The 124,992-nt window shown below is 36.8% G+C and overlaps 3 protein-coding genes and 1 long non-coding RNA gene across 4 annotated transcripts; 2 read left to right on the top strand and 2 right to left on the bottom strand.

Annotated features, from left to right (window-relative positions):
* Window positions 1–20,766: 20,766 nt before the first annotated feature.
* Window positions 20,767–23,836, bottom strand: dmrta2 (DMRT-like family A2). Its single transcript, XM_048210629.1, has 2 exons — window positions 22,961–23,836; window positions 20,767–22,434 (listed from the first exon to the last, which is right to left on the bottom strand). The coding sequence occupies exons 1-2, from the start codon at window positions 23,421–23,423 to the stop codon at window positions 21,578–21,580; spliced, it is 1,320 nt and encodes a 439-aa protein (XP_048066586.1). The 5' UTR covers window positions 23,424–23,836; the 3' UTR covers window positions 20,767–21,577.
* A 72-nt stretch (window positions 23,837–23,908) lies between these two features.
* On the top strand, window positions 23,909–31,399 carry LOC125280242. The gene is made up of 3 exons (XR_007187562.1): window positions 23,909–24,342; window positions 27,985–28,109; window positions 29,885–31,399. It is a non-coding gene; the product is annotated as an uncharacterized LOC125280242 (long non-coding RNA).
* Window positions 31,400–36,071: 4,672 nt separating this feature from the next.
* Window positions 36,072–115,086, bottom strand: faf1 (Fas (TNFRSF6) associated factor 1). Its single transcript, XM_048208686.1, has 19 exons — window positions 114,803–115,086; window positions 113,411–113,479; window positions 107,902–107,948; window positions 99,545–99,813; window positions 98,121–98,212; window positions 97,685–97,776; window positions 90,272–90,377; window positions 83,232–83,318; window positions 76,140–76,235; window positions 74,789–74,912; window positions 74,651–74,714; window positions 74,348–74,429; window positions 65,719–65,873; window positions 58,904–59,040; window positions 58,522–58,610; window positions 52,601–52,681; window positions 52,293–52,370; window positions 49,235–49,450; window positions 36,072–36,863 (listed from the first exon to the last, which is right to left on the bottom strand). The coding sequence occupies exons 1-19, from the start codon at window positions 114,851–114,853 to the stop codon at window positions 36,780–36,782; spliced, it is 2,019 nt and encodes a 672-aa protein (XP_048064643.1). The 5' UTR covers window positions 114,854–115,086; the 3' UTR covers window positions 36,072–36,779.
* A 637-nt stretch (window positions 115,087–115,723) lies between these two features.
* Window positions 115,724–120,171, top strand: cdkn2c (cyclin-dependent kinase inhibitor 2C (p18, inhibits CDK4)). The gene is made up of 3 exons (XM_048208687.1): window positions 115,724–116,272; window positions 116,684–117,352; window positions 119,226–120,171. Exons 2-3 carry the CDS (start codon window positions 117,221–117,223, stop codon window positions 119,595–119,597), a joined length of 504 nt encoding a protein of 167 aa, XP_048064644.1. The 5' UTR covers window positions 115,724–116,272; window positions 116,684–117,220; the 3' UTR covers window positions 119,598–120,171.
* Window positions 120,172–124,992: the final 4,821 nt, after the last annotated feature.

The following is a 124,992-nucleotide window of genomic DNA, read 5'->3' on the forward strand; positions in this document are numbered from 1 at the left end:
ACTGTATGTAGCTATAGATATGTTTTTTTTTTTGCAAAAACGTAGGTAGAGACATGTTTTTCCTATGAGCCTGGGTTCGAAATGCCACTCTGATTGGCTGATAACCCAGTCAATGCCATAATATCCATCTATCATGTTCACAACCAGACCTTAATGGGTTAAACTGGTAAAAACAGACATGCTAATTATAGAAGGAACAACTCACCCTTTAAGATGTCGCAATCTGTCACATCCAAATCAAAATGAACTTATGTGTGAGATATTTTTTAGCAACCACTCAGTTAGGGTAAATTAAACATGCATGGTTTTACTTATAAAGGTAGCCATTATTTACTAAATAGTGCAAACAAAATCCGCTGTTAGGCTCACAATGATAGTCTGCAGGGTGATTCATTCGACTGATTTAAATATGTTTATATATTTAGAGCAAAAATATGGGCTGCTGAAATGTCATACATCAGATTCGGCGGTGACCAAAGCAGGATATGAATAGATTTACCATCTTAATCAAGGGCAAATTCAAAGAAAGACACATCCAGGTGACATATTTCTCACTTTTTTCTTCTCCAGGACTAGCTGTACTCCCCTATTTCATTTTGTGCTGTACAATTGTACATCGTGCCAGTAACCCTCTGTACTATCCCGGAAACCTTATAGTTCATATCTCCTAATTCTAGGCTACGTTTCCCATCTCCTTCTGTGCTCCCAAGCAACTGGGATTTGCTTTTTCTGGCTTAATTAAAGCAGCGGGTGGGCGTAAATTTCTGACATCCATCACACATTAGCTACTAAATCGTTGTGGTGTCACAACATGCACAACACATTGTTTCATAACATCAAATAACAGGTTATAACATCAAGTCTTTCGATGCTGCTCACATCCAGCTCAAAAGAGTTCGACTATCCGTCAAAGAGCGGCAGCCGAAGAGGCGTGTCTTTAAACAAAAGTAGCTACCAAGTGCTGAGTTTTCTGTACTGCAGGCTATTATGGATTCACAGCATTTCCCCTCAGAGATGTGTGTGTATTTTCTCCCCGTTTTCCTCTCCACCATCAGGGGAACCAGAATCAGTACGCAACTCGGCGGGTTAGCGGAGCATTCAGCTGCGTCCACTGCTTCTACAGAGTGATATGCTGTTAATTAATTTGCACTGAGTCCCAGCACTATACTAACCATTGTTTGTGCCTGCTGCAATTCCCCATTCCAAACACACAGGCGTTCGTTCACGTATGTGCCTCGTGCGGGGCGCGATTATCCAATCAACAACGCGGGTCACTGCGGGCCAAAGAGGAACTGGGGAGCGTTCGAAATCAGTGAGCGTCTTAAATGGGCTTTATAACTAATTTACCATAAGTAGGATTCATGTTTTCCCCACTGGCTTTGGTCAAACAGACACCAGGGTCTCACGAAGCGTCCACACACACAGCTGTCCCTTCCACACCGTACGGCCGCTAATTTACAGGCAACGAGGAGAAGCGGCTCCGGCCTCCGCGATTCCTCCGACGCTAATTGGCTGCTTGTAAAAGATCGCCCTGGAGGAAAACAAAGGGCTCTTGAAATATTAATGCCCTTAACAACTTTGGAAGAGTGCCCACTCCAAAAGCCCCTGCTGTGCGACTCCTACTTGTTGTTTTTTTTGCCTTTTTCTTTCGAAACTCTCCCACTCTCTCACAGAACGATGCGAGCCTTGTGAGTCACAATACATTTCTGATGGGCTGCTTACAGCACTGACAGACCAACATATGTCTTGTCAGGACACAAACTGCCCTCTTCAGTAAGTCTGCTATCTGCTAGGCTATCTAATGGTCAGGAGTGTAACTGACAATGGCTATATGTGAGGCTGTCTGTTCAGGGGAACCTGTTATCTTTGTCCAAGAAGATGACATGGCTAACTCGGTTTCGAACTTATATTTCTGTGTTGGGATGTCAAAAATACCAGTACTTCAGCACCAAGTCAATTCTAAAATAAATAAATACATACAGTGCTAGACTTTTCATTGCATATAGTAGGCTAACAACTCAACTTGATAGCTGTACGTGACTGATTAATATTGTTCAAACAATAGCCTATAGATGAGAAGAAAAAAAGATAAGCACTTTATATGAATCATTAAAATAATTAAAAAAGGATTGATAATGGAAAGACTTGTTTACTTCATTAAGAAAAATTGAAGGCTACATTACATTATTTTAATTTTATTTGCTAATATTTATAATAATTGAATAATATTAATGTATGTATATAAATTATTAAAGGGTTAGTTCACCCAAAAATGAAAATTCTGTCATTAATTACTCACCTTCACATCGTTCCACACCCATAAGACCTTCGTTCATCTTCAGAATAAAAATTAAGATATTTTTAATGAAATCTGATGGCTCCTGCATTGCCAGCAAGACAATTAACACTTTCAATGCCCAGAAAGCTGCTAAAGACATATTTAAAGCAGTTCATGTGACTACAGTGGTTCAACCTTAATGTTATGAAGCGACAAGAATTCTTTTTGTCTGCCAAAAAAACTAAATAATGGGCGATTTCAAAACACTGCTTCATGAAGCTTCGAAGCTTTACGATTCTTTTGTTTCGAATCAGTGGTTTGGAGTGCATATCAAACTGCCAAAGTCACGCCCCCCAGTGGTGATCAATTGAAATTTCGAAACATTTATCACGTAAGGAAGCCTCGTTTACTGAAATCACGTGACTTCGGCAGTTTGATACTCTGAACCACTGATTCGAAACAAAAGATTCGGAAAAGCTTCGAAGCTTCATGAAGCAATGTTTTGAAATCACCCATCACTAGATATTGTTGAATAAAGTCGTTATTTTCGTTCTTTTTTTTTTTTTTTTTTGGCACACAATAAGTATTCTCATCGCTTCATAATATTAAAGGTGCCCTATAATTAAAAATTGAATTCACCTTGGCATAGTTAAATAACAAGAGTTCAGTACATGAAAATGACATATAGTGAGTCTCAAACACCATTGTTTCCTCCTTCTTATATAAATCTCATTTGTTTAAAAGACCTCAGAAGAACAGGCGAATCTCAACATAACACTGACTGTTACGTAACAGTCGGGATCATTAATATGTACGCCCCCAATATTTGCATATGCCAGCTCATGTTCAAGGCATTACACAAGGGCAGGACGTCTGGATGTGCACAGCTGAATCATCAGACTAGGTAAGCAAGCAAGGACAATAGCGAAAAATGGCAGATAACTGACATGATCCATGATTACATGATATTTTTAGTGATATTTGTAAATTGTCTTTCTAAATGTTTCGTTAGCATGTTGCTAATGTACTGTTAAATGTGGTTAGTTACCATCGTTTCTTACTGTATTCATGGAGACAAGACTGTCATTATTTTCATTTTTTAAACACTTGCATAATTCATAAACCAACAGTGTGTAATGTTAGCTTTAGCCACGGAGCACCATCAAACTCATTCAGAATCAAATGTAAACATCCAAATAAATACCATACTTACGCGATTAGACATATTGCATGATGAACACTTTGTAAAGATCCATTTTGAGGGTTCTATTAGCTGTGTGAACTTTGTTTATGCTGTTTAAGGCAAGCCCGAGCTCCAGGAGTGGGGAGCACGAGAATTTAAAGGGGCCGCAGCCTGAATCGGCGCATATTTAAAGGTCCCGTTCTTCGTGATCCCATGTTTCAAACTTTAGTTAGTGTGTAATGTTGTTGTTAGAGTATAAATAAAATCTGTAAAATTTTAAAGCTCAAAGTTCAATGCCAAGCGAGATATTTTATTTAACAGAAGTCGCCTACATCGAACGGCCAGTTTGGACTACATCCCTCTACTTCCTTCTTTAATGACGTCACTAAAACAGTTTTTTGACTAACCTCCGCCCACAGGAATACACAAGAGTTGCGTTTGTAGAGTGTTTGTCGCCATGTCGTCGAAACGCTGTTATTTTCATCCCGCAGTCCAATCACCGTGTCTGATTCCGGCTCAAATTGATAGGGTAAAATTAAAGACATGTTTACAATAACACTGAGCACGTGCATCTCCACGTTATGGTAAGAGGCTTGACCTTTCCGGGCAAGATGCGCTAAACTGCTGTCGAATCACAACACAGGAACTCGTTACGTATTTCTGAAGGAGGGACTTCATAGAACAAGGAAGTCATCAGCCCGTTTTTATGACAGTGGAAACAGCGGTATACAGATAAGTAAGTTATGTGAAAAATACTGTGTTTTTTTACACACGAAACATGAACACATGTTATATTGCACACTATAAACACAATCAAAGCTTCAAAAAAAACACAAAAAACGGGACCTTTAATGATGCCCCAAAATAGGCAGTTAAAAAAAATGGATTAAAAAAAATCTATGGGGTATTTTGAGCTGAAAACTTCACAGACACATTCAGGGGACACCTTAGACTTATATTACATCTTTTGAAAACACGTTCTACAGCACCTTTAAGGTTGAACCATTGTATTCATATGAACTGTTTTAAATACGTGATTGTGTTAATTGTCTAGCTGTCAATGGAGGCCTCACTGAGCCATTGGATTTCATCAAAAATATCTTAATTTGTGTTCCGTTTTCGGGTGTGGAACGACATGAGGGTGAGTAAATAATGACATTTTCAAAAAAATTTCATTTTTGGGTGAACTAACCCTTTAATATTATTATTATTATGTATTACAAAATACAACAACAAATACATGCTAGTCTTGTTAATATAATAATAATAGTTGTTATACAATTAATGCATTATTAATTAAAACCTTTAAGTAAAAAAAAATGTGTTCAATTAAATTTCACCAGTACAAGCATTTAATACAATGGTATTAACAGCATACTGCTTAAATGCAAGAGAAAATTGATGGTATTCCTGGTCAGCTAAACACTATAGTCACTCAGTCCCTTCAATGGATGCCTATAACTTGAAATTATGAATTCAGGCACGTAACCAAATGGTGAGAGCTTCAATTTTTTTTTTTTTTTTTTTTTTTTTTTTACATGGCTTCTTGCTGTTCCTCATCAGTACTTTCTGCTGAAACGTACTGTTTGCAATATGCAATTAATGAGTTGTTCAATGCTTTGAACGAATCCATTTTAAATGTAATTGTCTCTGTTCCCTAGAGGCGTAAGGACAGACCCAGAGATGGAGCTGTCAGAGAAACAGGACTGTCTTTAATCTTCATTTGATGACTCTCATACTTGTACGCTGTGCTATAATTCAACATAAGAGAGAACGAAAGTGTGTACGAGGTAGTAAGTGACAGAAAAAAAAAGTGGCTGAGTGTATGCTTGTATGTGTGAGATATCGAGAAGGTACAACATAGTAGACTCAACGTTTCAGACAGACCTACTTCTGCCAATCAGACGTCGATTGTCTCTCATCTTAGGTACAGAGACAAAGCGATTGCTTTGAAAGCATCCAACGCTACAATGGACTGCGACGGGGGGGAGTGTTGTGGAGGGTAACAGAAGAGTTGGCACAGTCACACTTAATAGTGAGCACTTTGTGTCTCATCTTTTATGTTTAAAAACATCAAAGCTGCTCAAAATGACGCATATCAAACTGATCCAACAATCACACACTGTGAGTGAGAACAGATGTATGTGTCTGCTAAATCTGAGGACATTTGAGGGAATACATAGTGAAGTAACAGAAAGACAAACCAAGGCCTTTGTCTATTTTTCAGCAACTAAAAAGTTGATGAAATGCACATATAGTGCAACAGCGAGACCAGCATGCTCTACACAAGTGGTTTACCACATTAGTAAACTTCCAAGGGGGCCTACAAGATAGTTTCAAATGATTTTAAAGAAGCTAAACAAGCTTAGCCAAAATTATAGATAAAAAAGATATTTCTTATTTAAATTTATCCTTTCATTGGTACTTTAGAATAAGGTTCCCACAGATTGGGAAAACCTGATACATGACCTGGAATAGCCATGGAAAGTGATGGGAATTTCTATAAAGAATATAATATTTTCTAAAATATTTAATCAGTAGACTTTATTCTTTTTGAGGGAAAAAAAAAAAAAAAAATTAAAATCCTTCTCCAGTAATCACTGGAAAAGTCACAAATTAATTGGTCAAAAAACAGTGGCAATCCTGAAGAACTTTGTGTTCTTGAAACTTCTGGAATCTCAAAATGTAATCATTTTAATTTAAATTATAATTATTTTAGTTATTTCGTCTATTGAAAAAAATTCTGAAAACGTTATTACACCAGTACCAGAAGGCAGAATGATACATGTATTTGTTCCAAACCGGACGTCACAGTTCGGTTCATGCAGTTAGACAACAAATACAGTCAGTCACAGGCGATACACACTACAATCCAGATGGGGGCGTGCACAGTAATGCTTTGTAGCCTAGCCTATTTTAACCAGCATTAACCACCAATAATCGCAATAAGCTCTGTGTTTTTTTACTTTCGATAAGAAACAAAGTGCCATCTTTCAAATTCTGTCCATTTTATCAGGAAATTCAAACAATAAATGTTGTTTTGACGCTTTTTGATGTGGCATGACAGATCGCTGTATAGGCGCCTCAGTTCAAACGGCAGTGTGGAGCGCGAGTGAACGCGATCATCCCTTTCCTCTTCACTACTACAGAATGAACATGAATGAACATAAAGCTATGTTGAAAGATACACTACAACTTACTGAAACGTATCATATCTTGTTTAATCACTTAATCAGTGTTTCAACCGCGGAAAGATGTCAGTAAAACAGTTTGTAAACAATGTCAAGTAGTATTGCATTTACCTCAGAAAAGCCATTCAGTGTCAACAGCTTAGTTCGCTAGAGAAATGAACTGTTTCACTAAATATATGCTCTATATTAGCCTATATATTAATTATGTTTTACTTAACCTGTTAGTTAATTTAAGGCCTAAATAAATCCGTCATGAAAACAAGTTATGACAGCCACTGTGTAAATGATTATATTTCAACAATGAATTGGAGAAACAGAAGTTAATGCAAAAACTGCCTTATGTATAATTTACATGTTTACAATATATACATTTTTTATTATTATTTGAGTGTTGATGATTATATCTAAAAAATAAATAGCAACTGAATTTAATAATTTGGGCTCTGTTGTTAATTGTAACCTTTATTATAGTAGTGTGCAAGTAAGGCTCCCAAATAGTTTACAGCATTAGCAGAAATTTTTTTATCCTTTTTTTAGACAGAGACAGAGACACAGTTGGTTCAGTAAAACATTGTTTAATAAAAAATGTTTTGTTTTCTCACCCTGCTGTACCAAACCAAAGACTATAGAATAACACAAGACGTGTCACTCATATTGCTTTGAATGGGAGAAAGTGTAACGCGCAATATGGCGGAATAAGTCCCGCCTTCTAAATAAGAGCCAATCGCCGACTGGTAAAGTCATCGCGTCACTGCAGCAGCCGTTAGAAGCACCGGTTTCTATAGAAACAGTCAGACGCGCACCTCTGAAACATGCCAGAAGAGACGCGCATTTAGGTCTGCGCATGCGCATTAGCTTGATCCAGCCTAAAAATACAGTTTTTTGTCATGATTCGAGCGTTTGGATAAAACATTTATAAGACAGCTGTTGTCAGATTTCATTGGTGATTTCAAATATGAAATGTAATCGTAAGGTTGGCGAACAGTTTTGGAGAATTTGATGTTCCCCATTCACAGAGATAGGGCATGATGCCCAGGATGCCCGAGTGGCGTTTCAAAGATGGCCGCCGAGTGAAATGACTTGTCTTAAAGGGACTTTGACCGAACCCGTACCGAACCATGACTTCAAAACCGACTTCAGACTTCATTTTTGTGTACCGTTACACCCCTAGAAAACTGCAATCAGTATCACTGGCACTGCCTTTTAGAGGCAAACTTCATATCTCTCTGACAGGCAACAATTCATTATCATTAATAAACACAAATCTTGCTCTGTCACTGTTTCCTGTGGTGTACCTCAAGGATCTGTTCTTGGTTCACTTCTATTTTTAATGTGTGTGCTTCATCTTGGTCAGATCATTCAGCGTCATGGTCTTAATTTCCATAGTTATGCTGACGATACACAAATCTATCTAACTGTTCAGCCCAACCCCTTCCATCACTTCCTGCCTACAAGATCTCATTGTAGGGATGGCTCAAAATTTCTTAAAACTGAATATTGACGAAACAGATATCCGGTCCAAATATCTCTTCCCAACATGACACCTCCATTCATATTGATGGAGTTATAGTTAATCCTTCACCAATTATATGGAATCTTGGGGTACTATTTGATTCTAAATTATGCTTTGAACCCGAAATCAGCCAGCTTGTTAAATCCTGTTTTTTCCGACTTTTGCAACATTGTCCATTTACAACCGTCACTAAATCTCAAAGATGCCAAAACTGTTATGCTTTTATAACCTCGCGTCTGGACTATTTTTAACCCTTTGTTTTGTGCCCTACCCACTAAAGCCCTTAATCGCTTACAACTAGCTCAAAACTCAGCTGCTCGTGCCCTTACATTTAACAAAAAATCAGCAGACACATCACTCCCATCTTTCAGCAACTGCACTGGCTCCCTATGGCCAATCACAATCAGTTCAAAATTCTTTTCTAGTTTTTAAGGCCTGATATGGTGTAGCACCTTCATTTCTTGAATTAATACACCCTTATGTTCCTGCCTGTACTCTAAGATCAAGTTCTGAGAATTTGCTCCCGGGCCCATATGCACATCCATACCCTGCATACCCAGACGCTACACCACTGGTTCAACATGTCTACTTTCCTTTTAAACTTTCCTGATCAACCACTAATATGATGATGATACATAAAATGCGAAAGAACTGCTTCCATTGGTAAAAAAAAAAAAAATGGCTTTACTTCACTGAAAACCTGACAAGCTCTTCTAAAGCCAACCACTAGAGACCTTCAGGGAATTATTACCACCACGCATACTGACCGAATCAACCGGCTGGAGCAGCTCCTGGGACTAAATCAACATGCCAAAGGGATAGTATTAAGTAGTGATGATCTTTTTGAGGTCAGTTTTTTGGAAGACAAAATCACCATTGTGTTTATGTTAATGAAAGTTTTAAGAGAAATAGCAAATGGTGCTTTTTGCTCCAAAATCTTCATGAGGCAGAAAGATGCAGTGAGTAAACTGCGAATTGTTCAGGTAAAACTGTGTGGGAGAGGTGAATTGTGTTCCTCCTGCAGAGATTCTGACACTTCAAAACCAAGGAAGATGGATCACACCACAAACCATAGAGAACGCCACCAAAAAAGCTCAGACCAACTGTTCAGTTATAATTTTGGTTTTGTATTTTTTTGTTTCTTACAACAACTTTTGATTAGTTTTGGTCTAACGATATTTTGATGAACACCAAAAAATTGATTAGTATTATATACACATACAAAATTTGTTCATATACATTTATTACAATTACAATTATTAAAAGTAAATACTATATTTGTACTTATACTATAATTACATTATACTGTGTGTGTATATATATATATATATATATATATATATATATAATTTCCACTATATGATATATACAGTCAAACCAAAAATTATTCAGACACTAGATTTTGTTTTTTTTTACTAGTGGGTGCAGGACACTATAGTTCATTTATGTAAGTGAGGATAGAAAAATAAAGTAAACTGTGACATATTATACCCAAAAATTCTTCATACAGTGGACTACATGTAAAACTGATAAAAAATTTGGGACCAAAAATTATTCAGACACTTTGACCTGACCATGTTTTGCTTAAGTGTTATCTGACATAATTAAGATATATATTTTTCTGACACAGTTTAACTCTGAGATTTTGTCATATTTTATTACCATTTTCGTGTGGTAATAATAACTAATCGTGCACACATGCGGATGGAAATTTGACATTGTAGGCAATCACACAATCAAAACTGGTCCCTGCCTACAGCGTTGTGGCATTTAATCCCACTAGACCCAAAACAGCAGGTTGGGTGTGATATAACACTGACCCGTGGGTCATGAACAGGGCCTTAAAGGGCAGATGCCAAGGTCACATAAGCAATCCCCTTCCCCTCTACAGACAGCATCCTATTACTCCCTTAAATCAATGTATCAAATGACGCCCCGAAATCAATAATCCTCAAGGTGGCCCTTCAAAAAATGCACAGTTTGCTGACCTGAGCCTGCCTCTGATCTCCAATCCACTCCCGCTGGTGCAGGTCAGACCGCTTACCTTGACCCCCGCATAGGTAATGCATCGAATGCCATCAACCCTATGCTAAAGTGTGTCACCCTTCCACCCCCGTGAGATTGCGTCCCCTTTAACCGAACACTGTCCTCACACCCCGGAGACAAGGACCGTTCACCGGCGTTCTCTATTGAGCGGAAAAGTAATTGCCTTTCTTTTGTTTGTTTATGCACTTTCTATTTGTTATTTAGCATGGACAGTAAAGGCAGCTCTTAGAGTGAAAATGAGTTTTATGTAAGGAGTAATAACCTAAATGGATTTCCTCAGTAGCAGGAAGCCCCATGGCTATTTATCTTCTCCCTCCACTAATTATTCATTACAGCTCAGCCAGAGGAAACTCACAAAAACACACAGTCAGATAACGGTGCCGAAGCGCTCGCAAAATTACTTTCTGCTTTCGCCTCTTAAAAGATTCTCGCACTTCAATGCTTTTCATTCCAGCGGAGCTTCTGGAGGAGACGCCCACCACAAGCAGCTGATAGCTGGGAAAATATTCAGAAACACTGATTTGTAAATGCACAAACAGCATCCAGGAGAAAGAAACGAATTAAATGGTTTTCATCACAGGTGGAGGTTGAGCATTTGCATGTTCTGTAATCACTGCCGTCCACCGCGTTTTAGCAATTCCCAAGCTGATGACTACTTACTGTTGACCTCATATTCATAATTACCCTTCACCTTTACCTGACTGATGTCACAGCAGTGACATTTGTGTCCAGTCATGCCCTTCAGTGGCTTCACTGTGACACGCTCTGTAATCACACGGGCCCCAACTCATCGCACAAACCTATCAGCTCACTGCAGGATAGCTGTCACGCTGACAAGAACACAATGGAAGCTAAGCACTGAGAGGTAATAGATGGAGAAACAGACACATCTCACTGCCTAAAGAAAAAAAAGAGCAGTCACGTGGTCATGTTTCTAATTTTAATCTATTAAATGTGACTGGAAGTTTGGAAACATTAAAATGATGCTTTTGGTGAAATGGCATAGTGTTGAGTGATACTGGCTTTTGCATTGTAAAATATCTTAGTGAATTAAAAATGCTACTGTAAAAATGTTAATCTGTTAACTGTTTATTACCTTACCATATGCAATACAAAAATAAGTACATCTAATTGTAAATAATAATGTAATGTAAATAATAATAATAAATATTGTAAAATATTATTGTATTTTTAAAATAACTAATATATGTATTCCTGTAATTGCAAAGCCATCCAGTGTCACGTGATCCTTCAGAAATCATTCTAATATGCTGATTTGGAGCTCGAGAAACATTTCTTAATATTTCTTAATGTTGAAAAAAGTGCTACTTAATCATTTTTGTGGAAACCATGAAAAAGTTTTTTCAGGACTCTTTGATGAACAGAAAGAACAGCATTTATTTGAAATAGAATTTTTTTGTAACAACCTAAAAGTCTCTACTGTTTACTGAATAGAAGTACTAATTAAAAATTAAAAATATTACTGACCCCAAACTTTTGAATGGTAGTGTATATCCATAAATATAAAGAGAAAAATGAAAAATGCCAAAACAAACAAACAAACAAAAAAACAACGTATGAATGCATATGCTTTTTTTTAAGTAAAAAGTAGAGTATGAAATACTTTATACATATTTACATACAGTATACAACAATAAAACATTACTAAAATTGTGTTTAAGTGAAATACATTTATGTCATAAATTTGAATTTGAAGTCATCAAGCGACTTTCCATTACACATCCTGTATTATTATCAGTACAAAAGACCCATTTTAATAGCTCAAATTGGATGGTATATTAACATTACATAATTTAATGACATTTGGGAACTTTAAAGGTGCCCTAGAATCAAAAATTGAATTTACCTTGGCATAGTTGAATAACAGGAGTTCAGTACATGGAAAAGACATACAGTGAGTTTCAAACTCCATTGCTTCCTCCTTCTTATGTAAATCTCATTTGTTTAAAAGACCCCCGAAGAACAGGCGAATCTCAACATAACACCGACTGTTACGTAACAGTCGGGATCATTAATATATACGCCCCCAATATTTGCATATGCCAGCCCATATTCAAGGCATTACACAAGGGCAGGACGTCTGGATGTGCACAGGTGAATCATCAGACTAGGTAAGCAAGCAAGAACAATAGCGAAAAATGGCAGATGGAGCGATAATAACTGACATTATCCATACATGATATTTTTAGTGATATTTGTAAATTGTCTTTCTAAATGTTTCGTTAACATGTTGCTAATGTACTGTTAAATGTGGTTAAAGTTACCATCGTTTCTTACTGTATTCACGGAGACAAGAGAGCCGTCGCTATTTTCATTTTTAAACTTGCAGTCTGTATAATGCATAAACACAACTTTGCGCGATTTAAAGGGGCCGCGCGCTGAATTGGTGCATAGTTAATGATGCCCCAAAATAGGCAGTTAAAAAAAATCTATGGGGTATTTTGAGCTGAAACTTCACAGACACATTCAGGGGAAACCTTAGACTTATATTACATCTTGTAAAAACTGGTTCTAGGGCACCTTTAAATATATACAGTCGCCAAAATGCAATGATTTAAAGCTTGTAACAGCAAGCATCACTATTTTTTTTACTACTACAGCAGCCAGTTTTTTTAACAACATTAACAACAAAATGACAGTCTGTATGCAGCATCCAAAAGCTCTTTTGCAGCCTGTTGAAATTACAGCTGGTTTATACATAATACTCTAATCTATAGTTCTACATGTCTCAAATTTAGAAGGCCAACAAAAGCAAGTGACTCTTATTTCGTTTCTATGAATGGTCCAACTGGAGAAACACTGCACCAGATGTCTGAGCAGAACAGCCTGACCTTGTGTCCACTGCAGAAGACGCACTAACAGAGATGGGAAACATCTGTGGTAAGACTGCCATCTAGTGTAAAAGACCGCCTGATACACAACCTGAACCTCTGGACTCCATCTACACGCTCTTAGCAAGCTAACATTGATAGCCAAACCAAATCGATATCACTGGTTGCTTAACCTCAAATACATTCATTTTTAGCAACACTGACTTCACCCTCAAGTTCAGAGGAATGTTGTGGTAAAATGCTACTCTGTGCTTCTTGAGACTGAACAAGGCTATGTGAATGGAGGCAACGTACTGCATAAACAATACCAGTTACGCCTAATTAATTTGACAAGTGATTAATACACACTCAGACAACAAAAACAAATGGCTGCTGCTCCCCGGGTCTACTTAACCAACAAAGAGCCAAGCAAATAATTCATATGAAGGAACAGGTTTTACAAAGTCAATAGAGTGCAGGTGTAACAGAGCAATAACCCTGCGACACAAGCCCAAAGCTCTCCAGAGACAAACCAATAATGAACAAAAAATGAAAACAAGAATTCATTACACATTTGCTTTCAGGCTATAATTCTGTAATCTGCAACAAATGAATGAGTATTTTTCTCTGAATAAGCCACAGAGGGCAGATCTGATGACCCGAATGCCTCGGAAAAATGTCACTATACACGCTTCACACGCACATTAAAATAAAACACTCTTGTTACAATAAATTTTACAGGTGCACAACACATACACTGGCGGTCAGAAGTTTGGATTAATTACAATTTTTTAAATATTTTTGAAAGAAGTCTCTTCTGCTCACCAAGGATGAAAAAAAAATCTGTAAAAACAGCAAAATTGTGAAATATTATTACAAATTAAAATAACTGTTTTCTATTTGGATGTATTTTAAAATGTCATTTAATCCTGTGATGGCAAAGCTGAATTTTCCTCAGACCAAATCAGCATGTTAGAATGATTTCTGAATGATCATGTGACACTGAAGACTGGACATGTTATTTTAAATTGTAATAACATTTCAAAATATTACTGTATTAAATACAAATTTTAATTCAATTAAAACATACATTTTTACTGTTTTTTTTTTCATCAAATAAATGCAGCCTTGGTGAGCAGAAGAGACTTTCAAAAACACTTAAAAAAATATTCCAAACTTTTTTGTGTAAGGGATATCACAGCACCAAATACAATAATATCACAAGGTCTCAGAGCACATGTAGCCACCAGGTTATGTCAAAGCTGTTTTCAAAGAATTGCCACTGGGGATTTTTTTTCCTGTCTCATTCCATCAGACAATACAATGCCTGCTTCTCCTCCAGCAATGTCTGGTTTCTGATTACCGCACACAAGCAGTTTCAGGCTTATTTACTAGGGGACTGATTGTGCCGCATTAAAATACATTTTCAGACAGGACAATTATAGCTGTTACCTATTAAATCAAGTTTTCTCGTGAAAAATTACCTCATATTACCTCTGCATCCAAAAACACTCACCTCAGAGAGAGTAAAGGCAGATATCGGACAGCTAGAGGTCACTAGGTCACAGATAGGCCACAGATTAGATAACTAATGCAAAGTTATTTGAAACTGAAATGAGTATACTCATAATGTATTTTAGCACTTATAAAGGCATAGTTCACCCAAAAATGAAAATTCTGTCATCATCAATTGTGTCACTTTTGGTGACAAACAGTTGATGGGCCCCATTGACTTCAATACGATTTTTTTTCCATACTATGGAAGCCAGTGGGATCCATCTATTGTTTGGTTACCCATATTCTTCAAAAAATCTTCTTTTGTGTTCAGCAGAAGAAAGAAATTCATACAGGTTTGGATAAACTTGAGGATGAGTAAATGATGTCAGAATTTTCATTTTTGGGTGAACTATCCCTTTAACTGTTTAACCCCCTAAAAAAAGCCTGTCGTATTTGTTGTACACAATCTTCTACATGCCTTCTGTTGTCTTATTGATAGTTTATACTTTCAATAAGACAACAGAAAGTAAAGTATAATTCTAAATCCGTCCACCTTCAGGTCAAGGTACACGTCTTTTGGCTGTGAAATTTTTACTGATTTTGATAAAGTAAACAAGAATACATTTTATATTGTTAGTAATATATCAAAATGAACACTGACTGGATTTAAGCAAACTGGTTTTACTTGATTATCCATGCATCTTTTTTAGAAAAATCATGTTGAAATGTGACACACAAAAAAAGAAGCAAAAAGGTGGAATCAAAAACGGCAAAATAATGATATTCTGTGGTTTCTATGTTCTGTAAGTTTTATGAAGTAAGCTCACTTAAGGACTTGTTTAGTAAGATTTTAAGAGAAAAGGCTTTAGAATTCAGTTTTTGCCATGAAGATAGCCACAGATTCTGACATGGCATTAAATAAAACTACACTCTAAAAAACATTGGTTCAACAAAAAAAAATTTTTTTAACGTTTTCCACTAGAATTTTTAACTTAAGCCAATTTGGAGAAATACATTAATTCAAAGCAATATTTTGAGTTGATCCAACATAATGTTTTAAGTAAGGTGAAGACCACAATAAAAACACATTTCTAAGTAACATGAACTTAATAATTGTCAACATGAATGCAATTATTTAAGTTGATCCAACATAACGTTTTAAGTAAGGTGAAGACGCTTTTTGGACACACTAAAACACATTTCTAAGTAACATGAACTTACCAAGCACCGCTTGTCACCATGATGGTAAATCTCCAAAAGCCCACATTAACTGAAACTCTTCTAAATTAGCATAACAAAACACTAATTACTGCTAAAGCTCCCTTACCATTAATCTTGTGCAAAAAACATTATATAACATAATATAACACTTAATTTTAGCATTTACTCTCCCTTTCAAGTGCCATGGGCAAAGCATGATGGGAAATATAAATCCCAGCCCAGTTTCACTTAACTTAAGTTCGTCTAAATTAAAAGAAGTGTTCATACAACTCAAAACAATGAAACACGTTTACACGTCATCAGATTGTATTTTACATTAACAGAACTTAAAATTAAATACATTTTTGATTAACTGAAAATGTTAAACTATGACAAGTCATGATAGTATATCGAATCAAAAGGCATAATTTGTGTGTCATCCAAGCTCAATAAAATATCAATTACAAGTAAAAAGTCTAACAGCATTTCAGAATTTTTTATTTCACAACAATATATATATTTAAGTAATGACTAAAGGTCCCCTGAATTAGTTTTTAGACTGATATGATTTAGCCTCTGCAATAACAGTCCAGCAGATGGTGCTACAGATCTGTCTTACTGAAAATCCCAACAAAATAAATAAAAATGTTTCTATAAATGATATAACAGAATGAAACAATATGTATATACACATAAGTAAATAAGATAAATGATAGAATTGACTTACTGATATTTATTCATAATAAAATTGTAACTCCACATTTAACCTGTCACTTTATATCCTGCCCTTTTTCTCACAGAGAAACTGTTAGATTTAACATGTAAAAATCCAATCTTAGTATAATATATAGTATGTTAATGTTATCTTATATGAATTTTATATTAAGTAAGAGATGTACAGTTATGCTAATAATAATAATAATAATAATTAAATCCTGACAGGCCATTTTAAGCTCAGAATAAAATTAATCTTAACGCTTTCACGCATAGAGGTCACTACAGTGGACAGCTATTCAAAAAGCCATTTCTTGTGTATGCATGGGTTTTGATGGCATAGTTGCACATCAACCACTACAGTGGACACTAGTGCATCATCCTATACACTGCCACCAAGTGGCAAACCATTGTATGTGGAATTTTTGTTTTCTCCAAACCAAGATGGCCAGTTAGAAATGCCAAGTTGCTCTGGAATATCCATCCATTCCTTATAGGAGACTCTTGCGAGAAAAAAAAAAAAAAGTTGAACATCAAGTAACATCTAAGGAGTCATATCATTGTTAAATTGTCCAAGTACTGATTTTAGATTGGGAGGAAATTCTGATTAATCATCTGTCCACTAAATTGGACATCATGAATCACTAGCTATATTTCAGCTACAAGTCTTACTATTACTGTGACTGTTGTTCTTGAAAATACTTCATCTGCAGTACATTTTTAAATGTAAATAAATGTATTTGTGTTATTAGATTATAATTTGCAGTTACTTCAAAAAAAGTAATTTGACTACGTAATGCTCATTAATTGTAATGCGTTACTTTACTCGTTACATCAAAAAAAGTCATCTGATTATGTAGTGCATGTTACTTGTAATGCATTACTTGTTACATCAGAAAGGTAATCTGATTACGTAATGCTCATTACCTGTAATGCATTACTTGTTACATCAAAAAAGTAATTTGATTACATAGTGCATGTTACTTGTAATGCATTACTTTACTTGTTACATCAAAAAAGTAATCTGATTACGTAATGCTCATTACCTGTAATGCATTACTTGTTACATCAAAAAAGTAATTTGATTACATAGTGCATGTTACTTGTAATGCATTACTTTACTTGTTACATCAAAAGTAATCTGATTACGTAATGCTCATTACTTGTAATGCATTTCTTGTTACATCAAAAAAGTAATTTGATTACATAGTGCATGTTACTTGTAATGCATTACTTTACTCGTCACATCAAAAAATAATCTGATTACGTAATGTTCATTACTTTACTTGTTAAATCAAAAAGTAATCTGATTACATAGTGCTCATTATTTGTAATGCATTACTCATTACAACAAAAAAGTGATCTGATTACGTAATGTTCATTACTTTACTTGTTAAATCAAAAAAGTAATCTGATTACGTAGTGCTCATTATTTGTAATGCGTTACTTGTTACATCAAAAAATTACTCTGATCACGTAATGTTCATTACTTTACTTGTTACATCAAAAAAGTAATCTGATTACGTAGTGCTCATTATTTGTAATGCATTACTTGTTACATCAAAAAAGTAATCTGATTACATAATGTTCATTACTTGTAATGCATTACTTGTTACATCAAAAAAGTAATTTGATTACATAGTGCATGTTACTTGTAATGCATTACTTTACTCGTCACATCAAAAAGTAATTTGATTACGTAGTGCTCATTACTTGTAATGCATTACTTTACTTGTTACATCAAAAAAGTAATCTGATGACAGTGCATGTTACTTGTAATGCATTACTTTACTCGTCACATCAAAAAGTAATCTGATTACGTAAAGTTCATTACTTTACTTGTTAAATCAAAAAGTAATCTGATTACATAGTGCTCATTATTTGTAATGCATTACTCATTACAACAAAAAAGTTCAGATGAGATTTTAAAACACCTCATCGCTAGTTTTTCTACAGTCTGAAAACATCAGTAGATCAATGTAGATTTCAGTCTGAGGTTTTCTCAGACAACTAAATTTGTCCATTTTGAACTGAACTGAACATAATCAGAATTATCAGCTAATAAGGGTAAATCAATGTATTCTGGTAAAATGGAGGGAGCATGAGCGTTATTTACATAGTCTGAGTTGGGTTTCCAGAGTTACCTTCACCAGTTGTAGAGATATTTGATGGAATCATGTCCTGTTCTGGTATCAAAGACACGTGACATTCAACCTGAAGTTCTCCTCTGTCTGCAGCTCGAATGGGAACAAACTAAATTGCTATGATTGAAGCTGTATTATACTTTTTTGTATATATTTTATTGTTTTGTTTTTTTATAATTGTATTAATTAGTTTGTTAAATACACTGCAATCTCTTTAGTTAAACATCTGAAAATCTCTTTGTAAAATATGTGCAAATTCACAGTCATTTGGTAGACGCTAGTCAAATTATTGTTTTAGAACAAAGAGAAAGTCTCTCCGAGTGATTTTAACCAAATTTCTTACATTACTACTCCTAAAACGAACATCGCTACTCTAAAAGTCCATAAGAAATTCCCGCGGAATTGAACTCGTGGTGAAAATGTCTTCCGGTTTGGCCCATAATTTCACGCCATGACCAAACAGATGTTTTACCTCTACCTCTGTCTGTTGATCATATATTTCACCACAAGGTGGCGACATCATCAAAGACAAATCTATTCGGCGATCACCTGTGAATTTACTGACCGTCTCCGTTTATTTCCACATTCTACCATAAGAGGGCGGCATACTCCGGCAGTGAAGATTAGAATTTTAACATGATGGCCAAATTCTGAAACAATTACAAGATTAGGGAATTTCACAATGCTGATTGTCAATAGTGTTATTTGTATCGGTGTTTTTAATCACTCTTTAAATTAATTCGTGTGAATTTTATTCTAGATTAGAATTGTAAAAGTCTTTTGGTTAAAAAAAAAGTCTGTAACGATGAGACCATCTTATTTTTTATTTTGTTCTATAAACACAGAACAATTACAGTTTTTTTTTTATTATTATTATTTTGAAAATAGTTTTCTAATATGAAATGTTTTAGAAGTAAATCCACAGCTATATCCATTAATACTCAGTTGCATTAAGGACAATTAAAAATAGATAAATGGGGGGGGGGGGGGGGTTGTTAGGGATAGGCTAAAACGGTCTGTTCTGTTAACATTCCTGTCTGTTCTTATCTTCCTGAATATTAATACATTTAAAATTAGACAAACAGAGATATGCATTTTTTTTTTTTTTTTGTGCAATAATTCAAACTAGATATAGGCTAAATATAAATAAAATTGTTAGATTGCTTGGTATCAGTCTGCCCAATCTGAATACAAAAAATCTGACAACTTACATATTTTTCCTTTTATTCAGTGCATTATTTAAAAATAAAAAAAAAACAGCAAAAATTAAAATTAGCACAGGTTTTGAACGCATTTTTATAGCCCATCTATTACTTTTTATTTCGATGAAATAGGCTACACCTGATCGTTTAAAAATAGTTATTTTGTCTACGACCTTAAAAATAAACAATATATTTATATAATTTAGCCTATTATTCTTATTATTTCTTACAATTATGTTTTAATTGGCTTCTATCGAAATTTAGTAATTATGCGGACTGTAAAATAAGTAAAAACACACACAAAAAAGTATCCGGGCAGAGGAATTGATTTAAAATGTATTAAAACACTATTTATGTCAATATTAAACAGACCGAGAGAAGGGCCTGTGTTTTCATGCACCTCATCAAATGTGCATTATGAACATTGGAGTACTCGGTTTCTCCGTTAAATGAAGGCACACTGTCAATCCGACACTGCTGTTTACACTGTTTTATCTGCGGGGAGAAAGTAAACACTTGAGCTCTGGCGAGGGGGATTATGTCTCCATGGCATCGCGCTTCAATAGTGCAGCTATATACACTCCGCGAGCGTGCGTGCGTGCGAAAATACAGTGGACTCCTGCTTTGAGACTGTCTCTGTTTAGAGGCTTTCAGAATCTTTTAAAAGAAGAGAAGAGCTCAAAATATCACTGCCGATACGACTATAAACAAAAACTGTAGATATATTGTTCTTAAATTATTAACAAAAACAAATGTTAAAATATATAGCAGAAAATATACCTAGCCTATTTATGAGGTAAAAGTTGTAGTCTATTATTATTATTACTACTATATTATTTGTTAAACATTTATTATTGTTGTTGTTGTAAAGTAGGGTAATTATGGTAAAAGTTGGTCAGCTATCCAAATGTGCTTTTAAATAGGCCTCAATGGGCCAACTATTTTAATGCACAAAACAAGCAAAGCGTAAGAATAAAATAACATTTATTTTTTTGCAAACTTTACACAGAAAAATGTACACGTCCCAACGCAGCAATTTCATTCAACAAACAATCGTTTTACATCTTTTTAGTTCCCTTTTGATGATTTTTTGAGAAAATGACTTTGACAAATATGACTTTATCATCAAGAAATGCAATATACATTATTTCGTCGTGTAACACAATATATCACTCACAAAGGGAACACAAATGTCTACTTGAGCCAGTAACCATCCAAAAGAACTTCTGTTCTGTTGAATGAACATGGCACGATTTTACAGACACTGAGCAGAAAAAGATGGAATAACAGACGTTCCACAATAACAATAATGCTATAGAATAGTCCCTTTTTTCAAATGATGAAGCAAATTATTCTAGGAATTGCACTATTATCACACGGGGGCTTAATCCGTTTGGTAAATAATCTAAATGGATTGTAACAAACGTGAAGGATTTTAAAATACACAATTTATACATTACTTGAAAATACTATGGTTACTCTGCTAAAGGTCTAAAATAATTCACCTCCGGCTAATGTTGCGCTGAGGCAGTGTCAGTAACGCCATCTTGCAGTAAGATGAGTAAAACTACTTTAACCTTTACACGTAACCATTTTCTTTTTTGATTAATCACAAACTTCAAAGAAGCCACGACCACCGAACACGTTTTTTTTTCCTGGTGATTAAACTAGACATTTTATATACAGAAACACAAGGCCCCCCGAGTCTTTATGGATGAGGAATCTTCAGGCCTGAAGAAGACATTAAACACTTTTGTCTACATTTGGAAAACACCATCTCACTGTTTCTCTGGAGTGTTGTTGACAAGAGGACCGTACAGTCCATTGGTGTAGCTCTGATCTTTATGCAAGAGAGTCCTGTCTCTGATCAAGTCACTGAAGGCATAGTCCATTGGCGGCCTGAAGCCCAGCGTTGGCATGAGACCTGTGGTGGAGTACGGAGCCATGAAGGCCAGGCCTCTGCTGTGAGCTGAATATGCCAGCCGGAGTGGGTTCAGGCCCAAATGTGTACTGAGAGGATATGTGCTGGGGTCGGTACCAAAGTGTGGCGCGTTGGGTTGCAGAGGAGAGAAGGCAGATCTGTTGCTGAGCGTCATGGTTCCAGGTAACACAGGCCGCGGGGTGGAGGACACGGGCGGCTGTGCGCTCTGCAGCATCCGCTCCGCCGTCCAGGACTCCTCTGGGCCCTTGGCTTGACCGCTATTGTTGAGGATTTGCTCTATGGCCTGCACCACGTCTTTGCCGCATCCCTGGAGAACAAGCTCCAGGACGCTGCGCTTGTGGTTGGGGAAAACCCTCGTTAGGATGTCGATGGCGTTCATCTGTCGCGATGCTGTGGAGGATGGCGAGGGCTCCTGCTCGTCTTTATCAGTATCCGAGCCGGAGTCTGAGCCCAGCGGGCTGATGGAGCCTGGCGTCTCCTCGCCGTCTTTTAATGGTTTGGCTATCGGGGAACTCACGATGGACTCTCGGTCACCGTTTTCCGAACCCGAGCCGTGACGCATATCTGGAGACGACATTCCTGGAACGGACTCGGTGTCTGTGGATACGGACTTTCCAGCCGTTTGCTGTGGGGTCACCGATCCTGGTAAATGTGTCTTTGGGAACAGCTCGAACTTTTGGATGTTTGATTCTCCTGAAATAGATTGATGTACGTCAGTAATTGCCATACGCTAATATAGCTTTTTTTTTCTTGGATTGTAAGTAGATGAAATTAATATTTATGAGAGTGAAAGGAATTAAATTTACACTCTAAAAATGCTGGGTTGTTTCAACCCAAAATTGAGTCAACTATGGACAAACCTAATTTAAAATTTTAACCCAACGGTTGGGTTTGTCCATTTTTGACCCCAGTTTGGGTTGAAACAACCCAGCATTGTTTGGAGTATAATGACATAACTACTTTTTATATAGCATGTATGTACATGTTAAATATGCCATTCTTTGAAAATAAATTTTAGTGGTATTAGGTTCTTTGGATTTTCAAATAGTTCTTAATGTTTCATTAAAAGTTCTTCAGATAATATATATGTTGATCAGATCAACATATTGGGTTTAGTATAACAAAAAAAAAAAAAAAAAAAAAACATACAAAGAAATATAAATTCTAACTTTATTTTTAAGAACTTATATATGCATATGAGTATAATTTCTCCACCTACCAGAGTTTGATTCGTTGTTAACTGACCCAAAGACCTCATAGTTTTGCCGCGGAGGTATGATGCCGTTGGCGGCGGCCAGGGCTAGACCCTCTGCTGTGCCGTAGAGTAGCTGGAGTTCTCGCGCCTCGTTCTCCTCCTGCGCCTGCTGTCTGCGGAGCGCAACCTGAGCTGCCATGACGCGCTGTCTCTCAGCGATCAGAGTGCATTTGGCACACATGCAGTCCTTCCATCTGCAGTAGCGCTTATGCCCCTTCAGGGCGGACACCACCCCGTGATTCCTGCACCGGGCGCACTTGGGCGTTCGTGGATACTTCTCCGTAGCGCGAAGCAACAGCGGCGGGCCTCTTAAGAGGTTACTGGCCATGGAAACCGGTATGGAGGCGGCAGCGGCCGCAGCAGCGGCGCCCGGATGAACCTGCGACCCTGGCTGGGAGGCGGGTGGCATCTCTGGACGAAGATCCATATTCTCCGAATCAACAAACAGTCGATCGATAGGTTAAAATACGTGCGCAACCGAAGCTTTCGATCGGAGGTGTTTCATAAGCATTGGGCAGAATCGATACACGGCGAATTTCTTCAGCTCAGCACTTGACGAAGAACACAGCCCGAATGCCGATGTCCAAGAAGAGATCAGAAAATACTTGTGATTGCTTATCAAAGTCCGCTTTCCAGTGAGATCTTCAACTTGTTGCGCGCAGTCCACAAGCAGCCCAAAATAAAGTGTTTCTTTTAGAAATTAAACACAAATAAATCAATTTTTAAAACACAAAAATCCATTGAATGTAATGCGAAACTAACTTTAAACTCAATGATCAGCAGACAGTCTCAGAGAGCAGAGTTTGCTGCTGGAGCCAGTGTGAGACACTAACTTCCTCGAGAGATCTTCAGTGGATACAGATCCCTCTCGATCTATTGTTGCGCCCACGTTTTCATTAGACAAATTTGACAACAATGTGGCGCCTGTCATTGGCCAAAGGGGGAAGGAGCGATCTGATTGGCTTGTCTCTTTTTCAACTGTGTCCACCTGCGTTCTTTTCTCAAATAACAGGCATCACGCAGAGCTAAAACATAAAACTTTTATCATAAGAAATTATTTACTAAAATACAGGCAATGGACCCTGTAAGACAACTGACTATTGCTACTATATAGGCTATATTAAACGCATTGTTCAACGATTAACGTTTAGTCAAAAGTAGCCGACAAAAACTTCATCACGGGATTTTCCAGACTTCGAATAGCAAACAAATGTATTTTTTCCTTACAAGTGAATTTTAGCCTAAGTAAGTAGGACATATCTTTAACTTCTGAAACACCAGATTTTGTTCTAAAGGTTTGCTGAAGAACCTCGTAGATTGACGTCAATATCGATAAAGGCAAAACGGTAAGTTGTCACGCTAGATTTTAAGGGCAATTCGATGTTTGTCATTGTTTACTGTAAACATTGTTTCGTCGTTTGAAAATGGCATTCATGTGTAGCATTAATTTAGAACTTACCCTGAATTAAACACAGGCTACTGGACTTAAAAATGTTCAACGTATGCTTGGAATTTCTCATAGATTTAAACAGGACATAGTGATATTTGATTGTAGCCTAATTATGAGCTAAATTAAATGAACACTATTTATATGTACCGCTCGATTAACAAGTCTCACATGGTTTAAAGCGATATAATAGCTGTTTAAGTCAGTCTTTAGAAGACTATCACTGTTTCTCTGTATTATATGTCGAACATCTATATAATTTAAACATATAATATAATCCTTGGCATCGTATTGTTTATTGTAAACGTTCTTCTTGTTTTTGATGTGTCTCGAACACATTTCATATCGACTATGACTATTTAATTATTTTTTAACGCTCTTCATACTTTTAAATGTTGTTCAGAATACAAAAATCAACAGAAAGTGCAATTAGTAGTAGGCCTAGCTATTATTGTTGTTTTTAAATTATTATAAAATTAGCTGTATTTTTATTGTATGTTTCGAAACGTTAAAAGCGAAAAATAAAAGCGAGGGTTATTTTTTGTAAAACTAGCCAGGTTTTAAAAGGCCAATGAGATTCTTTTAGCATATTTTTGGAATGCTTTAATTTGCTATTCGTAGAGTAGCATAGTTTTTGAAACAATAAACATAATTTTCTTTACATAGTCCAATATTTTAAAATTAGGTTGTCATAATTCCAAAATGCTTTATAAAGTATTTTGAAATACGCACTGAAGATTCCCACGTTTCTTCTAGCCTGATTACTGAATTTATTCCTATATTTCATTATTTAACTGTAAATCATCATTGTAGCCTACACTGTTCCATTTTTTTTTTAATAATTCAATGTTCGCTTACATCTGCTAAAAAGCAACAGACTTGCAGCTGAATATCATTCCTGTTTCTTTCTGAATAATACAAAATCGCCAATTGATTTGTCAAAGAATTTAAAACAGGTTCTCTTTGCTACCTGGACTTTGAATTTCACGCACTCTTCGATAAAGTGATGTGGGCCTGTACTGTTTCCCTGACGCTCGGTTTCTTATTGTTTACACACTCAATCACTGTAAGCAAATGCCATCTGTCCCCCCGCCGCTCTCATCTGCACCTTTAATTACCCAACCAGCACACTAATAGAGACGATATTAAACTAAAGCTTTTTGACATTCAAAGTCATTATCTCGGCAGCGATCTCACGCGACTGAAAATAGACATCCCGAGATCATTAGAAAACCGCAAGCAGGCGTTGATTGTTCACGAAAGCACAACTCTGGAACAATTGTGATCTTTGACAGATATGAGAAGTAAGCCGGTTTTGTGTCGATGGATAGCCAAGCTATACAGGGAGTGCAGAATTATTAGGCAAGTTGATTTTCTGATCATATTTTTTTCCCAAGCACATTTTACCAATTCCAATCCACATCAATCTTAATAACTACTATTAATATTGTTTTTAATCATTTATAAGTGATATATAATTGTTCATGAAGGCTGGAAATGAAAAATGCCTTATATTCAGGTGTGCAGAATTATTAGGCAAGTTTTCTTTTACAGGCAAAATGAGCCAAAAAAGAGATTTAACTCAGACTGAAAAGTCAAAAATTATTAAATACTCATGAGAAGGACGCAATACTAATGCAATACTAGAAATTGCAAAGTTAAAGCATGACCAAGGGACAGCAAAATGCTCATTGGGTCAGCGGGGTCAGACAAAAACAGGTGGAAAAGAAAAGACACATGTTAACTGCAAAATAATTAAGAATTAAGGTGAAGAATTAAGTGTGAAACCATCAGGAACCCTTTAGTCTCCAGCGCCACCATTTTCCAGAGCTGCAACCTACCTGGAGTCTCCAGAAGTGCAAGGTGTTAGGATCTCAGAGACTTAGGTTAGCTAAAGAATCCTAAAAAATGACCTGCACTTGATAAGAATCACAAGCTGAAGTGTTATAAAATACATGAAGACTGGGTTTTAATAGGGCTTATAGACAGACAGCTTGAGAATGACTCCTGATGGACCAGCACCACATCCTCTTGTACCACTGTTTGAAGAATTTATCCAGAATCTGGCAGTAAGGTGTTTGAGTTCACTTTTAGTCCATCTCTTATCCTGAAATGTCTGTCTTGCAGAGATGGACTAAAAATGATCTTCCAAAACTTACTGCCAGATTCTGGAAGATAAATTCTTCAAACAGTGGTACAAGAGGATGTGGTGCTGGTCCTTCAGGAGTCACTCTCAAGCTGTCTGTTTATGAGGCCTATAAAAACCCAGTCTTCATGTATTTTATAACACTTCAGCTTGTGATTCTTATCAAGTGCGGGTCATTTTTTAGGATTCTTTAGCTAACCTAAGTCTCTGAGATCCTAACACCTTGCACTTCTGGAGACTCCAGGTAGGTTGCAGCTCTGGAAAATGGTGGCGCTGGAGACTAAAGGGTTCCTGATGGTTTCACACTTAATTCTTCACCTTAATTCTTAATTATTTTGCTGTTAACGTGTCTTTTCTTTTCCACCTGTTGTTGTCTGACCCCGCTGACCCAATGAGCATTTTGCTGTCCCTTGGTCATGCTTTAACTTTGCAATTTCTAGTATTGCATTAGTATTGCGTCCTTCTCATGAGTATTTAATAATTTTTGACTTTTCAGTCTGAGTTAAATCTCTTTTTTGGCTCATTTTGCCTGTAAAAGAAAACTTGCCTAATAATTCTGCACACCTGAATATAAGGCATTTTTCATTTCCAGCCTTCATGAACAATTATATATCACTTATAAATGATTAAAAACAATATTAATAGTAGTTATTAAGATTGATGTGGATTGGAATTGGTAAAATGTGTTTGGGAAAAAAATATGATCAGAAAATCAACTTGCCTAATAATTCTGCACTCCCTGTATAGTCACAACTTTCGGAATGTAACTAACACACACACACACAATAAAAAGTACAGTATATATTATAGGCTACTCAATGCAAAACATAAGGTAGAATGATGCATTTTTTTAAACATTAAAGCTCATTATATATAGCACAATCTCAAACTTTGAGATTCATAATTAACTTGTATTCTTTGGTTCTTCTTTAACTAATCTAAACATTAAACACTTTTAAAATATCAGAACAACCACAGAGCCAACTTTGATAGGGAAAACGATTCTTCTCAAGACCAATAAGCGCTGAACCCCTTTTATTTTTAAGATTGTAGGCTACATTTACTAATTCTGTTCATGCAGAACCTAGATATTTTACGTAGTTTAAATAATGAATCCGGCCCTCTACACACTTTACTTGAAAAAGAAAATCTCTCCATTGAATGGGCGTCTCTGTGAATTCCAATTAAATGCCCCCGGGCAATTAAAACTGACTGTGGGCACTTAGGAAATTCAACATTCTTTCAACAGTTCATCAGACCTATGCATCAAAAACCCATACAAGGCTTTCACTCCCTTTAGAATCTGCACCGCTGACTGAGTTTTACACCTTTTTAAAGCGGCACAAAAGAGATGCTTGACCCGACATATGTAACAGCATGTCTCTGTTCCTCCAGCACCCCGGAGCGCTATTGTAAGGATCTTTCTCTCCGCTGATACCCGGCCGGAGCGCGGCTGGACCCGAACTGCCTCCCTGAGGAACTCCTGCTGGAATGGTTTGAGTGCGCAGAGCGCAGCAGAGGTTAGAGTAGCAGATAAAAAGGGGAATGAGGGTGCCGAGCGCGCGGTTTTTAGAGAAACCAGTGTATTTACACGCTTCATCTCGTCTCCAAGTCCTCATTAGGTTGTTAACCTCTTGTTCACATGAAAAGCTGCCGCGCCGCGCAGGACCCTTGAGCGCAGCAATGGCATTCCCCTAAAGGCACAGAACAAAGCGCTTAAAATAACTGCATTAAAATAAGCTTTTATTGGCTTACTCGGGATGGACGCCTGATGAGGTTTGCTGTTTATTTAAAAATATTTTATTTTCAATAATTGTTTATTTAGCCTGTAAGTATTCATTTGTAATTATTCCTGCTTATTTATTTATCCGTGCACTTTTTTTAAATTCATGCAATTAATCAAACAACCTGGCCTAGGCCTATCATTTGGTGCAAAATTAATTTCAAATCTTAATGCAATTTGTTGCATTAAGATTCTGGTCTTTTTTTTTTTTTCATTACTGAAAATTGTAAAACTATACACTCTAAAAAATGTTGGGTTGAAAATGGACAAACCCAGTGGTTGGGTTAAATGTTTGCCCAACCTGCTGCACTGTAAAAAAGAATTGTTGGTTTAACATTTAAAAGAAAAAGTTAGCTAGCTGGTTGCCTTAAAATTTTGAGTTCATTGAAATAAAAAAATTGAGTTAATTCAATGAAGGCGATTGGTTTAATCAACAGAAACTCAAAATATTATGTTATCCGAACTACATTCATTATTGAAGTTGATTTGACAAAAGAAAAAATGTTGTGATAATTCATGATTTTTTATTTAACTCAACTATTGTTTAAAAATTACTGTATTGTTTGCTTAAAATGAACCCAAAATAGATTGGAAATTAACATTTATTAATATGTTTAATAAATGAACATTTACTAATAATTTCAAATAATAATAATTAAACTTTAAAATTACTTATTAATAAATGTTCACTTTTTGATTATTTTTGTTTCGTTTCCAACCCATTTTGGGTTCATTTTAAGTATATAGTCATTTTTGGGTTCAATAAAACTACCCAGCACACATTGGGCAAACGTTTAACCCAACGCTGGGTTTGTCCATTTTCAACCCAACTTGGGTTGTTTTTAACCTTTTTTTTTTTTTTTTTTTTTTAGAGTTTAAGATGAGAAATAACTTTATCAAGGCGTCCTAATGTAACACGCCATTTTAAAAATAATAATAATAGTAATAAAAAAGATATTACTGTAATCTTCCTGTATAGACGCACTGGATGCACAAACACCGATCATGACAGATGAAATGATGCGAGTGTGTGTTCAGGCAGCAGCCAATTAAAATGCGGCCTCCATCCCTCCACATCTGCCTCCCTTTACAAATGAATCAAACAGAAAAGCAGGAACCCAGTGAAAGAGCGCTCATTGAGATCACAGATGGAGTATAGGTTTTTGCAAGAAATTTGAGAAACACCATTGTCCCAAATCCAAACTCAATGTGGTCCCTCACAATGGTTCGGGCTTTGAGCTGCGCCGACTCAATTGGCCTTGTTTTTTAAACTTGAAGTGTTGAGCACAAAGACCGGCCTCCTAAATGTCACAACCGCTCCAAGTGGGGCTCTGCAGCGCGATGCTGTCTGAAAAAAAAGGAAAAAGAACACAATTATGAAGCAATAATTACTCTGCTTCTCTTCGCACGCCACTGCGTCTATTCAGGCCCCTTTAGCCCCATTTAATGCTTTATCCTCGTCCTCGATAATCCGAATACCACAGCTTTATTATTTTTTCTTCTCCCTTGCAGAATTTTCTTATGAGACGGGAGTGGGAAACGGGGCTTGTGCTAACCTGGACAATGGCCGTGTCAACTTACTTTCTGGACAACTTTTTAATATCGAAAGATTAATGCTCAGTGTCACCGCTGAAAGCTGCCGAACACTACGTGAAATATTTAATAAATGCACCAGTACCTTTTCTGCAAGTATAGGCCTAGAAAACATGGCACAGTTCACTTTACTCACAGAAATAAATTAATCAAGTTGTGTCTTAATTTTAATTGTGAAAAGTGAAAATTCTGATAGGCTATCTCAATTTTTTAGACCGCGTGTCAAAATTGGTGAACGCTGACAACAATGTCGCCAACGACAACAACACCGATAAACAAATAAATCAATTTTGAATAGCATTATACTATGCCTACACTGTAATGATTTATCACAACAGTTTTTCTTTTGTCAAATTAACTTCAATAATTAATGTCTTTCAGATAACAATATTTTGAGTTTCTGTTGATTAAACCAATTGCTTTTATTGTATTAACTCAAAATTAAGGCATTCAGGTAACTTACTTTTAAGTTAAACCAACAATTCTCTTTTTCTTTTTTTTTACAGTGTATTGATAGTATTAATACAGCTCTGGTAAAAGTATAAAACACATCTTTATTCAATGCAAAAACCAAAAAAAAGAAATAGCAAACAGAAACACCCCCCCCCCCCCCCCAAAAAAAAAAAAAAAACAACAGAAATAGCTTGAAATGAAAAGAGTTATCCTGAAGATTTACCTTTGCTGAGAAAAATATTTCTGAAGGACAGCTGATGTCTTAATGTTTCTTTATAATTATTCATAAGATACACTATAAAAACATCAGTCAGTTCATATTACTGGACGTTGTTTGTCTATCAGGGAATTTGTGGTTCACTGGAAAATAAAGTACAAAAAATAAAGTACTACTTCTGATGCCAGAGTGTAAATATTATTTTTTGGGGTCGAAACTTTGATACCTCAAATGCCAATTAGTATTTGAAAGCTTACATTTGTAATTTACGAAGATCTAATCATTTTTATTCTACAATCTAGACCTCCTTAAAATACTGTATATATACACAAAATATATAATTAAATAAAACTCAGCCTGCTTCTCTAATGCCACTGCTCATTTCCTTCATAACCAATAACCTATCAGAGACTCAAACCTTTTAAAATCAATTGTTTTTAAAAAGGAGTACTGACTGCAGAAATCTTTATTAAAACAACAAATTGAACACATAAATAACAAATTAATTAAATGTGTTATTTTTTCTAAAGTTCTTAAGAAAAATTGCAAACTAGAATTTTAACAATGCATTAAAGAAGGCCAGAGATACTCTGGCAAATTTAATTCAATTAATTAGAGAGAGAGAGAGACAAATTAAAAAAAAAAACTACTTTGGGGAAAAAAAAAAAAAAAAAAAAGTTTTCCTAATTAAAGAATCATCCATATACAGTCAAAAAGTAAGTTGCATCTGCAGTACGATAATCTTCAGATCTCAATAGTAAAGTAAAACTATTGAAAACTCTTGGAGATCTGTCAGGATGACTTAAGTATTTCTTTTGGTAGCAGCCAATAAAACTATTTCTGTTCACACCAACCCCTCCCGCCTCACTCGCTCCATCCGCACACAATGCCCACCACAAATGAGCCCCTTTTTCGGGCGACTCTTTAAGCCGCATAGATTCTGTTTCTCTAGCGTCTCTGAGAAAGTAAACTTTGAGTGACCCTCCAGGTTAGTTTAGTCTGGGATTTCAGCATCGTTGGGTGAGTGGATGCTGTGGGATCAGGAGCTGCTTCAAAGAAGAGATCACTTACGTCAAGAATTCTCTTCTCTCACCAAGGGCCAGCAGCATTCTTGACCCTTAAAGACTAGTCAAACATTATTGAACGTTTCCCTTTTGTTATTGAAGAATCGAGTCACCACCTGATGTTGCCAGAGGAGAATCTGTGTCACAGGAAGCCACAAAATTACTATTGTCCGTAAGTAGAGAGTTTGGGATCAAACCATGATGGCATTGAAAATCGGATCAATGTCATTGATTGAGATGTCACAGGTCTGACAAGTGATCAGAAAAAGAAAATCACATCATAATATCACGTGCAAAACTAAAAACTAAATATCTTTAATAAACCTTTTAATATATATATATATATATATATATATATATATATATATATATATATATATATATATATATAATCGAATACAAAAGGATTTAATTATATTTTGCTACATATAAAGGTATTTTAAAGATTTTGAACTGTCAAAAGGTCATTCGGTTTAACCGTCCAAAGGCCAATACAGTCATTTAATTCATGATTAAAATATCTTAAAATTTAAGAAATGTATATATTTTTTATTCTGGCATGATTTTATATCATCATATATCAACATAGTGCAAAATGGTGTTAAAATTATGTGTAGAAGTCAATGCTTTGTTATGAGAAAGAATGTCCAGAAAAATGAATTTCATTGATGTCATTTGGAGTAACCAATATAAAGGGACCATTTTGGACCAAGTCATGTGGTCAGTATCATGTGACAGGATGAGACATCATTCAGACACCTGCAAAGCACCACATGGTCATGAAGCATAACTCTCTTTTAACTATTTGAAAAATTCATGTTTTCACTTTCACTCATACACACGTCTCGAAACTTCAGGTCATTTGGTACAACTGCTATAAAACATGGAAAATGTTGTAATATTTTAAAAACTTGTACTAAATATAAAATGTGTAATTGTCCTTTCGCTAGCTAGCTAGATATCAGCCTGTTAGGATTGTTTGAAAATATCGTCATTCGGTATAACCAAAAGTGTCTTTTATGGTGACAAATTTTGTCTATCTTGTAAAAAATGACAAAAGCTGTGTTAATTGATTATAAAAACCACATAATGTCATTGTTAACACGCACTCAAAAAATGATTCTAGCTGCTTGCTCAGTTTATTTAAATAAAATAAGCTGAACCAACACAAATCTTTAGTTTTTTACTTAATTGGCATTTGCACTCAATTGTACTTTGTTAAATGAAATTAAATTTGCAAAATGTTAGGTTAACCTAAACCATTTGTGTTAGGACTACACAAATCATTTGTGTTGCATTGACTGAAACTGGGCAGTGGATTTCTAGTTCCCAGCATGCTTTGCGTAGGGATAGATCGGGACAGTAAGTGCTGTTTAATGTGTTTTTTAGGAATAGGAAATACCTTTTAAAGTTTGATGTTCAGTTATATTTGACATTTAAAAGAGTTTATGTTATGTCGATTTTTTGAGGTTACCATTATGCTGAAGTGTGGACCTTGTGGTTAGGCTATGGGTGGCTACATGAAATAAATCTATGTTGTTCTCAACAAGCTTTAATTGTGCAAAAGCCAGTGATGAGAAGTTCTTTACCTAATCATTATATGCATGCTATAAATGTTTTGCAGAAAACTTGAGCAACTCTGCACAAGGGCACCAGTCTGAATTGCAATAGCACTGGTTGGATCAACTAGAGTGAATTATGTTCAGGAAACATTCACAGAATACGTCAAATGAAACTGGCGTGATCTCATTCAATTAGGATGAATTTTACTCATCAGTACAATTAACTTAGCTTAAGTTCAAATAAATCAGTTCAACTGTGTGGAAATAGGTGTCATAATTGAATTAAGTTAGACCAACAAGTTATTTTTTTGAGTGCGAAATAAAACTTCAAAATTAATTTGTATTCCGTATTCGTCAATGACTCATATATAGTTTTATTCTACCTTTTGACAAGTTGTCTATTTTGAAATATTGTATATACACACGAATACATACATACATACATATACCTACATACCCATCCATCCATCATTTACATAATAAATCTCAAATAAATGGCAATAAAAATGCCATGTTATTTATAAAATATTTATATAAAGTCTAAAGGCTAACAAAATACTTTTCCAAACTACCACATAAAATGGGAGGAAAAACAATCAAAGTCCTCTGATTGAGGATTTTTTTCCCTTCAAACAGGAGGATTACTGTTTCAATTGTGGGAATTATTGCACTCTTCTCATATTGCTCAGGACACACCTGCCAAAAGAACGACGATTAAGTGTAGACAAGCCGGATCAGGCAGAAAGAAATATCATTTCACTATTGAAATGACAGCATTTCCGACCTGCTCATCACCGCTCTCTGTGTCTGTACAAAGCTGATGTCTGCTTGAATTAACCAATCATTCAGTCATTGAAACTGTAATATCACGCACACTAGAACTGCATAACCAACAATTCCTCCTCAGGCTGGATTTGCCAGTCCTTCACACCTGATTTAGCATGATGAAAACTTGAAGAAAATGAGAAAATCTTACCTTTCAGTGCTCTTGCTCTTTCTTGAAAGTGAGAATAGATCAATTAGGCCAAACTAAACATGATACCAGGAGATTCTGAAACACATTTAAGTCCAGTTTACACAGGCATTACTCATATTTGACAAGATTCAATTTCAGCGCACAGAGTGAGAGATCACATGTTCGAAGGAAGAAGTGTTCACATTTTGTGAATGCTCACATTGAGAATTGTGTTACCAGACCAAGCTTGAAGAAAGCTGTAATTTAGTTTGTTGTTGTCACTTTGAATAAGGTTGCTTTCTTCTTTGTCTGAAATGAATACTGAACTCAATGACCAGAACAACAAAATGTTTGAGTTAGTTTAAAATGCTAAGTTCACTCTCGGTGTGTGTGTGAGAGAGAAAGAATGATTCATGTCTTCTAAGGGCACATCATCTGCAGTGGAAGTATGACTGGATGCACACATTAAACGCTCAGATTCCTTGCGTGAGAACAGCAAGGCAACACCAATGAAACAGCCTGCAGGTTAGACTCTTTCCAGTTTAAAAAATGTCATGCACATGAGGAACTGTACTTCACATAAAACATTCAAGAGATGTTTTTTTAAGTGTAACTGCTTATAGTTCAACTGAATCAAGTGATTAGCTTTCAATACATTCATCAAAATCCATCAAGAACCATCTTCAGTTAAGCTGGATCACTGGGCAATCAATGTGTCATAATTTGACCAATAATTTAACTTGATCAAACCCATACAAGAGCACAGCCTCGTATTTTTCTTTCATTAAAATGTGTGGAGCTGCGGAGAGTACAATAAGCATTTAATTTCAGAGTTCAGTAGGGAAAATTAGCCATAATGAATGATAAGTTCCTCAAATTTGGAAATCAACATCTACAGTCGGTGCTTCGGTCTCTGCAGTGTAGCATTCAGACAGTAATTCTTGAATATTCTTTGTTGAGTCCTTTCTGAATACAGTAAACGTCACTGGCTACATTCTCATGCACAATGACAAAAAAAAAAAAAGCCACAGTCTCCTTTAGTGAATCACAATGTTAACCATATTTTGTTCACATCAGCAGTGAAGATATTTGTAGTATTCTCAGGGTGTAATTTCCTCATTGAATCAACAGATTCCAAATAACTGGTAACAATCCTTACTGAAGTCATTTTAAACTGGAAAAGAATGGGGTAAAAACAGATTAGTGCGGTGTGAATGCACTCGTCATATGATGTTAAAGGAATAGTTCAAGCAAAAATGAAAATGCTGCCATTTGCTCACCCACATATCATTCCAAACCTGTATGAGGTTCTTCTTCTGTGGAACACACACACACAAAAAAAAATCTGTACTGGTTATTCAGTCTGATTTGCTAATAAATCTTTCAGTGATTTGAACTAAAAATCAGGCAATTCATTGAAGATCTGATTCAAAAGAACCATTGATCCACGAATCGAACATTGCCATTCTCGCCATGATTGACCAAGAGTTTTAGTGATAAAATTACTTACATTTCTGTCTCTCGCTGACAACATTTGTCTTCAGAAGTCATACAGACCCCACTTATTGTCCTTTGCATCCTTTTTTGAAACTCCAGTCCATATTCTTATTGTCCCAAGTACAATTTTTCATCATTTCTGTTTGGAAAACAGTCCTACAGCTTTGGTATGACATGTGAGGGTTAGTAAATAATATGAGAATCTTTTAAATTTACCTCAGCAGTCATGTATTAAAATACAGGACTTCAGCGTGAAGAGACCATGTGCTGGTTTGATGATGCAATGATGATGATGATGATGATATAGACTAGTCATCAACACATGAAGGTGAAAATAAATTTAGAGTGGCAAGAGACATGCATGTTCATATATCTTTTATATAATGTATATCAACCTAAATCTAATACAGCATCAAACTTAAAAAGGGAAAACTGGAGAAAAATAAACAAAAGCAAATGAGATTAAAACCAAGTATCATCAATTTGGGTATCAGGAAGAAGCCAGGCTCTGAGGGGATGACGGTCTGTCCAGGGCCACACTGAGAATCAGGGACTCTGAGAACCTTGGGAAAGGAAATGGTCCAGCGCTCTCCAGGAAATGTCTCTTTGTATGACTTTTATTTATTTGTCATTTTTTAAATTGATTTATTTTATTTTTTTTTTTTTTCATCTCATTTCAACACAAAACATGTCTAAAAAGCAGCCGTAGTGAGAAGTCCTTGTCTGTGAGGCTGACTGTTTTAGACTTCCACACCTCTGCTTTTTTCTTTTTTTTTTTTTTTTCTTTTCAGTTACCTTACTTTTTGGGTGGAGAAAGAACATTACACTGCAGTTATGTGAGGAGAGTGATCGTTTATCCATGTGCTTGTGAAGGCCTCCGTGTGCATAAAATGTACACTCAGCATTCATATACAACGCACCGTGTGTGATAGGTGTGAAGGCTTGTGTGTGTGTGTGTGTGTGTGTGTGTGTGTGTGTGTGTGTGTGTTGGTGTGTGTCTGGTCGGACATCATGCTAAAAGTTCTTTGCTTATTCTTCGTTCGCCTCGGGACGCCTCGGACTGGTCCTACTCTTTGGCCTCCAGGAAGAGGGTCTCCTGAGGGAAGAGTTTAGCCTCCAGCAGACTCCATGCCGGGTCTAACTGCGTAATCTGGGGAGAGACAAAGAAATTGAAATTGAGACGCTTAATTTTCAATGCTTAAAGGGCCAATATGTAATTTTTCGCCACTAGAGGTCGCCTATTCAAAACAAAGGCGTTGCTTGATGACGGCGAGATTGAGTGCGGAATCGTGTGAGATGTTGTCTTCACCTCACAGCCGGTGGAAATGATTCCGATTGCTAATGAGAGACGAGCGTGACACACGACTCGAGAGCAGCGGAACTTTTATTATGCCACAGTCGCTGCTTCCGTTTCTTCCGGTCAAGCATATGTGGCATGATAAAATATGGTACTTGTGGAAAATCAAGCAAATGAGATTTGAACAATAAGACTTACTGTGTTGAGCTATATAATATGATTAGTTTTCTGTTGATGAATGTATCTAAACAGTTGCTCACCTGTCTAATAAATCATAATATATTAATGCCTCTTTGGTGTTTCCATGGTTTCTACAAAATAAAACTAGAAATCGAGGGTAACACAGGTATGATGTCATTGATAGGCGACACGTGGACACAGTCCGTGTCCTGGTGAAAACTGCTTATTTCTCTAGATTTAAACATTCCTGAAAACAAGTCTTATGCTCAATAAGGCTAAATTTATCAGATCATAAAATTAAGTAAAACAAACAGTTTTCTATTCTAACATTTAAATGTATTTATTCCTGTGATGCAAAGCTGAATTTTCAGCATCATTACTCCAGTCTTTAGTGTCACATGATCCTTCAGAAATCATTCAAATATGCTGATTTGCTGCTTAAGAAACATTTCTTATTACCAATTTTGAAAACAGTTGTGCTGCTTGAATATTTTAGTGGAAACGGGGGAAAAAAGAAATGTATTTCAGACATTTTTCAATGCTTAAGCAATCAAAAAAGTGGAATATTAAGAATGTAATCTATTAAAAAAAATACAGTTCATGAGGTGTGCAGCCTAAGACCGGCCGTTCCTCCTAAACTATGCGTCGTGTGGGGTCTGGCCGTCTGATGTCATTGGTTAACATCGTAATGTGATAATGTCCCTGTGTGAGGTACGTGTCCTGTTTCCTTTTGAGATGCTTGCTGTTTGTTATCGCAAATGGACCGATCCAAACCAAACACAATAGCTGTGCTACAGCGACTGGGTGAGAACTCATCAGCCAGCAATAATCTCCATGAGAGGAGTCTGACTTCATTATCCAAGAGCACTGCAATCTCTAGCCACACTTTTAACAGCAAACTAACTGACATTTGTGACGACATGACGGTCATCCACATCTCATTTGAGGGATTTTCCCAGACGATGAGGAGTGACGAGCGCTTGTGTAAGCAGCTTGCGATCCTGCGCTGGGAGAGAAAAGGAGAGCAGGAGATGATGGCTGCTTTGTAGTGAGCTAATAGCAGAGCGTTCTCCTGTTACACGGGGCCTTTGCTCACACCTGGGTGTCCGCACACCGCACGGCCACGGCGCTCAGGACAGGGGCTTAACTGCAGCCTGGTGACAGGGCTCTGATTAAGGCCTATTCTCTACTCTGTAGACCCCTCCAGCTCTCCTTGCTTGTAATTAAAACACAGAGCTGAAAGCAGCTGGGCTAGAAGGTGATGGGGTAAGAGAATAAAGCTAACATACTGTATTGTGTAATTTCGGTGAAAGTGGCCAGGACATTGCAGGATATCACAAAGCTGCTGGAATAAAAACAGAATATGCAACATACATGGAAAAAAGAACTGTGCATTATATGAAATGAGAGTTTCTTGGTCTCTTGGTTTCCTCATCACAATGATACAGAACCAAGGAGGTTTTTACATTTTATAATGAATGCCATGATTCTAGGGTATCTGGGTAGTTGATAAGGTGTTGTGGGTGGTTTCTTACTGGCCCAAATCAAAAGGTCTTACTCATTATTAACAACAACAACAACAAAAAAAGTCCTGCAAAGCTTTTTTTGAGAAAAAAAGGAATAACTGAAGGTCATAATTTTCTCTGGTAATTGGCAGCATGTCACATGTCAATGCATTAGGAAATAACCAATTAATAAATAATTAATTAAATTGTTTAAAATGTATACACCACCATTCAAAAGTTTGGGATTGGTAAGTCTCTCACCAAAGCTGCATTTATTTCACTGTATCCCCTAACACTCAATATAATTAAAGGTGATAAAGAGGATCTTTTCGTTGACTGAGAAACCAAAGACTGTTACTGAGTTTTTGAAATGAGCGCATGCGTAAGAAAAACCCCCCTCCTTTCGAGGGAACGCCTCCCAAAACTCATGCACGAGTATTGGAAAACGAGTGTTTACCACCGGCATTCGCTGTATCGTGTTAATGGATTCATTATGTCGGACTCACCGCTGGTAACATAATCTGCAGTTGTTACTCCTGTCTCCGGACAAAAACATTGCATGCGGCACCTGTGGAGTGTGGAAAGTTACTGGAGCGCGCAGCCGCGCTCGTCTCTCACAAGGAATGTCATGGCAGTGATTGACCAGCCAGAAGGCCAATCGTTTACGCGATGATCGCGTAAACAATTGGCTGATGTTTTTAAGGCCCTACCTCGTGCACAGATGATGTATATTAATATTATTCCTTTCAGTGCACCTAATAAATAGTCTTTTATCAGTTAGTAAAGACAGTTTCAAGTAATATTGCAAAAATGTATAAAACAAAACATCCTCTTTAGCACCTTTAATTGGTTTGAGTAGGAGAAACTTAAATTAAACAAATTAGTTCAGTCAAATTAACTTTCATGAGTATTTAGCACTTTCTTTTTCGTTTGAGTTCACAGAACTGATCTATTTTAAGTAAACTGAACTGTTTCAATGCTGTAAGTTTTATGAACTCATTTCTTTTAATTTAGAAGAACTCAAGTTTAACAAACTGGCTGGGATTTCTGTTTCACAGCATGCTTTGCTTATGGCAATCGAAAGGGAGAGTAAATGCTAAAATTAAGTGTTATATAATGTTTTTTTTTTGTGCAAGATTAATGTGAAGTGGGAGATTTAGTAGTGATTAATGTTTTGTTATGCTAATTTATAAGAGTTTCTGTTAATGTGGGTTTTTGGAGAGTTAGTTACAAATTAGCAAGTTAGCATTTTCTGTATTAGCTAGTTATATCTAGCTATATTAGATTTCACGTTGAGATTACATGATCATTTTAAGTTAAATGTATGAATTAATTTACTCAAATATTTCAATTTAAGAACAATTAAAATGTTCGAGTACAAAATAGAAATCTGCTAGTTCTGCTTACTTAAACTTTAAATTTCTTCATTTAAAATCGATGTAACCGATTGCCTCAATTTATTTGAGTTTTGCCAATTTATTTGGGTTTACAGTGTTGATTAAAATAAATAGTAATATTGTAAAATATTATTAAAATTTAAAACACCTGTTTTCTATTTTAAAATATTTTAAAATATAATTTATTCCTGCGATGCAAAGCTGAATTTTCAGCATTATTACTCCAGTTTTCAATGTCACATGATCCTTCAGAAATCATTCTAATATGCTGATTTGCTTATTTCTTATTATCCATTGAAAAACAGTTGTGCTGTATAATAATTTTATGGAAACTGTGATACAGCATTATTGATGTATAAAGAGAAAAAATGTTAGCATGTTTTGTAGCGATGTAATTTCTGTCACTTTAGATCAAATAAATGCATCGTTACTGAAAAAAAGTATTAATTTAATTTTAAAAAAATGGTACTAACCTCAAACATTTGAACTGTAGTGTATGTAGAAGTTAAAAGTAAATGCTGCAAAAATATTGTTCATTGTTAATTTATGATAACTAATTACTTTAAAGGTAAAATTCTGATCCATAACAAAACCAATAATTCTAAAAACTGTGTGTTTATTATATATAAACACACAATATATATACACTTTAGATTAAAAAGACGAAATGCTTTTAGGTAAAGGCTTCAAAACGCACCTGACGTAAAGCACTGTGTAGACGACAGTAAATTCAAAGTGAAAACGTATTATCGGCGGGTTTGGCATCTCCAAGGGGGGTAGTACAGATATCACACCCGCTTCAGCACATTAGCTGTGTTGCCCCAAACCTCACTTTAGCGTGTGACTTATGCCTTTTGTTTTTCAATCTGACCTGAGGGCACAGGAGGGGGTAGTACCAGGGAGAGTGCTGTAAAAACACGTTGCTCCCACCAGGATACCTTTCCTTTCGTTCGTAAGAGCGCTTCAGAAAAACTTAAAATGGAAATGAACCCGAAAACCTGCTATAACACCACAGCATCTGGTAGAAGTAAATGAGGTTCTAGGGTGGCGCAGATGTGTGTGTGTGTTTGTGTTGATGACTGTTCTCTTTTAAAGGGGAATGAGAGAAACAAGGTGGCACTCCAATGGCAGGAGACAGATGCCATGGGTGATTGTTTACATTGTTATCCAATTAACAGACCATAAGAGGAGAAGCATCTGTCAACAAACAAAGCTGTTGTTTTCCTCCACTCTCCTTGTCTTTCGCTCTTTTTCTTCCTCTCACATCCTCCCTCTTTTCCCAGCACTTGTTAGTTTCTTCAGAAACATCCTCTTTGGTCCCATTGAATTAAATTAGACTTCTCTGCGCAACACTGATTGCGCCGGTGCTTCTAACACCATGGCTGACACACAAACACACACTCACATAAAATTAAAGTACGATTAAAAACCCTCCTGACCGACAACCTTAACCCGCAGAGCACCGCTTTCTTTCCAACGGGGGATGTTAAGACCAAATGAATTCAAACGTGCCCGGGTAGTGTGATCTCCACTGATGAACAATATATTCTCTGACTTCCAAAGTAAACAGAGAAAGAAAAGAGATCATTTGAAGGGTGTGGAGACTCATATCACCGTAATCCTGAAGAGGTTTATTAAAGCAAGAAGTGGCCGTGCGATGGAGGAAAGGCCCATGCGGCTGTTTTCTTTGGGCCTTGATGATGTTGATGGCAGGTAATCCTGTTAAACCTTTAACACACTCATCTTCAACGGCCCCACACAGTCACCAAACAAACACAGGACAGCCGCCCAGATGACCAGAGGAAAAGGGGCACGAAAAGTTCTACTCTACTTTTGAGCCCTAAATGGTACGATGACCATAGCGCCTATTAAAAGAAGTGGACAAAACTGTTTAAAAGCAATTAAAAGTAGCAAAAAAGTTCAATGTACATGACCAATCAAAAGTCTGGGGTAGGTTTTTTTTTTTTTTAGAAAGGCTCTTCTGCTCACCAAGGCTGCAATTATTTGATAAAAATTTTTGAAATAACGGTTTTTAAATATATTTTAAAATGTAATGTATTCCTGTGATGGCAAAGCTGTATTTTCACATGATTCTTCAGAAATAATTCTAATATGCTGATTTGTTCAAAAACATTTCTTATTATTATCAATGTTGAAAGCAATGCTGTGCTGCTTAATAGTTTTGTGGAATCTGTTTTTTATTTTCAGGATTCTTTGATGAAGAAAGAGAAAAGAACAGCATTTCTTTGAAACAGAAATTTTTTGTAACATCATAAATGTCGATTTAATGCACTCTTGCTGAAAAAAAGTTTTTATTCCAAATTTTGAGTGTTAGTGTACTATAGGTCAATGACATGACGGGTCATTCTTTTGTCCTTTGACCTTAATAATAATAAAAAAAACAAAGATATGACATCCAAAGTATGTAAGGTAGTACACCTAGATCTCTTTTATCGAATCCAAAAGGTTTTAATTGTATTTTGCTACATATAAAAGGTATTTTAAAGGAACACTCCACTTTTTTTTTGAAAATGGGCTCATTTTCCAACTCCCGTAGAGCAGTTGAGTTTTACCGTTTTCGAATCCATTCAGCCAATCTCCGGGTCTGTCTGTACCACTTTTAGCATAGCTTAGCATAGTTCATTGAATCTGATTAGACCGTTAGCATCTCGCTCAAAAATGACCAAAGAGTTTCAATATTTTTCAAACCATGGGTGCAGCAGGCGCAATGATATTACACACCGCCTGTGACCCCCTGCTTGCACGTGGAGTGCCTTGCAACCATGGAGACATTTGTGAGAGGCGCTGCGTAATATCATTGCGCCTGCTGCACCCATGGTATGGCAGCAAATTTCCTTGATTATTACGCCAGAATGAGAGTATAGTTCCTAGCCATATCAGCTATCGGTCTTAGTACACGATGTAACTACAGAAGTGTCAAGTTTTAAATAGGAAAAGTATTGAAACTCTTTGGCCATTTTTGAGCAAGATGCTAACGGCTATGCTAAAAGTGCTACCGCCAGACCCGGAGATCGGCTGAATGGATTTGAAAATGGTAAAACTCAACTGTTTAACTCCAGGGAAATTGGAAAATGAGCCCATTTTCAAAAAAAGTGGAGTGTTCCTTTAAAGATTTTGAAGTGTCAAAAGGTCATTCGGTTTAACCGTCCAAAGGCCAATACAACCATTTCATTTGTGATTAAAATATCTTAAAATGTAATAAATATATATTTTTTATATATTATATATTATGTGACATCATGCATACACCTGCAAAGGACCACATGGTCATGAAGCAAAGTGACTAACTCTCTTTTAACTATTTGAAAAATTCATGTTTTCACTTATGCATGTCCTGAAATATCAGGTCATTCGGTACAACCGCTATAAAACATGGAAAATGCTGTAATATTTTAAAAACTTGTACTAAATATAAAATGTTTGATTGTTCTTTTGCTAGCTAGCTATCAGCCTGTTAGTTTTTGAAAATATCGACATTTGGTATAACCAAAATTCTCATTTGGTAAAACCGAAATTTTGGTTCATCGATTGACAATAAGTTAATATAAATAATCAGCTGCATGTTATATATATGTATGCAGCTGAGGGCAAAATGTAGTTAAAAGAAACTCATTCAAATATTGTGGGACCCATAAATATATTTCATATATAAATAATATAAATAGCTTCTCTATTACTCTATTTCTAATAATTTAAAAACACGGGCAGCTGAAGGCAATGTTTACCAGCACAGTTAGTGTAAATATGTTTTCATGTGAAATTTGAGCAGTACCTTTAGATTAAAAAGAAAAAGAAAGAACATCACTGACTGTACTGTGTACATTTCTACAACCAGACTATTTGAAAAGTCCTGAGGGAATTAATGCAGAGTTCACTGGAAAACAAAATAAAAGAGTGTCTCAGAGAATACATACTGATGTCACTTGCAGCTGCCAGTTTAGTTTAATTAATTTCATTATTAGTATACTTAAGGATTAACCTGATCAATAACACAGTAAAAACTCATTAAAATGACAATACAGAGTTTCATTATAAAGCAGGTGTATGTTACCAGGCTGAGGCAAAGTAAACCAACTGAAGGCATTATTATAAATTAAGAACACAGGTTTTAAGAAAGGTCTGGCTTCCGAATCACGCAGTCAAAACATTTAAAGTAAATTAGTAATAAGCTGAACGTCGGTCCTCGCTGATGCGGTGCGAGACTTGTTTAAACTGAAGATCTCCACTTTGAAAGCCAGGCAAATAAATATTGCTGTTCATTAGTGCTAATAAAAGGACCTGCAATAAGCGGCTAAGAGAGAAGGAAAATAAAGACCAGACACGCGAGATGTGGTTTTCCAAACAGAAGGGAAAAAGAAAAGGAAAAAAAAACAAACCAACAAAAAAAGAAAGAAAGAAAAAAAAAATACAGCTGAAACAACGCAGTTCTAATGAAGCCATTTAGGGTTCTGCACCATTAATTAAAACCCAATAGCCAGGTCTGTGTTAGCGCTGTGTTGTAGAGTGTTTATTTGGCCAATTAGGAAAGCGGTGGGAGATCATTATCTGCCTGCAGGAGCGGTGAGGGCGTTAGCGTTCGCAGTGTTGGAGAAAGACTTTGCTAAGGGCCGGCCGAGGATGGAGAAGGAGAGGGGGGGTGGGGGGGTGGACTATTTCCACCTCTGGGGAGAAGTCAGTTCTGGCGCCCTGCTTGTCTTTAGCATGACCATGGGATGCTAAGGAGGGGTCTAAAGGCAAGAAGCCATCATAAATGCACAGACAGTCCAGACACTGACGTAAGAGATATGAAACCACACATCCAAATGGCTCCCTGAGGGTTGAAAGAGACAGATATATTGGTTTTCATATGGTTTTTCTTCAGTACCCAGATTTTTGACATCACATGATGGCCCAATACAAAGAATATTGCACTTACAGTCAAACCTAAAATTATTCAGACACCTTGAACATTTCATTCATTAATACAGTTTATTCACAATAGTTAAAAAAAAAAAAAGGTAATAAAATATGACAAGATCTCAGACTTAAACTGTGTCAGAAAAAATATGTCAGATAACACTTAAGCAAAACATGGTCAGGTCAAAGTGTCTGAAGAATTTTTGGTTCCAAATTTTTAGCAATTTTACTGGTGAATTTTACTGTGAAGAATTTATGGGTATAATATGTCACAGTTTACTTTATTTTACTATCCTCACTTAAATAAATGAACTATAGTGTCCTGTGCTCACTAGTAAAAATATATCCAAAAAAAAAAAAATAATAATAATAATAATAATAATAATTGTCTGAATAATTTTTGGTTTGACTGTATGTAAACAATACACTGAAATGCAATAAATAAATATTATACATATAATATATATAATAAACGTGGCTACAGAAAACATATTTTGTAATTATTTTATTAACATAAAACTATAAAACCAATAATGAATTTTTATATAAAGCTTATTCTTTTCATAAATATGTAAAAAATTTAGTTGTTTTTATTATTTTTAATATAATAATAATAATAATATATTAAATAATATGATAAAATGTATTATATTATTATTACTATTATTATTACTTATTCCATTCACAAAAATGTACAAATTTTTGTTTTATTTTATTATTTTTAATATAATAATAATAATAATTTATAAATATATAATTTATAAAATGTATTATATTATTAATATATTATTTTTTTTTTATTATATTATTAATATAAAACTATAAAAGCAATAGTGATTTTTTTATATATAAAGCTTATTTTCCTTTCATAAATATGTACAAATTTTAGTTTTATTTTATTGGCATTTAGGATTGTTTTCTCCATTCAGAACAGAGCTATGACTCATTTTTGAGTCTCAACCTACCAGTTGAGAGACACTGTTCAACACGCAACACACACATGAGATTAGGTTACTCATCCAAGAGATGTCCTCATGTATCATGAGTTAGATAACTTAAAAAAAACAACAACAGAAAAGAAATCGAGCTCGTCAGATGATTGGAGGTCCTCTAAGCGCTGGTGTGAGTGGCAATGTGACTGTGCCATGACATTAATGAGTGTTATGAATAGAAAGGGAATCCTGAGGCTGCTTTCTAATCCTTCCTCACACTCTCGTTCAGAAGAGTGCAGGTGCATTGGATCTGTCCATCAAAGGGAAGAAAAGAACAAACAAACTGACAAACACAACCCTCACAGGCCGCAAATGAAACAAAAGCCTTCAGACACTTTTCCATCTCTCGCTTTCTAAACTCCTCTGTTTAATCACTCTCTTATTGCTGGCAATTATCTTGGTTTTGGATGCGGAGATGAAGAGGAGGAGGGGGGGGGGAGAGAAAGAGAGAGAGAGATGAAGTTTAAACATTTGTGCAGAATTACAAATGCAATAGTGCTCATGGCCTAATCCTGTGGGAGGGATAGAGCGAGTCTGTGGCAGAGATGATTTTAATTAGAAGAGGCAGAGAGAGAGAAAGAGAGAGAGGATTAAACTCAAGCACTGTAGTCACAGTCACAAACACAGCCTGTTTTTCCTGCTTTTTGCTTCTCTCCTTTTGCTGGATACACATTTCACCCTCCGCAGAAACGCGCAACTCGATTCTCTTTTGGTTTCCAAACAGAGACTGTGAATAAATACAATGCAACGTGTGAAATGGTGATTGTTGGGTGTGAGGCTGTCCGAGAACAAGTGTTTCAGGCGGACGTTGAGTGTTTATGTGGGTTATAAGGCATTTTGTGCATATGTGTGTGTGTGTGTGTAAAAGTGTGCGTTTGTTGGGGGGCCTTAGCGCTCGTCCCCAAAGGGTTTGAATGACATGCTGCCTGGGCAGGCCTGTGCACATCTCTTGATTAATGGAAAGCCCATTTCTGTTTCCATGCTGTTAATTAGTCAGGTCGTTAAGAGCAGCGCTTGTTATCTACCTGCTGTAGAGAGCACAAACGCAGCACTTTAATGTGCACACAAACACACACACACACACACACACACAGAACGGAGAACTGCTGACTGTATCAGAAGTAGCCAGTGCACCTTTCTGCTTTCGAGGACTGCAATTAATATTCCGTATATTATGCATGCACTTGTGGATAGATGTTAAAAAAAACAAAAAACATAATAAAATACACAAGAGGAAAAGAAATATTAATTAACCACGCATGGCTTTTAATTAATGTGCAGGTGTGTGACTATCTGTGGACTTGTACAGTACACACTCAAACACACACACACACGGACTAAGATGAGCAACAAACTTCTGCCACACGCTGGGATTAACTAGCCAATTATACACTCTATTTTTCCTGCTGGGCTGTAACACTCACACACACTCTTTGCGCGCACACACACACACAGTTATTAGTGCACCGCAGATGGACAGGAATTAAAAGATATTCACCATCAGTGGGGCTCTAGACTAATATCAGTCATGTTCCAGCATGGGGAAAGATGCCCACAGAAAATATATTGAACAGAAAGGAGGCGGGAGTGTCAGGACTTTGTGCGCACTTGTGTACTTATAATAGCTCTCACAAATGGGGCTACGGTCGATACCATTATGACGTCAGGTGTTAACCTAGTGATTTGCACCCAAATTTGCAGAAAAATGTCCACGGCTCCAGCTAAATTGGACAACAGCACTACTTCTTTTTTTTTTTTTGAGGACATCCTCAAAGGAAAAAGAGGCTCATAAATGAGGAGTAAATATTATTATTATTTATCATCCTATTTATTATTACATTTAATTGAAGGTGTTTGTGTGTGTATTAGGGGTGTGACGAGATCTCGCGAGACTAAACTGTGACGAGATTTCTCGTCGAGGCGAAAAGTAGTCTCGTGATGTTGCCATGACAGAGTGTTAGGATGATTAGGAAAGAATATGCCACCGCTTCGTTTACATTATGCCTCCACTGTCGTTTTGCTTTGTATTTAAATAAAAAACATTTAATTCAGTTGGATAACGGTCGCCGCCGCTCCATATTTACAGAGTTACGCGCGATCGCTGAAAGTGAAAGTAAATGCGAGCGCGCATTCAAACGCGATTTCAATAGCCCGCATTTCAAAGCGGCTCACTGATGAATACAGATATCTCTCAATATGAAAGCTATCTTAGGCTGGGCAGTGTAGTTGTAACCATCTCTCAGCTCTGTATCAAAGAAAAATTTGGTCTTATTTGAACTTTGAATATTGAGAGAGTGCGATTATGGTTGCACTTATTGTAAAGTGTTACCATAAAAATGACTAACAGTTTTCTCTTCTTCTTATTTACTAGTACAAACAATAAGGTTTCATTTGTTAACATTAGTTAATGCACTGTGAACTATCATGAACTAACAATGAATGACTATTTTTATCAACTAATAAATACTGTAGCAAATATATTGCTTGTTCTTAGTTGATGTTGGTTAATACATTAATGTTAATAAATGAGACCTTATTGTAAGTGTTACCATTTTTATTTATACTGTTTTTATTTCTATGATCAGTTTGGGGAAAGGAGTTCAGTTAGGAGGTCTAAAGTTGTATAAGCTCATAAATCATGTACAGTAAGGTCTGAAGAGACTGAAATCATACAGGAGAGAAGTCAGTTAGTTGAGTTAGTGGCAAAACCTTTTACAGTACTTGAGTATTGTTGTCTTTTACTGCATATGATAATTCAGTCTCAGAAAGTAGAACTGAATGACATTCATTACAAGATGATTAGTTAAAACATTTCAAATACACCTGCAGAATATTTTTTCTAGTTATGTATTTCGCCATCTTGTCTCGTCTCGTGAACTAAATCTCGAGTCTCGTCTCGTCTCGTGAGATACCGGTCTCGTCACACCCCTAGTGTGTATGTATAAAAATACAAATAAATATATATATAACAAAAGTTTTATTTTAAGGTTAAGGTATATTTTAGAGTCAAAATGAATGAAAATTATGTGAATATGTACTTGTTATTTTTTATTTATTTATTTACTTTATTTGTTATTGACTTGCTGGCATGGGGTGTGGGGGGGATGCTCTGTAAAATGCTAAAAGCTTAAAATAAAATATAAAAACAATGGATGGAAATCACAAGTAGTTTATTTATAAACCTATATAAAAACTACATAAATCTAAAAGTTTGTGTGCATGTGTGAACTCACATTTCTGCGAGGAAAAGTGGTGAGCAATTTGAACTCGTCAGATGGGTAGCCCTTTGAGGCCACGAAGTCGAACAGGACCTGGAGTTTACAGCTGCCCAGGAACCGCCTTTCCAAAAACTCGCCGCTTGGCGTCCGGATGCGCAGCTTGCTGATTGGCTCTCCGCCCTCCTCTTTGGGCTCTGGTGGTAGGGCTTGCTCCAATGAGAGACGGATAGCCTGCGCAGGGGACGGCAAAACAGTAACATTACAGAAAAACAATCGAGATGTATCACATGAACTAACCATACTTTCTAACAGTTTTGATTTGAATTTGGACATCTATAGCTCATCGAATACTAAAATGACCATATAACCACATCATTGTAGCACATTATATACATCTGCACGGATCTTATGAAAAAAAGCACGCAAGTCGTGCGTCAAAGGTCCTAAATTTAGCACTCCTTCACAGCTTGATCGTGCCACTAAAAACAACACAAAAATCTTTCCGTTTTGCACGTCATAGAAATATCACACAGTTTAAAAAAAAAAAAAAAAAACATAAAATGAGTCTAAAGCGAGGGATGGGGAGGGAAACAGTGAGAAGTCGCATACACTTTTAAAGAGAACGAGCGAAAACGAAAGGGAGAGATGAGGGAATTGCGCCGTCTCTAGTGACACAGAGCACGACCTGCCGCTCCTCTGGGCTTTTCAACTCCGGCTTGTTGTTCCTGTTGTGACACTGGGCAGCATATGCTGTGACAAAACACGCAGGCTTTATTTACACACCATAATGCAATTATATTTCATCAAAGTGTACAACAGTAGCTCATTAGCAGCAGGTGGCTTGTGCGAGCGCGTGCCGGCCCCGCTCCCTTAGGTAGGGGCCGCGTGTAAAAAGCCCTCTGGGGGCCGAACGGCGTCTCTCCCCAGCCCTGCTAGGGATGTATGTGTGCACGTACGTGTCTGTGAGTTTCCTGGTCCCTGTGCACAAAGGGCACTAAGGAGCATCCTTTTCACTGCGCTAAACAAACAGAGTGTGTGTGCATGTGTGTAGCACCTGACGGCAGAGAATAATGACATCACCACTCCCCCTATGCCTTTCATGCACTGTCTAGGTCACAAAAGAGTCCAAATCACAGAGCATTTCCCCTCTCTTCTTCTCTGTACACTTCTGCTGATTGTTTCCCTCCAGTGGGCCCATTGTCACCACGGACCCACCAAGGTGCTGTGGTTTGGGCGTGTGCGGGTGTGAGCGCGTGCTTGGATAGACTCCAGGTGGAGAGCATCTTACTGCCTTGTTTACACACACACACACACACACACACACACAGTCTCGCAAAAATGACGCACACAGAAAGAAACAACACATTCGTACAGATACACGCACATTACGGTCAAACGGTAACAGCTGCAGAGAATCGCAAGAAATGAATGTTTGCCATTTAAATCTAATCTTTCCCTTCAAGAGCAAGAGGTTAATTACGATTGTGTGTGAATCCAAACACCATCGAGATGTCACGAAACTTAACAGTTGACCTCTACGGTGCAGGAATCGAAGATATGTCACCCGTTTCACAGCTTGGAGATTCACGTCCAAAGGCGTGACGTTTCACAGACGAGCATGGGAGGAGAAAAAACATAAATAACAGTCTTTTGGACTTCAGTGCAGGTGATTTTATCAGTATAAATGTGTGTGTGTGTGTGTGTGTACCAAGCTACTTCTCCCCTTGGATTCATTACAGACAGCAGGTGAACAACTTTAAACCCTGCTCTCATTAAAACACAAGGCCACTGCTGAGTTAACAGCTCACACACACACACACGCACGCACACACGCACACACGCACTGCTGAAAACAGATCTGACACAATTACTTCGCCTCCAGGCCGTCTTTGTGTTTACCTCTCCACAATGTCTCATATTAAAAGCTTTGTTCATGACGAGCATTAAATGAAGCTAAAGTGAGCTATTGTAGGGTATCATATGTTTGAAGGTCTATACTGTAGCCTACATACAACGTCCTGACATGAATGGTACCATGGCAATAGGAGATTGAACTAATTACATGCTTTTGTTGAAGCCTAAAAGTGACAAATTATCTCATATAGCAGTTTCACCTGAGCTGGTCCGGTTAGTATTTACCGCTGAATAAACAGACGATAATCTACAGACGCTGGTGCGCCAGGCTTTTTTAGTAAGCAAATATCTTATTAAAAAGAGTGTGCTGAAGCACACTAAATGAACAGGCACACTTCGACCGCACCATCTGTAATACATTTGAATGTTAATACGGTGGTATTGTATTCTGCTGATCAGCTGATAGGGAATGGGTATATTTGCTCACAGGTGAGATTTAACTTTCCGTGACACTTTTTGAGGCCGTCTTTGTGAGAGTGTCAGTGCTTTGACATGCACCTGTCGTTTTGTACAGCTCACATACAGGACAATAATGCAAACACTGCAGGAGTACGGGGGCGGATTGCAAATATGTATGTGCGATTTGTGTAACAACGTAAACTGTGTGTTTGATAAGAGCGGTTAAGACAGGACATGAAGCTTTATGACTGTCACTGCTATTTGTTGGCTTATGAGGCATGAAATCCTATTTAAGTGACATGTTTGGAATATCCAGAAACGCATTAAATGTCAATGAGAGTGAAATTGGCAGCTTTAAATTTGGGCTTAAAGCATCAGTGTCATTTTGGTTTTCATTTATTCTGCTTCATTGGATGAGAAAGATTTAAGACATTTTCTAAAGCATTAAAGGCTCTTTTGAACTAAATAACTGGAACTGATATGCAACGCAAAGAAATAGTAACACAATGCAGGAGGATCAGACATATATTGCAATCAAACAAAGCTTTGCTGGGATCTACGCAGAAAACAACAAGGAAACTAGCACAATTCTGAGAATTCCAGTTAGGAAAAAAAAATCATGATTATATGGCTTGTGTCGCACCACTTTAAAGGTGAATTATTTAGGGTCGTTCTCAGCTTTTCTTGGAATCATCCTGTGCACTTGTCATAATAACCGTGTTATCGAAACCAAACTGGTGAAATTCGAAGCAAATCTCACCTCTCTTTCCTCCTCCTGCTCTTTTCTGATTTGCTCCTGACGAACTTGCTCCGCCTCTTCTCGCTCTTGCGCTTCTCTCTGTAAAAAGGTAACATTGAAAAAAAAAAAAAAATTTAATTCACTAGCAACATACTATACTAATGTACCTCGCATACGAAATTTACAAAATCATTCAGCACCTTTTTATTACATTTTACATCCTAAATTAAAATGAAGAACTTCATTTTAATATTCACAGCGAAAACAATATGGTTTCTAGCACTTCATACATGAACTTATAATAATAAAAGTGTAAAATCTTGCCAAACCTTTTTACGATCAGCCTCCAGAGACAAACGATAAGCTTCATCCTGTTCTCTCTTGACCATTTCTCTGGCTTCACGTTCATCCTAATAGAAAAGTATAAGTGGTTAAAATTGCATGTCATGAGCTAGTCATGTGTTCTAAAACTAGAAAACAATGTTTAATTTCTAAATATGAACATTATATAAAAATATAAATATGAATATTAGAGTAGGATCCAACATATATGAGGACATATCTGAGATAAAGAATCTATTTTAAACTTGGAAATAAAAAGATTTTGCAACATTGAAGACAGAGAAATAAAAATAATAATAACAATAAAAAGTAAAAAACAACAAAGTAAAGTAAAAAAAAGTTAATAAATACCAAGGTTAGAATTTAATAAATTGATTTTTTTTTTTTTTTTTTTTGGGGAGCAGTATAATTTTTTCACTATTTTAGGTCACTAATTAAAAAAGTAAGTAGACATTGACCATGTGAACTAATTTGTCCCCCCCCAAAAAATATTAAATAATATAATATAATATAATATAATATAATATAATATAATATAATATAATATAATATATATATATATTTATAATATATATATATATATAGGCTGATAATAGAATTTGAAATGGGGAAAAGGGCATTTTTGTAGTTGTCTCATATTTTTTGACCCCTCTATATATTCTATTATCTATTCTCTACCAGATAGCCAATAAGAATGTGTCTAGCAGATAACAATCCCACTGGATTTTTGACGTATGAGATGGTTCCTCATCATTGTCAGCAGTAATGGCCACATACTGAATTCTATTGTATTGTCGGACACACTAACTGGGGACGACTGAAAGAGTATCTTATAGAAGTGAATGTGTGGAGTTCCTCTACATACAATGGACGGGCTCTTTTATTCTTGCGAGTGTGTGTGTGTGTATCCTGTTTGTTAAGACCCAGCTGCAGGTCTACCTGCTGAGGCTGACGACTGTGAATAACTACTGTTGCTTTTGTGCAGTCAGGCTCATGCGATTGTCTGCGGCCTTTTAAGACTAAGGGTCTTTTCTCCTGGCTGGACTTTGTGTGGAAATGTGAAAGAGTTGTGACTACACAGAGCAGAGGAGAAGAAAAGGAAGGATAGCGGAGAGAAAGAAGGGATGGAGCACAGAGGCTGATCAAAGGAGAGATACATCCTCAAATTCTATTCAGACAAGATGTAAAAGAGTGTGTGGAAACCATGTTGTGGTATAGGAAGAGTTTGTGGGCTGATGTGTGTGGGTCTCTATTTGTAAAGTCGTAACACTGAAACAATTCAGGTGAATCGGGATTACAAACAACTGGATCTTTTATCTGAGGGTTGGAAATAAGAACAAATATACACTGACTTTTCTGAACACACTGTGCTTTTTAAGACCTGCCTAATCTGTTGCTCGTAAAAGGCAAAACCTTTCCAAAGGATCTTCAAAAGCCACTGCTATAATAAAGCAATTAGTTATGAGAGGCTGCACTTTACACTGATTTTGCCATAGATAAGGAGATGCAACAAATGCATGTCGCTAAAATCCTCTTAATCATGGTTAAAAAAAATGGATGAAATTACGACAACAGCTTTATGAAAGATTGCATTGTTAAATCAATGATTACTTCGAATAGTTATTTTTCCAGCAAGTAATATATTAAATTACCCTACCTAAAAACCTGCAAATAAAACAAAAACCAAACAAAAAACAAAGAAAACATAACAAAAACCAAACAAAAACCCAAACCAAACAAAACAAAAAAACAAAACAAAACAAAAAATAAAACCAATCCAAAACAAAAAAAACAAAAAAACAAAACAGAAACTAAACTAAACTATACAAACAAACAATTATGCAGATATACACATTTTACAGAAAAATGTAGTCTGTTTCTTTTCGGAAATCAGACCAAAAATGTAAAATTTAATAAAATGATTTCTACGTTGCCTCTAACTGGGAACAGTGAGTAGCAAAATATGGATCATGGCTGTGATGCAAGCTAAAGGCTATTTATTTAAAAAAAAAAAAAAAAAAAAGGGCATATCTAATTTTAGTTAATGACCAAACTGTTCAAATTAATAAGTAGTCCAATTTGATTATCTGATTACTCCACTGGCATCTAAGATCAAAAATTAAAATAAAATGGGGTGAGCAAAGTTTTTCTCTCTCTACAACAACTCTACATACAGTGAGTCAGTGCCATGACCTGTACTGGAGCTGATGGAGCAAGCAGAGAACTACTTTACCCCTGACTGCACAACCCCAGGTCATGTCACTTACACAGAGGAATGCTGGTGTGATCTTGGTGGATGAGTGTGTGCTGTCTGAGTTTGTCTGTTGATCCAGACAGTGTATATAAGGGGCATACAAATGGACAGACACACACAGGTCACAATGAGTCACCTGACTGTACGGGGCAGGGATGACACACACTCAGGGACATTTCGGCTAAGAACTTTAAAGGGCAATCCTAAACTGCCTCAAATGGCAGGCTGTTAGTGGTGGCACAACAACAAATGCTTTCAAACAATCCCAGACATTTCTAAGGTGGCTCGCTCATTTGTGTACAAACACAAGGTTAACAAAGGGTTTGGATTCGCATGTCACACCCATTATTTGAAATGCGCCATGATCACAAGCAGTTCATTTAGCAGTACTTCAATTAATTAATTTGATTTAAAACTACATCTTTTCAATGCTTTTTCCATTTGAAGTCGTGGTCTGGGTGATCTTTTCTTTTTAGTGAATCTAAACATTTGACTCAACAAATGACTCTTATGAAACAGTTCATTTCAGTGAATCAAAAATATTCAGTGCAACTAGTACAGTGAAATTCACTAACAAATGACTCTTATGAACTGGTTCTTTTTAGTAAATTAAAAACATTTACTGCAACCAATGTTGTCCAATTCACAAAGAAATTACTTTTTATAAACCAGTTCTTTTTGTTGAATCAAAAACATTTAGTCCAGTCAGTTTAGTCCAATTCACAAAAAAATGACTTGTATGAATTTTATGAATTAAAATTGAAATGTGTACTGAAACCCAATCTTAGTATGTAAATAATTATTTCAATTTGTTGTGTGAACTACTTCTTTAATTACTTTCTCCCCCAAAAACTGTTTTTCAGTGAGCAGAAAATGAACGAAAATCTTGTCACTTCACCTCGCAGCTAAAGACCAAATGTGTGAACTACAAAGAGAAAATATCTCCACTGCATTTCCTCTGGCAACCTCAATGACCCTGGCTCCCTGTTTGTGTCCGTTCACATCACATTTCCTTCACAGCCAAACAGATTTCAGCCATTAATTGCCACGAGGAGAAACCGTCAAGGAGCTTCCAGCAGAAACCAATCAACGCGTCAGAGTTATTCAAGCGCTCTGACTGAGGGAAGCAGAAATTTCACAGCCTAATGGATCTAATGGAACAGATACAAATCAAAAATAACGTTTTTAACGGAACTTACTCATCGAACCGGGAAAACGGCCTAACAGCATGAGGAGATTGAACGAAACACCTTGAGTCTAGCAGAAGTGTTCTCACACTGAGACAATGGCAAGGACTATGACAATTATGCCATAGCATAAATATTTTCTGTTGCTTTTTTGCAATTGATAATGATTTAAAGTATGTCACGCAGGGGTGCGAACAGAAAGGTGAATGCTGGGACGAGCCAAGAAATGTCATGACTTATCAAATCACTTAATCAATGTGCCTCAGGGGGACAGTAACCTGTGTTTGCTGTCTGAATATTTCCCACCAAACCACAGACACAAACATTAACACACACAGGTGAGGATGACTAATTAGCTCAACTCATAGCAAGTGTGGACAGACCTGTCATGAGAATGTGGCATGTAACAAAAACATTAGTGTTTTTAATTAGGTCTTGAAATTTGCAAAAAGGCATACAGAGATCCACTATTAAGAATAACCTCTCAGATACGCCACTTAAAGGGATAGTTCACCCAAAAATGAAAATTATCCTATGATTTACTCACCTTCAAGACATCCCAGGTGTATATGACCATCTTCTTTCAGACAAACACAATCGGAGATATATATTTAAAAGTATCTTGGCTCTTCCAAGCTTTATAATGGTAGTGAATGGGATTTTAAAGCCCCAAAAATGCATCCATCCATCATAAAAATAATCCATACTGCTCCAGGGGGTTAATAAACCTTCTGAAGCAAAGCGATGGGTTTTTGTAAGAAAAATATCCATATTTAAAACTTTATTAACTATAATAACTAGCTTCCAGCAAACGACTGTATGCATCGATTTCCGGCGGAAGAGTAACTTCTGACCACAATGACGAACACGGAAGTGCAGAGGCCAGAGCAAAACAAAACACTGGTCACGAATTAGAAGTCTAAAATGAGAATTTTTAAAGGTGCCCTAGAATCAAAAATTGAATTTACCTTGGCATAGTGGAGCGCGAGATTTAAAGGGGCCGCAGCCTGAATCGGTGCATAGTTAATGATGCCTCAAAATAGGCAGTTAAAAAAATTAATAAAAAAAAATCTATGGGGTATTTTGAGCTGAAACTTCACAGACACATTCAGGGGACACCTTAGACTTATATTACATCTTGTGAAAGAACATACTAGGGCACCTCTAAAGAGAAATGTCAGAAGATTTCGATATAAGAGAAGAGGAGCTTGAGATTGTTGCACAGCCCTATTTGTTTAAACCGCTTACGCTACTCCTACTTCATACTTCATACATTACATCAGGGGTTACTCTTGTGGCGCAAGTCGACTTACACAGTATGCATATGGTCGTCTACCTAAAGCTAGTTATTTTAATTTATAAAGTTTTAAATATGGATATTTTTCTTACAAAAACAAAAAACATTGCTTCACTTCAGAAGTCCTTTATTAACCCCTTGGAGCAGTATGGATTATTTTTATGATGGATGGATGCATTTTTTTAGGCTTCAAAATGCCCCCTATTCATTACCATTATAAATCTTGGAAGAGCCAGGATATTTTTAAATATATTTCAGACTATGTTCGTCTGAAAGAAGATCATATAGGTCATATACTCCTAGGACGGCATGAGGGCAAGTAAACCATGGGATAATTTTCATTTTGGGGTGAACTATCCCTTTAAAAAGTTATTCATGCTAAAATATGGTATATAACAGCATATTATTGTTTTCAATTCATTTGAACAGATGGACACATTTTGTTTCAGCTCTTTGTAAATGCGTTTGTTTGCAGACCTAGTACTGATTTAAACAATCACATACCGCATGCAGACATGACACACTGAGCTTGCATCCTGCCAGCTTTGTGTCGACTCCATAAGCACAGGCCCCCGCAAGCTTACATTACACAGCCAGTGAATTGTGCTTTTGCTTTCACAGTTTGTCTGAAACCCAGACAAACACACAGACACAGGCGGAGTATCTATTCTTACCCCTGTGTGAAGGGGCGATTCGTATGAGTCAGACAATGAGTGGTCATTTGTCCCAACATGCCCTTTTTTGTGGCCTAAAAATATGACTTTGAATCTACCTAATAAAAAAGCACCTGTTTGTGCTCGTCAGTGTCTGGTGTAGTGCAGTAACGTGCATTACATAATTAGATAGTTTTTGAAAGTACAGAGTTTCTGCTGAGTTAAATCATGGGATTGACTTCTCCACAAAGGATACATCAAGTGATACTTTAGAATTTGGTTAAACAAAGCATCTAAGGAAGCAACATAATTAAGTTGTCTACTTTTGTGCCTGAGGTGCACCAATGAGGCTTTAAAATGCTGCCTATGAAGGGAATTCACTAGTCATTAAGGTTTGAAATTGAGCTAAAAGTGAAATTTCTTTCCATAAAAGTAACCGTGTAATGCAATTATTTTAACATAATATGTGGTGCTTATGAATCTCTGTCAGGTGGGTGTCTGGTGTTGTCAGTCTCACCTCATCTTTGATGTCTTCTTGTTGCTGTGCAGTGAAGATCTCCATGGCTCCCATGAGTCTCATCATAAGTTCATCCACTGTTGTGTTGCCTTCATCATACAAACAGAAAATAAACAACAATCAGACTGGGTGGAGTTATTTCATTTTGCACTTATACTTGTACTATTCATATCAAAATGTAACAAATGGAAAACATCCATCCATCCATCCATCCCTTTTTGGGAACACTAAGTACATTCAAATAATTAGAAATGTTGATCTGGTAGGCATTACGTAAGCTCTGCTAATGACTGATGAAATGTTACCTACAGTATAGTTTTATTTGTAGTTAATTTACATATATATATATATATATATATATATATATATATATATTATATACCTTGAATGACATTTAAAACTTCATTTGATGTCCGTTTGCCCATTACAATTAGAAGTAATGGGAACTGGTCAGTCTTGTACGTCCGAATGGTCTGTGCAACAACACTGCCAAAGTGCCTTGTACACATCGTGAGTAGTCTAGAGAGAGAGAGAGAGAGAGAGAGAAAGAGAACGAGAAAGAGAAAGAGAGAGAGTCAGTAATTTGAGTGGACAGTGGACAGACAGCCAGTGAAACTCCCCTGAACAATCACTGAGCTTAATAAGAGTACACAGCTCATTATATTAACAGACTTTAAAACCAATTCTGTTCTCCGCTCGGAGGATGGTCCTTCTCCAAACACTCCCTTGGTCTGAATTAGTATTCGGCTCCTGCTGCACCGAATTTGATAGGGCAGAGAGGATTTCTTATTCCATTACAAAGACAGAACTTTAAATTAACGTTTCGCTGAAGGAAAAGGGTAGCAGGCAGACTCTGAGAGCTCGCAGTAAATGTCATAATATTAATGAATTGCTATAGAGCAAATGCAAATATAGATTAGCTTCTCTCTTCTTTTAATAACATCGGCTTTAATAACTGGAAAGTAAAATAGAGGAGAGATGGAACACACTAGAGTGAGGGGCCATGGCCAGCGTGGGAGAGAAGAAAAGAGAAATTGGAGATTATTTTTCCACATCAAATTTCACCCTATTATCAGAGAATATATATATACAGTGGGTACGGAAAGTATTCAGACCCCCTTCAATTTTTCACTCTTTGTTATATTGCAGCCATTTGCTAAAATCATTTAAGTTCATTTTTTTTCCTCATTAATGAAGAAATAAAAATAAATAAACACAGAATTGTTGACATTTTTGCAGATTTATAAAAAAAGAAAAAAAAGAAATATCACATGGTCCTAAGTATTCAGACCCTTTGCTCAGTATTTAGTAGAAGTACCCTTTTGATCTAATACAGCCATAAGTCTTTTTGGGAAAGGTGCAACAAGTGTTTCACACCTGAATTTGGGGATCCTCTGCCATTCCTCCTTGCAGATCCTCTCCAGTTCTGTCAGGTTGGATGGTAAACGTTGGTGCACAGCCATTTTTAGGTCTCTCCAGAGATGCTCAATTGGGTTTAAGTCAGGGCTCTGGCTGGGTCATTCAAGAACAGTCACAGAGTTGTTGTGAAGTCACTCCTTCGTTATTTTTGCTGTGTGCTTAGGGTCATTGTCTTGTTGGAAGGTAAACCTACGGCCCAGTCTGAGGTCCTGAGCACTCTGGAGAAGGTTTTTGTCCAGGATATCCCTGTACTTGGCTGCATTCATCTTTCCCTCGATTGCAACCAGTCGTCCTGTCCCTGCAGCTGAAAAACACCCCCACAGCATGATGCTGCCACCACCATGCTTCACTGTTGGGACTGTATTGGACAGGTGATGAGCAGTGCCTGGTTTTCTCCACACATACCGCTTAGAATGAAGGCCAAAAAGTTCTATCTTGGTCTCATCAGACCAGAGAATCTTATTTCTCACCGTCTTGGCAAACTCCATGCGGGCTTTCATGTGTCTTGCACTGAGGAGAGGCTTCCGTTGGGTCACTCTGCCATAAAGCCCCGACTGGTGGAGGGCTGCAGTGATGGTTGACTTTCTACAACTTTCTCCCATCTCCCGACTGCATCTCTGGAGCTCAGCCACAGTGATCTCTGGGTTCTTCTTTACCTCTCTCACCAAGGCTCTTCTCCCCCGATAGCTTAGTTTGGCCGGATGGCCAGCTCTAGGAAGGGTTCTGGTCGTCCCAAGCATCTTCCATTTAAGGATTATGGAGGCCACTGTGCTCTTAGGAACCTTAAGTGCAGCAGAAATTTTTTTGTAACCTTGGCCAGATCTGTGCCTTGCCACAATTCTGTCTCTGAGCTCTTCAGGCAGTTCCTTTGACCTCATGATTCTCATTTGCTCTGACATGCACTGTGAGCTGTAAGGTCTTATATAGACAGGTGTGTGGCTTTCCTAATCAAGTCCAATCAGTATAATCAAACACAGCTGGACTCAAATGAAGATGTAGAACCATCTCAAGGATGATCAGAAGAAATAGACAGCACCTGAGTTAAATATATGAGTGTCACAGCAAAGGGTCTGAATACTTAGGACCATGTGATATTTCAGTTTTTCTTTTTTAATAAATCTGCAAAAATGTCAACAATTCTGTGTTTTTCTGTCAATATGGGGTGCTGTGTGCACACTAATGAGAAAAAAAAAAGAACTTAAATGATTTTAGCAAATGGCTGCAATATAACAGAGTGAAAAATTTAAGGGGGTCTGAATACTTTCCGTACCCACTGTATGTATATATAAAGTTGCGTCAGTGGAGATGAGTGAGCACTTTATGGACTCTGGGTATTTTCAGACTGGCCTATAATTTCTGAAATAGAATGTAGTGTGTATACTATGTCCATGGAATACTGAATTCCCAATTAAAAGCACTCCATCTGACCTTCCAATGTGACGAATAAAGTAGAGGTCATTTTAACTGTGATCTCATTCTTGACTTATTTGATAAACTTCTAGAGTTAGTTAAAATTAAAAAAATTTTCACACAACATGGTTATTTTGCATTTTTATGCCAATCATATTGTGACAATGTGGCATGCTACAGTTTCATACTCCCTACACTTCACATATTAAAAAAAAATAGTAGGCAGTATACAGTACATACTGTACAGTATGCAGTAAGGATTAAGCTGGCATTCTATTCTGAAGACAAGTGAGGAAAAAAAAGTCCCCATGAAACAGTGTGTTTACCAATGTCTCAAAGTTCTTTTAGGGTGTGTTCACACTTGGCAGGTTTGGTTTGATTAAAACAAACTGGTGCACTTGCTCTGTTAGTGCGGTTCATTTGAATAAGTGTGAACGCGAGAATGCTGCATTCTGAACCCTGGTGTGCACCACCTGAAAAGGTGGGTCTCGGTCCGCTTCCAAAAGAACTCTGGTGCAAATCAACTGAAATATATTGATTTTCAAAAGCTACTTATTTGGTGTCGATACCTAAAAATATATAGATATTAAATGTTTTAAGCACTTTTTTTAATGTTTGTGCCAAAACACCCCTGACATATTTAGAAGGCCTGTCACATGACTGTGAGAAGTGAACGTAAAGCCACGCACAGAGACACTCAATTCTACATTAAACTGAGAGAGACGGAGAGAACAGCAGAAAGGAAATGTAGTTTTGTGTGGTGCTATCATGTTATAGAGCATTTTATATATATAAATGCTCTATTTAATAAAGTTTGGGTAGCCGTGTATGAGTATGTCAGGGTATAAGGGATTGTGTGTCTCTCTCTCTGTTGGTATTATGAATAGCCAACTAAAAGGATAACAGGCCAGCTCAGCTATCTTCAGTGTAACTTGTAGTGCAGTACTACAGATGACTAGATTCCATAGAGCTGTTTCACTGCCAAAAAAAATTAAACATCATACAAATAACACTTGTGTTTCCAGAGGTCCCATCAGGCATTGCAGTTGGCAGTTCATTGTCACATCAGTGATGCGTAAAAAAATCTTGAAGAATGTTAAGAGTTTTCAAAGGACCTCGGGGGAGTTATTTTTGATTTTCTAGTTAGTAACACCAGGTGTTTCAAGCTTCTCGTCAAGGAAGGCTTCATAATTGGAGTGACAAGCTCTCGTCTCCTTCTCATCCCTCGCTCACGTCACACTCTTGAGTGTGTGAACCATAATATTTCCCCATGGCTTGAACTGAGAGGTGTGGCACAGTATCAGACCATCTGCTGGGGCCACAGGGTGTGCACTGCTCTTTCTCTGACTGTTTCCTGAGAAAACAGTTTCTTGATCACAATAATCATGACACTCAAACTATGCAAAGACACAATTGCACAGCAACAACAAAGAAAAGAATTAAAAGAATTTCCCTGGTTTCTAAATACTTCTGATGATTCACATATTATGAAAACTAGACTTTTACATCGTCTTCACTCAAAGTCTACCGGATTTTTTTTTAACATTTTATCATCAACAAGGCAAAACTTTGACAGTCTGAGGTAATAGCACACTCGTACTCGACAAGTCACATAATTTTGAGGTATTATTCATGTCTGTAGCAAAACAGGAAAAGTTACACAACAAAATGTTATACTTTAAATGAGAGATTTTTCAAATGCTCTAACAGTGTGTATGATCAATAGTCGCAAACATAGCCTTGATGACAGCGCTCCAACATATAGTTCAACAGTGCTTTGGGTGACCGAGTTCGAGTCTCGGCTAGTGGCCCTTTCCTGCTCCAACTATCCCAACGCTTCCTGTCTCTTCTCAGTTATGCTCTCAAATAAAAAGGCAAAAAGCCCAAAAATACAAACACACACACACACAAAAATTAATAGTAACAATAACACTTTAAAGGTGCCCTAGAACCAGTTTTTACAAGATGTAATATAAGTCTAAGGTGTCCCCTGAATGTGTCTGAAGTTTCAGCTCAAAACACCCCATAGATTTTTTTTAATTAATTTTTTTAACTGCCTATTTTGGGGCATCATTAACTATGCACCGATTCAAATGGATCTTTACAAGATGTTCATCATGCATACTGCATGCATGCGTCGGATCATGTGAGTATAGTATTTATTTGGATGTTTACATTTGATTCTGAATGAGTTTGATGGTGCTCCGTGGCTAAAGCTAACATTACACACTGTTGGAGAGATTTATAAAGAATGAAGTTGTGTTTATGCATTAGCGACGGCTCTTGTCTCCGTGAATACAGTAAGAAACAATGGTAACTTTAACCACATTTAACAATACATTAGCAACATGCTAACGAAACATTTAGAAAGACAATTTACAAATATCACTAAAAATATCATGTAATCATGGATCATGTCAGTTATTATCGCTCCATCTGCCATTTTTCGCTATTGTTCTTGCTTGCTTACCTAGTCTGATGATTCAGCTGTGCACATCCAGACGTTAATACTGGCTGCCCTTGTGTAATGCCTTGAACATGGGCTGGCATATGCAAATATTGGGGGCGTACATATTAATGATCCCGACTGTTACGTAACAGTCGGTGTTATATTGAGATTTGCCTGTTCTTCTGAGGTCTTTTAAACAAATTATATTTACACAAGGAGGAGGAAATAATAGTGTTTGAGACTCACTGTATGTCTTTTCCATGTACTGAACTCTTGTTATTCAACTATGCCAAGGTAAATTCAATTTTTGATTCTAGGGCACCTTTAAATATTATTATCTAAGGGTGTAAATCTTTGGGTTGAGAATTGATTCAATTTACAGGTTTTTGATCTGATTAAAAGTGATTTTAATTAATGATGATTCAATTTGATTCAATACACAATTAGATTTGATTAAAGAAGGATGCAATTAAAAAAAAACATTTATTTTTTTTAAAAGGCATATATATATTGATCTTTAAACACTCCTCTCAATGTATCTTAGGGCAAGGAAAATAAAAAAGACAAACATTCTTCATTTTCACATTGTCATCACTGTTTGCTCGAGCAAAAGAAGAAACATAGTGTACCTCTTAAAAAAAAAAGGTAGTAATATGTCTATGAATCACAATTTCTTTGATTTTTCACCACTGTGAATAAATAGACAATATGATTCAGCAGGATTCAATGGCTTGAAAAAAAAATGACTGAATCGCATCTGCTAGAATGCACCATCAAATTGTGACCTGCAGCTTTCTCTTACTTATACCAGCAACAAAGAGCACCTGTAGCACCTGTGGGTGCTAATTACATTCACTCTAATTACATTTGGGCTCCGGATTAATGCACAATTATGCTGAGAGTCTATGTGATCGGTGTCAGCGATTAGCGATTCACAGGCTTCATTCACAGAGTTAGCATTGAAAAACACTGCCAGTCACCATCCACAATCACCAATCAGTCAGGCCTGGCTCCGGAGCGTGAGAATACGGTGTGTATGTGTGTATGAGTATGTCAGGGTATAAGGATTGTGTGTCTCTCTGTTGGCATTATGAATAGCCCCAGATGTTGCCCGCCTTTAATCTGTGGTAGAAAGGCTCAGCTGGGGCAAAAAGCAGAAGGGGAGGGAGAGGGGTATAGAGGCCGGGCCGGACTGAAGGAGCCCCTGCAGAAGCAGGTCACTGGCTGGTCTTTCTCTCTCTGTCCGCTCCAGAGGGAGGCCTTTAGGGTGAAGCCTACTGGAAGGAAAAGTGGAGGCCTGCTCAGAAGCAAAGCCTGCTGGGACCAATCAAGAATCCATCTGCTGCCTGACCAACTTCTCCCTCTTTTTCTCTCCGTTCATTTCCTTATTTGGCCTTCTATCTTCATTTTGCTTGGTTCCATTCCACATGAAGCAATCGGGGATACATCTTCATACAGTTAACTCAAAGTCTTTTGAAACAGGGCAGGATAGTTTTTTTGAATCTTAATACTATTTTAGATGTATGTTTTTCTTGTCTCTAAGGCCAAAAGTTGCCAAAAGTTGACCAAAGGCAAAATGTAAAACCCCCGCCACCTCTGTGACTGGCGTCCTGAAATGAAGACATTCTGAGGAGTACACTCTATGATGGCTGTGTGTCTAACTGACCCTTTAGCGGGGCAGATTAGTGCAGATTGCCCTACCGGGGCCTCAGTGAGCAAACACGACATCTTTTGTTAAAGCCCTCTATGAGGAGAGAGTCAGGAGAGGAGAGAGGGGGAAGGGAGGAATGCCTCTCATTAAGAGATCATCCATTTTGAGTGTGAAAATGCTTCCGATCCACACCGTTCTGGATGGTTTGACTGCTATTGTGAGTGCATGCCATGAGAGAGATGAAAGGGAGACTGCAAAACAGTGTTACCTGGCTTTGTTAGCTTCCTTAGTAACGTCCCAGGCCCATGTGATGAAGTTCTGGCTGAGATATGACACTATGGAGTCCGCACACATCATCTGGGAGCAGAACACGTTACTGAGGACGCTCTCGTCATTGTGGAGGTAGATGGCCAGCAGTTTTCTCTGAACAACAGAAACACACACATACAGACAGTTAGGGATAGGTACCATATGGATTAAGATTCTGGTTCTGATTTAGATTCTTAATGATTGTGGTTCCTCCAGTAATTTTGAAGAAGTAGTATTTGGAAATCAGAAAAGCAATTCTTATTTTATTTGCTGCCCTCAGCAGTTTGTAGCCAAATGATGAGATCGTTTCAGATTTCAACAGATAAAACAAATCAAACCAAATTTTATAAAATTATTTCAAAAAGGTGCTTACAAAGACTTTTAAATGTGGCACAGAAGTGGCATTAATGTAGTCCAAAAATTGCTCCAAAGCATATTTAAATACAATAATATTTTATTAATAATATTATTTAAAAACACAAATAAAAAAGATTTTAATGTAATATAATTTAATGTAATGTAATGGTATAATAATGTATTCAATGTAACCATTGTGTAGGTGGGATTTCTATACAAATACAGTTGTGGTCAAAAGTTTACATACCCTTCAGAATATGCAAAAATGCATATTTTAACAAAATAAGAGGCATGTATATAAACTTTTGATCACATCATACTTGATTTTATACTTAATTTTGAGCTGGACTCAACAAAATGTAGTGTGAGATTCAATATTGGTGCACTGTAATAGCTGACTAGTCAGAGTATTTTAGAATGGCTATCAATTCACATCAGGAGAAGAATGGATACTTGAGAACTGTTAACAGATTCAAAAGTTTAAAAACCTCAAAAGTTGAAAATAATTTCCCCCAACCATTCAAATAGTTGCAAAGAATTTAAGACATTCACCCATTTACAAAATAATGCCCACACAAGTCATTCCATCGCCACATCTAAATTTGCAGGGGGAAGAAAAAGCATGAAAACTAAAGCCTCAATGGCCATTTCACTATCTATGAAGCCAGAACCCATCTAATCCTGGCTCAATGATCCATCCTTATTTCATGATTCACCATCAGGCTTTCTGAGAGCTTTAAGGCCACTAATGCTTCACCAGGGTCCACGAGCAGAAAAACACAGCGAGTGCCCTCCCTGCAATCCCCGAGCAAAGCAAACACCCAAACCAAATCAAACTGATGCGGGATAAATCAAACTTTCTCTGAAAAACAAAAAACGAACAAATCGCTTTATTTGTTTTGCATCAAATGCCAGTGCCCTCCTTTCCATCATCGCAGGTTAGCAGAGGAAGGCACTGCTGATGTCAAAGCACGTCCAAATCCACAGATATTTACACCGTCAGATGTATGGCGGTCGCTCGCATAACCCGACAACTAATTAAAAAAATAAATAAAGGCACACCGCCACAAACATGAAAGGTTTTGCCAGACAAGGCAGGGGAATAAAATCCACCGAATTACAGAACAACTCTGAACGTTTCCTACAGCTCTGACCCCCGACAGTTCGACGAATGCAGCAGGAGGGATTTCTTGACAGCCCGACAGAGGAAAAACAGAAAGCGAAGCGCGGAGAGAAGCAAAGTAGGGCGTCAACGAAGGAGAGAAAGTTGGGCTCTATGGAGGTGTGTATGGATGGAGGACTGAAGGAGCGCTGCTGTGTTTGCACAGTAATTAAAGCTCTCGAATGAGCCGCATGGCCCCTGGCGGGAGAGAGCTCAGGCCTCTTTCACCAGCCCAATTCAAGGCCCTGAAAAGATTAAACACTCACGCTGGGTAGACAAGCAAATGGGACCTGGAGAGATTTTACCCGTCAAAAACTGAAAGGGGGTTGGATGAAAACGAGACATGAACTTTTACCACTCCTCTCCTGCAGTCCGTCCTAAAACTGACATGGCTGCTCCAACACCGACTGAGCGTATTTGCTCCGAGCCGCGAAAACGTTTTGACCTTTTGAGGCCTCTAAGATTTCACTGAAGAGGTGGAGAGAAGCTACTCTCGCTAATAACAGTCTTTGGTCAGCTCCCTCGTTCCACGCCCCTCCATTACCCACAGTCCCTCCTCTCTACTTTCATCCCATTGTTTCCTCTTCCTTTCTTTCCCTCTGTTTTGTGGGGCTTTTCTTAGCCTGCAGAAATTAGCGCTCAGTCCAAATTACTGGGTCTGTTCTGGGGAAGAAACTGACCCAAAAGCTCTTTCTACCACCTCAACTCGTCCCCCACCTGCTCGGGACAAGAATCCCTGAAATGGCGAGGAGGAAAGGGTAGAGACTCGAGAGGACCATGGGAAGAGAGGACAGAGAGGGAGGTGGGTAGAGGGAGAGAGAAAGCTGATCTGTCTTGTGAGTGGGACAGCACTAGCTTTCACACAGTTGTCAGAAAGTAAGGAATTCCCAGGCTAACTTTGGACATGTGAGTCAGTGTTGCAGCAGAACACAAAGACAAAGTGTGTTTACCTGCTAATTGAAGGCCTATTCACTTCAAGCATGACTTTTTGGCATGTAAAACACGGATTACAGGATTTTGAAATGAAAAAATGCATGTCTTTGTACTCCTTTACATGAATCTGAACAATAATAGTCATTATTCAGATATTAAGCCAAATTTTCATTCAGATATAGTAACTTGGAGGATGACGAAAGTGCAAAAATGTCATCAAATTTGCATTTGCATTTGCATCAAACTTGATGTGAACAGGACTGAATTCACCTAGTCAAGGCTCAAGGCATGCTAACCACATTGAGCAAAGCTTTTGTGTTTAGTAAATGTCTCTTCCAAACGCATAAAATTGTTCTTAAATATCACTAAAATATCACACAAATAAAGGATCAAAGTTTCCAGTGTTAGGTAAGGCGATTGGAAAAACTGAAGCGGAATGCTATGCGACAAAATCACAGTCAGCATAAAATAAAAATAAATAAAAAAAAAAAAAATGTAATGCATCTTACTGTGAATGAGTCTGCCGTGCATTTTTTAGCTCATAAGTTTTTAATCAAAATTTTATAACTCAGTCTTCCAGTGAAAAGGCAGACTTCTACAATCATTTAGGCCATTTAAACCCAACCCCTTTCTTAAAATCGACTGCAAGCCTGCATTCAAATCCGCCTCAGTCCAATCAACAACCAATGAATAGAACAGTCAACTGTCCTACATTTTTTCTTTTCTGATAATCCGTTTCACTCAGATGTACATAATATAGTCTTGCATAGCCAGACTCCATAGCATCTTTCATTGGCCAAGGACCACCCAGAGGCCTTCTGACTGATATTTAAAGCAGCCAATCACAGTTCATTTTGTTCCACGTCATGTTTAAAGGTCCCATGACATGCTACTTTTTGGATGCTTTTATATAGGCCTAAGTGGTCCCTAGTATTGTATCTGAAGTCTCTTTCCCCAAATTCAGCATTGGTGCAGAATTTCAGCCACTAAGAGCCAGTCCCACAATGAGCTTTCCTCAGGACGTGCCGTTTCTGGGTCTGTAGCTTTAAATGCTAATGAGGAGGAGAGAGGCGGGGCAAGGATACTTTACTTTAGTTGGTTTGTTTATGTACGTTATGCTGCTACAGTTATTATCATGTAGCTAATGCTAGCCTACATTGATGGCTTTTCATGTTGCTCTGATTTGCTATCGTATATATATTATATATATAATTATCAGCTATAGACACTAACCAGCGCAACTAAATTAGTCCTCTGCCATTATTACAAATACCTTTTTAGATAGGTGCCCATTGTGGAAAATTACATTACCAGAGAAAATAAAATTAACCCACTGTTTCTTCATAGGCTCGGATGAAGGAACTAAAAAAATACTTTGGTGTTCATTTGTACATCCAAACACTGAGCAACTGCCATGATTCGCTCGTTTGCAAACCATGATGTCTCTCGAGGAAAAAAAAAAAATATTGTGCTTGCCTTGCACTGTATTAGCTCATTTTCTCATGGGCGGGCAAAGCAGAGAAAGGGGAGGTAACCTTTCCCCGTATGATGACATATAGGGAAGATTCCAGATTGGGCCGTCTGAGCTTTCATTTTCTCAAATCCAAAGCAAAATACCCAGGGCTCGGTTTACACTTATCGACTTTTTCTAGCCATTGTGGGACCACATACAGGCTAGGGGAACTCATATTAATGTTAAAAAACCTCATAAAGTGACATTTTCATGCCATGGGACCTTCAAGGGAATGTAACTGTAAATGTAACATCGATGTCCCTAAAATTATAGACCGGTGTGTAAAATTCTTGTACATATTTTAAAGAGTCTGTGCTGCGAACTTTACATACTTCACACACTTTTGAAAATCTGGCATTTAGTTGACATAATAAGTGTCACAGTTGTAAACATGACGGCATTCTTCTTCCATGACGAGGTTTGGTGTCATGGCATCTTTGTTTCCAGGCGGACTGTTAAAGAAAGTAACACACACGTCTCCTGGAAATCCTGTAGAATTCAACTAATCAGATGAGGACTTTCAAACTCTTGAAATGTTTCCAATTTTGTGTGCCATATACATCAGACATTCAGCCAACGGTCCATGGGCGTGAGACTAATAACAATATGGAAGAAAAGATCTGTCACTACTTCCGTTACATTGTGATTTTAATAAACCGATACCAAAAGGGAATTTGGACCAATAAGATTCCATTGTGGCTGGAGCTACCAGCAGAACACTGCAGAAATAGACTTAAAGCTAGCAAAATGTCCTGATGTTTGCATCACATTATCTCTTAGGATGTAAGAAGGAGCTAGTTTTGTCTAATTATATCTACAGGATTTTGGGAGTTTTCACAAAACACATTCTGTTGGTGGCTTCACCTGCCCAATCGTGAGAGTTACGCTAGCTACACAGACGAACATACGTTTCTTTTAAATGCATTGTGAAAGGATGTTTTTAATTACAGGCAATGTGTATGTGCTGGAGGGGGAGAGATGGAGAAAGTGATCATCCTCTTTTGGCTGTAGGAAAGCAAACAATGGGAAATGAGGAGTTCATATTACTGCTCTTTCGACCTGTAGCGGAGTGCTTTAACAGATGGCACTTAAAACACTATGAGAGATTCTACCACAAAAACTGAACAATAATCTAGTAATAATAATAATAATTTTAGTATTTTGGAATTTTAGTAGTAATAAAAAAAAGAGTTTAGTTTTAGGAGCTGCCTTGTATATGCAATGCAACTCTTAAAGGGCCAGTCCACTTAGAAATTAAAATTCTGACATTATTTTCTCACCTTCATATCATTCAAAAACCATGACTTATTTTTTTTAAATTTTGAACAACTTCTCTCTTGTTCATGATGCAGATTGCTTCAAATTTTAAAAAGCATGCAAAAGCATCATAAAGTATCATAAAGATGGTTCATTAAACTCATGTACTATATTCTAAGTCTTCTGATAGCTTTGAGATGAACAGAATACAATGCAAGTCCTTTTTACATATTAAATTATAATAGTCATTATAATATCCCCCTCCACTGTGCAAGTGAACCATTAGGACTAGATCACTGATCACAGGATTGTCAAGAAAAGATTTGACTCACAAGAAATAATCATTCACGAATGGGACATTGTTACTTCTCTCATAGATTTGCCATTGAGAGCTACAGTACAGTCCAAAAGTTTGGAACCACTAAGATTTTTAATGTTTTTAAAAGAAGTTTCGTCTGGTCACCAAGGCTACATTTATTTAATTAAAAATACAGTAAAAAACAGTAATATTGTGAAATATTATTACAATTTAAAATAACTGTGTACTATTTAAATATATTTGACAAAGTAATTTATTCCTGTGATGCAAAGCTGAATTTTCAGCATCGTTACTCCAGTCTTCAGTGTCACATGATCCTTCAGAAATCATTCTAATATGCTGATTTGCTGCTCAATAAACATTTATGATTATTTTCAATGTTGAAAACAGTTGTGTACTTTTTTTTCAGGATTCCTTGATGAATAGAAAGTTCAAAAGAACAGCATTTATCTGAAATACAAAGCTTCTGTAGCATTATACACTACCGTTCAAAAGTTTGGGGTCAGTAAGAATTTTTATTTTTATTTTTTTGAAAAGAAATGAAAGAAATGAATACTTTTATTCAGCAAGGATGCATTAAATCAATCAAAAGTGGCAGTAAAGACATTTATAATGTTACAAAAGATTAGATTTCAGATAAACACTGTTCTTTTGAACTTTCTATTCATCAAATAATCCTGAAAAAAAATATTGTACACAAATATTTTGTACAATTGTACACATTAAATGTTTCTTGAGCAGCAGATCAGCATATTAGAATGATTTCTGAAGGATCATGTGACACATGTGAGTAATGATGCTGAAAATTCAGCTTTGCCATCACAGGAATAAATTACTTTGTGAAATATATTCAAATAGAAAACAGTTATTTTAAATTGTAATAATATTTCACAATATTACTGTTTTTTACTGTATTTTTAATTAAATAAATGTAGCCTTGGTGAGCAGACGAAACTTCTTTTAAAAACATTAAAAATCTTAGTGGTTCCAAACTTTTGGACTGTACTGTATGTCAGTATTGTATGGATTAGAATATAGCGCCCATTTCTGTGATACTTTTCTGGTTGCTTTTGGGTCCTTTTTTAAAGCTTGAAAGCTTCAGTGCCCATTCAACTGCATGGAAAAGAGTGACCACTGAATTAAATAAAAAAATCATAGAAGTTTAGAACAAAAAGGGTGAGTAAATGACAATTTTCATTTTTGTGTGAACTATTTCTTTAAACAAGACATAAAGGTTCATGCTCATTAGGCAACATGTAAACATCATCAATGTTGTGTTAAAAGCTAAAAAGAACTACTGACACATCAGTAAATTATTTTGATCAATGTTTAAAGACAAGTGAATTTTCCTCAGTTCCACTGTTAGCATTGCAGCATCAATAACATGAAGTCTTTCGGCTGTCAGAAAACCTCTTTTAATGCAGGCCGAAAAATTGCTTCGTCACGGAGGCCCCGCCATAAAGCTCATGCATGAAAAAGCCATGAAGGGCGCAGAGGAGCTATGAATTTTGATGGGCATCTTTATGCGGGTGGCAGAGGAGGGTTAGCGTGATTAGCTGGATGTTAAGGGGATTTGTGATGAGGCCTGTGTGCTGATGGGTGGCCTGACTCAAGAGTCTTTCGCTGATCCTCCGGATGAACTCCAGGGCCCCCGGCATTTTCATTAAGGACGGATTGGGAGCATCTCCCACTCCAGAAACACTTCATCACATGTAGTGTTTTACTTAGTGATTAGCCTCTCAGGCCTATGAGAGAGGGGCACAAGTGCCCTCAGAAAAATCCATCCCACACATGCACACGTGCACATGAAACGTTCTCAGCCGTGGCTAAACAATGTACACTTAACGAGAAGTCCGGCTGACTCAAAGGTGGTGAACACCGCTCAGGCAATGCCGCGAGTGGCGAGATTATCTAGTTTGAAATGTCTTTCTGACGACAGCGTTTGAGAAACCCATTTCAAACTTACTTTTTATGTTTGCAATTCTACATGGTGATGTTAGTGAGTAGAAATTACATCATCTTTAATTAATTCCACAAATTGGTGTTTATTATAAATACACTAAAAAATATTTTCACAAGTCATTTGGGACTTTGCAGGCGTGGAACAAATTCCCAGTTCGCACGTCCCCCCATTTTTTAGAAAATCTCCCATTTCTGTGAGGTAATAAGTACTTTTTAATGACGCATGCCTTAATTATGTCCCATTAAATCTTTCCTAAAGATAAATCCTCTGGCTGAAACCCAAATGAAAAACATTTCTAGCAACTGAGAAAGACATACTAGAAAAGCACACATGGATAATGTATGACCCGTGAAGAAAAACACTGACTGTCTGCGTAAGAGGAACACAGCAGGTCATCTCTTCTTCTTACGTTAGTTTGTTTTTACTGACATACTGAACTGTGTCCTCGGGGGAGAGCGGCGGCCATATTGTGCCTGTGCTGAGGAGAAGAAGAGATCAGCTGGGCTGCAGGCAGGAAGCCATTCCAGCCCGCTCCTCATGCTCAAAACCCCCTGAACATCTTGCTGCATCCTCCCAGTCTAATAAGACCGTAATCCACACAAGCTGTCAGTTGATACAAGCCTCCTTATGAGGACACAGCGGGAAAACCAGCACAAAGCTGTTCTAAATAAAGCTTCAGCTGTTCAAATGGGAAACGGAAATTTGATGGGGATTTATCATGATGGGGGGCCAGTTCTGCCAATCAAACGTTTAGCGTTGTTTATATACCTGTGCATATGACTCTGCATATGAATGCTGGAGACATGACCTGGTAGCACATGTGTTTAGATGTGGGCGACATAGGTTTCCTGATCTCACCTCCTACTGTTTTCCCTATCATTTCCAGTACTACCTCAGACTGTCACATCAATAAAATAAAATAACATAACATAACATAAAATAAAATCTCATTTTATTATAAATGAAATTAAATAAAAAAAAAAAAGAATAATTTAATAAAAAATTACACTTAATAAAATTAAAAACCAAGATAGAAATTATACATTTATTGATAGGTACATTCTGGAGTTCAGTATATACTCACATCTCTGGCTTTGCCGTAAAAGGCCTCTTGAGATGCTGCTTCCAAGGAGCCGATGTAGAACACAGGATGGCAATCGCCATATCTACAAAACACAAGAAGCAAACGTCAGTGTGCTGATTCTGTGTAAATACCAAATATCAGACTAGCTATTTTCAAACATATTAAAGCACCTCTTCAAAACAAGCAGTGCTGGAAAAATGTGTACATAAGACACCACATACTGAACTACAAAGAAATGCAGTATATGTTTGGTTTTTCTTAGTGAAATTGGATTACAAATGTTACTTTGTCCAGAGATCTCACCTTCTAGAAAATTCAGCAGTAAAGTGCAGTAAGGCATCACCCTCATTTTCACTGTTCTCTGGCACTGAGGGAAGATGAAAGAATACATTAAAATAGATCCTTATGGTCAGCCCCAGATGAAATGACATTATAACTTACTCATCGGAGACTTTCGACAACTCGAGCTTCCCATGCCAAAGATCTCGGATTCATCTACACCAAATTCAGGTGCATCCTCGAAATCATCCCCCTCACTGTCACTGACCATGTGGACATCTGTGCACTGTAACACACAAACAAAGGCAATTTGTTAAGAAAAAAATTTGTGCAACCAGAGATGCACAATATATCAGAGATGCATAATTTATTGGAGACCAAGCCAATAAATTATAACAGGAAAGGGTCTAATGCAAAAGGCAGTTTGACAAGGGAATAAAACATCTATAATATACATTCTTAATACATTAAAGGTGCCCTAGAGTTAAATAAGAGTTCAGTACATGGAAATGACATACAGTGAGTCTCAAACACCGTTGTTTCCTCCATCTTATATAAATCTCATTTGTTTAAAGACCTCCGAAAAACAGGCGAATCTCAACATAACACCGACTGTTACATAACAGTCAGGGTGTACGCCCCCAATATTTGCATATGCCAGCCCATGATCGAGGCATTAGACAAGGGCAGAACGTCTGGATGTGCACAGCTGAATCATCAGACTAGGTAAGCAAGCAAATGGCAGATTTGAGTTATAGAGTGAGTATATACTCATATTTCTGACTTAAAAGGCCGTAAAAAAAGGCCTTTTGAGATTTGTTTGTATGCAACACTACAAAACTATTAAAAATCTTTTCTACAGTATATCAAAATGTTAATTCTATCCTTAATTTCATTCAATGTGAAAGGCATGTGTGTTTAAAATCAGGCAAAAAAAAAGCTGGCAATAACAAAAATGTTATACAAAATTTGTTTATATTGGTGCTCACATAATTATAACTTCATAAAAAGCACAAATTCATAAATAATTCCCATTTTAATTGCACATTTGGGACCAAACCTAGTATGAATGGTGCAGAGAATGTAATAGTTGCAAATCTGTTGAAAGGTTGCCATCAGATTTGAAACGCAGGGGCAAGTCTGGCTGCAGTGTTACGCCTGGCAACTCGACAGTGATCACTGTGCCCACTACACGTTACTTCATCAATTCAGAACAGGACTTCATTTCTATTCCAACAACGAATCTCTCATTAAAGATAAAAATGGCAATCATTTATCCATTTTGGCTGGGCGGAGCAGTCTAATTAAAAATCCCACAAAACATTAGAATTGCCAAAAGTGGCACCACATGCTGGCTTTCAATATGTTGAAAAGCTAAAAACAAAAACAGCAGAAATAAAATTTATAAATGTAAAAATTATGAGAGAAACAGAATGGTCCTTATATATAAATGAAAGAGAGTAGGTCTGACTGTTTGTGCATTGTAGTGCTGTTGACGTCTGTTCTGCTTTACCTCATCTGTCTGGTCCACCGTGAGCGCAGGAGAAGATCTTCTAGACACAGTCAGGTGGTGACAGGGGTAACTGATTCCACTGGCAGCCAGTGTCATCTGCACAATCACAAAACAGCTTTGTTAGACATTTTATAGCAGTGGATCTCAATCTTTTTGACTTTAAGACAATTGTCCACAACAACATTTGAATATTGATGTATATTTGTTATAAAAATAACCCAATACTAAGAAATATCTCGTTTTTTTAGTTGTTTTAGCTTATTTTAATGTTTGTTTTGTCTTATTTTAAATCATTTTTAGTCATCTTGAGGCCCCGTTGGAAGTTTGTTGATGCTCCCTATTGGGCCCCGTCCGCCTTGGCATTGTTTTTCCAACCTTTTTGTTGTATGTTTATTATTACTATTATTATTTGTAGGACAGGACATAATAAGACAAAATATAGAAGGACAATACCGTTATCATTGTATGTTGAAAGACACATGGCATTGTTGTTAATGAAAAGACCACTGCTTGAAGTTAAATGAAGTCATCATTGCTAACTTATATGAAGTTCATTTTAGGACTGGAACATCATAAGGATGAGCCAATGATGACAGAATATTTGGGTGAACCATTCCTTTAAGACAGCTTTCCCCAGTAAAGTTTGCACAGACCGATATTCATCTACGCAGGGTTTCTCTGGCTTGTGATAGAGGTTCTGTATGCTTGGCACTCTAAAGAGCATCACATGCAGCATGCGGTGAGCTACTGGTGAAGGCCTGAGTACCTCATTAACTCTCAGGCTAGAGTGGAAATGTCAGCAGCACTCCACACTACAGGGACTCATTACAGACCAGCCCCATACACATACACACACACACACACAAACTCCCTGGAGCGACAGCACAGAGCTCTATTCTCTCGACTCTTACCTGACATTACCAATTACACACTATAATCATTGTCTGTTTTTACATAATCATTTCAGATATCTAAATGACCATAGTGATCTGTACTTTAAACCAAGATGAATGGAAATCAGGTACTAATACAGACAAGAAACTAAAATAAAAGGAGATAGAGAAAAATGAATAACTGGCTGCAGGGGGCTCTGGTACTCTACAAACAGTTTAAGGTGCTTTATAGAGAAATGTTTTGATTTGAGGAATAATTATCACTAGCATTTTTACTTCATCGGTTATAGGCTCTTCAATTTCTGATATACAGATAGATGGCTTGATTAAGTGGGATTCTAAAGAAATGGTACACCACTGCACCACTGTGTTGACAGGTAACAAAGTATTGTTATCATAAATCACTCAAACAGCTGACAATTCTTAACTGACAAATATGTTGCAATTTAAGCTAAAAAAATTTAAAGCCGAAAATAAAGATAAAAATTTATTTGCGACAATTTAGATGGCAAAACAACTTCACAAAAAATGGATGAAAATAAAAATTAAAAAAATACTATTATATTTACTATTATAATACTAAATATTATTATAAATGGTTCTGCATATTGGGAATTTTATACAAAAAATAATATTAAAATATTAAAATGTGACAATATCTCTGATCTGTAATTTTACCCTGTAAGAACTGGTGCTGCTTGATCAGGCTATAGTTACAAGCCATGACTTCCAATTAAAAAAAGTTAAAAGAATAGCTGCCATGGCCTAGCCATTACAACATATACATATGTTAGTGTTCATGCAGGAAATTTAACATTTAAAATAATGGGGCATCTAATTTGAAAACAATTTCTACAATAAGAAATTAACAAATTTGAGACATACCAAAACTGATGTCAAGTCTTGGTATTGATTAACAGACATAACAGATTAAGTGTAAAGAAGCTTTGGTTTAAGCACCATAATATCCCATAATGCAACTCAGAGAGGATTTCAGAGTGTCAAGTACTTCAACAGGGCGCTAACTCCCCCAAAAACACAAACACACAACACACTTTCTCTCTTTTTGTGATGGCCCACACAGAGAGAAGAATCACAGACAGTGTTTCTATTCTACAAGGACTAATTAAAGACAGACTGCCTGTACAGGGAGACAATGTACAGTACTGTTGGGTGACACAATCAAGAACTCTGTCCAAAAGTCAGACAAGTTCTTTTTGCACGAGGATCAGAATGCCGAAGACCAGAGAAAATGTAGAACTCACCAGGGAAGAGTGGGGTAAATTGAGCCACTACTGAAGGCACACACAAAGTCCTAATTTAGTATTTCATAACTGTTTTCACCACCTCTCGGACCTAAAATACTGTACCTTTAAAGACATCTGTATGTAACTAACCTTTGTTATGCAAACTTCTGTGTACCAGCACACTGTTGTTCATCAGGTTGGCTAATACTAAATTGTTGTTGATAATATGCAAAAGTGGACAGTTAGTTTAAAAGTATAGTTCACCCAAAAATAAAAATCTGTCACCATTTACCTCATGTCATTCCAAACCTCTATGACTTCTATGGAACACAAAAAAAGGTATTTTGAAAGCCATTAGGTAAAAACAACCCTGGACCCCAAATAAATTCATTGATAAGACAACACATATCCATAGATGATAAAGTCATAAAGGTTTTGGAATTACATGACATGAGCAAATTATGACAGATTTTTCATTTCTGGGTGAACTATCCCTTAATGTGCTCATCATGATTATCTGAATATTGAGTTTTCTTCTATTAGTTCTCATTAATGGTCAGGGTTCTGAATGCTACAGTACATCTACATGGTAAATAACCCCTTTATCTCAAAACAAACAATGTAAATCCTGCTTTACATGATATATCCCTTTTAACACGAATAAAGGTAGAATTAGAGCACTTAGTCACAGGTAAGGGGTAAAACGTCCATGTTTTGACCCCATCGCCTAATGGTATGAGTGTGTCTGAGTGTATATGTGTGTGCGCGTCAGAGCCGCAGGCTACAGGGGAGAGGTCACCCCCTCATCTTTCCACACCTCCCTCCCCACCTCCAAACAAAGAACTAAATCCTCCTCTTTTGGACCCCTTTCATTAACACTTGCATTAAAGCCCCTAGCACTGAGCACCATGCAAAAGAGGAATTCCATTTCTCTTTCTCTGTTCTCGTCTAAGAAAAATTCTCCTTCCCCATCTACCATTAACTAAACATATTTCTCCGTATTATTTTTCATATTTCTTCATATTTTCTTTTTTCTTCTCCTCTTGGTTGTTTTCAGTGATTTGTTGTCGTTCTCCATCTCTCAGGCTGTGAAGGAGATAATTACTGCTGACAGCTGCTCTAGTCGTCCGAGAGCCCCAAGCTGCACCTTGTGCCTGCCTTCTTTGATAGATGAGGACAAGAGAGCTACAGAGCGCGAAAAAAGCAAGAGACTGTGGAGTCCAGAAAAGAAAAGAAAAATAAGAAGCCCCACCCTAAACACCTGTTGGACCCTTTCAGGTTAGGGTTTGAAGAGGTGTCAGTCTTGATTAAGATCTAGGGTCAAATACAGTGTTTAAAAAGCTCAGTGAACCTTTCAGAACTAAGCCCTTCGAGAAAAAAAAATAGTGTGAATAGGCTAGGCGATGTTTTCCACCTGTTTAAGGTGTAATCTGTAACTGCTACGATTTGCCGGATGTTAGTGGCAGTCCACAGCAAATGTCTCTTACATTAATTAAGTTATATAATTCTATAGTGTGGACCCCAGTGTCAAAACAGTATATATTTTTTAAGTATATATTATATTATATTATATTATATTATATTATATTATATTATATTATATTATATTATATTATATATATATTATATTATATTATATTATATTATTATATATGCACATTTCCAAAATTAGTTTCCAAATTCTGCAATGTAAAGTGAAGAACTGATCTGATAGGGAAAAGTCTTTACTACAACAGATCAAACATTACAGATCCATTTCACCTGCATACGACAGAACACCACTACCTGCTGTTAAATACAACCCTGGGATAGTCAGCAGGGTGTTGATCTAAACATGTAAAGCATGATTTATGTCAGATGGCCCCAGTAAGGGACAGGGAGTGTAGATTGACGGCAAGTCGGCGGTTCTGAAGACAGATGATTGGCAATATAAGAGTGTATATACATCTCTTTCGGAAGAACTTCACCTGCAGACAGCAATCTCACAAGGGGCTCTGTACGGACTTAGAGCTGAGCCTCGTCGCTACGGCAACCAACGGGCCCAATAAGCCGCCTCCGCAGGTCTGTGACGCTGAAAGCCCATAACAGCCGTGGGCCACAGAGACCCTCTGAGAGCAGCAGCAGTAATACATTAGCAAACATCAAGAAACACTGGATAAATGTCAGCAATTAAGGGGGAAAAGACTCTAATAAGGACGTTCCAGAAGTTGTCAATCATTCCCATAGGTGCTGCAAGAGGTTGGCAGTGAAATATGAAAAGAGCTCAAAAGAGTTTTGGCTGAGGATGTGTGTGTGAAAGAGAGAACTGAGCGGTGGGAAATGGACCAATTAGAAGCCTAAATTAAGAGAACAAATAAAATAAACAAGAACATGAGCTACTATTATTAATATTAATAATAGCGACAAAAGGATAATAGCGATTAATCCTGAATACAATTCATTTTTTTTCTGATTACTTCATCTACAAAAAACAAGAAATAAAACTATTCAATACAAAGTGATAAACTGGCATTATTTACTTTGCAGACAGAAAATAATCCTTCAGAAATCTCTAAAATATTACAGTAGGATACAGCAGAAAATGTGCTCACAAAAAAACAGTGCAGCCTAAGTTTAGGCAGAAAACATACCAAAGTTTGGGCGGTTAATGCCAAACACAGCCTGCAAACAGCAGTCCTCCAGTGGCCTGCCATATGAAGAAGCCTGTGTCAGCCCCTCAAACACACCACACGCATCCAGACTACACCCACTCAAACAAACAAGGGCTAAAGCATGACTATGGTAAACAGCCTCCTTTGAATTTACAGACACTGCATGGGGACGTCAAGACAACCGCTAAGATCCACCCACAGATTCAAAGGCATAAGAAGGTGCGCTGATTTTTACATTGTAATCCCTTTCTCCCGAGAGACACATTTGCAATGCTAATTACAAATCCAGTTAAAATGGCTGCACTGTTTAAATGTTAACTGGTTAAACAGTTTCACTGCATAAATGGCTCAAAATCAAATCATATTTTCTTCATCTGACTCCAACAGTAATACAAAACATGTAATACAGAAGATGCACGGAGAGCCATCCGAAACTGATAAATATATTAAGTTCAATCCATTTCGACAGTACAAGAAAAACCTGTCGCAAGCTCCTTCAGAACCAATATGCTTAAAAGCTCAGTTGGCGTAATGTAAACTGACTACTGATTAGTTTTCTATTTTTCTCCCTTATGAGGTGGAACAGAGTGCAGAGAGACTCGCTGTATATGAGCAAGCGAAGGGTAATGAAAGCACAGCAGAGCAGGCATCGACTCAGACTGCTGGTAAATGTATTTCTAAGCCTGGGCTGTCATGTTTATTGGTACAAATCCTGGGAGATGAGGGAAGGTTAATGAGATACGCGCAAAAAACGGCCTGCCTGCCATAGAAGAGCTTTGCATCTAATGCACAGCTAGCCGTTTCAATAAGGGCCGGGGGCCATTATTAAGACTGGTGCTTTAATAATATGTCCCTCCCTATAAGCCAAGACGAGTTGAGGTGGAAAGCTGGTATGTGGCCAAGTGCACGACGACCACACATAACCAGTCACTGCTTGGGCAGTATTCATGAGCAGTACCCTCTTTATCAAAAACAAGATTGTGGGTTGAGGTCTTCAGTGAGTGCACTTCAGCCCTGAAGTGGCCCGATTCAAGTGGGCAGTCTGTGGTGAGAGGGTGTAATTCAGTGACCTCGTGTCTGTTGTGCTTTTTGCTAAAGGACGAAACGATCTCTCCAACCGCCCTTTTAACAATATGAGCTAAATGCAATGGGTGAGATACATGAGCCTTACAAGTGCACGCTGAAAATAAACAATGCAGTCATTGTTGAAGAGCTCTGTGAAACACTACTCATAAAGCTACAGACAATAGGGTCAGAACCTTTTGTTCTGGTACTCTCAAATACTAAGTAGTCATGGGGTTTTATGTTTTATATTGTTCTTTAAATAGTGGCAACCAAAACCATATTAATAGCTTCAGAAAAAAATAAATAAATAAATAAAGTGGACAGATACATGTTTTATCTTTTAAAAGACAACATTGCAAATATGAAGGTGGGGGAGAATCTTTCAACACCTGAAACAAACTGTGCTCAAAAAACATGTTTGTTCATCAGGCCACTCCCTTTGAAACAACGCTTTTGCTCAATTAGGCACCTGACACCAAATCAAGACACAATGACAAGCATTGACCTAAGAAACACATTACTCTTTCATGATTAAAACACAAGGGCAATTTCCATGCTTAACTGATCAGATGCATAATGATCAGTGATAAGTAAAGAGAAAGTTCCCATGGTTATTGTAAGGATGATTATAGTGGATGTCTAAGCTAGGAGGTGGGGTTCCACAGGGTTCAGTGTTAGGGCTCTCTCTGATCACTGTGAACGAGTCGTTCTGAAAGGCTGGGAGCACGGAACAGGGCGGGAAAGGTCACCGACCCCCCACTACATGAGCTGTAATGTCCACACAGAGGGGACAAGAGAGAGGAGTTGCTCTGTGACATCTTAATTAGTACCAACATCTTACTTTCACATCGGTGATGCTAAAAACCACTACAGAAAAGCTGAAATGACAAGTCTATTTGAACACATCCTTACTAAAGCACAATTTTCATCAAGTAATTTGTCATTTCAAAATGGAAGCAAAAATTCTGCATGGAGCAACAGTTGAAGCCAAGTAGAACATACTTGAAGTTAATAGATTTTGGGCAAATGAGACTGTACTGTGGGCCAGGCTACCCGGCGCAACACAATAGAAATAGAAACCAAGTGATGGACAAGAAGATCTGCCACTGGTCTTTCTTTAGGGTCATGTCTGGTCAGGTCAAAAACTTGTTTACTTTTGTTGCTAATTATTCTGATTTTACAACTTATTCTCTATATAACAGAATATACAATAACGAGAGAGGGAAAAAATCATACCGAATCATCTGAGGCAGAGGCAGGCCAGCCGTCCCACTGCTGATGCCGCACAGGGATATTTGTAAGGTCTGAAATGTTCCTTTTCACCTGAGATTTAAACAGACAAAAAAAAAAAAAGAATCAGACAACAGATACAAGAAGGCAACACTAATGAATTCATTTTAAAAACGCTAGCAGAAACATTTCTTAACACTTTTAGAACACCAAGTGCATGTGCTATTATCGCTATGATATAAGTGGCTGGGATGGGAGGGAGAAAAGGCAAGTAGCGGAAAAAAGAGCTCTGTGTTCTCAAAATTCCACAGATGCCTGTCCTAATGCCCAATGCCAACAGCCCTTCACTCAAAAAATGGACAGTATTTCCCTTCTGCCATTCACCCCTGTGTAACTGCACTTAATAACATTGCATGCATTTAAACAGTTGACGCTGGCCCCTGCTGTTGGTTTAAAGCCCAACGCCAGGCTGATGTGCGGAGGACGGGGGTGATCAAAGCGGGCGTTGCCCAGAGCTGGATGGGCCGCAGATTCTAGTGCATTATCCCCAGAGAATGCACTACCCCGCGGCGCTAGATACAGAGGCAGAGAAAACTAGCCATTGTGGTGGAAAGCCCTCCAAGCACATGGCCAAATCCCACCGCCAGCGCACTGAGTGGACATGTATCCTCTGCCAGACTGAGGACTCGTGCCTACAGAGGCAGAAACGATAGGCGCAAGATGCTTGTGAAAACAAAGGACATGAAGCAGGTTTGAAAGAGATAGGGTTAAGAATTCATTAGCAGATACAATCATAACCTTTATGTTGACAAAAATATGAATATTTATGAATGCAATAATACACAGGTTCTCAATTGGTGGGTTGGTACTGATAGTGACTTTGACAGGAGGGGGAAAAAACTATGCTAATGTAAATAATGCAAAACGCATTTAATAAATAATAAAAATAGTAATAATAATAACTACTTTGATTGGTTGAAGACATTTAGATACCAAAATGATCCAAACTCCTACTTGTCATGTCAAAAATTAAGCATATTGTTGGGTTCATGCAGTTCATGATCATATGAATATATTAACTTGTAATGTTTGATTATAAGTTTTTTTTTTTTTATTTTACTTTTGGACAATTTTGGTACCGTGTTGATATCCAAATGTAAAATCTGTGTCCTGAAGAGAGAAAAACCAGTTAAGAACCCCTGCATTAATTTATAAGGATGCAAGAATGATTTTCAGACAGTTTCAATAATACAGATATGTACAGAACCATGGCTAAAGCCAGTTTCCTGACCATTTTGGTCAGGCAGAAACTCAATAAAGGGAAACAAATTTAGATATTGACAACATCACCTCAGTCGGCTGAAGTTGGAGACTGCACCATCTCACACACACTCACTGAAACATACGCGAGCCCACACACTGGGCTGTGCGTTTTTCTTATTGAAGCGAGCAAGGGTCAGCTGGGTTGGCCAATGTTATTACAGAGTGTAATATCTGTGTTTGACCAGAGGGCTACAGGGATTTGGCCGCCCAGGCCTGACCGGCAGGCTGCCGTAAACACCGGCTCTTGGCTGTAATGAACCATTTAGGGTCAAATGGCACCGTAGCCCATGAGAAAGTAGAAAGTAACGGCATCACCAAGGACCAGACAGAAGCATTTAGCTGCTATAACCAATCGGCCCTCTGCGAGAATCTGATATTTCACCGCTTTACTTCATTGGGTCTTTTTTTATGAGCACTGCCCTACTGTCAATACACCTATACCCCTCTGTACTTCAGCCAGACTTCATCCCATCTTGACAAACATCCAATGTGAAGCTATTCACAGTTATTTGACTTCAAAACAGATTTAGCCATATTGGAAGGTAGAGATGTGAACATTCATGGCGCATAAGAAAAGAAAATGGCAAATAAAACCACAATCACAAACCTGTCAGCGAATAAAGGTGGTATAAAAGTTCATTTATCAGAGATGGCTGGTTGGGCGAGGGGCTCTTTCTGCAACTACTGCGAATTATAATTGACTTACGAGGAGAAAGCCCCATACTGCTGCAATATTCACAAACACAAGTGTCATTACCTATTCATGAGCTACGAATTCCTCCTCTTAGCAGTCAGGGGTCTGCAAATTAAAGCCAACATTACCCAACTAAATGAGAAAAAAATATACACGGAAAGGATAAACAAACAAATCCACCGAATAACAAGTTTATTTACCACTGATTTCAAAGAGAAAGTAAAGAGAGTTTGAAGATGTTCGGTACCGGCTGACATTTGTTCTGTCTTGCCCAAACCGCTGCCCATAAGGAACAATGAGGTTTGATTAAATAACGAAGGAAAAGACTCAGTCCTATTAAATCCAGTTCCGCTGACATTTCATTTTAAATGTCACAATAGAGTTTTTAGCATCAGGGAACAGACTTCTATTGTGAAAAGGAGGAGGAAAAAAAGCAGATAATGTTGACATTATATCAGAAAATGCGAGAAGATCTCACGGATAAAGACATTTCAGCTGCCGGGATTATATACTTAAGGACTGCATGTACAGCGCCTTTCATTTAAAAACGTTTTCTTTCATATATTCTCTGTGGTTGTCATATAAGATATATAGAACAAACATTTACATGGTGTAGATGAAATGCACAAAATATACATTTCCATGGTGATAGTAGATAGACTGCACAAAATGAACAGAGATAAATAATAGTATTTGAGATAAACAAAAATTGAAAGGCATTTGTGACTGACAGAACCTAAACGGTTTCAAAATTCAACTTAAACATTAATACGTGATTAATATGTGCGTGTATTTATATATATATATATATATATATATATATATATATATATATATATATATATATATATATATATATATATATAAAATTACATTAATCTTTAAATTGAACTGTGAAATATTAAACTAGTAATTAAACAGTGGCAGTTTTGTGTAAAAGTTAAAAAGACTGGTGCTCGAAAAAATGCAAATCTTACAAAATTAAATGACTTAGACGTCAATAAACACGTACGCTCTCTCAGACAAACGCGCACACACACACACACACACACACACACATTAATGATCCAATCTTTCTAAATGCCAAGTACTGGTAATCCTTGGCTGGAGAGAAATCAAAGAGAAGAAAAGGTTGCCATTAAACAGTCACAAGCTCTTCAGCACCAGATGCCTTTCATTCACACTCTTTTACTCTCCATCCTTCTTTTCTTCCTCTGCGTTCATCTCTCCAGCTGCGGAGAGAAACGCTGTGGGGCCGGCAAAAATCCCTGGGACGAGTCGTCTGGTCACGGACGGCAGAGCCCTATCGGACGGCCCTATTCTCCCCGCCACTTTCCTGACAAACATTTGCTCTGAGGCTTAAGCGCAGCCCCAAACTCGGGTTTGGGAATGCCAATCAGAAGAGGAGAGCAGGGCCCGGGGCCGAATAGTGGAAGGGTACGTTCCCTGGGAGCCTGGAGGCTGAGCGAGAGCCTTTGGCAAAGACAAACAACGGGACAGCACTGAGGGACTCTCTTCTCTCTCTCTTTTGCTGCTCCTATTGATATGCACATGCAGAAAAGCATCGGCTGGTCTTCAGCAAAGACAAAAGATGAGCAGAAAAAGAAAGGCTGGAGAGGAGTCCTCTCCATATGTGGCTGCGAGGGGGTGAATGGGAAAAAAAGAGAGAGGGGAGATTGTGAGAGCTCTCTGTTGCTGTTTTGTTGCATTTTCACACAGGCCTTCGGTTTTAGGGCCACAACTGTAAAACAAAAACTTCTCTCACTTGTTAGTAACTTTTCTCAACGAGACGTTTGTGAAGAAACGTAGTGGATCCCCGCAGAGCTTTTCTTTCCCGTTCACACGTTTATTTTCTAGCGTTTCGGACACAAAAGCGAGCGCTTGGACACGCTTGATAAAAATGTTCCCATCCCAAAAGAGAAAAAATCTTTCAGTGGAGCCAAAGTAACTAATGAACTCTACAGCTAACTAAACTAACTCTGAGAGAGAGAGCCATTTAGAAAGTGACGTGCAACCAATAAGGTGTTCTCTTACAAAAACGGTTTGTATCGCATGCAATTTGTTTCTCCTTAGAAAACAAATCTTCTTTCTCTCCCCCTCGTTCTCCGTCTTAGAAAGAAAAAAAACAGAATGCCTGAGGATCAGGCCAGTTGGGGCCGCAGCGGTCCGTTTGATTCAGCTTTGTCCAGTCACTCGCTCCCCTACCAAGCCAACAGCTTCGCTTCCTGCTCCTCTTTTCTCTTCCCCGCAGGCTCTACTCTCCAGTTGTTGTAATCCCGGCAGAAACACTTAAGGTTCACAGTAGGTGCTCATCAAAACCATCTGCTAAGGGAAAGAGAGCGCTCACCCATCTCACTTTAATCTCTTCAATTAGCACCATTACAAACCTGTCAAGTAGTCTGATTACTGTAATGGTGACCAGCACCATCAAGGCGGCAGTTTCGCCGGGAAAAGGATTCTGGGATTGCGTGGACATGGCTGAGGTGGGGAAAAGCAATTCTTTAGTTGAAAAAGAAAAAAAAAAGTTGAAATTTGACTTGAAATATGAAGTGAACTCCTTAAGGAACAGTTACACAAAAATGAAAATTCACTCATCATTTACTCAAACTCATGCTATTCATAACATTAGTAACAGCTCACTGGAGGGGAAGATTTCCATTGATTAATGACTTAAATCTGCCTGTTCCTCAGACATTGATTGGCTTCAGAAGGTTTGGAACACAGCATACAATCTACTTTTTAACGACACTTTTATGACTCATTTTTGCAATTTTTTGCCTGAAAGTCAAATTCTGAATAATGTCCTTTATATGGAAAAGAGTGGGGATGATATTTATTTTTCAAAAGTTTTAATGTTTCATAAAAACAAGTCATACAGGTTTAGAATGACATGAGGATGAGTAAATAAAGACATCATTTTCATTTTTAGGGTACTTTTCCTTTAAGGCAAAAAGTTCTGTCGCAATAGTTTTTCACAAAATTCCTTGTGCTTCTCACAAATCAATATTCACAAATAAATGGAATTTTCAAATTGAATTTAAGTATCCATATCTGCATTTTTCTCTATTTTCATTCCACTAACAAATCTGATAGAACCTTTAGTGCATCAAGCTTGTCACACTGCAAAAAAATTCCAGTAAAATATCTAAAAAATGCTGCATAAGGTATTAAGATTCGTTTTCTTGGATTGCATACTATTATATCAAGTACTACTTGTTTATACTACAAGTGAAAAAAAAAATCTGTCAGTGCAGAAAGACAAAATATTAAGTTTTTTTGAATATAATTAAGTTAATTTCTTAATTAGTTAATTTTCTTAATATCTTATGATGTGTTGCTTTTGAAATAACCTGATTTTGTTTCAAGAATTTTTTTAGAAATTTTAACTAAAAAAATAAGAAAATCCTTTTAAGAATAAAGAAAATTTCTCAAAAAAAAAAAAAAAAAAAAAAAAATGTCTGAATATCATTTTCAGTGTTGCTTCTCAAATAAATTAAACTTTTTTTCAAGGATTTTTAGAAATTTTAACTGGACAATAAGAATCTTGTTAAGAGCAAAGATAATATCTTACGCAGTGTTGCTTCTCAAGTAAATGAATATTATTTCAAGGATTTTCAGACATTTTAACTGGAAAATAAGACAAAATCTTGTTTAGAATAGGATTTTTTGCAGTGCAGATTTTAAGTCAAAAGATGCATAAGTTAAACAAGAGGACTTAAGTTTAAAAAAAAAAAAAAGAACATCACAGATGTCTGTTTCTTCAAAACGGCACTGCATAGGCCCAACATGACTCCCCTAGCACTGAGGGAGGGGTTCAAGTGGCGCTGTCAGTCTACGGGGAGCTTGTTACACTTGACGTGGTGCACGCTACCTGCTGTGAATAATTAATGGAGCCATTTCCAGAAAGCTGTGTGTAGGTTACTGGGGCAGGCCGAGGAGAATGCAAGGGAGTCGGGGAGGGCTTGTGTGTGTACAGAATAAAGCGTTCTGGTTTTGTGTCCCACACAAACCAACCTTAAATACAACACATTGTAGTTAAAAGGAGAGTGATGAAAAGAATGGCATCGCACAGGTCTGATGGGAGAGGGAAAGGAGCTGATGAGCCACAGGGGGGTTTGTGCCGCTCGATACTGAGCTCTGACTAAGTGGAAAGACACAGTAGATGAGAGTCTTCCAGAATTTTAAAGTCAGCATGTAAATAAATAAATATAAACACACAGAGAGCCCCGCACATGACGCGGACAAAAATATATATAATGTGACCATGAATTAAGAATTTGTTAAACTAATTCATTCCCTCGTTTTGATATAAATAAAACAAGGGAACAAATTATTACAACCTTCCAAAATTCAGGAAAACGAGAGAACGAATTATTATATCATGCACACAATTGACTAAAACAAGGGAACAAATTATTTTGAAGTATTTTTTGCTGCATTTCATGTGCAGGGCTCCATAATATATTATATATATATATATATATATATATATATATATATATATATATATATATATATATATATATATATATATATATATATATTTTTTATTTATTTATTTTTTTTTTTTTATTTTTTTGAGCCCATGTTAATGATATCTAGCTAATAATTCACCAACATGCATGACACATATTTGTAGACCTGAATAACTTTGCTTTGAATACCTGCCATGCACAAAATTTCCAGTACATGATGGGCCCTTTCTACATTTTTTGTTCACATGACAAAAATATGAATAGTTTCACCCTAAACACACAGCTGAGATTAGACATTCTGAAGTAACCATGAAGTTTGGTGGGCGTCCTGAAAAGCAAGACTGGGATATAATTATCTTTGGCTCAATGAAGGCCTTAATCATTGGTGACTATTATTTTAGCATGTAATAATTAAGTTGACGCCTCACCTAAAAATCAGAGAGTAGTTTCAGAGAACACGGGCAGAAACGCAGTAGAGAGACAGACAGACAGCAGGTGTAGATAGACAGACAGACAGAGGGGCTAGGTGACAGACAGGTGTGTGGTTGTCTCACCTCCTGGATGGTTTTGCTGGCGGGGAAGTTGAGGCTGTAATCTCTCTGTGCTTCACGGTGGCTAATGACGAGCAGGTAGTTCTGATTTGACAACCCTTGCTGGGCACTGTTAAATGGCAGGAAGGGCAGAAGGGAGAAAAAGAAATAGAGAGGAGCATTAGAGTTCAGCGGTGGACGAGTCGGGGCTCGTCTCCGTCTCCCCAGGGCTCAGACAAGCCTGTGCCACCCCACTGCTCTGCACGGGTAGCGGGAGGCCAGGGCAGAGCCAAGGGCCACAGCGTGGGCCGCACACAAGCACTAAGGCCGTCTGGAGGTATCGATTGGAGCTAAGAGTTGTAAACGTCTCACAAAAGGACAAGAGGGCTAGTGGCGCTTGTCCGCTCTGCCGTAACCCCCGGAGCACTGACCTCAGAGCAGGTTTGAGATTCATGGGAGCCGTGGAGCTGAGTTGTAGGAGAGAAGGCCTCATCTGATGACAAACGATGGGGGTTAAGTAGCGCTTTGAGCAAATGCTCCGTCTGTGTGTGTGAATATGAATCAACAGCTTAGGAGGCGAGCCTGCCGGCTAATCAGGGTTCGAATGAAAGCAGTCAGGAAGAGGAGAGTCTGGGAATTAATATGTAACGCACACATTAATTATGCAACCAGCGCCTTAATCTGAGGAGCTTTGGACAAGCTTATGTTAACAGAGGACCAAATTTACTGTAATGGCAGCTTATTTACATTGACTAAAACTGTGAAATCAATATGTAAATGTAATGTTTGTTGTATCTAGCGATGAAGATTGAAACGGTGGCCTAGGAGAGGAGGATGCATATGTGATGCTGCAGAGGGTGGAAAAACACAGAGTCATGAATACAGGATGGAAAAGGAGGGGTTTAATTTAATTTCAAGACTCTTACCAAATGTGAATGACTTGGAGACATTTTACATTCTGATACAATATATTTGCATTGACAAATGTGTATAACTTAAGGTAAGGGTTGATCTTTAAATCTAAGCCTTGTTTCAAATTTTGCTAACCAGTGTTTATATAGCTATATACAGTTAATTCAGTACTGTTCACATACATTATACCAAAGCAAAGTACACTTGGTAACTGTAGGATTTCTAACTGAATTGAATGTGAATGAGAATATGAATCAGAATTGTGAACTTGTGAATAATAATTGAATCAAAAAGAGAAATCAGTTGCAAAAAGTAGCCCTAAGTAAGTGTTCAAAATTAATTTGCTCGAAATTTTAAAATGATAATAAATGTGAAAAGATTAATAGTGAGTTTAATATATACAGTCTAACCTGACATTTTTGGTATATTTTTACTAGTGGGCGCAGGATACTATAGTTCATTTATGTTAGGATAGCAAAATAAAGTAAACTGTGACATATTATACCCAAAAATTCTTCATACAGTGGACTACCAGTAAAACTTTTTGGAACCAAAAATTATTTAGACACTTTGACCTGACCATGTTTTGCTTAAGTATTATCTGACATTAATTAAGATTTTTTTCTGACAGAGTTTAACTCTGAGATCTTGTCATATTTTTTACCATTTTTTTTAAACAATACAGAATAAACTGTATTAATGAATGAAATGTTCAAGATGTCTGAATAAATTTTGGTTTGACTGTGTGTGTGTGTGTGTGTGTGTGTGTATATGTATAGTATAGTTTGGGGGCAGTATGATTAAGATTAGGCTGCATTTATTTTTACTTGATCACAAGTAAAATAAAAACAGTAATATTGGGAAATATCACTACAATTTAAAATAACTATTTTCCATTGTACTGTATTTTAAAATGTAAGTGTTTCTTATCATCAATGTTGAAAACTGTTGTGCTGCTTCCTATTTTGTATACTTTTTTTTTTTTTCAGGACTCAGAATTTTTTCAGAATATATGTATATACTGAATATTTGAAAATGCAAAATATATTTTTGTATAAGTAAAAATAATATAAATGTAATAAAAACTTCGTCTTTGTCCCATTTAAGATGGTGTTATGAAACCGTGGGCTAAAAAGTAAACTGCAAAGTAGAACTTTTCTCTCTAAGGAGTTAAAACTATGCAAAATTTCCTCTCACGACAGATCTACAGCATAAGGTTCATCTGTAGGAGCTTAACCAGGTTCAGCCCTCTGTGGTCCCAACAGCACCTGGAGCTGACCCCCCTAAACTCAGCCTAAATGCTTCTCCACACCACCGGAGGCACCGGAAATAGAATGTCACTGGCTGCTATAGACAAAAAATAAACCACTGTGTAAATGAAGAGCAGATTGGTTTCACTCAGAGATAAGTCTTCCGTCTCAGAACCCTGCAAGACTGAGACTTTAATAAAACCCACCATCTCGTTCCTCTCATTGGCACGTACGTACACACAGGCAGAACAAACCTCTGGCTTAAATTTCTCATACACACGCTCTTAGGGTGACCTGTAGCACCACCAAAAACACAAACATAACCCTTCGCTCTTTCTTCCTCTTGAAGTTTTATTTTTGCATCCGCCACAAATGTTTTTCTGCACTGCCTGTTCGGATCTGACAAGTCTAAGTACTAATTGCTGTAGTTTAAACTGTTTTTCCTTTATGCCAAAACCAGCAGATTCCTCAGGCCCCCAAGTCTCACAGGAGATCAGATGCAGAAAATGAGATAAATACCAAATGCGCACAGACTCATTTGCTCATTTGTATTTGAAATAGCAGAAGTTCAAATTAAAATAACCTTAAACACACACATCTCCTGGAAGCAACAGAAATAGATGATTCGTTTTAAATTATTCATAAAGTTCCATTATTTATGCTGGAGATTAGGGGTTTGGATACCTCCACGAGAGGGAAAGCGAGCGAGATGAGCTTGGCTCATCACTGGATTTCTGTAACTACCTTGGATGGAGTGTCTGTCGTGAAAGCTCCAAAGCCTGTGCCGTATTTGCATTCAAAACAGAGGGAAGAAAATGAGGCAGGCGGCGCAGTATGAAGACGAGTTTGATTAATATGTTTGGATATGGTGTGCTGAGGTATGCTTTGCAGTAATTGCCTACAGTGGCTTTTATTTGTTGAGTACTGTGCCATTGTTCGCTGCCTGCATCCTGAGACCCCATGCTTTAATTTAAACTAAAAACAAGCTGATAGGGACACACATATACACACTGCTGTTCAAAAGTTTGGGGTTGGTGAGATTTTTTTTTTTTTTTTATGTTTTTGAGAGAAGTCTCTTATGCTCACCAAGGGTGCAAAAATAGAGTTTGTTGATTTTTTTTTAACACCATGCCAGCTTCTTTGGCAAACTATATCAAGGTTTTTACAATTTATTTTGCTAAAAACTCGAAAGCTATATTTGGTTTAACTTTGTTAAAAATTTATTCAAAAGAGTAAACTGAGTAAAAAAGGTTTCTCACAAGATTAAAATCAGCACAATCTAATAAAACGTGCTTCAACGATAAAGAGTTTTGACAGAAAGAACATGTTGGTGGATCTTCTCTTAGTGTGTCATCCTGGAATGGCCTATTCTGCAATGGGTATAAACTACTACTTCCAACACTGGGGCTGATTTCATAGAGTTTGTTCACAGTATTTAGATCCCATTCTGTTTGCCATTTGTTATTAATATAGGAATGAATTATTGGTTTTAGATCCATAGGAGGTACTGTGCAAATTTCGATGTCTACTGATAATGCTTCTCTTGCAGTCTTTTTTTTCTTTTGATTCCACAGTGTCCAGGTACCCAACAAAACTAGATATTAAATTGATGGCGCTCTAGTGCAAGCATCATTATAAATGCTGGGTGATCATTTTTAAGGGATGATATTGCTTGGAGACAGGACTTCCAATCTGTAATTATAAGAAAATTGCATCGTTTTTATGTAGTCCACTGCCAAAATGATAACATTTGCTTCTCCTGTAAAAACTGAGCTATGTTTAGGCAAGGATATTCCTCTTTTTGGTGGTTGATTACAAATGTCAAAATAGAGTAAAAGCAGTAATATTGTCAAATAAATTGCTGTTTTCAATTTTAATATATTTTGCAAAACTGAATTTTTAGCAGCCGTTACTCAGTGTCACATGATCCATCAGAAATCATTCTAATATTCTGATTTAGTGCTCAAGAACACATTTGTGTTGCTTAACATTTTTGTGGAAACTGATATAATATTTCTTTGATGAACAAAGTAAAAAAAAAATAAAAAAATAATAATAATTATATTATATATATATATATACTTATAAATTTTTTTAAAAACACTTTACTTAATGCCTTTATGTAGAAGGCATTATGAAGGTATTCCTAATGTACATTAAAATGCATTATGTCTTTTCATAAATAATAGTAACCAAAGTTAAAATGCATTATAATATTTGCAGATTACTTGTTACATCTGAAACTGGTTGATCGTCTTGTGTTTTAATGCATTATACTTTCTAAAGGCGTAACATAAGTGTTACAATTATTATAACTGTGGTTATGATTATTCATGAGAACGTACAGTACAATGCATTATAAGGTACATTATGCATTACAAGGCATAATTAATGAATTAAAAATCATTTTATAATGCAATATATATAAAGGCTTTAAGTAAAGTGTTACCAAAAATAATCTTACTCAGCCCAGACTTTTGCATGGTATATGATTTCCCCATATACACATTTTTGAACTTCATTATTTACACAATGGAAAGGGAGCGATAGAGAGTTTAAAACTTGCTTAACTTTGTGTATAGTTGTTATTATTTTATTACCTATACTTGTAAATAAAAACACCAGAACCAAAATTAATCTTAAAATATTCAAGTGATTTCAAATCCGGCCGTGTTCACTTTTTTGAAATTTCATGATAAAAAAAAAAAAACGAACTAATATGATTTCCATGTGTAAAAAAAAATGAATTAAGTATTTCATCAAATAAATTACGAAATGCATGATGGAGACAAGAAAAAGTACTGCATAAAAGGAATGGCCCAGTTGTCATTTCACACAGTTTCTTTCTATTAATTTGCTAAATCACACAGAAACACTGACATTCTGCTGAACCCAGGTTTAAAATAAGTGTAAGTAAAGATGCCTGAGCAGATGAGAAAACAGCATCTGAACTGCCCCTGAGAGATACAGCCAGAGACCGACAGTACAGCAGGAGCTAAGTCTGCTGAGGAACACTTCTCTCTCCCCGTCTCTCTGTGACAGTTATTTATAAAGGCAGTTAACAGCTTGTCTGCTCACCCTCCTGGAAGCCCTCTTCTCGCTGCACCAGGAGAGGACAATCACGGGCAACAATGGGGTCACACCTAACTAACACCGGCCCTTTCTTTTTCTCCCCTATTTTGACTCCTCTAAAATAGTTTTAGAAATAATTAGAGCCCGCCACCGATGATGAGCTCTAGTAGGTGCTGGATATTAGATATTGTGCCATTTAGAGAGAGAGGTGACAAGGTCTCTGCTGCATGTCACCTGCCCGAAAGAGGAGAAAGGAGATGGACGAGAGCAGCTGTCAGGATCAAATTAATATATGTGATCTCGATGGATCCACTGAACCCTGACCAGTACATACGTCACAGTAATGTGTGTTTTTGTTGCAATCTTTGAAATGAAAGTTAAGGGGGAAAAAACAGACACACACACACACACACACACACACACACACACACACACACACATACAAAATGCCTCCGGACCAAATCTGATGAGGTGCTAAAAGGAAAAAGAAAAAAAAAAATGGAAAAAAAATAAAGTGCTGATGTGTTTTGGAGGGTACTGTTATCACAATGTTAGTTTACAGCCCATTAAGTACTTTTCTCAGAATGTTTTCTCACTCTAGAGTACAGTGTCCACACACAAGCTGACAGAGATGCCAGTTTATACCCAGTCGCTCGACAGCATTGCCGCCACCACCTCCCGCCGGGGCTTACAGCAGTGCTAATCAACACATAATTACACACACAAACACGTGCACATCAATATAACACACACACAGCCCTTTCTAATTGAAGTTCCTTTCATCTATTACTTTGAATAACACTGCTCTGATTTTACACATATACATATTTACACATATATATATATATATATATATATACATATATACATATATATATATATATATATATATATATATATATACACACACACACACACACACACACAAAAATACATACATACACATATCCTACCGTTTAAGTTCTTATGCTTACCAAGGGATAGGGCGAGCATTTATTTGATCAAAAATACAGTAAAAACAGTAATATTGTCAAATGTTATTACAAATTTAAATAACTATTTTTTTAATATACTTATATTTTTAAGATACTTTAAAATGTAATTCATTCCTGTGATGTCAAAGCTGAATTTTCAGCAGACATTTTTCCAGTCTTCAGAGTCACATGACCCTTCAGAAATCAGTCTAATATGTTAATTTGCTGCTCAAGAAAATTTTCTTATTATCCATGTTGAAAACAGTTGTTCTGCTTAATATTTTTATGGAAATAAATACATTTTCAGGATTCTTTGATGGATAGAATTTTTTTTTTAATTTGAAACAATTTTTTTTCTAACATTATAAATATCTTTACTGTCACTTTTGATCAATTTAATGCATCCTTACTGTATAAATGTTTACTTATATATATATATATATATATATATATATATATATATATATATATATATATATATGTATATATAAATAAATCTTTCTGACCCCAAACTTTTAAACAACATGGTAAATATAAATAAGTAAATAAATAAACACATAAAGAAATAAATAATAAATAAATGAACACGGAGAATCAAATCAAACTGCTGATGTACTGTTGCTGTCTAAATTGTGGTCATGCAACGCCACCTAGTGGTGAGTGAGACTTTTCTTAAACACAAGGATCTAGGTTTGTCTGATTAGATTAGTCCAGTCAGCCCCTGCTGGTAAATGTCTTAACTACAAAATTCTGTTGCCAAAAAGCATCTTTCTCTATTGAAGGCCATTCAAAAGTTGCAGTGAATGATGACACACTATATTATACATATTATATGAATGCTTAACAGACACTCTCCAGGTAATCCTGTAAATATAAAGCCATCAACCTCATCTAAACAGGATTTTGAACACAAATGTCTGTATTTTTGAGAGTTTCACAGAAATAAATGGGCAGTTTTAGAGGGTGGGACTGGGAGAGGTTTATGAGAAAACAAACTTCAAAGTTTGGATATGAGATGCGATAGTACAAAGAGATGGACCACTCATAAAAATCACATAAGATTTAAGTCCATTATTTCATAGGCAGGTGAGGTTTTTTTTCCAGGGTTGGAGCTAAACTCTGCAGGACAGCGGCTCTCTAGGACCAAACATGCCTACCCCTGACCTGGACCAAAATTCAGTTTTCAATCTGAGCTAAAGTAGATACTTCATGACAGTATGCAGACATACCTGCTCTGGCTGGTGCTGGCTGAAGGAGCAATATCAGGGGTGAGCACATACAAGCTGTTGTTTTTGGGCAGGTGTAAACTCCGCAGAACCGTCTGAAAGAAAGGAAAAAATAAGAAAACCATCAAAGAGGTTATAAATGCTTTTAAAGTTGCCATTTTGCAAAACTGTAAATGAAGTACACTTGAACAGACAAGAAAGTTACAATTACAATCAACTATTTATTAAAAACAAACAATAAATACATAATTTCAATTATAATAAAGATGGACATTTTTAGAATCCAATCCCTCAACATGGCACTCACAATTTTCAACATATTTGCATCTGCCATATAAATTATTTTAAACATATGTCTATTTTTTTTTTAAATAATTTACATTTAGATGCATTAATGCATTTAAAAAAATCAGCATATGTTCAATAGAGTCACACTTACACTGTCAGATACATCTCCACTCTTCCAGCCTTTTAACTGCATTTTAGAGACAGGGACCTGTAGCTCAGTCTCTAAAATAGTTTTAATATCACCTGCAAAGAGAAAAAAAAATAAGAAGAGGTTATAAAAGGTTAATGGCAATTCAGTATGTTACCACTAGAGGTCAGTATGCATCTAGTCTAGTTTACTTTAGCAAAGTCCTGCTTATCTTTAGAAAGTTCAAGTGTCAAGCTGACACATCTCTTTTGTTTGCAAATGAAATATTTTAAAAACATCTTTTTCATTCATCAAACCTGCTGGTGTATGTGTACTAGTAATGTTACTTAAATCCTTTGTGAATCATCCGTTACTCGACTACCACTGAGATTAATCATTATGCCACCACAATGCAGACAACCATTCATCAGAAGGGTTTCAGAAGATCAGTTCTCAAACTGTTTGGCATTTTTCCTCATTTCTCCACCACACACAAAACATGACAAGCTTACTATCCTAGCTGCCGGTTTGTCAAAATAGTGATCTAAATGGCAATTATACTGAAAGATATTAAAAGTGTCAAGCTTCAGACAGAACTTCAAGATGATGCTTGTGTGCCAAAGATTTATCAGGCCTCTGCAAAAACTAAACAATAATCACATATCTACAATACATTAATATTTATAACAACTTTCGGATAGTAAAATGACTAGAACTTCAAATTTAAAGCAATAAAATACATACATTTTATTCATATAAATGATTTTATATGAATGCATATTATTATTAATTACATATACAACATACACATATACACACACACATTTTTTATGTGCATTTATTAAAAAATAACCAAAGAGTTTACTATTACACTAAAACAAAAAAGACAGGGCAGCTATTTTCTTTCTTTTTTTATTGTATTTGTGTGGCTTGCTAAGCACCTCGCTCACACCCCTGCAACTCAGAGCTCTTCCTGTTGACTTCGCTCATGACACAAGATTCAACTTTCATTCACAGAAATACAGTCACACAAACAGTGTGTGGTTCAGTTCAGTGGCTTGTGTCATACCAAGAATCAAAGCTCATTATCTACATCTACCAAGAAAATGCTCCAATAATTTCTAAGAAAACCTAAAAAAAACAACAGTCAGTTATTGCAGATGACATGTTAATCATTGCCTATTTAACAAAAGCCTAAACTGATTTGAGAAACGAGTCAGCATTGTGGTAACAAAGCCCATGAACCGTGATCCTAGACACACTATGGCTCAGTATGACGTGTACTTCTAAGAAAGGACTGTGCTAATCACGTGTGCTGCTTTTGCAAGTGCAGCATGATCGTGCTTTATTTCTTTATTTGACGTGGACAGTGCCGTCTACTACCAAATGATGATTAACTGTTCATGTATGTAATGTTAATGTATCAAAAACGGTGTGTGCGCGCTCACCGACTGTGCTGGCTTCCTCCAGGACCACCTCTATGGAGCGCTGCCTGTACTCCACACGGAAGTTGAGCATCCGTGACTGCCGTTCCACAATGTGCCGTGAGGGTTGCACAGGGCAGAAGGCCGGGCTGGATGAAGACGGGGGTGAGGAAGATGATGATGCTGCTGATGCTGAAGCTGAAGAAGGCGGGGCCGAGGGCGTAGGTGCTGTGGCTTCTGATTGGCTGTGAGGTCCATAGGGGTCAGTCTGAGATGCTTCACTGGAGAAATTACTACACAGGATAGTAGAAAATGAAGCAAAGTTACTATACTAATACTAATATAATGTTACAAAAGATTTCTATTTCAAATAAATGTTGTTCAACAAAGAATCCTGGAAAAAAAAAAAAAAAGTCACAGTTTCCACAAAAATATTAAGAAGCAAAACATTGATGACAAAGTTTCTTCAGCAGCGAATCAGCATATTAGAATGATTTCTGAAGGATCATGTGACACTGAAAATTCAGTTTTTTACATTACAGGAATATATTCAGTGTTTCCCATACATTGATTTATTTGTAGCGGCTAGCCACAATATCAACAGTGAACGCAACAAATAGATTTCAGTGCTTCCCATTCATTAACTAGACTGTGGCTGCCTGAAAATGTATTTAAACTTTTTATAATAACATAAATAGGTCTTCAATGTCATGTTTTGCGCCATTGCTGTCAAACAAACTAAAATCGAAAGCACGATAAGGCTTTATGTCCTTATCAAATCGCAAAAAAGATTGTCTGTTTGCGCTGCTCAAAGAGAACGTGATCAGCGTAGTTCACAGTGAATGAATCCAGTGAACTCTTATCTCTGTATGTGGAACATATCGGGCACCAGTTACGCATTATTTTAACATTTGCATAGTTGACGATTACAGAATTTCACTAGATTTGTAATGAGACGCATTTGGTTTGTAAACTGGTTTTCTGCTGAAATAAAAGCTCGACTGCAGTTTCCATCAAAATAAAAGCAAACGAGTTTATCTCTTTTAAGTATAGAAATTAGGACAAAAATAAATGAAACTTTCATAATTAGTTTTCAGTGCATGTGTTTTACAATATATGGCTATTACTGTCATAGGAATAATATTATAACTATTATTATGGTTACACTTTATTTTAAGGTGACGTAGTTACGTTGTACTTACTATAGAGTTACGGTTAGGGTTAGTAACCTGTAATTATGCATAATTTACTGTTATTACATAGTATGTACATGAAGTAACGTGCAACTAAGTGTTACCATTATTAATAATAATAATAATGATATTAATATTATTATTATTATGTAGTGTAATGTAGACTGAGACACGATATCACAACTAAGGCCATGTTTCCACCGCAGGAACTTTCTCCAGGAACAAGGGAATTTGGGGTGGTACTCGATGTGTTATTACATTACTGTTATTACATAGTAAGTACATGTAGTAACATGCAATATGTCACCTTAAAATAAAATGATAGCATTATTATTATTACTATTATTATTATTGTTATTAGTATTATTGTTATTATTGTTATTATTAATATGTAGTGTAATGCAGACTGAGATTGATGAATTTAAAGGGTTAGTTAACCCAAAAATGAAAATTCTATCATTAATTACTCACCCTCATGTAGTTTCACACCCGTAAGACCTTCATTCATCTTCGGAACACAAATTAAGATATTTTTCATAAAATTCAATGGCACAGTGAGGCCTGCATTGCCAGCAAGACAATTATTACTTTCAATGCCCAGAAGACCTCGGTTTATGTGATGGGTGATTTCAAAACACAGCTCGAAGGTCTTATGGGTTTGGAACGACATGAGGGTGAGTAATAAATGACAGAATTTTCATTTTGGGGGGAATTTGGGGTGGGGGGGTATGCCCCCGGACTCCCCTAGAGGGACCACGGTCCACCTACCAGAGTTACACAAAAATCCTGGGGGAAACACTACATTTTAAAATACATTAAATTAGAAAACAGTGATTTTAAGTTGTAATGATATTTCACAATATTACCGTTTTTACTGTAAATATTACTTTTTTTTAATCAAATGTTGAAAGTAGTAGTAAAACGTTCATATTAGTTAAAAATGTCACAAAATATAATAAAATTCTATATGTTTTATTGAATAAAATAAAAAATAAAAGACAAAAAAAAAAAAAGAGTGTTATTATTAATAAGGCTGTTGACTGAGCGTCTGGATGGAGGGTCCTAGATCTGAAAAGGTTGAAAGCCCTAAAATCCTCGAACTTTGCCCATATAATACCTAATATTTTGTGGGAAATAATCTACTGCCTGTCTATATTTATAATCCAATGTGAATACTGGGCATTCTGTCAATTTTATGTTCACTTAATCTGACTACTATAAGCGGAAACTGAGTCCAACATCCAATTAGAAAAATTTGCTGATGATTTTAGAAAAGGAAAATTAGAAGGGAGAGAAACAGATAAAGTGAGGGAAGGAAAACGAAGAGAGAGAGAGAGAGTGGAAAAAAAGCTTGCACCTCATTACACCACTCTGCATGATCCACAATGCCGGCAGTGCTGAAATCCAAACAGTATCAGACTCAATGTAAACAGGCTTTACTCGTATAATAATATGGGCAGGGCCCAACAGACGCTCGATTGTCCAACCCAGAGAAAATCACCCTTTTTTTGCTCTGCTGAGGACACAAACGGCTTTTTCTGGCACTTGCTTGCTCTCTCTCTCGTACTCCCTCTCTCTCTCTCTCAGCGGCTGAAGGCTGAATTCCCCCGTGCCCCCGTGTTCCCCTGTGGCAGTAAATAATGTCTTTTCTCTGAGCGCTGGCGGGACAAAGGCTCCTCTCTTCTCCTCCAGGGTCAGCACATATCGCTGTAAGAGCAGGAGCGGGGGGCCAGGCACAGCACACAATGCCTGACTTTATACCACCTTATTACAATACCAAAAGGTTAAAGACGTTAGGCTCCAGGGGCATTCAGAAACTCGTTAGACACAAAAAGGAAAACCCAAACATTGGATAAATTAAAGAAATGTCTCTAGAAAAAAAAAAAAAAAAAAAAAAAAACAGTTACTGCTCCTCAGTGACATCTACAGGTCAACATAGTCAAATAATTCAACATATATATAATAAAACAGCTAGATGTGATGGAACAGAAGCACAGACAGAATATAATTGAATAGCACGATATATATAAAACTTGTGCAGTGTATTCCAAGTCTTCTGAAGCCATACGACAGCTTTATTTTCTAATTTTAAGTTGATATTATGCAGTGAAAAGCTGCCCGAACACTCATGAGTTCATGACAGAGAGAACAAATCATTTTTTAATTCAGATATTATAAACTGATTCAGTTTACAAAACCAGTCTAAATGATTTTTTCACAAACTTGACTAATCTGGATCATCAGTTCCAGAATTTGCTGACTCAAACTGGTCACAGTTGTTTGAAGCTTAATGGAGGGAAACATTATTACTGAATAAATAAGAACTCAAATTTTGGTCTGTTTCTCACATAAAATGATCTTATGAAAATATATTTTACAAATTTCCATGACTTTCACAGGCTTGGAATTCACAACTGTAAAATTCCCTATTATTTCCAGGTTTTCCATAACTGTGGGAACTAATGAAAGTAGTATGAATCAATCAATCAAATGAAACAAATGAAACAATCAATGAATGAGCTTTTTGAACATTTCAAAAACAGCATGTGACAAGGCCAAGATGATGACAAAATACAAATCTGGTGAACCTCAGATATTAAGCATGAGGTTTCCATTGCACTTATTTCAAGAGTTCAGCCTACACAAGATGTCATGTGTGATGTTCACCTGGTTAGAAAAGGAATTCACAAATGAGACTACCTCAAGATTATGAACAGATCTAACTGTTCGTTCTGCTGTGAAAATATGGGGCTGCGGTTAATACACATCTTTCTAGAGCAGAGCTGGAACAGTAGTGTCCCACAGCCTGCGGCATCTTCAACCCATTTTTAAACAATCTTGTGATCTGTATATAATCTTCAACTGCTAAAGTCTCTTTTTTTTCCCCTCCCCTCTCTCTCAGACACTGGCATTCAGTCAATGGTCATTCCACTGTGAGCGTCTAGATGGCAGTCTACGCACACGCTTGGCTTGGCAGCAGCGTGTAGGTCTCCGGGTCCCGCCGAGCAGAAATCCAGCTGGCAGCGGGCGACTCAATGGGGGCACTTGAGTGAACCGTGCCATCCTACAGCCTGCAGTATGGTGCCAGCCACCCACTGAATGCACAGGCTGGAAGTCGCCATGCCAGGCTCCATTCATAATTACGTGCCTTTGAGAAAAACATGTCCTCGTGTCCAAGCTCTTACATTCACACACCCTCTAAATAAACCGTCACAGAGCGCGCTCCGTCTGAATATATTTGTTCTTAAGACTCTGGGGCATTCATGAGCACTGACCGTTGAGGAAGAAGAAATGGACGGCGGACACAATGAGTGTTCACAAATGCCTTTTGTTGTCCAAAGTTTCAATTCCTGTTATTGGGTCAGATTTTTTTTACTGTTGTGTTTGTGTGCGTTTCTGTTCAATTTCTCTCTCTTTCAGGCCAAGGCGACTGAAGGAAATCTCAATACGGCTAAATGCGTAGTGTAACACTTTACAAACTCTTCAAGCGAGACAGACAAACAACAAGAACTGTTTGTTGCGTTTTCAATTGTGGGTGTCAACGGTTTAGTGCCCAACGCCGTGCCAAGGTGGTTGGCCCCTCTATATACCTTCAAAACCCAGTGAAGAGTGAACAACAATGAAAGCTGTCAACTACTTTTCTTACCCACAATGCAACTGGCAGAATTTAATTGGTCGATGGAATGCTGAAAAGCTTTACATTCAGCCTAAACACACCATGAATGAGTTCACTTCCATCCAAAGCAGACCAAACTAAAGAAGATGGAAAAAGGAAAGGGGGGGGGGGAGGAGGAGGAGGGAAAACCTGATTGTATGAAATAGTGCTTTGCTTCTAAACAATCCTATCACTGGTCACAGACACAACATTAACCAGTATTTTTAGGTTAGGGTTATTTTTAGGTTAAAGGGTTAGTTCACCCAAAAATGAAAATTATCCCTCAAGCCATCATAGGTGTATATGACTTTCTTTCTTTCTTTCTGAGTTATATTAAAGAATATTCTGGCTCTTGCAAGCTTTATAATAGGGAGTGATTTTGAAGCCCCAAAAAGCGCATCCATCCATCATAAAAGTAATCCATACGGCTCCAGAGGTTTAATAAAGGCCTTCTGAAGTGAAGCGATGTGTAAAAATATCCATATTTATAGCTTTATAGACTATAATCAACACTAGCTTCTGGTTTGTGAGAAAGTCGAGTTCTGACATAGGATGTAGGAGTAGCGTATAGGGCTGCACGATATTGGGAGAAAAAAAAACTGACATTGTGATATTTTGTCTCTTTAAAAATTCTCATTTTAGACTTCTAATTTGTGAACAGTGTTTTGTTTTGCTCCATCTTCTGTGCTTCCGCGTTCGCCAATACATTATGCGTTGGGTCAAAGTTCACTCTTCCGCCGGAACTCGACTCATACGGAAGCCAGCAATTTTATTTTCTAAATTTATGAATATGGATATTTTTCTTACAAAAACACAACGTTTCACTTCAGAAGGCCTTTATTAACCCCCTGGAGCCGTATGAATTACTTTTATGATGGATGGATGCACTTTTTTGGGCTTCAAAATCTCTGTTACCATTCACTCCCATTATAAAGCTTGGAAGAGCCAGAATATTTTTTTAATATAACTCTGACTGTGTTTGACTGAAAGAAGAAAGTCATATTCACCTACGATTGCTTGAGGGTGAGTAAATTATGGGATCATTTTCATTTTGGGGTGAACTAACCCTTTAATGCATTGAAATGGCCAGCAGTGCAGAACCCACAGTTTGGCTACATTCGTGCTGTGTCCTATAAAAAGCTCCCAACTTTGTTGGTTGTTCTCCTCCATTAACAAGGTCATCAACCAACCGCTATGAAAACCCCCGCAGTAAACTTGATTGTTTGATTTCCTGTGACTCTAGTGTTGAAATGGCACGAAGGGGGTAATTGCTGGGGAACAGACTTCCAGAGGGAAATGAGATGACAGCATTCTCTGCACTGCTATTTCACCGCAATTATTTCCGCAACAACTTTAATTCTCACTTTCTTTTTCCTCCCTCTCATGTGTTTTTTCTTGGTTGTAAGCAGTCCACACAAACTAAATAAAGTAGCAAAAATGGTTAAGACATGGTACCATAGTAATGTACGATAAAAGAGAGAGATACAATAATTTGCTTGGGGTTCAGTAGGATTTCTTTTTTTTTTTTTTTTTTTTTTTTAAATAAAGAAATTAATATTTACATTTTATTTAGCAAGGATGCATTATTGAATAGATCAAAAGTGACAGTAAAACCTTTTACATTGTTACAAAAAATTCCATAAAAAAATAAAAATGCTGTTCTTCTGAACTTGTCACCAAAGAATCATGAAAAAGTAGAATAGTTTCTACACTCTAAAAAATGCTGGGTTAAAAACAACCCAAGTTGGGTTGAAAATGGACAAACCCAGCGATTGGGTTGTTTTAACCCAGCGGTTGGGTTAAATGTTTGCCCAACCTGCTGGGTAGTTTTATTTAAACCAACTATTGTTTAAAAATTGCTATATGGCTAGCTTAAAATGAACCCAAAATAGTTGGGAAATTAAAAACCAGATGCAATTAGAGGCAACAATAATAGACAAAAGGTGAATGTTTATTAATAAGCTTTAATATTTTATGAATATAAATTTAATAGTTTAATAGTTTATTAATATACATTTATTAATAAGCAATTTAATAAATGTTTATTGTTTAATAATTATTCATTGAACAGTAATAAATGTTCATTTCCAACTTACTTTGGGTTAATTTTAATTAAGCAATACAGTAATTTTTAAACAATAGTTGAGTTAAATAAAACTACCCAGCAGGTTGGGCAAACATTCAACCCTACCGCTGGGTTAAAACAACCCAATTGCTGGGTTTGTCCATTTTCAACCCAACTTGGGTTGTTTTTAACCCAGCATTTTTTAAAGTGTACAAAACTATTAAGCAGCAAAACAGTTTTCAATATTAATAATAATAAGAAATGCTTCATGAGCACCAAATCAGCATATTATAATGATTTCTGAAGGGCAAGTGACACTAAAGACTGGAGTGATGATGCTGAAAATTCAGCTTTGTAATCACAGGAATAAATTACATTTTAAAATATACTAAAATAGAGAACAGTTATTTTTAATTGTAATAATATTTCACAATTTTACTGTTTTTACTGTATTTTTGTACCAGACTTTTGAACAGTAGTGTAGTATAACTATATAAAAAGTGAAATAAAATAATAATAAAGGAAAACTTTGTATGTAAAAAACATAAGCAATGTCTTACTGGCCCAACTGATTACATATTTCTGCTACACAAGCTTCTGGTATAATATGCTCCCATAGCAAAATGTGAAAGTAGCAAACTCTTTCTGCCAAATTTCTAATCTGTCGATCACAAATAATGACATTTTATTATAATATAGTATATATTGTTTATATTAATAATTATAGTGAACATAACATTTTAGTATATTATATTAAACTATAACATTCCAGAAGCTTTACCTTTAGTGTGAAGGTGGATCATATCAATAATACTTTATCCTGCCATGTAATACTTCAAGATTTAATTTTGTGCTTAATTTTTGTGCTCACAATTTCCATATACTGTGCTGCACCGGAAGTGTCAGTGACCGTGTGACTAAATGCGGAAGTAAAGCTCCCGGAAGTCTATTACAAAAAAATTGCGAATTATAAAATGAAGTGCAATATTAAAGTGCAGGATTTTGTGTTCAGTAGTTAGTTTGCTGAGTAGCCTGAAATGGTAGAGCAGAATTCTGATTTGACTAATCAGATGAGCAGACAAGATAAGAGCTCTACCAAAGGCTCTACAAGCCGAGACACAAGCTGCTCTGACATTTCCCCCTCGATTCCTTAACATCCAGGGAACCAGCAGCAGCCACAGCTGGGTCTCATTATAGCTCAGAGACGAATGCCCTTTTGAGAGGAGGCCAGTTTCATTTTACAGGGGCATGAAAACAGTAACCACCTCGTTCGAGCCATCAAGCTCAGCTGGGACTTGATTCAGGTAATGTGCCGTCTTTGGAGTTTACCAGTATTAATCTCTACTCTAAAGACTACCTTTAAAAGCACATGCAGTTCAGTAGAGCGGAATCTCTGCCATAATCTTGTAAGGGGAAAGCATGAGTTGATGATTTTGGATTCATAAGAATCAACAAATGAAAGTCATACCTTTGCAAGATCCCATTTTCTTGTGGTATCACTCCATTGATGGCTGCCTAGAGAGAAAACACAAATATATTTTTAATGAGAGCTCACAGCATTGAACTGTTAGGTTCAGTTTAATTCAAAAGTGACATAACATGAAACCTTTTTAGTCAGCATCAAGATTTTAGTTTGAAATGTCTATGAATGTAAGCATATATTTTAGGTGATGTAACGAGTCACCCTTTCCTTGACGTTTTTGACACCACATGTCTGAATGTGTGTACTTCCCTACTATATAGTATACAAAAGAATGCAGTTCAAGTAATGTAATACAGTACATTCATACTTTACAATAAGTAATTTTGGAGCATTTTCAAATCACCAGTTCACGTAAATAGTCCTACAATGTGGCAATTTTTTTTAAAAGAACAAATGTAGTCTTTCAATTAATGAGGTCATAAAAATGCATACAGTATACACTACCGTTTAAAAGTTTGTGTTCTATTCAAATTTGCCATCACAGTAATAACAGTCATTTTAAAATGTAATAATATTTCACAATATTACTTTTACATTTCTTATCAAATGAAATTAGCCTTGTTGCGCATTAGAGACTTCTTTTTACATTAAAAACAAAAAAAATGTTCAGCCCCAAATTTTTGAACGACACATTTAATTTAATTTAATTAATGATAATTAAATTCAGCCATTTTTTTGACATCTTAAATTATATTTTTAGTAGTGAAAATTTAGCTAGCTATAACTAGCAAACTCAGCAAATGCTACTTGGTAACACAATGCTTTGATAACATTAGCATAGCAACTGCTGAAAGAGTACGGCAATATAGAACATTTATGAAATACCTGTTCTCAAACTAAGCTCATGCTCCACTCCACTTACCACGATGGTAACCCCCCAAAAAAACCAACATAACAGAAACTCTTCTAAATTGGGATAGCAAAGCATTAAACACAACTAAATCCCCCCACTTAACATTAATCTTGCACACAAAACATAACACTTAATTTTAGCATTTATTCTCCCTTTCGAGTGTCATGGCAAAGCATGCTGGGAAACAGAAATCCTAGCCCAGTTTCAGGTAAATTTAAGTTTGTCTAAATTAAAAGAAACCAGTTCATAAAAATTTTATATTACTTAAAATGTGTCAGTTTCGTGAACTACTCATAAAAGTTCATTTGACTGAACAAATTTGTTTAATTTGAGTTTGCCCTATTCAAAACAATTATTTTCTACATTAAGGTTTACAGCATGTCACACTGCAGGACATACCTGCTGTCATTACTTGAAATTTCACATCAACTGCCCAAATAAATAATGGTCTAAATTTACTGATCTTTTTTTACAATGAAACAGTGGTACACATCAAGACTGAATGACAGAAATCAGATATTCTTTTATAAAACCCAAACATAACACATACAAACAGTATCCAGCAATGTGGGCCACATATTTCCCCCTCTCTTTCTCTCATCAGACTGAAGTGGAATGCACAGAGATGGGCCTGATGTGTTTGTGTCTGAGCGTGTGTGAGCAAGTGGGTTCTGGAGCCAGACTGTGATAAGGAGACTCGCTCAGTGGATACAGATCTGAATGGAATGGCTTCTGATTGAGCCAAATAACAAAGTGTATACAGAGACGTACATCGCAATGCTTGCTATGCTCCAAAAATTTTTCCATGCCTGTAGAGGCCACAGAAACGATATTTTGTCTGCCGCAGAGACAGAACATCAGAATTCCGCAAAAATGTGAAAGAAGTGCTCTACACACTTAAGGCCATTTGACTTCTCATGAAAGATTTGCTCAGGTGCAGGGCGGTGTTTGTGTGATCAAGTGTGCAGCACACATCCTGGCTTCAGCGTGGGGTGTTCAAACACATGCTGGCTGTCCCGTCTCGACACTTTTTTTGACTCCATCAACCTCGCAACCCTGAGCTGGAACAGCAAGTCATTACATTTACAGGTGCACTTAACCACACCGTGTGCTAGGGTCTGCTTTCTTTGAACGGCTGCCAGCATACAACCAGCTTCCTGCTAAATATAGTAAAACAGCCTGCTTTTAAGATAAAGGGCAACTTTGTAGAGAGAAATCTGTCTCTAAAACCACAATTTCTTGATTTTTTTTAGTTGATAAACTGTTTCTTTTGATCTGTCCTGACACTGCATTCTTTATACTGCTTTTAACAACTCTAAATGCAAGATGGAAAGACCCTGTACTTTTAGGGCGAGTGTAGGTCACATGAGTCTCTCATGCAAATTAGTAATACGAAATACAAGCAATTCGAGTACATGCCTCCTGTTACATTCACCAAACCAAAATATAGCTCTGCCTCTCTGCCTTTGTCTGTGGTGTGACACCTGTCACAGCTGCATATGTTTTAGGCTTAAGAGGTGAAACGTTTGTGTGGCGGCAATTGAAAGGTGATATAACAGACTATAAATCACAAAGATGCTTATATAAGACTATAGAGGACTTCAATGACGATTTCCACATCATTTATTCAAAGGGAAGGATGGGCACCTGCAACTAGGAATTTTTAGGAACGTTTTGATCTGTCTAAATGACCTGTTTGCAATAGATAAGATGAAAAGCCATAAAAAGGCGTGGGTATTTGCAGACCGCAGCAGACATTACTGTCTGTTCAAATAACACTATCGATTGAAACGGACACCTAGACACATAAGCTCTGCAGGGTAGGAGCAACAAAGGAACTACTATTTGTTCACTAGGGGTGAAACAGTTCCTGCTTGAACAAAAACACATGTACGGATCTCGACTCGTGATTCGGCACAAGTTTTGATACTGCAGTTTAGTTCCTCTAGTAATGCCTCTGAAATTATAAATATTAAAAGGTGTATGAATTGTAAAGTAATTTTTGTATTAATTGTATCATTGAATCGTCATACAGTTAGAGAGTGAGAGGAAAAACAAATGCAAACCGATGTAAGAGATAAAATAAAGAAGTAAATGAGTACACTTCATGTAACGTGAGTGAATGCGGTATCGAATGCAAATTGATAGAAACAGTTTGTTTTGATCGTGTTGTGATATCTAACAGTTTATCCTGCAATAGTGAAACTAAGGTTGCATTTACACTGCAGATCTTGATGCCCAGTTCCGTTTTGTTGACTAGTATATCAAAATTTTTTGATGACCAGCTTACGTCTTTTAAAAGTGACCCATATCTGATATCTGCATTTACTTTATATACTTGGTGAAACAACCCAAGGTAGACGTGCTTAGGCCGAAAAGGAAGTAAAAACGGTGCGATTTGCAATGGACACAGACGAAGTGATAATACAATATTCTGCTTTACATACTTTCTTTAAAGGTCAGCAAAACATTGGGTTGACGTCATTCGCCACCAGAATTTATCAGAATTTATTTCCACACATGAAAGAGGCCTGAAACTGATCCGTGAATATCAGAATCCATGTGCTTTTTTCCTGCTTACGTGTTCGTGGGTCATATCCAAACTGTGACACATGGTAGTAAAAAAAAAATCGGAAATTGGGTCACTTGTAATGCAAATGCAGACTCATGTTTTCAAATCTTTAATTATTAGTGATTTACATCACTTAATCTAAACAAAACCCTAAAAGAGACTGAATAATTCTAAGGCCCTGTTTACACCTGGTATTAAAATGCATTTTCAACAATCCAATCACAAGTGGATGATGCTAAATACAGGTGTAAACGGGGTCTACGACGTTTTGAGCTTGTCCACTTTCGACCACTTCCAGAGGTAGTCGAAACGCATTTGACTGGATGGCTTTTGTAGTGTAGACGCTCATGTGTTCGAACAGTCACAAAAGACTGCCTACTGATCTAACGTGTAACCATTACGGGAAGCGCGCTAGCCAGGCGGGATTTAAACTTTGTCGGCAGAAGACCTACATTTGGTTTGAAAACGAAAAAAAGGTAACAAGCACAACTTTCTCTCACCATTCCTTATTTCTAACACACACCCACAGTGTTGGGCGTAGTCTTGTGGCTATCAGAGCAGAAACTAAACTGCTGCTCTCCGTATGTTTTTCCATCGTCTCCTTTCACGTTTATATGTAAAGAGTTTTTTTCGTCCATTAGATTGAAAAGCTCATACATTTATCCACCCATAGAACCCTCCTCTTGAAGAAATCAGGACAGAAGTGGTTGAAAATGGAAAAAAGACTAGATTAAAACACTAGTTGTAATCAGGAAAGTGTCTCCGTCAATGTGTCTCCCTTAATACCAGGTGTAAACAAGGCCTTAGATAGTAAAGATTTCTCAGTGGAGGAACTGCCTTGTATAATAGACTGTATGTGTCTGAATGTAATAATATTTCATAATCTTTCATATAATTTTACAGTGTGGTGCATTTTGCTGCAGCATATGGCTTTAAGCTCTTAAATGCTTTTAAAGGTGCAGGCACTATTAAAGTATTAGTACAGCCTTAAAATGTCCTAATTTGTGCACTCCTAACAGTGCCGTAACAAGTATTACCAATCCAAACCTGTGACTACAGAAACATGAGCCAAGCTGTTGTTACAAACTAAACCATTAATTGTAATATTTCACAATATTTCTGTTATTTTTACTGTGTTTTTGAAATAAATGCAGCATTTGTGAGCATTAGAGACTTCTTTCAAAAACATTTAAAAAAAAAATTAAAAATACCGATCCCATATTTTTGAATGGTAGTGTATAATAATTAGGCAAGAATTAGAAAAACAATGTTTCCAATTAATTTAAGATATAACATAGTATAGCATGTCACACTGCAGGACAGGTATTATAATAATCTTAATATTATGGAATCCATTTCTAACCTTGGTTCATCAGTATATTACTGGGTCTGAACACTGATTTATTACATTGAAAATTTAAGTAATGTTTTATTAAAAACAACAATTTTTTTTTTTTTTAAACACAAATAGTGTTATCCAAAAATGTCAAATCTGCTGTTTTTCATACATAAATGCAGCACAATCACTGGCAGTTCAGTTGCAATTTTGTGTGGTTCATTATAAAAATTATATTATATCATGATTTGAACTCGGCCCTCATGCATACTATAAAATTACACACATGACTCACAGTGTTTAGAAGAAATGCCAGAACTGACACTGGTGCCCCTCAAAATGCACGACACCCCTGATTATAGCCCTATTGTTCACTGTGTTTCATTACTGCTCAGCACACGTGCAAAAATAAAAATAAGGCCTTGAATTACAAATGACACTAGGATTCATTGATGACTAAATTTTCCTCCTAAAGTAAATATACTGGTATATGGGAATGCAGCTACTATATCTACAGAACTGTGCCAGAGTGTTCTGTGAACAATGGTACCATTAAATAGCATTTGCACTGAACACAGTGGCTTTGTCTTTGTTGCATCACCACAATCCACATACAAACAATAAGCAGGAGACATAACACACACACACACACACTTGTTAAAATGGTTTGTGATGTGAGAGAAATCTAGTTGTGTGTCAGTCTTACAGATTTAACAAACAAAAGGCATCTTACCACCAAGTCCCAGTTGTTTAGTTCTAGAAGTGTGATCGCCTCAGCAATGTTGTCGATTCCTGTACATGCCTGAAACAAATAGAACTTGCTTATTAAAAATACCAGAAACCACAATGTCTTATTTATTTAAAAGAATTATGTAACAAAACTGGCCCAAAATAAATTTCTGAGAATGTTAAGTGAATATTACTTTTCTTTTATTTGAAGAGTAGCATATTTTGTTGAAGCCTGCAGGCCATTTATATATGTGTGTGTGTCTATGTATGTATGTATGTATACATATGTATATATGCGTGTGTGTGTGTGTGTGTGTGTGTGTGTGTTATATATATATATATATATATACACACACATACATACACATATATACATTATATATGTATATATGTGTGTGTGTGTGTGTATATATAATTATTGCTCCAGTCGTCACTGTCACATGATCCTTCAGAAATCATTCTAATATGCTGATTTGCTGCTCAAGAAACATTTCTTATTATTATCAATGTTAAAAACATTTGCGATGTTTAATATTTTGTGGGCACCATGACAATTTTTTTATGATTCTTTGATGAATAGAAAGTTCAAAAGAACAGAATTTATTTTAAATAGAAACATTATGAAGGTCTTTACTGTCACTTTTGATCAATATAATGGATCTTTGCTGAATAAAAGAAACAATTTCTTTAAAAAAATAAACTACTGACCCCAAACTTTTGAACGGTAGTGTAGACATTATTGATATGTGATATTTAACTTCACATATAAGGTATTTCAAAAGCTTTCTTCAATATAACAGATAGGAAAAGCTTTTAAATTATATGAGAGATGATTTATGTATAAGCAACCTTCAATTTTAGTGAATGCCACCTCAAAATATCTGTATTTCATATCTCTTTCTGTTTCTATTAAATAAACATTTTGCAAATCAAAACCCATGTTGTCAATACTTGTAACCTGACTCATATTTAAAATCTCAAAACAACAAACTGATAAACAGGAATGTGACAGCTGATGGCAGTGTACAAACAGAGAAAACGGTGCAGAGTCATCTGACAGCTTCTAGCCATTACAGGGTCATGAAAATACAGATCAGGATTCAGGTGACAGTCTTGTAATGTTTCCTAGTCCCAGATAAACAGATTATATTAAAATGGCGTATTTTCAGCTGTTTATTCTTACTTTGCCCGGTCATGTGCTTGCCAAACTTCGTTTTTGCTGAATAATTCAAACAAAGCCACTGACAGCTGATCATCTCGAGACATGTCAACAAAAATGAAGTGACTTCAATAGCCGTTACCCGTCAAGCAATCAGCAGGCACAAGAACGGATCTGATCTACACATTCAGACCTTATAAAATTACAGATTATAAGTATATATGCGAGGAAACCCACCTGAAAGTCGGCCAGGATCATTTCTCTGTCCATGTTACTGTCGGAGGCCATTGCAGTGAGAGGCTAACGACTCATGTAAAAACCTCAAAAATATCAACCTCCGATTTCAAAAGAGCAGCTCAGGACACGGCTTATCAGTGTACGGCAGGTAACTGTGTATAAATGCTGCTCTTCGGGGCCGTGTTGTCAGTGTTTGGTGGCTTTCTATTTTTCTGTTATCGTCACTTTGCTTTTCTGGATCGGCGTTCAAAGCTACTGCCGTAAAGAAGCGGCTGCCGTAAAGAAGTGCTGTGAACTGTCGCGCAACTAGAAAGGGCTGCGTATTTTTAAAGCAGCACACACAGGCCGCGGCTAAATTTGAATGGACTTACTTACAAGTGACTTGTTTGCCTACCTTCTGACATTTTACAACAATAAAAAGCATTAAAAATGTTTATCAAACATGTTTAAGGACTCTGGAGACAGTTCTCTTATCTCTGCAGCAATTTTTCACAGTGTAACCCCCCCAAAACGAGGTTTTTATTTTGTAAACATGAAGATATAACAATAATAACCGTGATGATTAATCAAACGTTACTAACTCATGATGGTTTAGAAGGGCTGATTTAATTTTACAAGTATTGTGGGTAAACACACGGGTTTCCTTGGTGTCATTTATGCTGAAAAAAAAAAATCTTAAAGCAGTCTAAGTTGGTTTGCTGGTCTTAGCAAATATGCCAGTCCTAGCAGGCTGGTTTTATAGGCCCGGTTTCACAGACAGGGCATAGCCTAAGCCAGGATTAGGCCTTAGTTCAATTAAGATATTTATGTATCTTTTATAAACATACACTAGAAAAAAAAAACATTACAGGTGTGCATCTTGAGCTTTTTAAGCAGGGATGTAGCAATATGTGTTAATATTATTGTGTAGTAGTGTCAATGTAGACATTAGCTATTGCTGTGCTGTAGATGCATTCATTCCAATGAATAAACAAAACGATAGGATGGTCAAAAATTGACAAACTGGACATTTTTAGAAAGAAAAAAAAATTACTTATGGTGTGCTGGAGGGTGGCATCTCGGCAGTTCACACGACTGAATATAAACCTTGCACTGTTTTAGGCTTTCCTCCTATAAATAGCTTGAATGAATTTCACTTCAAACATACATTTATGGAGAGGGAAATCTTACACTGGGAACACCAACACTACAACTCAAAGATGAGTGCTTAACACGGCAAAAACTGTGAGAATTTAGCAGAAAGTGAATCTCTCAGCCTCTCCCCAGCAGCATTACCGTTGATCCCGCCTCGCTCCGCGTCTGTTAGTAAAAGTGGGCGGAAGTGTCGGCCCTTTATTTCAAAAACGGAGTGATGTCAAACAACAGCGGCAGACTCTCTGACAAAGTCAGCTGTCTTGCAACCAGCTTATTCAACGGCCATAAACCATCCGGAGAGGATAACTCGATGCCCGCGACGTAAGCACTCTGCAGGTAGTGGATACAATGTTTCATTTTAAATGATCCATTATGACGTCGTCCATCATCGGCTGAATCGTCACAGTGTTAACTGCACCTCAGTGCGCGAGGAATCACTACGACAGAACATTTGTATATATTCACGCCTGCAGTTTGAAACGCTTCACCGCAGGCTGAAAACCTATTAAAGATTCTTTTTTACGCGTGTCAGCTCGATATAGGCGACCGGTGTCAGTTAAGCAGTTTTGATAACCCTCATGCCAGCGTTCTTTGATGTGCACATCAAAGAAGATTTGCTTTTGACATATTCAAAATGGGCGGGAAGCTTGCATTAAACTTACAACACATCCTTGCGAACTCACTGGATGCTAAATAAAAATTTCCTCGCGGAATAACAGTCTTCTCTCTCTATTTATCTGTTTTCAGAGCTCGTTCGGAGGCTTGAAATGACAACATCTGCGAATGCCATGAACGCATCGCACTTCTCCAGCCCAATGCACCTGCATATACTTCATATCAGAGGACTCATGAAAGGGAAGTTTGGCTCTCAGATGCGAGCATTTTTCATGTGACTACTACAGATCTGTTTGAATGTGAGATCATATCTGGACCGAAACCACGACAGAGCTTCATGTCATTCATGGACACGGAGAGGAACCTCTCGCATTGATCATATAAAAGAGGATGTTTGTTTTGTTTTCGTTTTTTTAATATGTTTCTTGAATGCCCATAGATTTGATAAGAGATGGCATGGCATCCCTGTTCTTTCCGCTGGTTCCGATGGCTTCGGTAGGACGATATTAATGTGGGTGGACCTTGGCGCATCTCCAACGGATATTTTTTTAGGGGGGCTGGAGGATCGGACTATTTACTACAGCTTTGTAGTACTTTTTCCATATAAACCAGCGTACATTTTTTTAAAAGCAAGCATCAGAGATATTCTACCTCCTTTGTCAGTATATAATGGCCGAGGACACAGCTATAGATGGACTGAGCACTGCAGCTGCGCAGGGAAATCTGATGGAAATTGAGCAGATACTGCAAAGCAACGTGAACGTTAATGAGAAGAACAAGTTCGGCAGGACACCATTGCAGGTTAGACTCTCATCTCCATGAACAACTTACACATCTAAACACGGTGTTTATAAAGCATATTACATCAGCCTCACGAAAACAATATGTCCTTTTCCTTCTTGCAGTCACCATGAGCAGTGGCCTGGTTAACTTCTAAATAAACCTGTATTTTGTTTTACCTGCAAACAAACAAGTAGCCCTACGCACCTGTTGTAAATGATCTATATTTTATTATGCCAACAGATAGTGGCACTCGTTATCTTTTACATAAAGCATTTATTGTGTGTACTGAAAACTGTTTTATTACACCAGTCAGATCACGAGCTGAAGAAAATATAGCATTATACTTTTTGGCAGCATTTTACAGATTTAGATATTATTGTAGGCTAATTGTTTCCGTTTTTATACAATGTAAGTGTACCAACAAATTTAAATGATAATGGAGTTTCAATGTTAAGGCCGGAAGTGATTATAGATGCTTATGTTTATTATTTACTTTAATGGGGTAAGATAAAACTCTAGAATTAAGTACAATGAAAATCCTATATTGTATATTAAAATCCTATATGCCTCGAGAGACTGTTTGTGCTTTTTAAATTGTTATTTGATTTATAAGTAAAATGTTCTGCTAATGAGAAGGCCGTCTGGACTTAAACCAGACACAATATAGCTGTTTAATTTCGGTCAGCATGAAATATAGTTTGATATTACTCATGTGCTAGTGTCATATTCACATAATATATTCTCTTAGCTTCAGAATGAGTGATATTCTCAAGGGTAATCCCCATCCTCGATGCTGGTAGCCGTAGCATATGCCAATTTCTGCATGCATATGTGGCATAAATTCATAAGAATATGGCACATAAAATATTCATGAACGATTTCATGTTAAAAAAAATTATATGAATGAATAAGGAAAAGTGTACATTTTAAATGATGTGACTGGTCACTACTTTTATTTTATTTATCGTATTATCAACTTTTACCTCTAGGTCATTTCAAATGATTCTGTGATGTGACAAAGCAATTTATATAATACTAAACATTACATGTGGAGTCTTAATTAATATGAGGTGAAAAAAAATATGCATGCGTAATAATTATCCAGGAATGAGCGGTTTAAAAAAATCATTTGAAATAGCATTACTTATATTAAAATACTGGTGTTATGTACTGGTGAACTTCCTCGTGACATTTCCACATACATAATTCATATGTACATTTTTTTTCTGGGTCTTTTTGTCGATTAGGTCCATGACATGATTTCATAACTTCATATATGTTATCATCAGAAGTCATAGAGTCATAATTTTGTGCTTAAAAATTCTGTTCGCTTTTAAACAGTTTTGGGTTATACTTTAAAGTGTTTGTTACAGTGTAATTATACATTTATTACTGAGTAATAAGAGTTTAACTACATGTATTTACTGTAGGGTTAGGATTAGGGTGTGGTTTAGGGTTAGTTGCAATTATATACAATTTATAGTAATTACTATAGTAACTACATGTAACATGTGTAAGAAAGACACTAAAATAAAGAATTACCCATTTTTATGTCGTAGGTTTTGAAGTCATGGTTATAGCAAATCCTCTCTTCGATTTCTTTATTTGCATGATAGCAATAATCAAGCCTCTTCTGAGAAATAATAGGTTCTCAGAACCATCATATATATGTATAGGCATGTCCATATTTAAAAGATTTTGAAAATACGACCTAAAATACACTATTGCCTTATACATTTATATACATTTTTACCTTATAATCTTGATAAAAGTTTAAATAATCCACTCATAATGCTGAATTAAAAATGCACACATTCGTTAAAAAAGGTCATTTTTGTTATTAATAATTTCATAGCACATTAACACGTGTTCTCTTTGGGTTGTATTGCAGGTGATGAAACTTGGCTGCCCGCGCATTGCAGAGACGCTGCTTCGAGCAGGCGCCGACCCAAACGTGCGCGACCCCATCCTTGGACTGACCATCAGTCACGACGCCGCGCGTGACGGATATCTGGACACTCTTCAGGTGCTCGCGCAGAATGGTGCTGATGTCAATCTTCTTGACAACAAGGGCAACCTGCCTCTGCATCTGGCGGCGCAAGAAGGATGCCTGGATGTCGTGCAGTATCTCGTAAATTGCTGCAATACACAGCCTTTTCTGCGTAATAAAAAAGGCCAGACGCCTCTTGACTTGGCGTTATTGCACAAAAAATATAAAACTGTGGAGTGGTTAGAGAACATTGCGCCTTCACAATCCAGCTAGAGATTATGATTATGGGCCTGCTTGTTTTGTTGTGTTACAGAGGTAGCAGACAAATGCTGCGATTTGTCACATTGCGGAAAATTCAGCCAACTACCTCTTATTGCAATGTAAAATATTGGGCTCAGGGGCTTGTCTTTTTGTGAAGAACAATTAACATTTGACTTTGTATGTAATTCACATGGCCCCCAATTTCAACTGGATAAATGGATTTTGTTTTTTGTTTTCAATGAGATATTTTTCAGGTCACCTAAGCCTCCATTTTAGATTTGTAGATAATTTCTTTCACTAACTTTCAAGCTCATACCTGTCCTTCTATATGTCCTGTTTTATAACAAGAAAAAAATATATAATCTACATTAAGTGATATGTTCAAAGAAACCAATCTCCTTTTATTGAAGTAATTGCACTATAATGGTCAAAATCCACTTAACAACCCCTGACTGCTCTGATTTTTGTTGTGTTTAGTTTTATGACATTAAATTTGCACTTTTGCTTGTAATTAATGCCTTTTTAACTGTGAAAGATGTCTTTTGTCGCCTTGAAAATATTAAAACCTTGCAAAATAACCAAAGAACCCTGTTAAACGGTTTCAGTAGCCTCATATGTTTTCATGACGTTGCGTGTTTAACTCTGGCCTCGTGTCACTGAAATACGGGTAGGCCTAGAAAACATTTATGAGACTGTATTAAAAACATGGATTTGAAACTGTTGTTTGATGTTGTCGAATGTTTAAAGCAGGCTAAATAAAACGCTGTGACACCTTAGCGGTGGCAGAGTTGTATGTATTTTTAGCGTATTAGCAAGTTAAAGAACACCAGTTGTCTGCCGTTCCCTCTGTAAACAAAGCCTCACAGTTGACAATTATCAGATTTAGCTTTCATTGTAGTAAAAAAGCGAAACTAAATTATTATAACCTCCATTTCATGGTTCTATAATTCATTTGACGAGAATTAGCTATACATTTCCCTCACCTTTTCAAATACTGTTTCTGGTGAAATACGTTACGCTCATTGTGTTTCTGTCAGGATAAGCTATTACAGACATGTTTTTAATTTCTAAAATAAAAGTCATTTTAATAATTGTATTTATGAGGTTTATTTGTAAGGAGTTAAAAATTAATAAACAACTGGCGGTGTAACTCTCCGTAGATTGTTAAAAAAAAAGTGCCATTAAAAGCCTTTGGGGTGGGGATGTTGGAGTAATCTGTTAAAATTTACTTCTTTAAAAATTAACAACGGAGCCATTTTGTGATGAAATATGAATATTTGAAAACCACTGTGGCATTAGTAACAAACAGGAAGAAATGTTTCAGATATTTTGACCTTTTCATGACAAGGCACGTTTTGTTCAGGTCAAACAGAGTAGGCCTATAATGCTAAATCCTCTTGACTCAATAATTCATGATATTTGAGAGAAAAAAAAAAGTTTAACATTGATTAATATGTTTGTGTATACTCGCATGTATTAAAAGGTGCAAAGACAGTATTTTAGCCTCTGACATTTTTAGAGTCCATTTTTATAGAAAAAGGTATGAAACCAACATGAATACAAAGATTATATATATCTAAGAACTTGATACATGTGTTTTAAACTAGTTTATTAAATGATCCTTTCCATAATCTCGGACATCCTTATCCTGTTATTGACCCCTAAATATCGAACCAACAGAAACAAATACGCATGCACAGTGAAACCTAAATATGCGTCATACGTGGGCACATTATTTCTGTGCTTTCTCTCGCAGTAATCTAAAACAAATATTTTGACGTGTGGTGTGTGGCAGTCATTCATTTCAAAACCAGACTACAAACAGGAGCGAGGATACGTTTTAACCACGAATTCGTATAATGCGCCGTATTATCTTGGATAAACAATGCGCTTTTATTTTAGGGTTCGTGCGTCGTGGATACATGGACTGTTACGTTCGCACAATATAAAATGATAGACATTGAATGATAAAATGGTGACTCTCTGTGAGGTTTTTCATGGTCGTGCAGCAGCAGAAATCCGTTAGATCGGTGGGAGGAAACAGTCCAGTGCGCAGTGCCAAGATTTTCAAATTTAGGCGCTTTCGGTGTAAAAACGCTCAGGATTCTCCCCAAACGCTCTCTGCAAGAGAAGACGAAACTTGTAGGGTGTTTGGCGCTTCTAAAAGCAGTTTTCTTGATTATGGAGATGCCATGCAGTGATCTTCTTCCTGGTTGCTCGGCTGCGTAAAATCTTCTAGAAACGCACGATGTTTGACAACGCGTTATCCTTCAAATCATATGAATTACATTTATGACAATTATTCAGCTCCTAACATGGGTTTATATCGACTGTCAGCGATGAAAAAGGTAAATAAAATAACGTCTAAATGTGCAAAAACTCGAGACATGTTTGGGCATGTTTATGGTCAGTTTAGCTCACATGTATGGTTAACTATTTTTAAAAAACGAGCTTTTTATGTTTATTGAGAGAACTGTGTGAGTTAATCAAATAAATAATTTAAAATCAATATTTAACATGTTGAATGTAGGCTATTTAGCATTATAATGTCAAATCGAAAGAATTTACACAAGATTTTGACACCTGTCAGTACTGAAAGCTAAAAATGTTGACCTATATTGTATGACCATCTGTTCTCTACATATTTGCATACATCCTGGTTACATTGCTAGCCTGTGATAAATTTTGATATATTGTTTATATATTGTAGAATATCCATGTAATTTCTCTTGAAAGGGTGTGTAGAGGTCTCTGACCTTTCAGGAGACTTTGATGGAGCTGATAGTTAAGTTAAATGTTCTTAATGTAGGTTTTCAAAATTAACTGAGTGATCAATGCAAAATATAATTTTACTGTACTGGAGAACATTTTAAGAGAGACCTTTATATTATTTTAATACAAGTAAAAATTAAGTACATTAGGGTTAATTCTGATTGCATGAACGTCTGTGTAAACAGATCCTTTATTGCTCACTGAATAATGCAATTTTAAACCAGAATGGGTTACAGTTTTTGGTTACACTTTATTTTAAGGTGTCCTTGTTACAGTGTAATTATACATTCATAATATATATATAATTATACATTTAAGTACTGTGTAATATTAATTAACAACATACTTACTCTAGGGTTATGGTTAGGATTAGGTTTGTTGGTTGCATGTAATTATGCATAATTTACACTAACTACGCTGTAAACCCAAATAAGTTGGCAAAACTCAAAAAATGTTTAAGTTAAGAAATTCAAAGTTTAAGTAAGCAGAACTGGCAGATTTTATTTTGTACTCATACATTTTCATTATTCTTGAAATGTTTGAGTATACATTTAACTTAAAATGATCATGTAACCCCAGTGTAAATATTTTTATTAGTGTAAAACTAACTAGCTATATAACAAGCTAATTCAGAAAATGCTAACTTGCTAACATGTTAACAATAGCATGGTATAGCACATGCTGAATGAATACAGCAATGTATAGCATTTAACATACTTGCTCTCAAACCAATCTGCATGCACCACTTGATGGTAAAAACCCACATTAACAGAAACTCTCCTAAATTAGCATAACAAAACATTAATCACTACTAAATCTTCCACTTAACATTAATCTTGCACAAAAAACATTATATAACACTTAATTTTACTCTCCCATTGGAGTGCCATGGGCAAAGCATGCTGGGAAATCAATATCGAAATCGAAAAAGTTCATCTAAATTAAAAGAAATAAGTTCATACAAATCAAAACAACGAAACAGTTCAGTTTACTTAAATTTGATCAGTTCTGTGAACTTGAAAGAAAAAGAAAGTGCTAAATACTCATAAAAGTTAATTTGACTGAACTAATTTAAGTTTGTCCTACTCAAACCAATTAATTATTTTGAGCGTTAGAGTTTACAGTGTACATGTAATGTAAAAATGACACTGTAAAATAAAGTGTTACCCAATTTATTTATTTTTTACCATATTATTAAGTCACCCTGCTATGAGATCAGTTCACTTTTAACTGAATGGAGACATGAGAGAGCATCATGTGCCAGACCTTTCATCTGCATTTCACAAACTGTTTATCCCGGCCCGTGTCTGATTTTTTTGCCGTGTCTGTTTAATTGCTCAACTGCAATATTTTGTTCTGTCCCAGTGAGGTCACTGAATGACAAAATCTTTTAACTTACACCAACCCTTGTTGGTCATTCCACTGATCCAAAATGTTTTTTTTTTCTTTGCATATATCTATTTATGTCATATAAGTTATAGTTTATGTATGTGAATGGGATAAATACTTTTCAACCCCTGGGCTTTTTTAAAAACACAGTTTTTAAATTCAAATAATAGTAATAAATAAAGCTCCCAGTCTGTCTTTCTTGATGTTTGAATGTTAATGCAGAATACTGAATAAAACCCAGATTGCTTTACACAGCTGAAGCATCAGTGATTTTGTGGGCAAAATAACAAATTTGCTACTTTGTAATTTATGAGTGTTACAAGAGCCTGTGTGCGCAGCTGCCAGGTGGAGTGCCACTTGAAAACTCTCTTTTGCCACAGAAAGGGTGATACAATATGTCCAAAAGCCCTGTGGTGGTGAGGCATTGGCCAGTCAACAGCAACACTTTTATCAGACTTTGGGAAGAACCACTGTGCATTTTGCTTTCCATTTTCATGAGAAGTTCATTTGTGGTTGCAGTGACGGACAGCCCAGAGCTCAATTCAAATGTAGCTTCCTTCCACTTTCTGCATGGGCGCTAGGAATTGTGAAACAAACAAAGTATAATGAGCAGAGTTTGCAGATAGATAGACGGACGGACAGCCAGACAGATAGATTGATTGATTTTGTAACTTTATTTGATTATGTACACATATAATAACGTGCAATAATGGCAAAAAGAAATGTGACCCTCATTGCTGAAATAACAAATGTGGATATAGTTAGAGATAGATAGATAGATAGATAGATAGATAGATAGATAGATAGATAGATAGATAGATAGATAGATAGATAGACCTTTTTAAAGCTGCTGATCAGGAATAGTTTCACATGAACCTTGTTTTGTTAAAAGTACACCTAATGAGGTTTTGTGTCACTTGCAGGTTGCAAGTGCAAACTATATATGCAAACTATATTTCTGGGTATGTGCATATTTACATATGTAAATATACATAGAAGAGGGATTGTCACACTTTCAAGTCAGGTCAGGCCAGGTTACAACATGTTAAATGGAGTACACTATTAGTAATAAAAATGCTTTTTGAAAAACTTTGTATATTTCCAGGTATATTGAAATAAATAAAAAATACATTTAGCATTTTATTGAAATATTTAATATTTTAATCAAATATATTCTCCTCAAATCAATGTCAGTGCAAAGCAGGATCACATTGTGACAATTTACCCAACATCCAGTGGTATGAGA

Source organism: Megalobrama amblycephala, linkage group LG12 (assembly GCF_018812025.1).
Source record: "Megalobrama amblycephala isolate DHTTF-2021 linkage group LG12, ASM1881202v1, whole genome shotgun sequence".
Lineage (NCBI taxonomy): Eukaryota > Metazoa > Chordata > Actinopteri > Cypriniformes > Xenocyprididae > Megalobrama > Megalobrama amblycephala.

Coding starts and splice junctions, on each gene's coding strand:
- dmrta2 (XM_048210629.1), bottom strand. CDS start 23,423: ATGGATCTTCGTCCAGAGATGCCACCCGCCTCCCAGCCAGGGTCGCAG. Junction 22,435..22,960: donor TAACAACGAATCAAACTCTG/GTAGGTGGAGAA, acceptor AATCTATTTCAG/GAGAATCAAACATCCAAAAG.
- faf1 (XM_048208686.1), bottom strand. CDS start 114,853: ATGGCCTCCGACAGTAACATGGACAGAGAAATGATCCTGGCCGACTTT. Junction 97,777..98,120: donor GTGGAGATGTATCTGACAGT/GTAAGTGTGACT, acceptor CCTTTCTTTCAG/ACGGTTCTGCGGAGTTTACA. Junction 59,041..65,718: donor AAGGAAGCTAACAAAGCCAG/GTAACACTGTTT, acceptor CTCTCTCTCTAG/ACTACTCACGATGTGTACAA.
- cdkn2c (XM_048208687.1), top strand. CDS start 117,221: ATGGCCGAGGACACAGCTATAGATGGACTGAGCACTGCAGCTGCGCAG. Junction 117,353..119,225: donor TCGGCAGGACACCATTGCAG/GTTAGACTCTCA, acceptor GTTGTATTGCAG/GTGATGAAACTTGGCTGCCC.